The sequence below is a fragment of the Aulonocara stuartgranti genome (assembly GCF_965226115.1).
Source record: "Aulonocara stuartgranti genome assembly, chromosome: 3".
Classification (NCBI taxonomy): Eukaryota; Metazoa; Chordata; class Actinopteri; order Cichliformes; family Cichlidae; genus Aulonocara; species Aulonocara stuartgranti.
In genome coordinates, this window is record NC_138941.1 from 44,773,159 (window position 1) to 44,913,655 (window position 140,497).

The 140,497-nt window shown below is 40.5% G+C and overlaps 7 protein-coding genes and 2 long non-coding RNA genes across 15 annotated transcripts; 5 read left to right on the top strand and 4 right to left on the bottom strand.

The window, feature by feature from the left end:
• The first annotated feature begins 23,262 nt into the window (after positions 1 to 23,262).
• On the top strand, positions 23,263 to 77,624 carry ndrg2 (NDRG family member 2). Its single transcript, XM_082528047.1, has 16 exons — positions 23,263 to 23,558; positions 55,153 to 55,238; positions 59,310 to 59,351; positions 63,851 to 63,956; positions 64,055 to 64,175; positions 64,773 to 64,835; positions 65,131 to 65,191; positions 72,210 to 72,296; positions 72,552 to 72,608; positions 72,710 to 72,813; positions 72,907 to 72,945; positions 73,036 to 73,087; positions 73,210 to 73,257; positions 73,348 to 73,383; positions 73,894 to 73,945; positions 74,651 to 77,624. Exons 2-16 carry the CDS (start codon positions 55,164 to 55,166, stop codon positions 74,812 to 74,814), a joined length of 1,107 nt encoding a protein of 368 aa, XP_082384173.1. The 5' UTR covers positions 23,263 to 23,558; positions 55,153 to 55,163; the 3' UTR covers positions 74,815 to 77,624.
• On the bottom strand, positions 65,226 to 74,694 carry LOC309703287 (uncharacterized protein). Of its 4 annotated transcripts, XM_082528049.1 has the most exons (3): positions 74,628 to 74,694; positions 73,329 to 73,403; positions 65,226 to 70,673 (listed from the first exon to the last, which is right to left on the bottom strand). In XM_082528049.1, the coding sequence occupies exon 3, from the start codon at positions 67,523 to 67,525 to the stop codon at positions 66,455 to 66,457; it is 1,071 nt and encodes a 356-aa protein (XP_082384175.1). In that variant the 5' UTR covers positions 67,526 to 70,673; positions 73,329 to 73,403; positions 74,628 to 74,694; the 3' UTR covers positions 65,226 to 66,454. The 4 variants fall into 4 exon arrangements, 3 of the variants coding, with proteins under 3 accessions (XP_082384175.1, XP_082384174.1, XP_082384176.1); XR_014275844.1 differs by lacking the exons at positions 73,329 to 73,403; positions 74,628 to 74,694 and having other exon boundaries at positions 65,226 to 65,853; positions 65,935 to 72,199; XM_082528048.1 differs by lacking the exons at positions 73,329 to 73,403; positions 74,628 to 74,694 and adding an exon at positions 70,772 to 72,199.
• A 3,451-nt stretch (positions 77,625 to 81,075) lies between the features above and the next one.
• Positions 81,076 to 85,880, bottom strand: LOC309697349 (protein translocase subunit SecA-like). The gene has a single exon (XM_082519203.1). The coding sequence runs from the start codon at positions 85,566 to 85,568 to the stop codon at positions 82,056 to 82,058; it is 3,513 nt and encodes a 1,170-aa protein (XP_082375329.1). The 5' UTR covers positions 85,569 to 85,880; the 3' UTR covers positions 81,076 to 82,055.
• A 341-nt stretch (positions 85,881 to 86,221) lies between these two features.
• LOC309703932 lies at positions 86,222 to 88,481 on the bottom strand. Its single transcript, XR_014276088.1, has 3 exons — positions 88,156 to 88,481; positions 87,868 to 87,955; positions 86,222 to 87,169 (listed from the first exon to the last, which is right to left on the bottom strand). It is a non-coding gene; the product is annotated as an uncharacterized lncRNA (long non-coding RNA).
• Positions 88,482 to 94,093: 5,612 nt separating this feature from the next.
• LOC309703961 (uncharacterized protein) lies at positions 94,094 to 106,291 on the top strand. The gene is made up of 30 exons (XM_082528897.1): positions 94,094 to 94,201; positions 94,370 to 94,441; positions 95,082 to 95,147; positions 95,671 to 95,712; positions 96,159 to 96,215; positions 96,321 to 97,466; positions 97,615 to 97,734; positions 97,833 to 97,922; positions 98,061 to 98,123; positions 98,656 to 98,715; positions 98,831 to 98,866; positions 98,965 to 99,021; positions 99,116 to 99,166; positions 99,247 to 99,315; positions 99,663 to 99,728; positions 99,810 to 99,917; positions 100,049 to 100,108; positions 100,211 to 100,276; positions 100,390 to 100,443; positions 100,562 to 100,615; positions 101,796 to 101,858; positions 102,056 to 102,166; positions 102,257 to 102,355; positions 102,457 to 102,516; positions 102,601 to 102,669; positions 103,425 to 103,493; positions 103,612 to 103,651; positions 103,753 to 103,807; positions 104,470 to 104,815; positions 104,988 to 106,291. The coding sequence occupies exons 1-30, from the start codon at positions 94,184 to 94,186 to the stop codon at positions 105,390 to 105,392; spliced, it is 3,672 nt and encodes a 1,223-aa protein (XP_082385023.1). The 5' UTR covers positions 94,094 to 94,183; the 3' UTR covers positions 105,393 to 106,291.
• A 6,575-nt stretch (positions 106,292 to 112,866) lies between these two features.
• On the top strand, positions 112,867 to 120,054 carry LOC309703982 (uncharacterized protein). Of its 4 annotated transcripts, XM_082528931.1 has the most exons (14): positions 112,871 to 113,165; positions 113,670 to 113,715; positions 113,831 to 113,890; positions 115,369 to 115,425; positions 115,512 to 115,577; positions 117,229 to 117,288; positions 117,369 to 117,425; positions 117,738 to 117,797; positions 118,454 to 118,516; positions 118,626 to 118,676; positions 118,762 to 118,839; positions 119,155 to 119,214; positions 119,302 to 119,352; positions 119,506 to 120,054. In XM_082528931.1, the coding sequence occupies exons 1-14, from the start codon at positions 112,936 to 112,938 to the stop codon at positions 119,590 to 119,592; spliced, it is 1,026 nt and encodes a 341-aa protein (XP_082385057.1). In that variant the 5' UTR covers positions 112,871 to 112,935; the 3' UTR covers positions 119,593 to 120,054. The 4 variants fall into 4 exon arrangements, with proteins under 4 accessions (XP_082385059.1, XP_082385060.1, XP_082385057.1 ...); XM_082528933.1 differs by lacking the exon at positions 115,369 to 115,425 and having other exon boundaries at positions 112,867 to 113,165; XM_082528932.1 differs by lacking the exon at positions 118,626 to 118,676 and having other exon boundaries at positions 112,872 to 113,165.
• Positions 120,055 to 120,063: 9 nt separating this feature from the next.
• LOC309703981 (apolipoprotein L3-like) lies at positions 120,064 to 128,165 on the top strand. The gene is made up of 5 exons (XM_082528930.1): positions 120,064 to 121,439; positions 121,540 to 121,579; positions 121,654 to 121,699; positions 124,861 to 125,275; positions 127,389 to 128,165. The coding sequence occupies exons 1-5, from the start codon at positions 121,341 to 121,343 to the stop codon at positions 127,866 to 127,868; spliced, it is 1,080 nt and encodes a 359-aa protein (XP_082385056.1). The 5' UTR covers positions 120,064 to 121,340; the 3' UTR covers positions 127,869 to 128,165.
• Positions 128,166 to 130,489: 2,324 nt separating this feature from the next.
• Positions 130,490 to 132,787, top strand: LOC309698070. Its single transcript, XR_014274002.1, has 2 exons — positions 130,490 to 130,995; positions 131,845 to 132,787. It is a non-coding gene; the product is annotated as an uncharacterized lncRNA (long non-coding RNA).
• Positions 132,447 to 134,106, bottom strand: LOC309698062 (uncharacterized protein; the record flags this gene model as incomplete). Its single annotated transcript, XM_082520335.1, has 2 exons — positions 133,604 to 134,106; positions 132,447 to 132,717 (listed from the first exon to the last, which is right to left on the bottom strand). Exons 1-2 carry the CDS (start codon positions 133,861 to 133,863, stop codon positions 132,447 to 132,449), a joined length of 531 nt encoding a protein of 176 aa, XP_082376461.1. The 5' UTR covers positions 133,864 to 134,106.
• Positions 134,107 to 140,497: the final 6,391 nt, after the last annotated feature.

Sequence of the window (140,497 nt, forward strand, 5' to 3'; positions counted from 1 at the left end):
TCGCGGAGTAATCTGGGTCCAAAACGCCGTCCGCTTCAGGTCCCAAAATCAAACGATCACTGCGGCATCACTGAGTTAAAAACTGTCTAAATTCTTTCATCTTTAATAAAATGATCAGCGTTGCTGCTTTACCAGGTGTAACGATTAAGTTTAATATCCAGGCAGAATGTATTAAATTTAACTGAGTTAGAAGTCAGCAGGAAGTTAGCTCACTTGTTTCCACCTAAACATGCTATATCATGTTTAGGTGGAAAATAAATCAAGGCACTAAAAGGCATCATTCCCATCATTGAAAACTTAGAAATCGGTTTCTATGACAGGTAAGCAGTTTATAAGTACTGTAGTAAGGTTTAAAACTACTTAAAAAGACACACAGACTCAAAGTAACTGGCAAAAGTGTCTATTTCGAGTCACTTTTGCCAGGTGTTCTGGGAATCCATCCTACCCATTGTTTCTACACATGCGCACAACATGAAATTAAGTGCCAAACCGTCTTACCTTTGTAAATGTGACGTACAAGCATACTTTAACAGCTATAATTAAGTGGCAAATCATCCTACCTTTGTGAATATGAGCTAGAAACATACTCTGACGGGTAACATTACGTGCCAAACCATGCTACCTTTGAGAATGTGACCTACAAGCATACTTTAACGGGTAAAATGAAGTGGCAAACCGTCCTGGCTTTATGAATGTGGGCTACAAGCATACTCAGATGGGCAAAGTTAAGTGGCAAACCGTCATACCTACTTACATTTGTGCTGGAGTTACTCTGTGACAGCAGAAATGTGTCAGAACACCGGTCCCAAGTCCACAAAGGGGGAGGGTCAGAATTGTGACATTGAAAAAAACAATAATTGCTAAAAAAAAATATATATATATATATATATATATATGTAGTTCTAAACATATTTTAAATGCTTTTGGGTGTTTTTTACTCACTTCATGTCTCTTCCACAATGTTATTTCTCTCTCCTACGTCTGTTACAATTACCTGCGCATGACCAATTATGCAAATTAGGCGATTACATCATTTAGCGAGTTCCAGCGACTTTTAGGACAGCCAATAGCATTTTTCTTACTGAGGAGTTGGCAACATTACAGCTATCACTTCCAACATAAATGAAGACAGAACTAAACAGCAGTGACATTTGGTTACTTAAGTTGGACTAGCTGGTATATAATGATGTGCTACGTGACCGCTAGTGACACAGCTATGTTAGCATAACAAACAGGTGAAGCTGGAGGATGAATGCTAACTTTTTTTCCACTCAATAAAAATTAACGTGACGGTTCCCGATGGTTAGGGACAAATGCAATCGCAGGTCAGGATGCTGTAAAAAGACCAAACTTCAGTCAGAAGAACAACTGAAATAATCAACTCGAGGTCATTAATATACTGCAACAACATGGGAATAGAGCAGCTGCGAGAGAATTCAACATTAATGAATGAATGGTACAGAAGTGGAGGAAGCAAAAATATTTATTCACTGGATATGAAAGGTGATCTCTTCGAAAAGGAAAGTCACAACGAGCTCTCCTTAGAACACACAGATGTTCTCAAGGTAGGTACGACTTTTTTAACTTTCATCACTGAGCACCCCGACCTAATGAAGCACACAGGAAAAAGCAACAGAAACCGAATCTCATGTCAGACACCAAAATCTGCAGGAAGCTATGGAGCCTGTTTGCCCAGAGCTTAATGAATACGCGTCGATGCTGCTTCCTTGTTAATATATGTCACGCAGCTTGGAGAACTTAAAGCTCTGTGATAAATGGAGGAACGTGAAGCCGGCAGGGATAAAGAGGAGGAACAACTAATCAATAAGCGGCGGGCCTTGGGGTGAAGGGTGAATAATGGGGGGGGGGTATGGCAGACAAGCAGGGTGAGACTGATAATGATAGTATAGATGATGGATGGATGGATGCACAGGTCACAGAAGAGTGGAGACAGATGGAGGAGGCGCTAACAGATGGAGAGATGACAGGAAGAGCGGAAGGAGGGAAGGGGGCGGGAAAATGTGATAGTGGTCTAACAGTTAAACAGTTAAAGTGAGTGATTGCAGAGTGGTTTGAGCTCGGAAGGTCCTGAAACACTGTTGCACAGGATGGAAGATGGAAAACATTACTTTTTTATATCGGAGGCTTAAAGTTTTTCTGAAACTGTACTTCCGGGCCTCCGTTTAGATAATCGACTGAAGAGAATATCAAACAGTCCCATTACACAGCAGGTAACACTGTTGCCCTTGTGTTCCTTGCAACAAATGACAGCATTTTCAAGGAAGCTGCGTCACTCACCGTTGCAGCTGCGACAATGAGTTGATCATCAACACGTTTTTGAATGCCCACTCTCTGTTCGCATGCTTGCACCACACCGTGTCTTCAAATCAGTTAAAAATTGAGGTTAAAGCATGAACTCGCATGACTTGAGCACCGTTAACATGCTGTTATGTTATAGATGCCTTGAAAGCACTTCAAACTGGCGCAGTGAAGGTGAGTATGCCTAATAACACACGAGGTTCCCGACAATACCTGAAATTGTGTTAAATGAAGCAGTTCAGGTGACGATGTCCGTCTGCACGACCTCGCCCGCATACTGTCTGGGCACACGCCACACTGTATGACTGTAACTAAGTGAGCATGAATGAAATTAAAGTGGTGACATTGCAGTGGGTTGTTAACACTCTACAGAGGTGTGAGCTCTATTATCTGGGGAACATTTCCCAGCCCAGCAGACTTGGTGGGCCTGCAGCACAGAAGAGCTTCTTCACAAGCAGCCGCAGTTGTTCTCACTTTCTGGTTTTGTCATTTACGAACATACTCCGCAAAGACTTCACGTGTTTAGATCGTTGTCCTTCACACATTTGGGTGGCACTTTGTGAAAACACACTTACTTCACTTTGAGTTCCTAAAATCTTTCTGCAGTGCCGTTTATGACTGATTTTCTTACATCAGCTCATTTTTATGCGGTTCAAATACAGTGGAACCCCGACTTACGAATACCCCATTTAACGAAAAATTCAAGTTACGAAGGCACTTAACAGCAATATTTCTGCCCGTGTTACGGCAAAATGCCCGCGTAACGAAATCCGCTGGCTCTGATTGGCTGAGCCCACAATGCCCACAATGCCTTCCAAATCATGTGACAACCTCTTGGCATTTGTACTTCGCTGTTCCACTTGAACGACATATTGTTGTTGCAGTTAGCAATTAGCCTATAGCCTATCGTTCACTCAAAAGGCGCGATGGGTGCTTCAACTTACGAAAATTTTTGACTTATGAAAGACCCTTGGGAACAAATTAATTTCGTAAGTCGGGGTTCCACTGTATTTGAATGCGCACATGGTTAATGGTACAGTTGCAGGAAAAACTGGACACCATCACACAGCCATAATTACGGCGTCTGTGGGTGATGAACTTGAGATTCAAAGACAGATCTGCAACCGTTAACTTCAACTGCCGTCTTCAAAGCAACTCTGATGATGATAAAACAGCAGTAATATAAATTCAGCCTGCTATGGGTTTGCAGTGAATTGGATCAAGTTAGTTGCATGCAATCTGTTTGAGCAAATGCGTCAATTAGCCATGAAAAGTCAGCAAAATATTGCAGCTCAATCGCAGATTCAATTTTTTTCTTTTTCCAATATGTACTGCTTCTTGACCTTAGTAAACCATGTGCACTAGGTCGCAGGTTTGATTCCGGCCCATCCAGAAAGAAGTCTCAACACCAAAGCAACAGCTAAATGAGTAGCAGCCTTGTTCTCAATTTGACTCTACTGAAGCATTTAGTGCCTGATAGTTCATTAAAAATGTACCTCTGCTTTAAACCATTAAGTCACTCTATCCTGTGACTGTACTGAGAACAATACTGCAGACAAGTCACCAGAAAAACAGCCATAAATCATTGTTGTAGTGGTCACTGTGTCACGTACAACAGGAAAGGTGTAAACAGTGTTCATGAAAGGCTGTAGTGCTTTCAGGTGTGTCAGCTGAGCCCACCTAGAACAACCTGAACCAGCTTTCACAACTAAACTGTGGCCAAGCGATCCATCTTTCTTTTAGCATCGCTTATGCTTGTGTTTTGTGTTATGCAGTCATGCACGGTCATGCACATATGCAAATATCGTATGTAACCATTGGCTGAGCTAGTAGCATTGGAGTTTTTTGGGTGAGATTTACAGATTAAAGGGGCTCTGGAAGTCATCCTGAAACTCTGCGGCAGTTTGGGTTGGGTGTAAAAACCTAACAGAGATATTTTCCAATGGGAAAAGAGAATCTGCAACAATTCAAAAGGAAATAAAAGTGACACAGGCATGAAGAAGGAAAAGACTGACGGTGAGCGAGGGAAGGGAGATAAAACCAAAGAAATAATTTGAGCCACCGAGAGGTCGTGGGGAGAGATGGGAAGGATGAGAAGGTTGGGGAAAGAGAAGACAGAGGAGAGAGATGAACACGAGCGGCATTGCAGGACTGCACAGAGGTCGTGAGGCAAGGAGAGGTGGGGAGGGGAGGGGGAGGAAAGGAGGTACAGGGATGGAGCTGTAAGTCTCCAAGGAGATTTCTGTGTCACTGGGAGCTCTTTGTGTGAATGTGTGTGACTGTACGTGTGTGAGCATAAAAGTATCTGAGTCGGTGTGAGTCTCAGAAAATCACACCAGGCTGTTCATAATGTGTGAGCTTGTTTTTTTTTTTGAATGTGTGTGTGTGTGTGTGAGAGAGAGATAGATAGCGGGGAATAGATAATGTGTCAGGAAAACAGAATGAAATACAAGTTAAACATCAGGAGAGGAAAGTTCACTGCCTGTGGGTGTATTTCACTTTGGTTTCAAGCAAAACAGCTAGCTTTACGTGTGTGTGTGTGTCTGTGTGTGTAAAACAGGCACCGGTAGCACAGTGGAAACTGTTTTAATTGTCTGATTTACACGTATTTCCCCATCCATTAGATGCAGTAATAACTGATGCACTAATGGTCATCAAGGCTGAAAATATTCTCATTCTGCTTTCAGTTTGGGCTTTTTCAAACTAAGAAAATGTGTCCATATTTGACCTGCTTCCCCTGAAAAAACACCAAATGTACCCCCCACCCCCGCACCCCGTCCTTCAGAGATACTTAAAGTAAATTAATCTTTTTTTTCTTCTCGTTTTGTTTAAATTCAAGTCAAGGTGTCCCTATTTTAAATACGCTGCTTCTAAAGGGCAGATTTCTCCACCTCCAAGGCTCAGTCTTGTGAGCATAGTGACTGAGCACATCTGGCATAGAAGATGTAGCTATATAAGGCCAGATACGCTGCCACATGTGCCTTAAAATTTATAGATAGTAATAGGTTGCGAAAAGCTCATCATCATTGTGAACAACCAGGATAAAAAGTTCTCATAAATTTATCGTAATGTCCCAGGTCTTTGGCAACAGCCTAAAGACCTGTCTAAAGAAACAGTCCCACCCATAGTGTAGCAGACAAGCTCTGGCCTTCAGTGGGATTAAGGAGAGAAACAACAATTTAACCAGTCCACATTTTGGATGTTCAGATTTCCCGCTGACTCAGTCTGACTTGCTTTGGCCCACATCTATGTGGGGTTAATTGGAATTGGTATGGATGTGAGTGTGACTGGCTGTTTCTCTGTGTTAGCCTATGATGGATTGGTGACCTGTCCAGGGTGCAGCCTGCCTTTCCGCAAACATTGGCTGGGGAAACCCACAGCCAGCAATCCTGTTTGGTTAATTAATTCATTAAAAAAAAACCCTGATAGATGGATGCAATAAATTACATTGAGCTACCTTCCTTGTTTCTGCTTTTGCTCCGGATGGAGAAATAGTAATTCCTGCCTTAGTAAGATGGATTGAAAGTAAATGTATTGTGCTGCGCAAATGTTTAATCTCTTTATATCTTGGTAGGATAATTAGGAAATAGGTGCATTGGCTTATTGAAACATGCATACAAATATTTGGAAATGCAGTGTATAGCCTCCTGAGAACCAGCCTATTCATTTGTGTCCTCTGTGATGGACATTTGTTTTTCGTCTATACCTTTGACTTATTTGAGCTATTCTTATAAGTCATTATGTACTAAATAGAGAACATTATGGGCTTTCCATTGTTATCCCATGTTTGGGTGGCCTCTTTTAACTCCAAAAAAGTTCAGTGGAAAGATAGATTTTTCCTTGGTTCTCATAAGGTTAAGGCAAAAACTGTTTTTATCATTCTAATGAGCTTGAAAGTCGCTATTGGTATGTCCACCTTTATTCTTTAGCACAAGGTTTCTCTTTGACAAGGTTTCTTGTAATTTCTTTAAGTAGTCTTAAGGAATAGTACTCCAGGCTTCTTGAAAGACATGCAAAGCTTCTCTTTGGATGTTGGCTCCCTTTAGATGATCCCGCACTGCCTCAACAGTGTTGAGGTCTGGGCTCTGGGGAGGCCAATCCACGACTGATGGTGTTTCACTGTGTGTTTTTCTATCCAGGTATGATTTTGGGATCATTGTCATGCTGAAAAATGAAACTGCTGCCAATCAGATACTTTACCAATGATATTTTATGGTGGATCAAATCTGATGGTACTTTTCTGTGTTCAGAATACAATCAGTTTTGACAAGATACCAAGTTTTACCATTGGCTGCCGCTGATTTTCAGTTCAGGTCTTGTGATTTTCAGTTCAGGTCTTGTGTTTTTCCCTTTATTCTGGCTTCTTCACCGCCAACCGAGACCATTTCTGACGAGGCCTCGGTGAACAGTAGATGGATCAACTATTGGTCCACATACATTTCTTGGGTTCTGTCTCAGATCTTTGCTGGATTTCTTAAGAGATGGACAGTTTTGTTGTTGTTGTTGTTGTTGTTTTAGGCCTGTCACTACTACTTTTGTGTCATTTGTTGGCAGAGGCAACACATTCTGTCCATTTTTCCTTGAGAAAATGACAGTTTCTCACTACTACCTTCTGGGATAGTTTATATTAGGAAACAGAGCTTTGAGCAGGCAGGTGAGTGCCACATTCAGGCTGATTGAAACTGATTGCTGGCAGTGAAATGTGTTCAAGACTAAATGTGAGTCGGCTCTAGCCTCGTGGTTCTGGAGTCTGCTATGATTTAATCACACCAGAGAAGTGGCACCACCTGAGCCTGCACTATTTATGACTGAGAGGTTTTTTTCTCCAAAGCGACATTATGAAGCCGCACGACCTTGAAATGACATCTCCCGAAGACAGAGAGATTTATTAAAAAATAACTGAAACAAAGATATTGATTCTTACTATTACTGACATTTTGCAAACTTAAATAATTAATCTGTTGTTATTTTCTAATATTTTGAACCAAAAAAAGAAGAATACTACTTTGAGTTTGTTTTTGTTTTTTTCCTTCAGTCTGTTGTGGCTGCACTTGGTTGCCCTAAATTTAGCTTTACAAAGAAGATTCCAACTGTGTATTTGTGCGTATTCATGTGAGTTTGTGTGTGTTTGGAAAAGTAGTATTGTGTGGTGATTGCCCCCTGTGACTAGCCCCCTAGCTCCTGTGAATATAAATGAGAGAGAAAAGGGAGGTTCCCATTGGAGACAAATCGGAGGGAGAGAAGAGGAAGAGGAGGAACTGTTGCTTTGAGCTTATTGGACTCCATTTTAGCAGGAAAACTTGGATTGTTTTCCTCCTCCCATTTCTTTTCTTTCCCAGAGTGTCCCTCTTTGTGTTTTCCTGATGTGTGCAAGCTTCTCTAATTACTACTATCCCCCTGTCTTTATGCTCTTGCCCTACATCTCTCCCTAATCCTTACCCTTTTTATTTCCACCACACTTCATCGCTTTCCTTCCATCCTTCTGTCCAATCTGTAAATCATTAAAGACTCTCCCTCTCTTTTCCCTCTATCCTTCCTTCCCTCTCACCCTCTCACTGTTGACTGATCTGACTGTAGCCTCAGATTAGATACGACCCTGCAGGCATAATCAGCCGCCAGCTTTCCTGCTCCTCGCAGATAATCTGCTTGTGTTCAGGAACACAAAAATCTGCCGATAAATCTGTTTCCCACTGTAATACATTTATACATGTACACCACACTGATGCTTCTGCTAGCGGCAGAGAGCACCGAGTGGAAAATACACCATCCTACTTTGCTGAGGTAAAACTAGCAGCATCGCAGTATTGAAACACTGTAACACACATTCTCCATTTTCAACCTCAGTGAAGGGAATAATTCAGCTTGTTGCGAAACATGCTTCTTTGCTTTCTTGCGGAGTTAAATGAGATAACCGACACCACTGATGTCTGGAGCTATGGGATATTTCTTGACTGGGCAAGAAACTTCCTGCAGTAAAACATCAAACATTATTTTACAGCTTCCTATTATTACATTTGAACATAGACAACATACCTGTCCTCTTCTGGTTTTGGGATAGCAGAGTGCTGAAGTGCAAAACACGTAAACGTCTACAACACTCTGCTGACTAAAAACTTCAAAGCTCCAACCTCCTTTGACATTTACATCAGCAAAGAAAACAAAACAAAAAAACTGCACCCATGGGATCGGTTTCAGTGGCCAAGCAGCTCATGTAGGTGTAATGTGTAAGGACTTCAATATCTTTGTCTCTATACTGTATTCTCTTTACAGGCCTACACGCAGAAGCTGTAACTAATTTGTTTCACTGCTTTTAACATGATGAAGGATTCCTGGTTTAAATTAGGCTAAAGTTGACTGAAAAAGTATCCTTTTTACTTTTAAGAAGCTTTTAAGCAGATTCATTGTTATTTAACTTAGATATTCATATACACAGTAAACAACCTCTAACCTTAAAACCAATAGTATATCGAAGACAACTTTTGAATGCAAGTACCTGCAGCTACTTAGTAGCTTCTTATGTCTGTTTGTTCCAGCAAAAATTGTATGAATAACACACAGAGTTCTTGGAGTAAATTATGTTTACTGTCTGTCATTATATACACACACATATGTGTGTGTGTGTGAGTGTGTGTGTGTTTGATTCTAGAATACTTTGGTATAAAGAGGAGTTCATGGTCAATTCAGTGCCTGCAAGGTGCCCAGGTCCTTTGACTCCAAAGCAAGTCCAAATTATCACCCTTGCACCACTGTGTTTGACAGCTGGTATAAGGTGTTTGTATTTAGATACATTTTTACAAAATGAATAAGAGAAGAGTCTTTCTCCTGGCAACACTTCCAAGTAAGATATAATTGTTTAGTCTTTTTCTAATTATGCTGTCATGAACTTTAAGTTTTCTATGTCCTTAACAATCACGATGAGTCTCTCTCACGTTTTTTGCAGTTTCTGAGAATTGCATGGTCTGACTTTGCTAGGACATCCATCCCCGTGGGAGTCCTGTGAAAACGTTATGATCCTATTGTGTAAAATATAATGGGGTCATAAATGAGCCCATCCTGTCATTCAAACCTGGTCACTTATAGGGTGAGATTAATAGTCTCTCATACTGTGACAGTAATTAACTGTACAGTAGTGAAAACCTTTTGACCTAACCTGGGCTGCTTTTGCCACTTCCAGCCTCGCTTAAGGAACCGGCAACCATGTCATCCAGATGTCAACCAACTGCTAAGACACATCTGACATGCTAAATGTGGCCCATTGGAGAAATGCAGATGTGCAGATGCAACGTTTAGGGCAAACATGCAGTGCATTCTGGTCCCTGGAATATAACTATATATAAATAAATATAAATATTTTGTAAATCTATTGCTTTTACTGTGCTGGATTAGAATATTCAACCTCACTAAAATCGTTGCGCAAGCACAGCATCCCCCCCCCCCCTCCCACGGTTATATAAAACCATCACTCCAAAACAGGGTTTTGAGGTCCCACAGTGCCTTTCCGTCCATATGGTGGAATCTTGCCGCCTCGTTTTGTCACGTCATCGGGGCCAACGCTGCTTTCCAACACATTAAAATTCATCAGTATAGCTTTAATCTCCAGATATTGGGTTATTGGCAACACAGGACTACTCTCATCTCTCCTCTGTGTCTCATTTTGCTGATGAACTCTTCTCCCGTGTGTTTGCCTCTGCATAATTACAGAAAGGCTGGGAAAAAAGTAATAAATAAGGACCAGAAAGATGTGAATGAAGGAGCCAAGATGGTAAGAGGCGGAGAGAAAGGGGTTGTATAACAGACGGGGTATAGGGGACAATGGATAAAAAAAGAGACAGACTGAAAGAGACAGCTGTGACGTCATGGCCACTTTAAGTAGGTCAGGCACGGAGTTGTGATGTCACTCACGCTGGAATCAACCCACTGGGCCAATGGCGTGCGGGGACACACCCCCTTTTTCCACCACCGCTGCCACCAGGATAATAAAATGCACCCCCCTCCTCTTCGCCCCTTCTTTTCTGCAGCTGTCTCAAATCACACATATGCACACACCCAGTAACACACACGCATACATTCCTGCAGCTATAAACACCACTGCTGACTGTAACAGTACACTACTGTAATTCTCAAGATGCAGCAGCTTCTATTTGTCTCATCTTTTCTTAGTCTTTTTTCTTTCTTTTTGCATTTGCCCCCTTTCCAAAAATGAAAAGCCTTTTCACTCAGTCAGACGAGACTGAAGGAGGCATCTGTGCTGCATGTAACAGTGGAGCCGCTTCTGATGTTCTTTTGACTTTTAGCATCAAACAAATCCACTTCCCCTTCATCAAGACTTGATAGCAGATTCTCACATTCTGTTGTATAAGTGTGTGTGTGTGTGTGTGTGTGTGTGTGTGTGTGTGTGTGTGTGTGTGTGTGTTAGATTCATACCAACCCCGAGGCTGAGGCACATTATTTGTGACAGAAGATAAAAACTTGCCAGTGTAAAGGCCTAATTTGACAATAGCTTTATATTCCCCAAGAAATCCATACAACATTTGACAGAACGAAAAAGATTACAAAAAAATAAATAAAATAAATAAAAACAGATAATAACTTGGGAAGGATTCTGGTGTAAGCTCCATTAGCGGAGGTCAGACAGGCAGGAAAGCAGTGTGCGGTATTCTCAAACAACATAATGAGACAGTGACACTAACATGATCCTAATTATCACTAAAAATGCACGGCTGAGCTGATTTGTTTATAAATGTTCTCATTTTCACCTCCTGCGCTCAAGAAAATGAATCACAAAAAAGTTGCTTGATTGATTGCTTGTGTTTCTTGTTCTTTAAAATTAAAATGTTGTTCACAAGGCTTCCCGTCAGAAAGATTTTTCTTTTGTCATTCTAGTGAGGAAGCTACACTTGGCTGAACTGTAAATCAATCGGGAATAATGGAGAATAGAGTAAGCAGAAAGATTCAGATGTCGACGGTACTTAAATGTAGGGCTGGGCCATATCATACCGTTCACGGTAATACCGGTATAATGTTGGGCAATGATAAGAAAATGAAATATCGCAATAGAATATGGGTAAAACGCACAATCGCAGTGCCTTTGCATGACGGAGAATGAGAATGGTGAAAGTGGATCGTTGAATGAATCGGATGAACCAGAACTGGTTTGTAAAAATGCTGCAACTTCGCTGGTGTGGAACTGGTTTAGCTTTTGTCCGTCAGATACACAACAAAGCACTATTTTTGGTAGCGCATGCTAGCGGGCCGTCGTTATTACCGTGTTTTTTTTGGAAAATACGTCACACTTAAAATCAATCCTTGACCTCGAAATGATTTAATGTGGTACACGGCGGTTGAAAATCTGTCAAATGTTTTAGTACGGCTTTACTAAGCTACGAACCCAGACTGCTTGATGGATTGTCGGAGCATTACGGCTATTGTAGTCAGGAGCCTCGCGGAGTGATACGTACTGTGCTTCAACATAATATTATATTGTGTGTGTATAACCTCTTTGTAAGTTTTGTGGATATTATACATGGTTATGCTGAGGATATGTCGGCCAATTTCCTCTGGAAATGCCTTTTGGTTCAACTGTCAGCAAGGAATTTGCATTTGCACTGATACATTTTTATATAACTTTAATGCACATAAAAAAACAGCTGCTTGTTTAAGTGAAAATACATTGACGTTTGTTTTTGTTTTTTGCACAAATAAAGTTGTAGAGTTGTAAAGTATTTTGTCTAGTGTCATATCATCAGTTATATCGTTATTGCAAATTTTCAAATGTATATCGTGATAAATATTTTTGGTCATATTGCCCTGCTCTACTTAAATGTCTTCGTTAGTACTTCATACTTTATCATTACTGTTATTTTCTGATTCTGGTGTTGATTTAAAAAAAGAACAAAAAAGAAGAAATTTAACAAACTATGGAAGTTTGTTAGCGCCACTGAAAAGCCCATCCGTAATCATGATTTACTGAAAAGTTTGAGTTAGTATTTTGAAATCTTGAGGTAATAACTCAACATTTCAACTTAGCTCTGCTTGACATGTTTTTACCCAGTCACAGAAACAAGCTTCTATAATAACCTAAAAAAAGAAGCCAACTTTAAAGTGCCTTGATTAAAGATCGAAAACCCTGCTAAAGTAGAAACAATTATGTTGAAATGCTAACTGTTTTCTGTGCTTTAACATCCGCAATTTGAGTCGCAACTGGGCATCTCAACAGTGTTTGGGTGTTGTCCCATTTTTAAGCTTTTTAATGCAATTATCTGACAATTGACATTCTTTGCTGTGTGGTTAAGCATACTCACTTTTCTTTTTCTTTTTTTAATTTTAGCACGAAAGCACCTTGCTAACCTAAGCGAGATCAAATGTGTGCTACAACATGGCCCGAACCACTGGACTGGACATATGATATGAAATGTGCAGACACACAGCACTGCGTGGGCGCATATTTCTGTAAGTGAAAACAAGGTGAGCATTTCACAAACAGAAAAACTCAGTTATATTATTAAGGTCACATGAGTAATTCACACAGTTATATAAGGATGCAGTTTCTGCATCTGTGGACATTCGCCTTAACGGCAGGGATCTATTTTTTTTGTTTACAATCCTTATAAAACATTCCAGTTTGTTTTTGCCCTGATAGATTCAAATTTTCTCCCTTTGCACTGTTTTATATCCTTTATCCTGCACTATTTGGAGAAGAAAATCCTCCACCTGAGTTTCAAGCATTCATGCAGACCAGATGGTGTCCTTAACTTTGTAGGGTTATATCACATAGGGAGAAGTGTATAGCCCTGACCAGTGTACTCAGTGTCCCTGTCTTATTACAGACAGGTCACATGACTCAGTCAGGGAACAGGACAAGGTTTCCATCAGAGGAGTAGTATGTTCCAATTGACCTTGAGGAAGAAACTGAGTATCTGCATTGTCAGGTCTGGTGTCTGCAACTATTTGCATTTTATTTACAAGGCGAGCACAGTGTAATGCAAAAACAGTGTACTGTACGTTTTTGCAATCACTTTCACAGTGGCTAAGAACGTAATCTTACCAACATGACAAGAGTATGATGTGACAATGGGCGAGGCACACAGGAATGTGTGTTTGTAAAAGAGGGCAATATAAATCATTCTGGATACGTATGCAAGAAAATCAAATGTTATTTTGGAGAAAAGACTCTATTGTGGGTGTTGATGGGAAGAGATGGGATTTAAAATTGTAGTTTAATAAAATTGTTTAACATTTTATTCATTAATGCATCTTTTGTATCTGTCAAGAACCGCACTTGCGGGATCCAAAAGCAGCAATACACTTAATGCGAGCAAGTACAGATTTTATTGCTTTAACAAAAGGTGACCCGGAACAACCAAGGAAGCAAAATCACGGAACTGAAAGAACTGGGAAGACAAATTACACGGGGAAGCCGTAATCAGCATCGTGGGAGGCTGCAACAGAAAGGGGAGAAAATTACTAGTGAGCAGGAAAATTGAGGGACACAACTAAACAGGGCTATAGTAATTTGGCTTACAATCTGAGCCGGACCGTGGGGCTCGGAAGGGGGGAAGCGTGTCCGTGGGAAGCGAATCCGAGGAGGCAGGGATGAGGACAGATGGTGCAGTTAGAGATCCGAGCAGGCCATCAGGGTGTACAACCTCACCCCTGGCGTTGTTCCCCAGCTCTCAATTTTAAATAAATGTAGACATTGAGGGCTATCAGGAGGGGCTATGCGCTTACCTGCTGCTCTCTGGCAGGTAGCTCCATGTCCTCCTGGGTTTTAAAAGCATGAGGGTGGGAATGGATGTTTGTATCTGTGTGTGCCTGTATGTCTGTGTCTATATGTCAGGTTGGGTATCAGACGCCACCTCTCTGGGGACATCTCAGGCCCTCCAAGGTCTTCTGCTTGTTTTCTCTTTTTTCTTTCTCAACAGGTGATCCAGGTGATTGATATATGTATCTTTTGTCTGCTTATTTTGTTGTTTTTTGCCCTTTATCCCCGTCCCTCTTCCCTCTTTCTTTCTCCCCTTTCTTTTCCCCAGTCGAGTCTGTCCCGTATTTAGCAAGTGAAAATAAAATAAAATAAACAATAAAAGGTGAATAAATCAGAATCAGAATCAGAATACTTTATTGATCCCTGGGGGAAATTATTTTTTGTTACAGAAAATAAAATAGACCATTATGGCAAGGCTGGGAGTAAATCCGTTGGGCATCTTTCTTCACCTTTAGACAATAATTCTGATGGCAAAAGAGCCAAACGGGACAGGCAAAAAAAAAAAAAAAAAAAAGATCAGAGCAGGCAGGAGGACAGGCAGGTGGCAGACACAGAAACACTGGATAGTAATCTGGGCACACGGAGGCAGAATTAACACAGTTGATGTAACACTTATATATATACAAAGCTTTGCGGGAAGCCTAGTTACCACTGAGGGGTGATTAACGGACTGGTGCGGAGCGTTCGTCAGCGCCGGGTTAAACAGTCCTCCTGGCAATTGCCTGGAATGGGATGCAGGTGTGATGGTGATGGCCCAGCCCGGGGGTGTGGCCACCAGGGCATCCCACACACTCCTCAGATACAGAGCCATGGACCATGACAGTATGACTTTTTTGATTATGTACACAATAGATGGATGCGTCTTTGGGGTCGGAGAGTGAACCTACTGTGAAGGTGTGTTAAACCTGCATTCTTTCTAATGGCCAGCAGTGGGCGACTCCACTGGTTGTGAAACAAGTCAGTATGAATGGAAATCTATGAGAAAATGACCCTACTTCTCACTTGTAATATATATATACGTAAGTGAGGACTTTCCTTTACCAATTGTGGTCTCAGCTGCTAGCATAATGCAGCCCCATTTCCAGCATAATAGAAAATAGAGCAACTTCTGGTCATAACACAGCTTCAGATCCTAATGGGAAATGTTGCATTAGCTGTGTCCATCTTACATGTACAGTCTATAACTGGGCAACAAATAACAGGAACAAGTGTTAAGACTAAGTGCAAAAACATGAAAACTAAAAAGAATTTTTAAAAAACTGCTCTCTGTCTAATGCAAAAGTGTTTTTTTCTGTGAAAAACGTTGCATTGTTCAAGGCATATGCAAGGCATAATAAAAAAAAGCCTGGCTGTTCCAGGGTCATTAATAATGAAAATTTTTTGTCCATTGTTATTTTCTTCTCTTTCCATCAGCATTAACCAGGGAGACTACAGTCAGCAGGAGGCTGACCTTGGAGGGTAAAATAGGGGAGGATGTATTTATGAGGCTATATGGGAGAATGTGTGTGAGTGTGCAGAGGGAGAAGACAGGGTCACAAGGTCAATTGCAGTGATTAAAAGGAGCCGATGAGGACCACCAACTGAAGCTGCAGCACATTTTGTAGTTGTACTTGAAATCTCAGAGTGGAAGAGACAACTGATCAAAGTAACTTTATTCACAAAGAATCATTTTTTCCCCACAAAACAAGGGTAGAGGAAGAACAAAAGGAAAACGAAGCTGCTGTAGAGTAGCTGAAATGGAGGAGATGAAAGTTTAAATCTCCAATTCTGGGTTAGCATCCCCCACAGGAGAGCCAAAAGGCCCATAGCCAGTTAAAATGTGGGACTAACAAGGAACGATGCAGATGTTTGATCAGCTGTTTTTTTGTAAGTCAATTCAAAGGGATCAAAGGCCTCAATATTGCTGATACATTTTTAAAAAGTAAATGCAATGAGACCAATCTGTCAGTTAATCTTCTTTGAGTTTGTAATTGTTAACCTGGAAGGACACGGAGCAGTGGACGAGAGTATGCAGAAAAAGTGATGATGGTAATGAAGGCGAGCGTCAGGCTGATCGTGGCGCAGAACATGAGCTCATTCATTTTAAACTGGCAGCGATTATGTGAAGAAATGTTACATTTCAGGAATAATGACACATACCTTGATGTGAATACAGCAGTAATTTCAACATGAGCCACTACATTAACGAAGAGTATTCTTATTCAAATACACATCAAGTAGTACAGCGCCATATTTGAAAATGCTTCAGTGCCTGGTATATTTTCTCTTCGATGATCACTTGGAAGCACCTACAGCACATCCATCTATAATTTAACATCCATCTCAGGAGGAGAAGAGAAACATTGCAATCATAATTATCATCATTGCAACAGCTGTAGTTCAAAGAAGGCAGTATACCCACACATGCATATACCCACATATCTTTAATAGTCACTGTGAAAAAAAGGCTCTGAAAGCAGGGATGCCACAGTCAATAGATTAGATGTTAGAGGGGAAAAAAAGAATCCGATAAAATTCCATAATTCTGTTTTTGGAGGAGGCTAAACTCCAGCTAAAAGGACAATGGATGTTGGAATTGATTAGGTGAGAGGCCACATCAGCTTCCTGGAGGTTGCTGGCTCCGCTAACTACTAGCCCAACTGTAGTAAAACTTCAAAAAGTCTTGACAGTGCAGCAGCCAGCATTTTTCAAAAGGCACAGTTTTAGCTTTGAAGACAAAAATAGTCCATAATTTTAATTCAAACACTTATCCTAACAATTGCATGTAGGTTTTTGCCAACCAGTTGGAGTTATAAATGTTTTCCTTAGCAACAGGTGGTTGCCAGGGGTCTCTAAACCTGTGAGGCTGGGGCTATTGTAACGAATTTCCCAACAACCTCCAGCAACCATGGTCAGAGAATACTTTATTCTCCGCTCATCACCAGTGCTTAAAATATGGTTGCAGACTGGTCTCTAGGTCTGTGTCTCTAGGATCTTATTCACCTGATCTTATATTGTCACCATTATTGTCACGCATCCAAACAGTAGGCATGTTGATGTCATATAGTTATTGGTCACATCTGCAAAACCTAAACAGGGTTCTCCTTCTGCTTTAGCAGACAGCTTTAGCAGACATGTCTCTGCAAGCTGCTTTGCAACCCTACACCTCATTTCATGGTATTTCTGACTTCATCACATCTGTCTTCCCTGAAGTCTTTATTATTCTGTGCAGGAGTGCATGCAAGGACAGTGACGTCTGATTTCTAGACCTTTTGTATTCTTTGTATGTGCCCTTGATGGTTTGCTGTACCCAGAACTGCCAAATATAAATTACTGCAGATGGAAACATCAATCTTCTTTTGACTATAATGGTCCTGATTGAATTAAAGTTGCTGTGGCACTCTATTTACTATACACTACACCAGGCTGTTATGCAGTTCACATGCCTTTGTATGTACATCAGGAATTAAAATGCATTCTCAGTATCTTAAATTTCATCTGGCTTTAATTTGGAAAGTAGTTCGCCCCATGACTTTTAAAAAACAGGCCCAACTGCACTGACGCAGCTACACGGGCTGTGTTTTTTTCCACTGGTAAGCTAATAGTACTTGGCCTTGTGCTTCAGTTAACACCAATAGTCACTGACCTTTCTTGAATTCCAGGACTTTTTTTTTTCCTCTTCAGTGTTTGGTCACACTGGACAGATTACGTTTACACCTGGCTGTAAACTCCAAGTGTAGTCTGGCTGGTGTGACATGAACCAGAATACTTCTAAAAACAGAATTTGGGAACACGACTGAACCGACTGAGTGGCAAACGAGTTGCTAGAAGTGTACAGCTTGAAGTCTTGTACAGCTGCTGTTATTGTGTATATATTTATTTATATTTCTTCATACATTCTTATATAGTTCTATATTGTGTATTTTCTTGTACAGTTATTTTATTTTCAAACTTTAATTTATATATTTTATCTTATTCTTTCCCAGTTAAATTTACCCTTCATTCTAATTTGTGTTGTACAGTTATTTCATTTTTAACCTTAATTTATATTTTATTCCTTCCTAGTTAAATTTACCCTTTTTAATTTTTCATATTTATTTCCTATCTTATTCATAGCCTTTTCCTTTTTTTTGTTTTCTTTAGGTCACGAGCAGTTGTCCAAGCATTTCACTGCATATCGTACTGTGTATGACTGTGTACGTGACAAATAAAAAATTTGAATTTGAATTTGAAGTGTAAAAAATCTCGGACCCAACCAAAGCTAGATTTGTGTTGATGCTCAAACATGTGACAAATACTTTCCTCCCCATGACCGGCTACCCAGACCTACTGTGGCTGCAGTTCAATCATGATAAAGCTCAAATCTCATTATTTTAAAAGCACTAGAGTGAATAAGACCACACAGGCAAATATTTAATTGGAGCTGTGGGTGAACATGATTTTAATGGAAGCCTGTGCCTTCTGCTTCATCAACAGTCCAAATGAGAAATAACCTATTTTTCAAATTGCCTGAAATCCACTCACAATTCAGAATTAATTGTTAAATTAAATGATCCTTAATTTTAAATGTTTTTGAATGCAATACTGCATGCAGTGTCAGATTGTGCTCAACATGTAGCTGCTGGCGTGTCCTTGTAGCTCAGCAGTCAGTGTTTTATCAGAAAACAAACAAAACTAGTTCCAGGCTGATTGTTCTCTCTGTGTCGTGTAACACGCTGTGCGTCAAACTTTTTTTAATGTAGAGAGTTGCTGTACACTGGAATAATTCAGTCCTCTCACTAGCCTTTTTACTGGCAGTAGTACAAAAACAAAGTTCCCCGCAATGACATGTTTACACCAGAAGGTATCTGTTTGTTACAGTGTTGACTGGCTCCAAGGGTGCCAGAAATCCCCACAGACCACACACATACACACACACGTATTTTATCCTCAGGACCGGTAAATGTAATAGATGCCAAGAAGGAGAAAATTTTTCATGGGCCAATCAACCTGCCATGACCTCAGTGACTCACTATTGTTTGGTGGAGCGACGCTGCTCAATCACTGGCTCCTGCTGTGCTTTAGTGATTGCAGACACAGTAGATTTGGCCTGATTTAAAGTTCGAGTTCATTTCAGGTCACACAGAGGTCGGGACAAGATGGAGAGAACGTCTCACATGCTGTTTCAGCCCGTGGTGCAAATAAGCTGACCTGGGACAGCTTTGAAAAACACATCTGGAAATGACTGCTGACTCCTATACATTTAGTTGGAAGACAGAAAACATGCACCAGTTTAATACTGGCTGTCCAATTAACTCCAACACCAGCCGAGTAGTTGGCTGAGATAGGCAAACAAATTCAATATCCATCCAGCCAGCCAGCCAGCCAAGTTTTACATAGCTATGCACATGTATGATGTAATCTGAATCTGCATGCAGGTATAAATCATCCATCTGCCTCCCACTCAAACTAATCTGCTTCTCTAATCTATAGACCTGGAACTATTACTATTAGTTTTCAGTGGAATGTGCTGTATGTAAGCATAGTGACATGATAAGAGTACCATAAATACTGTAGTAAGTTTAGAATAAATCAAAAAATTTGTTCTTTTATCATTTGTTGCATGACGATCTGAACTTGTCGGACTCTTACAAATAAATCTTTTCTGTCAGCATAATAAGTTCAGGAATTCTGTTATATCTATACAAGGTTAATTAACACCTTGTGATAAGCTGTGAACTCCAACGCATGAGCTCATGAGTTTGAGCCACTGCAGCGTTTATTATTCTTCTACTGAGAAACTTTTTTAATTGGAAAAAAATTCTAGAAATGTAGAATAGAGTTGTTAAAGAAACACTTTTTTTTTGTTAAAAGTCTAACATGAACATCCATTAATTTAAATTCATTAATTTAAGTTCACTTTTAGTTGTTGTCATCTTTTGTACCAGATTGTAACAATAGTCGGCCTCCTCAATAGTTGCCTCAAGGCCTCAATAATCACTTTCAGCAGCAAAGACCTGCAAGCACTTGGCAACAAGAGAAAGAAAGAACTCTATTTAACATAAAGAGTACAGCAGCAGAATCAGGCAGAGCAAGGGGCAGCCCTCTACTCTGAAAGTTTGGAAGGGGCACAAAAAAGACACACACGCAGACAATAACGATTTACGCTGCATAGACTCTTAGTTTACTGTTTGTATGCAGAGAAAATCATTTTATCCAAAACTGAGGACATTGATTCGTGTTATGTTTGCAGCAACAAATATTATCAGACGTCATTGGGCCTCTAGTGAGTCCACCACAGGGTGTGTTATGTCACCTGAAAGCCCTTTAATCCAGCCTGTCTGCACAGCTGGTGGGTCAAGATAAGCAGTGGCCACGGATATATAAGTGAGGCAATTGTAGCAGTTGCGACAGTGCGTGTCTTGAGTTCTTTCCATCTGTGTCAGCTCACTAGAGTGAGCCTATCTGTCTTCTGTAACGGAGAGTTTGAACATATGATAGAATGAGTCAGATTTTCTTTACACAGTGAAGTATGAGGGCATTCGTATTGTATTTGCCGACTTGGACTGAATTCACAGCGACACTGTAACTTATTTAAATGGGCGTCAGTGTGTTCTGGTGGAACAAATATCTGGCAGTCATTCACTTTGACTGTCGCTGTGAGGAAACACATGAGGAAATAATGTAATTGAGTGGCAATATAAGTCTTTATATGTGTCCCACTTGGGGAAACTCTAACCTGACTTACACAACCACAGAGCCGATGAGCGACGCTCTGGTTCTCAGTAGTTGGGTGTAGCTTACAGTACAGTTTTAGCTGGAACTGCATGTGTCATATTTATTTTTCCTTCCGTGAGTGAAAGAGCCCACTATGAGTTCTAGCGCAGAACATAGAACTATGCAACTGGACTAAATTGTAGCTAAATGCCATTAAAAGATGTGTATATATACAGAAACATTTACATATCAACAAGACACCGCTATACAACTTTAGTTTGCCGAAAGGATATAAAGACTGCATCACATAGCTACATAACCAAATCAGTTAATCTGCCTTTAAGTTAACAAACAGGGTCTAAGTACAAAGTTAACGTTCAGTGCAGTCATGCAAAATTTATTTAAGCTTTTGCCAAAGTGGGACTGCTAACTGCTTTGATAACCTATGCTAACCTTTTCAACCTATCCACACCTCAGTTGCAATTTGTTGGACGTATATAGGCTAGATGTCGATTATCAAAGACATGAGATCCAACAGGATAGAAGGTAGGAGGAGAGGCCCGGACTACCTCAATGTCAGGAGGGCTCTTCCACATTAAACAAATATTAAAATGTTTTATGGTAAAGTGGGCCGACGGTATGAGTTCCACTAATATGTTTACGTCATAATTCTACCTTGTGAAACCAGAGCCTAACTTTTTATTTATAAAGCATACGTTATACAATTTCCTCAAGAACTGAATTCCAGCTATGCAAATATTTACTCTGTCATTTTACACTCCACAGATCATAATCGGCACCTTTTCTGAAAATCTTTGATGGTGCAGAAGCAAGTTGTACTTCCTGACCATGCTCTCTCTCATTTGTGGATGATGACCAAAACGCAATTGAAACTGATTCTGTTCATCTGGACGTCGCGTTTCCAGTGGGAGAAATGTTTCATCACTTGTCCAGTCTCGGCTAACTGATGGAGATGTTTCTCACACTGACAACGCAACATCCACAGGAACAGAATCAGCTTTCTAGGATTTATTTTTTTACCTGGAAAATCGAGCAAGCATCAATTAGTTTTTCACAAAGTGTTTTATAGATTAGTTCATGGGCACAGTGGCATGTGTTTAAAAGTCTCAAGTGCTTAAAAATGGATGAAGAGAAGAGAGTATTGTGAGTATATTGCCAGGAGTTTGGATTTGAGCAGTGCTGTCAATGACTTTGCTGAGTGCAAGATGAAGTTCTGATATGCCCGTAGTTTGTGTTTGTTGAAAATATGCATTCATACCGAACAGTGTGCGCGTGATATATGTACCTGGTCCACTGGAGATGATTGTTGAATGAGGATTTGTAGAAATAAGTGGTTTGTTTGTGAGGATCTGTGGTTAATAAGCTTGTCTCATTTGTTCTGTGCTTTTAGACATTACAGCTTTCTTCGTTACTTCAGCATGACAATTAAATCTGTTTTGGGTTTGTGGTAATATGTCTGAAGATGTTCACATGAATTCATACACCTATATAAATTTGTACATTCGCCAACCTCTCACTGTGGTTGTTGTTCATGGAGCTGATAAAAAGACGGAATTATGCTTGATATTACTGGATTATTTAGATATGCAGAATAAAAAAAGAAAAAGAAAATGTGCCCAGGGGCCTGTCACAGAGTTGTTTTTACTCTACGCTTCACTCTCTTACTATCACTACTGGGATGTTGTTGGCAAATAAATGGAGCAAGGTATCTAATTTTTCTACTTGAATTTTTTAAATTATTAATAAATTTTATTATTGTTATTATTATGAATCAGTACAGAATTCACAAAAATTACTGTCAATAATTTGTGCAAAGTGGGTGATTTAAAGATCTTACACTTTGGTAATTTCTCATCCATGCACTGGCACTTACATGTAAAATCTGCATTTTTAAAATTACTGTAAGTAATTTGTTATTACTGAGCTGTTTTTGGTGGTTAGTTTTGTTTTGACCAAAGGAAACTCGTGAAAAGTCAAAGCCCTGCTTCGTGGATGTTTTTAAATGGCCCAGTCTTTGAGGGTGGCATACTCCGGGGCACAAATACACAGAGTGACCAGAACCTCCTTCCCTGACCCCATCCCTAAATGCCACCAGACCGTCTTTGGTTGGGGAGTGGGGCTCATTATTGGTCTTCGTTAAGTTTATCTTTCTTTTCTCTGCGTGGGCAGGTGTGTTTATTTACCTGCTGGCTCGAGCCCAGGCGGGAATGCTCGGCTCCATTCCACAAGCCCGGTGAGGGTGGGCCGTACCACTGTGGCGTCAAAGCAGAGGGGTGAGCCAGAAAATAGAAGCCCGCTGTTTTTTCTCTCGGCGTCTCGTCAGGTTTTATCACATCCACACCGTAGCTGTCACCATCTTTCTATACATTACCCTTTGTCTGAATGAAAACAACCCACTTCACCGAGACCCGCTGTTGACTTACCGGCATATGACTTTAAAAACACCCCTAAAACCTCAATGGCTCCATCTTGCCTTTTGAGTGACCGCTGAGTATTTTTTCTCTCCCCGTGTGCTGAATGTTCCTCCTGCTGGAGAAAAGGAGAAAAAAAACCCAACGCCGGTGGACACACAGAGAAGGAAGGCGCAGCGGAAAAATAAAGGAGGTGGAGGAAAAGTGAAGTAACAGGAGATTAGCGGGAAGCTTGGAGGGACAGGCTGGGAAGAGAGCGAGGAGAAAATAACGGAGAACGAGACTTGTCGTACAGACACAAATATATTTTCTACAAGTCCCACAATTTTTCTCGAAGATTTTTTTTGTATTCCCCACTTGCTGAATAAACGGTGAGTTTATTTATATGCATTATTTTCTTCTATATTAATAAATGAGTTATTGCCGCAATTAATTATTTAAAAAAAATCTCTTTGTGTCGTCCTGGAGAAAGTCTGGGAGTAGCCTTTGTGGTTAGTCAGTGTTCATTAAACAGCAGTGCAACAACAACAACAAAAACAATCAAAAAAAAAAAAACGAAGAAAAAGAAGAAGAGAAAAAGGGTGGTGGGATTCAGAGGGTATTGTTTTGTGTTGGTGGACTCGGTGCCAAAAATGCACAGAGATGCAAGGATGTAGTCCGCACCGTTCAACAACAATACGGCAACCGAACAAAAACTCAACAAACGTTACGCCTCTGGGCCAGGTATGTGCTCACTTAATAAGACGAGTGCTAATAAACGCCAACAGTATGCCTTAAGTTGTAGTTTGGTGAGAGTGAGCCCGTGACAGAGGGAGTGCAGTGCGCGTTATTGACACGCACATGTGGCATAGCCAGCGGGTCTTTGTTGCCCCCTCCCTCTCCCAGCCTCCTCTGTCGGTCATGACTGAACCAGACATGACTGCTCAGTGGCACGGCTCAAATCTCCCGTACACAGAATTAAGGCCACTATTGACATGTTCATATACAAACCCCCACCCCGCCCCCCACCTTATTATTTTTGTCTACGCCTTTCAGTAGAGAGAAGCATCAACGCTCTTTCTTTGTGGTGTTTTCCAGTTAGGTGTCCTTACTGGGCAGCAGCAGTGGGAATTTCGGGGCTCATACTTTTTTTTCTTAGATGGAAAGCTTTGGGCTTGTCTGTGTGAACAGGGGGACTTGGGCTTTGGTGGAGTAGTAATCTGCTGATAAGAGGGGCGCGAGGAGGGTGTTGTGGTTCTTTGGAGAGGGTGTGTAATATGTGTCAATGTCAAATGGAGGTGTGTCTTTTGTGAGTGTGTGTGTTCACGGGCCGTGTTATTGCGCGAGTAAAACATCAGGAAAAAAGGAGTAAAATTGAGAAATTGAGTGAAAATGTGCGTTTCGCATTCCTTTTACGGAATATCTTCGAGCGCGAGTGGAAATGTTTTGCTTTAGTGTGTCGTGCCCAAACCAAGGACACACACACACACACACTGTTCTGTCTACACACTGCTCCAGAGACAGTTCTTTTCTGTCTTTACTCTGCCGCGAGCTACACGAACGCACGCACGCGCCCAAACAGGCTCGCGCGCAGATTCTGTGAGTCATACCGCATTTGGAGACTCGCGGCCTCGCTGCTCTTTGAGTGAAGTGGAGCCCCCTGCTGATAACGCGCGCGCGCACAGACAGCCTCATCTTCTGGGGGAAGAAAAAGTGAACGTTCGTTCCAGAACTGTTCAGGCTCTGAGACGTGGACATGCTGCGTTACGCAAGCGCACCCCGACTCTGCACGTACGGGGTGCGCGGAGATGCACATAGCCCAGAAACACGGCAGGAGTGTATTGTTTCTCTTTTGCTGGTGGGTGTGGTGTTACCAGGAGCCAAGTCCAAATTTGTGTCGGTGTATTCAAATAAAACTAAAAGAGAAATGATGGTAATGATGGCAATAACGATAATCAGCGTTGCAAAAAAGTTACTTCCTCCTTTTTTCTGTTTTAGAGTATTTTAAACGGTTAGTTCACCCAAATGTCAGAGTTTTGGTCTTATCTGCTGATGCTTTGTGTTTGTGTATATATATGTGTGTGTGTATATGCCTCTTGGGGGTTGGGTGGTATATGTGTGTTTGTCTTTTTAAAAACGAGCCCTTTAATGCATTTCATCTGTTATTTTTTGTGGGTCTTTTATTATTTTGTGGAAGAGTTTTATCATTATTAATGAAAAGCGTTATGACGCCACATGTCAGCACTCTGAGTGGCCTCATCCACAACAACAGCACTCCACACCAGCACAACTGTTGTGCTGGTGTGGAGGAGGGCAGACACAAAATGATATATCAGAAGTGTAGCAGATGAAAGCTGAACAGTGTGCGTGCCCAGATAACACTCTGCCTCAGCAGCTCCAAACTGTACTTTGATGGAATTTCATACTGTTTGCATTTCCCATATTGACCATTCACCTACAGTCAGAACTGACACATTTGTGAGAGCAGCAGAAAACAAAATTCTGACGCGTCCTTTCAGGGCTTTGAGCATGAAATAGTTGTATTTGAAGGAGGAGAGTTTAAAATACAGAACAATTGTGATATCTAAACATCTGTAACATGCTAAAAAAACAAGTCAGTGTTTGTATTTTGATAATATTCTAGAAGTTCAGTGTGCTAAGAATAAAACAAGCATTTCCTGCATTTTTACTGCACTAAAGATAGCAGCTGTGCACTTGTCATTCATGTTTAGGCTTAAAATTTAAATTGCAAATCATACACTGTAAGCTCATGAAACAGGCGCGGGTCCAAGCTGCATGTGAATATACATATATACACACACACACACACACACACACATATATATATATATATATATATATATATATACACACACACACACACACACACACACACACATATATATATATATATATATATACACACACACACACACACACACACACACACACACATATATATATATATATATATATATATATATATATATATATATATATATATATATATATTTAGAGAGAGAGAGATAGGGAGAGAGAGAGTGGTGAGCTGACTGGAGCATTAAACATTGACCTACCCGGTGATAAATCAACACTAAAACATCACTAATGAAGTGCTGTTTTGATTCTGCAGCTTACTTACTTCAAATGATTTCATTATGTTTCTTTATGTGTCTGACGTTGAATAGACTTATAGATCCGTGCTGGTGTGTCTGAGAGCAGAGTGCTGTGTTGGAAGACTTGCTTATTGACTTCAAAGTGTTTCTGGTGCTCTAATCTGTTCAGCGTCAGAACATTATAAAACACTGGTTATTTATAGAGGACATGAGAACAAATTGTTCCGCTGTACATCTTTTTATATTGATATAGGTTCCACAGCTGATGAGCTGCAGACACTGTGACTGTGAGACACCAGTAACATCTATTCTCATTATATATTCTATATATATTTGGTAACATTTCTCGCAGACTATGTTAAATGCCTCGTGATCAGCTCAGTTAAGCAGCAGGATGGTGTTACTATGAATGAGCGGGGCTGTTGACTTTTCACAGCGGACATTTAGTTTTTTTTTTTTTTTTTGAAGCTGTGTCAAACACATCTGTCAGGGCCAAAAATAAACCCTTCAGCTGGAACGGCTGCCCTTTGATCTGATGGTACAAGAGTATTTGTGTTCTGGACACACAAGTAATCCAAGGAGATAAACTTGTTGACATCATTAAACTGTGGTGAACAGTGACAGTCTGTGTTGCACACACTTTATTTTGCTCAGTGTTGCTCTTCTGTAGCTTGCAAGATGCTCGCCACTGTAAAAACTACACATGGTGACTATTGTTCCTGCACCAGCAAACCTGTTGGCTACTGAACAACTTGACGTCATTATAGATTAGTTATTCTGTGGGGTTTACATGGATTGTCAATAACAATTTGACTTTTTGCCCTTCTGGGAAGTCAGCTTAAACATGCTCAATGTTTTATTAGTTTACTGTTTTTAGTTTATTATTATTTAAGTTTATTGTAGATGGAAGGCATTAGACAGGGATCAGCAGTTGGACAAATAGAGTTTTTGAGGGTGAGTTTTTTCTGAATTTTGTGTATTTTGAAATTTTAGCAGTGTTGTGCAGTAGGGCTGGGCCATATCATACCGTTCAAGGTAATACCGGTATAATGTAGTTCAACAATAAGAAAATGAAATATCGCTATAGAACATGAGTAAAACGCGCATGCGCAGTGCCTTTGTTTTCATACGCACATGGCGGAAAAAGCATGGAGAATGAGAAGGGCAGAAGCAGATCGTTGAATGAAATTGATGAACCAGAATTGGTTTGTAAGAATGCTGCAACTTCAGTGGTGTGGAACTGGTTTGGTTTTCGTCCATCAGATACACAACAAAGCACAATTTTTGGTAGAACATTTAAACGGGCCGAATAACCTGCACGGCGTCAATGCGTTAGTGCCGTCCAGCCCCACATCTCTGTTAACTCGCTAACGGAGATTTGCCGCGTTACCGCCATGACCGCGTTAACGTCATTTTAACGAAGTTAACGCTGTCAGCACTAGTTTTAATAGGACTTTGGGAAGCTATGAACCCAGACTGCTTGATGGATTGTCGGAGCATTACGGCTATCGTAGGCAGGAGCCTCGCGGAGTGATACGTACTGTGCTTCAACATAATATTATATTGTGTGTGTATAACCTCTTTTTAACTTTTGTGGATATTGTACATGGTTATGCTGAGGACATGTCGGCCAATTTCCTCTAGAAATGCCTTTTTAGTTAAACTGTCAGCAAGGAATTTGCATTTGCACTGTTAAATATTTATATAGCTTTAATGCACAGAAAAACAGCTGCTTCTTCAAGTGAAAATACATTGATGTGTTTTTTGCACTAATAAAGTTGTGGAGTTGTAAAGTGTTTTGTCTTGTGTCAATTATATCATCAGTTAAATTGTTATTGCAAATTTTCAAACATATATTGTGATAAATATTTTTGGCCATATTGCCCTGCCCTGTTGCACAGTGACTTTTACAAAATGACAAACACAAACGGTGACCACCCCTTTTAGAAAAGGAAAATAAATCTGACACACGTCAACAATACAAACTGCCAGTTGACAGCATGCCATTTTATGATTTTGTTCTGCCTTTCATTATTTTATGATTGTTTTTCATGATTTCATCTTTGTGCCTCTTGCTGTACTGTTCGTGGGCATCTCTCTCTGCAGTACTTCCTAGCCGAAGAATTGTAAAATATTATTACATTTATCATTAGTATCAATACAGCATTATAAAATACATACTTACACATAAAACTTTGAATTATTCTCAAATTGTATATAAAGTATTAAAAATAAAAGTAATTACTCTGCTAAGAAAATGTTTCCCATCACTATTAAATGAATCAATAATACTGCTGCACATGTTGAGCTCAAATGATTGGCATTCTGCTTAATCTACAGTAATGCATCATACTGTATAAAGTCAAAAGGACAAGTACAAGAAATATTTTAAAAGAACAATGTATAACAATATAAGCCAAACTAACTAGTATGTGAGATATATTTGACAGTTTAACTGCCAAAATCTAGCAGTAAAAAAAAAGAAAAGACAAATTAAGGTGGTGTATTAGCAAAAAAAAAGTTTAGTTCATATTCTTAACTAGGGCTGCCACGATTTGTCGACTAGTCACGATTACGTCGACTATCAAAATCGTCGACGACTGATTTAATAGTCGACGCGTCGTTTGAAGCTTTGTAAGATCCCAAAAGACGCAGGAATAAGTAGTAGGATTTAAGAGTGTAATAACGGACTGAAACAGAAGATGGCAGCACTGCATGTACAAGGATGCCAGCTGCCGTTAAACCCCGAAGAAGAAGAAGAAGAAGCAGCTGTGTCCCAGAATTCATAGCGCGGCCCAGCTTAGTTTCCAACAATGGCGGCAGCTAGTTAGTTTTAATATTACTCTTATTATTCTTTCTGGGTCACAAAATAAACGTTTAACATATTTTCAGGCGAGAATGTAGCTGTGTAAACCTCAAATATCGGCTCAGTTTATCAGGACACCACATATTTTCAAAAGCGCTCCGACGTTTTCGGAGACGTCTGTTACCCACTAGCTCGATAGCTAGCCGGGGGCTAGGTCACTAGCGCGGTGAGAACACCGGACTCCCGGCAAATTGTTTTCAAACCCACCGCCGTCTTTCGCTACTCAGGTTAAATATATATGAGTCACTTAGATAAATTAAAAATGTTGTTGTTTGGCTTTTTTTTTTTTTTTAGTATTTTATTTGCTCCTGAGTAAATCAGTTTGTCTGAGATTAAAGTTATAGTTTTTACACAGCTGAATAAACGTCAAGCAGACAGCTGATTATCAGAAATGTGAGATGCTGGAGAATATACTCCGTTGTCCTGTTATATTTTAGATAGCAAGGAGTTTATTAAACTTTACCGAAACAATCTGCAAATTTCATTAAAATTGAATAAACTATCACCTTGTCTTTATTTTTAGTTAGCACCTTAAAAGCTTAAAGCTGTAAGCTAATGATAGTTATATAAGAGCAGATGCTGCTGGTGCAATAAGCTGTAGTTTTACATCCAGTGGATGATGATCTGATTAGTCGACTAATCGCATAAATAATCGGTGACTAGTCGACTATCAAAATAATCGTTTGTGGCAGCCCTATTCTTAACCAACTGATCTATTTTACATGCTAATGGGAAAATGCTGGTGCATCTTGCACCTGTTTACCTTTTCTGTTTTATTAAACCAGACACGGCAGGAGTCGTGTCTACCATCAAAGCTTCCTTACTAACGTGCCAAAGGAGTTTTTAAAAAGTTATTCACACTACAGTGAAAGCACACAGAGCATGTTTTTATTGGATACAGACACACCCTTGAAAATGACAGAAACTACAGATCCCAGTGGCTCCTAATCAAGCAGCGAAAATCCTGCTTTTAGAGACAATACCCAACTGATAGCAGTAATTTACTGGATAAAAGCAAAGGAGATGGAAGGAGAACCTTCGGTACATGTTAACAACAATGGAATTCTGTTTTTAGATTTCACAGGGCAAGCACTGCTTGATACCTGCCTGCCCTGAAGGAATAGCACTGCAATTTAGTAGTTTGCCTCCACTCAGGAGGTATCACCAGGTGCTGGAGTGATGGTAACCAGTTAGAACGTTTTACCCAACATTTTGAAATTCAACACTAGTGTTGTGCAAATTTTTATTATTAATAGCTACAAGAAGAAATGCGAAGTTGTAGATAATAGAACTAGAAATAGAACACTCGAAGTTTTGTAATACACAACATTGAATATTGCATAAATTAAATTTGCTTTATAACAAATAGTCTTCCTGAGCTATCGGTGAAAACTCGGTCAAGCATATTTAGACTGTCACCTTACCTGTTTACTCTACCAATATTAACATTTACTCTTGCGGTGTTTGAGAGTCTATCAGTGCTGACCGCTGGGAATGATGATATGCCTGAACTGTCAGAGTTGGAAGAGAGACCATTGTTTATTTCTTACCTTGAATACTGGAGAAAATTGATTCATATCTGGAAATTTCAGAGCTTATTTTCAAACTTGACACCACTTCATTAAAACAAATATAAAATGATTTGTTTTTCATCAATTTGATTTAAAAAGAAAGGTATTGAAGATACTCGAAGTCATGTTATGATTTAAACTGAGGGACACTGAAATCGTCACCAAATACCCTACATGTTTCATCATCTTAAATTGTCCCTGAGGACTCATGCGTGTTTCCAAATAACTAGCACTGATAATGCTGGAAGGGAGATGAATGTGTGTATGTGCAGCAATGTGGGGCAGTAAACAGCTGTAATTGGACTCTGAGTATTGCTTCAGAGGTGCATTCATGTCCCAGAATATCAGGAAAGTAAATGCTCTTGTCATCTCCACTGCTCAGAAATAGCCTTTATCCTTATGTTGAGTCGTTGACAACACTGAAATGATCTCCGCTAAAGTACATGCCAGCTGTTGGGTGAATACAGTCTTTCTGTAAGAGTGTAGCTGTGTTACTAATGCTTAAAATTTAGGTGTCATTGCAGCAATGGACTGTGTTCTTGTGTTTGATGATGTTTCAATGCTGATATGGAGCTGATGTTTACATCTGTGGGTGTAACTGCCTGTTAAGTCTAAGAGTTTTATTTTACTGTGGAGTTTGTGAATCACTCTTTGTTTATAGCAGAGTTGCCAAAAAGTGTTGGATGGCTTATAGCGAGTTTAATCTCTTTGCCACTCGAACAAAAACATAAACATTGTAGGTCATTTTTAAATAAGTGAGAAGGAAATCAATATCCATAACAGAAAAGCCACAAAGGCAGTTCTCACTTTACACTGCAAATGTCAAAAGTTCTACAATTGCTAAGAAGGAAAAAGCTGCTCAGCTTTTAAGAAAATGCTAACAATTGTATTGGCTAGTCGGTGAATATATTGTAGATATTTCATCCACGAGTGGAGATAAGGAGTAAATTATAAAAGCAGTCTAAATATAGGACTGGCACATGGGTTAGCAGATAGCTGGCAAATACCAGTATTTTGAGCAATGTGTGATGTGTTTCTCAAGCGTTTCGAATTGTTTTTAAAGGGAAAATTGGCAATCTGATGAACAACACAGTGCAGCATCTGCATGGGAAAAAATCTGGGGATAACATACTGAATTAAATTATACAGGTGCACTTTCAGTGTGTAGGGAGCTAGTGAACGGTTAGCAGAACTGGGATAGCTTGTTAGAGAATTAAATTTTACAACTGCCATCCATTCGCTACCGCTTATCCTTTTCAGGGTCGCGGGGGGCGCTGGAGTCTATCCCAGCTGTCATAGGGCGAGAGGCGGGGTACACCCTAAACAGGTCGCCAGTCTGTCGCAGGGCCAACACATAAGGACAGACAACCATTCACTCGCACATTCACACCTATGGGCAATTTGGATTATCCAATTAACCTATCCCCACAAGCTGCATGTCTTTGGACGGTGGGAGGAAGCCGGAGTACCTGGAGGGAACCCACGGGGAGAACATGCAAACTCCACACAGAAAGACCTGATGGTGGAATTGAACTCAAGACCTTCTTGCCGTGCGACAACAGTGCTAACCACCGTGCCACTGTGCTGCCCCAAATGGTATAATTAATGTAAAATCTTCAATCACAAAATAATTCTTAATGACCGCATTAACATGAAGCAATATTTTGAGTCAAATTCAACCGAAGTAGCTTCAAATAGATTCAAAGGATTATTCATGAAAATTATTAAGGAAAATACAAATGAACTAAATTTCATTTCATGAGATTCCATTAAAGGTAATGTTTTACATTGTACTTATATAAGAAATTTACATGAAAAATGTAATGTAAGTAATGTAATCAAATTACATAAAGTAATAAAGTAGAATTTAATGTCAAAAATTGTTGTGTTTTTAGCTTGGGATGCATCCATGTGATCAAAAATATCATGAAGAGAAGTCTTAGTGGAACTACTGTATGTTGATCACTTAGTAAAATACTTAATAGATACGACATCACACCTTTAGAGACCAGTTGTATAATTACAGAAAAGATTGGATTGTTATTTAACAACAATGATTACTTTCAGATTGAGATTTGAGATTATGCTGAACATAGTGAAGAAAATACAGTTTGTAATAACAAGACAGAGCTACTTTTTTAAAAGAGAGAAATTAATGTGTTACAAGAAGAAAACCCTTCCTAGCCTTTATATACAGAGTATGGCCCAGCTGAGTGCAGCTTCTGCCTTTTGGCACCAGCAGAAACATTGATTCTTCTGTGTTGACAGATTCATCTGTGTGTTAAAACCCAGCTAGCCTTACATGAAAGACAAAAATACAAAATAAATATTGAAGTTTTTGCTCACAGGCTGCTAAAAAAGTTTTTTTATTTTTTTAATTAATCAATTTATTTATTTTGGATGGTAACCAAAGTGCGCTGAGCGCAGCTGAAATGATTTCCTTACTCAGACCTGTATTTTTGGCTGCGTACTGGGATTATTTTTATTTTTATGATAATTATCTGTTTATAGCTCTTAAAGAAGAAGGAAGACCAACAGCAGAGCATTTCATAGTTTCCTGAACAGCATAATGACAGCCAAAAGCACATAAAAAAGAACAGAGATTTTTTTTATTGAATCTTTTTAAATGTGTTTTTACAGAAAGCCGAAATCTTCATCTACCACCATTTCAGATTAATTTCTACAAACTGTGAGATTCATTGTCTGCTTAAATTTTAAAATCACACGGGGCTATCAAAGCAGTTCTGTTTTTAACATCGCCTGTGCAACTGCAGATGGGCCAGTTACTGCGATATGACACCTGCTATAGCTGTTTGGCAGTAGTGCACACTAGTACAGGCATTAGTAATATGAGCTTAGTTGTATTTTTACCGAAAACGACACAGAGCGACGCTTAACTTCTGGGAATTTAACATCAGGCAAGTGAGATTAAATTGGGACAATGCGAGTGGCACTGTGTTTATAATATCAATTGTTATTGGCCGATGTTGGCGTCTAGGGCAGATGAGTATGTGTAGAAATATGGATTTGTATTTTTTATATCCTGTGTAGGTGTAAACGAACGTAACAGTCTCGGCATCTGGGTCAGCGTGTATGGATTTTATATGTGTAGGTGGGTGAGATTACAGCAGCCTGCATATAGAAGCATCTAGGCCAGAGAATGTGTGTTTGTTTGTATCAGGGCAGCTCAGTCCTTAGCCTGATGGTTAGAGTCCTGATACAGATAGGCCAGGCAGCACAATGCCCTGTCTGTTCCCACAAGTCCAAACAGGCCTTCACAACACCCTATTTATAGACAAGCGCCCTGCCTGAGCTCATTCATATTTCTTCAGTTGGACGTTGGGAGTAGAGCGTGCTCAGATGTATGTTTTTTTTCCCCCTCAGCTGAACTCTGTGGTGAAAATTTTAAGCCTCAACCTAAATATGTCAAAAAGTGCGCCCAGTCTGGTGCTGTCAGAGGCGTGTTACATAATCTGGGATGTTTGTCAATAGCTCCTCAGGCAGAGGAAGAGCTGAGCTGGGCAGAAAATGAACGGCACAAACAGGCATCAGGGGTAACGCTCTACCCTCTTGGTATGCACAGTTTCCATGTGAGGGAACGAGCACTACAACATAAATCGTATTTAGAAGGGAATCATTTAGCATGGTAGCAGCATTTACTGATTTGTACTTATTCCAGTGTAACCGTTTACAGGAGATGCTAATCAATGAAAATTTGACACCTGCTGTAATAATAGCTCCAAATCAGTCATTCCTCATCATGTCAATTTTCTCCAATATGCTCTGTGATAAACAGACACGGTAACGGGGATGAGAAGCTTTTTGGCATACATTTGGCTTCTCAGGCGCACATCCAATCTATTATTAACTTAGTCATATTTCATTTAACTTCATAGTCAACCACAAACATGGTAATGCCCTCATTAAATGTTCATATCTGAGATGATAATGCTGACTGGCTGATGTCATTTCATAATCTTTCTGTGCAGCCATTACGGTTCAATAATCTCGATTATTTGACGCTATTTATTTAACAATAACAATGTATTGAATAATGACTTTAAAGATTGTCAAAAATAATATAAAATAGTGTGCAAATACTGATAACAGTGCAAATGTTTGCAATATAAAAAATAAATGAGAAATGTAAACATCTAAGTTTAGTGAACTTTGCAGTGTTGCTCTGTGGTGCAGCTACGACACCGTAGCAAAGTTTACACACTGTGTCTACTTGATCCACGTCTGACTCCGCGAACCCATAATGTTTCCACACCACTGAAGTTTTTTTTACCTCTTTTCAACCAACGGCAGTCACTCTCCTCTCCAAATAACTTCTGCTTAGCTTTCCGAGCTTCCCTCGGGTCCTCTTAATTGTTGTGACGCGTGTTCGAAACGCAGAGAGGTGCACTCGATTTGTTACACGGAGCAGCGTGAGAGTAAAGCACGAGGGAGGTGCTAATAATCGGCTCAGTCATTTTTAATGATTGTTGAAAGCCCAGATCGTAATTTAGATCAAAATTCGATTAATTGAGCAGCCCTAGTTCTACTCTTGGTTAAAGGTTGTGTAGTCCATATCTGAGATGATAAGGATGATAAGACGACAGGATTTTAATGAATAAATCCAAAAACGTTCAGAGTCTTTGAGCGAAATTATGTTGAATGTACTGGAGTAGTGTTTTAATGACATTTTTGGCTGTTCATTGTTTTGAACAAAGCCGACTGATGTAAGTCACGTTTGATGTCCACATTCCTTTTTTAAAAATTATATATTAGAGACTGGTGATCTGACATGCTTCCATAGTAGGCAGATTGTCAGATTTTCAAATGAATAATACAGATTACCTTTTACTTTGAAGGCTCAGCTGCTGCTAATCAACAAACTCTGTCCCATCATGTTTTCTTACCTGCAGGCTAGCTGTGCCACTGTTGTTGTGCTCTATGATGTCATTCAGATCTAGTCATTGTCACATCCTGTAGATGGGTTTCATTGTCTTGGACGGCAGTTGGCGATGGTAGTCCCTGTTCTGCTATCCAAGCTCTGTGGGCGTAGCAACACATGAAGAAGTCCTCCACTTGGTGGTGGTTGTAGCTGGAGTGGCCCACCATTTTGCCAGATATCTCTCAGAGAGGATTAACCCAGGGGATAAGTGATTTACTGGAGAGGTAGCTGAATGATTCCAAGGACATAATACAAGATGGCTACGAGTTTGCTTTTCAGCAGCTTTTAAATGAATACAACATCTCATAAACAAGTATCGAGGCTGTTCAAACCTTGGCTGCAAAATGATTTGTAAACAGAAGAAAGAAATTAAAGATTCGTATCAGTTTAAAGCATGATTAGAGATGTGTGCTCGACATTTATTCTTGAGATAAGGTGATGCATTCTTTTTTAAATTGAGGCAAATGTGGTTTAAATTTTGCAGGGAGAACTGTAGTTAGATGATTATTCTACCAAAAGAAAAACAATTGTGATGTGATCGTTTGGTAAGATTATCTTCCCCTGTTTAAAAAAAGAAGCATGAATCCAGAGTTTAAAAAGTGTGTAGAGTAAATATCCTTCAGTCAGCGTTTGAGCAAGGCACTGAATGGCTCCTTGAACAGACGTCGGAGGCCACTTTAGGGGTCTGAGCTTACGAAACGCTCCTCTGTGTGTATCTGCTACAGAAATCAGCTAACCATCACCAGGCTATGTATCTCCATCAGCTCTCAGCCAATTGGTCCAACATATCAATTTACCCTAGCTTGAAGGTCAATTATTTTGAGTGTGTGCCTGATTGCATGGTTCTCTGTGTGTCACGGGCTTGTCTGCTTCCTGGATCAAAACAATTGATTCTGCCCAGTCTTTTTTTTTTTTTAATGCTGCTGAAATACACTCACAGACCGGACCTTCAGAAGATGAAATGCTGTCTGTTCTATAGTCACATCATTATTCAAGCTAATTACTGGTTTGCTTCATTTTTCACTTTCATACTTTCTCACAACTGTTGAGTGAGCAAACTAAAAGCCTTTCAGTGGACTTCGAGTGCTCTCTGAGGGGTGAACAAAAAGATAAGCAATTCTGAATTTCACAGAAGAGAAAGAAAAGATGAAATGCGTAGTCTCCACTCACATCAATAAAGCCATTATTGCTTATGTTCAGTGCATTAGACGCCTTTGAAGTTGTTCTTCATTTTGGCCATAAATTAGCCAAAAACATTTTTGCAGTTGCTGATAAATGGTATTGACAATATTACTGATATTTGAAAGGTGACATTTTCAAATTTTAGCCACTGTACATAAATGAACACCTTTTTTATTTTCAGCCCAAATAGCAGTGCTGATGTGATGGACCATTTAGAGTTGCGTGACTGGGTTTGCAGGAGTCAGTTTTTGAGGGCCTCTAGAGTAATAGTGATTTGTCTTGGTTGATAACTACATGCACCGTTTGACCAGCCAGGGACCAGAATCAGATGACTTACAGTGTTCTTGGCCTTGACCGGTGACCCACCAGTCAGCCTCCCATATGACCAGTTATTAGCTGGTCCAAACAGTGGAGCAGGCACACACAGTTAACATGGAAGTCAGTGAAACACAAGGTTTGCTAGAGTAAACTGCAGAGGAACCGAAACGTTTGTAGCAATAAAACTAGTCAGATGTTTAAACGTGAACATTTTAAAGAAACTAACAAAGGAAAAGTGGCTAAAGCTAAAGCTGTCCACAGCTACAAGCCAGTGGGAGCCTCGGTATGAGCAAAGGAACAAAACAGTTCTGAATTATCTAATCAAAAGACAAAGCTTTTATAAAGTTATAAACATATTGGAAAATGCTATAATCACCTGACATTTATTATGTTGCACCTGCTTTTGTTTGTTAAGGTGAAATATTTTAGGTAAAGGTGGGAATAAAATTGGCAGAGCACTTTGTTTACAGACATTTAACTTACTGCAGTTTATGGGAAAAGTTCTTTATTATAAAAATAATATTTTTCTTTCAAGTAAAGTTTATTTTTCTTTGTATATGCTGTTAGTTATAGTTGCAGTTTGTAGAAAGACATCAGAATCCACATAAACAGTGTGAGCAGATCACACTTAAGAGAAAAATGAAAAACTGGAATGAGGCAAGCTCTCTATTAGAGCTGAACAACAGTTTAGAAGGAATGTCAGAGGTCAGGGAAAAGTATTAAACAGTTATAAATGTTAGCTGTTTAATTGTTAGCAATTACCTGAAAGCTAGATTAGCTACCTGTTATCATTAACCTAGCAAATACAGGATTGCCGTTGGATAAAAGATTATTGCAGGCTGCATGCGTACATAAGGAGGCTTAGGTAACTGCTGCAGTGGCTGTCTGGCCTAGATTTTGTCCCAAAACATTTTCTTCCTATGAATTTGATAACAATACAACAAATCAGTGATTATTTGTTATGTTTTCTATTCATCCAGTTATTAATAATAATGACCGAAATTCAAAGAAACATATACGACTTTAACAATGATCTCTCTGAGGATGTGATCTGTGGTGAATATCCTTTTGTCAGAGCGTTTAATTACCTCCCAGGACAGATATACAGAGACTGGATGTCTGCGTGGAGGTGAGATCATGATGGAGTGAATAATAGGTGTCCTGAAAATGAAAAGAAGAAACTGAGCTGAGCCGCTGAGTGATGGACGAACGAGAATTTGAAGAGACAAGGGCCCAAAGTGGTCTGCTGAGAGACAGCGAGAGAAAACAGGCTTTTCACATGGGATGAGAACGAGCAAAGGCTTGGCTCAGCAAGGAGACGAGGGGAGCTTTGGCTCCTCTCCGAGTCTCCATGGTGGCTGCTGTTGGGCTTCCTTTCTCAGCAGACAGTCGTCGCTCATTTTTTCCTCTTTTTTTCTGCTGTTGAACTGCTTCTGGTCCAGCAGACTTAGCAACAGACCCCCTACAAAACATCTAAATAGTTTAACTGACTGCATGAAAGTGGCCCTGCTTTAAATGAGCAGAAGTCACAGAATGTCTACAATCTAATTCTCCCTCATTGATAAAGTGAACTTTGATTCTTGTGGTTTCAAAGCACAAATTGAATTATTTCCCAATCAGTTACTCAGACCTCTCTTAGAAGCCCCTCAGGTTCACATATAACATCATGCTGAAATGTCTGCAGTGTGTAGTAAAAGGATGATCTAATGGATCCTCATGCATTTTTTCCATGTAGGTATTAGGTTAATGCAGCTTTAAAACTAACTGAATAAGAAATTGTTCTTTTTTTGTACTTGCATGTAGAGCAAGGCGATACGGCCAAAAATATTTATCACGATATATATTTGAAAATTTGCGATAACGATATAACTGACGATATAATGGATGCGAGACAAAATACAACTCCACAACATTACTAGCGCAAAAAGACAACCTTCCATTTATTTTCACTTAAACAAGAAGCTGGTTTTTATGTACATTAAAGCTTTATAAAAATGCAACAGTGCAAATGCAAATTCCTTGCTGAAAGTTTAACCAAAAGGCATTTCCAGTACAAATGGGCTGACATATCCTGAGCATAACCATGTATAATATCCACTGAAGTTAAAAAGAGGTGCTTTGCAACATTAAACTGCAGTGTGCAGTACGTATGTTTCGGACCATAAGGTGCACAGGATTATAAGGCACATTAAGCGAAACAAAGCAGTCAGATAAATCAAACTTTATTAAACTCATTCTTCTTGCTTCCTCCACTTCTGTACCATTGATTCATTAATGTTGAATTCTCTGGCAGCTGCTCTATTCCCATGTTGTTGCAGTATATTAATGACTAACCTGGTATTGTGGATGGATTATCTCAGTTGTTCTCCTGACTGAAGTTTGGTCCGTTTACAGCATCCTGCCATGCGATTGCATTTGTCTCTAACCATGAGGAACCTTCCCCTTAACTTTTATAAGTGGAAAAAAGTTAGCGTTCATCCTCCAGCTTCACTGTTTATGTTATGCTAACATAGCTGTGTCGCTAGCGATCACCTAGCACATCATTATATACCAGCTAGCCCAACTTCAGTAACCCTACAAACGTCACTGCTGTTTAGTTTCCTGTCTTCATTTATGTTGGAAGTGATAGCAGAGCTGTACGTTTGATTTTTTTTTCAGAAATCTCTCAGTCAGAACATGCTATATCATGCTTAGGTAACTAGCGAGACTAGCGAGCTAACTTCCGCTAGCTTCCTGCTAACTTCTAACTCCGTTAAATGTAATAACTTTTGTTTTCATGGATGCCTGGAAGTTAAACTTTATAGTTACACCTGGTAAAGCAGCAATGCTGATCGTTTTATTAAAGATGAAAGAATTTAGACAGGTTTTAACTCTCAGTGATGCTGCAGTGTTGTTTGACCTGAAGCATACAGAGTTTAGGACCCAGATTACTCCCAGATTTAAGAGCATCTTAGTCCGACAAATACGACAATAACAACGGCCGCTTGCATGTTCTGCAAAAAAAATGTGCTTTGTTGTGTATCTGACGGACAAACACCAAACCAGTTCCACATCACTGAAGTTGCACCATTTTTACAAACCAATTCTGGTTCATCTGTTTCACTCAACAATCGGCCATGTGCGTATGAAAACAAAGGCACTGCACATGCGCGTTTTACTCCCATTCTATCGCGATATTTCATTTTCCTATCATTGCCTAACATTATACCGGTATTACCGTGAACGGTATAATATGGCCCAGCCCTACTTGCATGCATGTTTGAGGATAGAAAGAAAGTTTCAGAGTGAAAAAAAAGTCCCTAAAATAGCCCTCGCCTCCCATCATTTCCACACGTCAGGTTTTCTAGGCTATCACTAAGAAAACAAAACTCGATCTCCGGATCTAAGTGTCATTATAAATCAGGAACTTCACCTCCCTGGAGCACGTTTCTGTTTTTCATTTCTGCGTCATTTCAAAATTCTTAAATCGACTGATTAAAAACGACAGTTTAAGATTACTTCAACTCATTTGTTATTTTGTGTTGCATAATAAAGACAATAAAGCCAAGAAAAGTAAAAACTTTCCAAAGCAAACCTTCCCAGTTATGTCAGCATTAGCTAAAATTCTTTGCTGTAAGGCTGTCAGATTTGGGGCATTGACATGTGTATTCATGTTATAAGCAAAAATTTACATAAAAATATTTCATAGTGGCTCCCAAAACTTGATCTTTATATTTTAAATGGAGGGTAAAAAAACTGCTAAAGCGGGTCCCTCCATGTGTTTACCTTTGATAGACGAGTGTGCAGAATTATATAAGAAAAAAGGGATCCAGGCACACCCGAGGTAGAGCAGTGTGTCACTCTGCATACATAAAACTGGAAAAGTGGTACCCAGGTGTGACAGCAGTGAAGTACTGCACACTAACGTGATTTGTTTCAGGACAGAGGACAGATTTGGTCCTGAGAGTGTTTATGTCCTCGGCACCTGGGTCTCTTCGCTGTGCAGATTTGTGTTAGCAGGGTGATAAATGTGTGGGATTGCATTTTTTGTGCATGTCACATGAAAACTGCAAATCTCCAGTGACTTTAGTTTGGAATTGCAAAAAAAATGGGGCAAAATGTGCTTTACTGCATTCAACTTTTTATCTCTTGTGAGATAGTTTACTTTTACTCCCTTTGACTTTTTTCTGTGTAAGGAAGAGTCTGCCATTGTACATGTTTTATATCGAAAATGCATCACAGACTGTATATAAAAGATTGATGTAGCTTTTTGACCTGAAAAATTAAACCAAGGATGAGTTCCCTTCTTCCCAGGAGACCTACTGCTTACTGCCTGAGTCGGTTACTTCAGGGAACCGACTGAGTTGACTGTGGAAGGTTTTTGAGTACAGTGAACTCATTGCTATGTTCAAGAAACCATTTTGAGACAATCTGAGCTTTGTGACATGGCTTGTATCCTGTAGCCATCAGATGATGGGTACACTGTGGTCTTAAAGAGAGATACATGGATGGGTGATATAGCTTTATTTAGCCTTGCAACTTGCAGGCAGCATCACTTATTAGTGCAAGTAAATGAAGGGCATTTTCATCCTTCTTTTCCAATGAGCTGTTCTTATTAGTGACACACTTGTTAATTTGAAGAGAGACTATTGAAAAGAGGCTTCAGCAGCAGCAGTATTACAGCACGACAGCCGTGACTAAGGCTGCCACAAACTAGTCACCAATTATTTATGCGATTAGTCGACTAATCGAATCATGCATCTATTTGAGGTAAAACGTACAGCTTATTGCACCAGCATGCATCTGCTCTTATATAACTATCATTACCTTACAGCAGGGGTCCCAATCCCAGTCCACGAGGGCCGGTGTCCCTGAAGGTTTTAGATCTCACCCTGGGTCAACACACCTGAATCACATGATTAGTTCATTACTAGGCCTCTGGTGAACTTCAAGACACATTGAGAAGGTAATTTATCAATTTAAATCAGCTGTGATGGATCAAGGACACATCTAAAACCTGCAGGGACACCGGCCCTTGTGGACTGGGATTGGGGACCCCTGCCTTACAGCTTTAAGTGTTTCAAGTATGTGCTAACTAAAAATAAAGACAAGATGATAGTTTTTTAAACTTTTAATGAAATTTGCAGATTGTCTCAGTAAAGTCTAATAAACTCGTCCATCTGTTCCTTGCTATCTAGAATATAACAGGATATTGGCGTAAATTCTCGACCATCTCACACTTCTGTTTAATCAGTTTTCTGTGTGGCGTTTATTAGCTGTTTGAAAACTATAACTCAGCCAAATTGATTTACTCAGGAACAAATAAAACTAATTTAAAAAAAAATAAGAGTAATATTAAAACTAAGTAGCTGTCACCATTGTTGGAATCTGGAATTGACTTGGCCGCGCTATGAATTCTGGGATAGGTTGGGCCACGAAGGATACACCCGACCCGTCCTTCAAATCAGGGGAAATGAAGAACGCATTTGTCGGCTGCAGTCTTCAAATTTGGACAACCTTCGTCGCATCGCTATAACGTAATCGGCCTACAAACGCGGCCTCCGGAGGATGAGGCCCCTGAATTTGAACACAGCTACGATACCAGAGACTGCTTCTTCTTCTTCTGTGGTGTTTAATGGCAGCTGGCATCCTTGTACATGCAGTGCTGCCACCTTCTGTTTCAGCCCGTTATTACACCCTTAAATCCTACTACTTATTCCTGTGTCTTTTGGGATCTCACAAAGCTTCAAACGTGCATCGACTATTAAATTAGTCGTTGCACTTCCTGTTGTATGAAGTACAACCAGTGACTGACAGAGTGGTTTGGTTATATTTGTGTTGCAAACCGCCAGCTTCCTTTTTACTATAGGTGCTAAAACGTCACCCGTAGCTCAGCGGTCTCCAACTTTTTTTGCGCCACGGACCGGTTTATGCCCGACAATATTTTCATGGACCAGCCTTTAAGGTGTCGCGAAAAAATACAACAAAATAAAACTAGTACCGCTACTGAAAAATAGAAGATTTATTCATAACACACGTGAAAAGACCCAGGAAAACCGAGTTAACAATAAAAACGATAACAAAATAACGCTGAAAACCGATAAAAACCCTGAAAACCACACATTTCACACCTGAGCCTCAACCCTCGCGGCCCGGTACCAAACGACTCACGGACCGGTACTGGTCCGAGGCCCGGGGGTTGGGGACCGCTGCCGTAGCTGACATACAGCTCTCGCTATATGCCCAGGCTTATCTTGTTGTTGTATGCATCAGGGAACATTAATGCATGGTGTTGCTATACCAACAATAGAAAGAGATGATAATTTTGTGTCATATAAAAATTGATTATTGTGGAAGATGTGATATGGCATAGCAGTGTCTGGGTTTTTACTCAAGGAAAGCAATGTATTACACCTTATGTGTGTGGTTTTTTTTTTTAAAATAAAGCAGTATGTTACTTGATTACTCACCGGAGAAAGTAATCTGTTACAAAACTTGTTACATTACTTACTCGTTTCTCTGTGAAATGACCTGAAATGCATGGTCACGTGATTACCATTGAACAATATAAACCTGAGGCTACATCCCCACACACCAACACAACCCCTTGCTTCTGTCACTATCACTGCTCCTCAAGATCCATATCGCTCTACCAATTTCCTTCTGCTGCACACAAACTGAAATCAGCTGGTTGTAGTTGAAGTGCGTAGGAAGATATTGAATTTTTTTCTTTCTATCTGCATTTGGTAACACAAGTAACAACATTTTGTATCTTTTATGTAATTACTGAGTTTAGTCTCCAAAAGTTGATTCTGTTCATCTGGATGTAGCGTTTTTTGGGAGAAACGTTTTGTCACTCATCCAAGTGACTTCTTCAGTCTCAGCTGACTGCAGGTTTCCCCAACCTTATAAACAGTACATTTGCATAATGACTGAAACCAGCCCACTGAAGGAACAATGGGCTGGGAGGTCAGTTCCTTAATCTTAATTATGTAAATTCTCATGACCAATGATCAACAACCACTGACCAAAACCCACTGATCAAAGACCACTGATCAATGGCCATAAGTACCATTCACAGAGAGTTGGGGAATGGCCAAACGCTACGTTCAGATGAACAGAATCAACTTTTGGAATTTCAATCATCCATATTTACCTGGATGATTGGGCATCAAGATACTGAGTTAAGTACAGTAAAAAACTTACTGAACAGGTCTAATGTGATTACAGTAACGAGTTACTTTGTAACTTTGCAACACATTACACCCAATACTGCTGGTCAGAAACAACACTCAAGTCAGCTGTGACATTTAATCACTGCTCATTTGGTACTAAGGGGCCAAGGAAATAATCCCCATGTACCATTACACCACCACAAACCTACACTGTTATAGCAAAGCAGGGTGGATCTATGCTTTCATGTCATTCCACATACTGACCCTACAGTAAAACAGGGTAAAACAAACTCCCAGTGACTGAATTATAATTTTATTTGAGTTATTCATTTGACTGGTAGATTATTTTTGCCAGTTAAAAAAAATGGTTTTAAAATCCTACATGAGTTTGAGCACATGAAGAATGCTGTTCCTGAGTCATATTTCCCCAAACAGCTGTCTTTTTAAAAAATGTCACGAACTGTGAAGAGACAAATATTAATCCCTCAACCTCCTGCCACTCATCACCCTCTCATGTTTTCATCTCCTCGATAGCGACGCCTTCACACGTTGAAGCGGCCGCGCCAGATGCCACTGGTTTAACCTTTCAGAATTTCAACCTTCAGCCTACATTCCTGATATAGGCCACTTTAATGCTCAGTGCCCTACTTTCAGTGTTTATGTGTCTGGGTGCGTGTGCGAATTTGAGTGTCTGGTCGCCCCTTTTTGTTCAGAACTGCAAACACTGGTGGAGAGTGAGAGCAAATGAAAGAAAAGAGTGTGCCAGTGGAAACGTTTGCCTTTTTTTAAAACTTTCCCACTTGCTGTTGGGCGGTGAAAGAGACAGAAAGAGGATGGGAGAAATGAGACAAAGACCTGCAGTGACACAGAACGGGGAGCGATGATTGGCAGGAATCGAGAGGAAGGTGAATGTCAGCAACGTGGACAAAGATGGATGGAGAGTGATGGAGAAGAGTATAGAGCTGTGAGAAAGAGAGAAAGAGAGTTTAAATTAAGAGAAGAAAGAAAGAGGGCAGCTGGAGCGAGGGAAACTTTCCCTGTTGGTCAGCAACTTGGTTTGCCAGCTCAGCAAACAAAATTTGACGGCTGATGATTGATCAAAGCAAAAAAAATCTGGTTTTTTATTTGTCTTTTTTCATGTGGATGCTTTTACTCTATAGGATTCTCTTTTGTGTTTATGATATAAGAAAAATCCACCAAATTGCTTGTTCTGATGGCATGAGTACAAGCTTCTGTGTCTCTAACTTTGCTGGCAGCTGAGTCTGTTGGCAAAAGCTTTTTACTCTTGCAGTGCCGCAAACTCCATTTATAAATATGCATCGCTGTTGGCTGACCTTTTTCACATGATATTTTAATGTTTTCTTTAAGTCAAAACATTGAGAAGACGTGATTTACTTCTAACTAGCTGTGTGTAAAGGTGTCAGTATAACCCAGACTACACCTTGTAGTCTTCTAAAGGAAATAAGAAAAGCAGTAGGGATTGAAAATGATGCTGACAGAAAACAGTTCAGTGGATATATAGACAGTGTACTGTAAACTTAGCAGTATTTCTTGAACATCATTGTCAGAAGGGGTGTTTTTATTTGCCTCGCTATCAGCAGGCTTGGGAGGTTTTATGTATTGTGGAGGTGTTTCACAAGTTTTTTGCAGGCCAGCCTTTGTAGACACTAAAGTGTGCATACAAGCTAGTAGCACATGCAGCTGCACTGGAGTAGGAATATGATGAAGTTTCATAGTGCCTAACAATGTCAGCATCAGGTGCATACAGCTAGAGGACGCTTGAAGTACTCTGGTTTGTACTTTGCATGATTATGTTGTTTTTTGTTCAAGTGCTGGCAGTTTGTTTGGTACTAATGCAAAAGTTGAGTAGGTGGAAAAAGATGAGGACGGGCTGTAGATATTAGAGTTGGTGCATGCCAAACTTAAAAAATGTAAGTTTGCCAGCATTTTCTCTGATAATGTTTGTTCCAGAAAACTTTTACCATGCCAGGATATTTATCACCATTATCTCCGGGGAAGAAGGTTATTGTTATTCCTTTAGCCCACATTCAAGTCCATTTAAAGCTCTTATTTGGCTGCTGGCTCCCTTTAGATGATCCCACTTTGCTTTAGTGATGTTGAGGTCCGAGCTCTGGGAAGGCCAATCCATGACTGATTGTGTTCCATTGGATGTGTTTCTAACCAGGTATGCTTTCTAGTACTGTGGCAAGGTGTTTGGGATCATTGTCATGTTGAAGCCAATCAGATGCTTTGCAAATGGTATTCCATTAAAATCTGATGGTACTTTTCTGTGTTCATAATTCCATCCAGTTTGACGAGATCTCAACACCATTGACTGAAATGCAGCCCGGAGCAATGACAAAGCCTCCACCGTGTTTTACAGAAGGCTGTAGACATTTGCTGTTGTACCTCTCTCCAATTTAGAAACCAGTACTGATCCATTACAAACCCACTGATCTCTGATCTCTGCTTGCAAAATTCAGAAACTCAAATTTTTTACTTCAGGTCTCTTTTTTTGGTCGTTTATGTAACCTTCTTCCAAAGTGGTCACAAAGGCTTTTCAGTAAAACCTCACCGGTATTATGTAGCTGCAATAAACCTTTGCTGGCAGCCTCAATCTGAAGTCACCGCGTGGTGACATTGCATTGTGCTGAAGGACGAAGAGATGGAGTCGGTGTGACAGAGCAGGATGAGGAAAAGAAGGGGGGAAGGGAGCAGGAATGACAGCAAGGATTGACAGAAACCCAACGTGACACACTGGACTGAGTGGGCCCGCTAACGGTAAACAAGTGAGCTGCCATCGCGCTGCATGATTAGGAATGTGTATAAAACAAGGTTGGATTCATTTAGTTGAAGCAATTATGTGACACAACCTGATTAGACAATGAACCTGTTCGGAGCAACAACCAAACAGCTGTTCTCTGATAGCTGCTGGGTGGAAGCAGAGTAGAGGCAAATGAAAGGCAAGCTTACCACCTTCCCTCACTTCTTACTCTTCATGCAAATCTGTCTGTTTCTCTCCATCTTTCTCTTTCTATGGTGACAGATGCTGCCTCCTGTGCAGTTTAGCAGTTATCACACGCTCTAAAACACAATGAACACACTGACTCGGAGAGGCACAGATAAAGAAAGATGGATGATAGTAGAGCGTCGGGAAGCTGTATATAAAAAGTGTGTGCGTGTAAGTGAGATCAGATTAAATGTAAAAGTGAGTTACATGAGACGTAATGTCCATTTTTACTGATGCACAAGGTCGTCATGTGACTGCTGTTTTTGGCAGCTTGTATTCCTGAAGATCATTTAGATTCGTTTACTACTGGCTGCTGAGCACTATGTGATGTTTCAGCAGTATTCAGCCACAGCGGTCTTTATGCCTACAGTGATAAATATATTATCTTTAATTGCTCCCACAGTGCGTAATTAAAGGCTCCAAATACCAGGTTTTTGATCATTTTGGACAAATATAGTAGCAGACAACTACTTGCTGATATAGAGCAGAGCAGCGGCGTGCTTAATGGAGAATGAAGGGCTCTCTAAGTGTGTTGTAATCAGAGTGTCTCTGTTATATGCTGTGGTAGCTGTTGTTGCTGCGTGAACAGTCAGGCCTTTGCATATTTATAAAATGACAGCTTGCACTCCAAAGTGTTAAGATGAGATTTTGCTCCAGTGAAGAAGAAAAAAACTCAGTCTTTGATTACAAAGACCTCCAACTAAGTGAACAGCCATTGGTTTGGGAATCTTCCCCAAAAATAAAAAAAAATAAAAAACCCAAAGCAAAACAAAAAACAGTACTTACCAGCTTTTGAATTTACTCTTTTGTCATAGCAAGCATGGAAGACCTGTCACCACACTGATGTCCTAAATGTGTTCTGTGCTTATTTGATTCATTATTCAACTGATTAACGTTTGACATTGAGCTTGATGACTCTTTTACAGCTGTACTAATCTACATATTTGCATCAACAATGGAAAAACGACTGCATGAAATATAAAAGACATTTCCAGAAATGACAAGCCAACAGAGAATTAATTATCAGCCCAATGCAGTGAGCAGTGGAGAGCAAAAGAAAAAAGAGCCAAAGGCTTCCACATATAAAGAAATCTGAGACACATTTTTTAGCTAATCAACATTTCAGACTTGTATTAATAGACAGCAATATTCTTTGCCATGTCTTTGCATGACGCTGCTGTAAATCACAGAATTACATGGGGTCATTTTCTGTGTGTGTGCAGATCATTAATCGAGTGTTTTAGTGCTGGGAACTCTGTGTTAGAGCTCGTCTGATTTATCATGCCAGTATCAGTTGATATTAGCCATTTTCTGATCGATCAATATCAAGATTTATAACAAAGGCAAATATAAAAGGTAAAAAAGAAATTTCGGAAACACCCTTCAGCCAAGTCTGGAAAAAAATATATCAGTATCTATATCGGAATATGGAATTTAAAAGTACCAAGTGTTGTATCGGTCTAATCCGATAATGCCCTATAGTATAATATAGGGCTCTAATCAATCAGTCAGCAGAACTATCAGTGGGAAAAATGACTTGGTCTTATACAGTTTTTGAGAACTGGGCCAGGTTCATTTCAGGCAAAATAAAAAGCTATGATTATAATCAGAATTTTATTTTTTTTGATGCACTGAGAAATGTATTTGCTGTCATGCAGACACACTTTTTCCAACAATTGTGCATTTCATGAAAAGCTTTTTGGGCCAGTGAAAATCATATGAACGTGGTGGTTAACAAACCCGACTCTACTGTCGATATTATAAGTTTTACATTCTTGACGTACATCAAGGCTTTAACGTCATTCCTATTTTTCAGTTATGGATTATTGGTTTAACAAAACAGCTAAAGCAGCTTGATTCACTAAATGATTATTGATCCAGGAGGGCAATAAAAGTAAAGCAATCGTTGCATACAGAAGTCATCTTTGTGCTAAATATGGTATCTGTCTTTGTGTCATGGAAAATAACTACTCTGCATAGCTGCTAGTCATCTCTTTTATGGAGAAACTCAATACTTTCCCTTAAAAATACAAGAGACCTATTAACACAATTAAAGACTCACAAAAACAAATATACTTTGCAGGCATATCCGGACATGTCAGACCAATGATAATAACATGGGACAAGCTGTGGCACAGTAATCTACATATCAAGCAGGACAGGATTAAGGCTAAGGTCATAATGTACAAAATTACAAAACAGAGACTTTGGGCTTGTGTGTATGTGTTTATATTGTCATTTTAAATTCCTAACTCTGCCCTTTTTTAGGTAACACACTTCACTAACTTGAGTCCTATCCTGTAGTTGCATTTGGGATCAGGTTGTTTCTACATAGAATATTCCAGTTCTGTTTATAAGCCTCTCAAAATAGCCTCATGGTGCCTCTTTTATAAATACCATAGTACGCTTAAGACTCACAAACACCATTTCCTCTGTCATTTCAGTCAGTGTGGATTTGATAGCAGTGAAGTGAAAATACCCCAGATGAAGTAGCATCTAGTCCAAGTGCTCACATCCTGTATTTGCATCAGTGCATGTGTTATTGTGCCAGATGCTAAAGGCATTAAATCCCCAGTGAAGCAGTCAAAGTCTTTGGCAAAGCCACAGTCCAGAAACAGGCTTGATATACCCGCTGGACATCTAAGAGATGGGGGTGGGTTGGGGAGCTTAGTCTTTACTACTTCTCTATTATTTTTTGCTTTTGTAAGATAGCAGCAAAATTAGCATTCTTCTGATGTTCATAAAAATTCCTGGACCTGCATTAAAGTTGACTAAAGTGTGTTCACATCGATCTATGAAGACCTAATCATTTTCACGATTCACGCAAAAATACATTCTTTTTAAAAATGTGAACATCACCTGTGTGTTGGTTGTCTTTTTCTCCCTTATTGTCTGTATTTTTTACAATACTTTTGGAACTATCTGCAGCATCCTGAACTTCTGGTCGAGCAGAGCCAGCAGTGTCTCACTGTTTTCTTGTTTTTAAATACGTTGCTAGAAACTTAATGTTATTTTCTTTCTAAAATTACTCCTCACATGCTGAATGTGTATATTAAAGATATTTTCCTATATATTGATAACAAGAATAATCGACCTTACTGATTAATGCCAGTGTTATTATTTCCCGATCAATTGGAATCTGTATTTTTAACAGCTGATAAATTCAAAATAAAGACCTTTCAGATTTTCAAATGAACAATTATCGGCACCGATATTGGTCTTAAAATTCTGTATTGATCAAACTCCAGTACTTACCGGGAAATTATCCCAGTATCAGTTGAGCTCTAATTAAAACTAACCCACTTTCTTTGTCTCAAAGTGTAATTCACTGAACATATGTGGCTGATTAAGCCACTCACTGCAGTCTGTTGGTGTTCTTGTCTTTAAATGTTTTAATTGCTCTGTCTTAATAATCTGCCTGCTGAATTGTATGTTTGCTTCAGTACTGCCTTAATTGTAAATTGATCGATTCTTCTGTGATAAATTATGTTCTTATTGATTAATCAGCCATTTGTGTTCTTCATTAACTGACACTTATCTTGTCAGACAAAATTTAATAAAAGGAAAGCAGCAGATAATTAGGAAGCTGGAGCCATAAAATTCTGGGCATCTGTCTTAGTTGTTAATAATTTTTCAGTCAATAAATGATGATTTAATGAATTAGTTGAGAAAAAACAAATTTATTTATTTAGGTAATTGTGGGCTAGTTTGGTGCCAAAATGAACAAATATTAAAAGACTCCAGCTTTTATGAGCAGTTTATGCAGTTGTCTGCTAAGCATAGGAAGTATGTAAGACATTGTGCATTGCATGATTTTACAGAATTGCATTTCAGGAGCAGCGAAGAATGGCTTGGTTTTTTTATCTACAGACTGATTGAGTGCCAAATACAAGCTGCCTGTATAGTGTCACATATAGCACGAGGACACACATGGCAGGACGGTATATGGAGCAACGAGGCGAAGCAGACATGTGTGCCTGCCCAAACCACAGACAGCCTCCGTTCAGTGAATAATTGATAATGACAACAACACTGTAGGTAGTTACGGCACCAAAATGGATTTGTATACAATTTTGTAGACTGACATCTGTTGGCTCACAGATCAGTTGACTCTAATCTGTCTACAGGATTTTCTCGCCATTAGATGATTAACATTTTTTGTTCATTTTTTTTTCCTTTTCCTCTTCAGCCAAAACTACACTGAACAAAAATATAAACGCAACACTTTTGTTTTTGCTCCCATTCCCCATGGGATGGACGTAGAGACCTAAAATTCATTCCAGATGCACAATATAACCATCCCTCCCAAACAGTGGTCACAAATCAGTCCAAATGTGTGGTAGTGGGCACATCTGCTATATTGAGATAATCCATCCCACCTCACAGGTGTGCCACATCAGGATGCTGATCTGACATCATGAGTAGTGCACAGGTGTACCTCAGACTGCCCACAACAAAAGGCCACCCTGGAATGTGCAGTTTTGTCTCACAGCAAAATGCCACAGATGCCACAAGCAATGAGGGAGCGTGCAATTGGCATGCTGACAGCAGGAATGTCAACCAGATCTGTCGCCCGTGCATTGAATGTTCATTTCTCAACCATAAGCCGTCTCCACAGGCGTTTCAGAGAATATGGCAGCACATCCAACCGGCCTCACAACCGCAGACCTCGTGTAACCACACCAGCCCAGGACCTCCACATCCAGCAGGTTCACCTCCAAGATCGTCTGAGACCAGCCACCCAGACAGCTGCTGGAACAATTGGTTTGCACAACCAAACAATTTCTGCACAAACTGTCAGAAACCGTCTGAGGGACGCTCAACTGCATGCCCGTCGTCCTCATCGGGGTCTTGACCTGACTCCAGCTCGTCGCCGTAACAGACTTGTGTGGGCAAATGCTCACATTCGATGGCGTCTGGCACGTTGGAGAGGTGTGCGCTTCACGGATGAATCATGGTTCACATTGTTCAGGGCAGATGGCAGCTGAGAATGTCCCAGTTCTTGCATGGCCAGCATACTCACCGGACATGTCACCCATTGAGCATGTTCGGGATGTGCTTGACCGGCGTATACGACAGCGTGTACCAGTTCCCACGAATATCCAACAACCTCACACAGCCATTGAAGTGGAGTGGACCAACATTCCACAGGCCACAATTGACAATCTGATAGACTCCATGCGACGATGTGTTGCACTGCATGAGGCAAATGGTGGTCACACCAGATACTGACCGGTTCTGGGTCCCCAGACCCCCAATAGCGCAAAAAACTGCACATTCCAGGGTGGCCTTTTGTTGTGGGCAGTCTGAGGTACACCTGTGCACTACTCATGATGTCAGATCAGCATCCTGATGTGGCACACCTGTGAGGTGGGATGGATTATCTCAGTATAGCAGATGTGCCCACTACCACACATTTGGACTGATTTGTGACCACTGTTTGGGAGGGATGGTTATATTGTGTATCTGGAATGAATTTTAGGTCTCTACGTCCATCCCATGGGGAATGGGAGCAAAAACAAAAGTGTTGCGTTTATATTTTTGTTCAGTGTATTATATCCCAGTCCAGCATCCAGGAGGCTGGTAAACAGATGCTGCTTTCTCCGAAACACAAATGCTGAGGAGGACAAATCTGAGTGCTTCCAGAGGCTGAAGTGATGCAATAAAATCATAAAATAAATGAGTGGATGCCTCCACTGAGTGGCTGTCATTGCGAAACTGATACTGAGTGAAGGAAAGGCAGAGAGAGACACAGGCACAGTGGCAGGGGTGATAAAAAATAAGATGCTGATAAATGCAATAAACTGATACACAGATGAATGTAAAGGGAGTGGAGGAGAGATGGATGGTCAACAATGGAGGAACTGAAGGTTTGTGTGTGTGTGTGTGTGTGTGTTGGGGCTCTTTGGTGACTAATCATTTCCGTGCGCGACACAGAGAGAGACACACAGCTCCCTCGGGGCCAGCAGTTCATTTTCTGATGAGTGCACACATGCGAGCGAACACGCACACAAGGACACACACATGAACTTGCAATCTCCCCCACCCCCACCCACCCGCTTCCTTTAATAATCTGCAGACAGAATACAGTCATCGGTTTATGGGAGCATGAATTGCGCACGGGCACGCTCGCTCGCACAAAAAGTGATGTCACAAGGTCCCCTATTCCACGTTTAAATGTCAGATTGAGCACAATGCTTTCAGATAGGCACAATAACAACCTGAGCACGCTCACTTCCTTTCAGCCTCGGTAAATGCTGCAAGCCAAACCACAAAAAAATCGCTGCTCTGTGGCACTTGAGATTCTCAGTGTGGGTAATTTTCCAAAATAACAGAAAATAGTGTAAGATGACAGCATGGATGGTAGTAATACAAAGCAGTTCTTGCTGACAGACCTGCTGTCCACTCTGAAAAATGTCCCGCTGTGTGTATGTGCAGCTGTCATCTCCACATGATCCAACATCAAATGTCTTAACTTGGTTTCTGAGCGACAGTTTGTCAGTTTACTTTGTCCCAGTGAGGAAGAAAACCCCAAACAGTTCAAGGCTGCAGACCTTCAGTGTGTATTCCAGCTGCTGCTGGTTTTGTGCCATAAATCAGGGCAAGCTGTGATTAAAAAGTCAGATTCTCACAATAATGTAAGGAAGTAAAATAGAACATGGCTGCAAGCGGCAAGTCAATGTGTGGAATTTCTCCCACTGCACCGATCTGAGCGTCGTTTGATGTTATTTGCATGTCAAAGGTCCCTATGTATGTGCTGCTGCAAAATGCAGTCTATTAACAGGTCTTGCAGATAACTAAAGTGTATGAGAATAAATGCAAAAGCCCTTCAGTTGCTCCAGATCAATCTCAGGTGACATACTAACATCTGAATGAATGAATCGTGCAGGTGAACCGTTATTTTGCCATTTCTTTAACCATGAAAGTAGCACCTTAAAAATCCTGTGGCAGTGGGATGTCTGGAGTCGTGACTGGGAGGGCCTCTGATTGAATTCCCAGACCAGTGCAAAGATCAATGCGGGGAAATTAAATAAGCTTAGCTTCTCCTTCCACCTTTGCGATGCCCGCGGGAGCAGCTTTTAGCTCCTAGTTGCTGCGGTGGAGCGACAGTAACGTGCAGTAACAAACACTGTCGCTGTAAAGGTGTGAAGGTGCCTGAAATTAAGCGACACGCTTGACCAAGTTTCATTTTCCCCTTTGAAAACATTGTTATCAGCCGCTGGTTTGTTGGCTGTCGTTTCTCACAATCGCACAATGGTGCATTAACTTATGTAAAGTGCTTAGGAAGAAATGTTGATGCACTTTCTCATTTTATTGTTACTTTATACAAATATCAACACAACAAAGTGTTTTAATATAATAATATAATTTTGATATAATGGATATAATATATATCATCAGTGGTACGCATTAACACTGGTAAAAAAACCAAAACTTGGCTGATATATCTTATTGTTTTTGTTGTTTTCTGTACTAATAAACAAATGAATAAAGAATATTTACAAAATATCCTGAACACTTGTGTTTTTTTTAAGTGTACCTCGACTTATCCATCTGTCCTTTTGTCTTTTAGCTCCTTCTCCCTCTGTCCCACAATCCATTTCTGCTCTACTGGGACTAATTACTAATTAACTTTCAGTCCCACAGCGCAAACAGAGTCGCAGAGGGCAACAGCGACATACAGTATTTAATCACTTGTTGTGCGTGTGCATAAATGCCTGCATCGGCCCTTTTATGTGTGCTCCATGCCCCTATAACAGTATCCAGTATTTCTGGAGGATTGACTTTAAAAATAAGAAGTACTCATTGTGCCTTTTTTTCTCCGTGCAGGAGGCAACACCATGACAACAGAAATGCAGGAGATCGCCATCACGGAGGATAAGCCTTTACTCACGGGTCAGGCTGACACCACCAAGGTCTGAGATGGAGCTCTTACAGATACATGCATGTTATACAAGACTAAATCTCCAATATACTATGATTTAATGTAATCTGATCAATAAAGAACATCCGCACACACACACACACACACACACACACACACACACACACACACACACAGTGAGCATGACATGAAAGCACAAGCAAACCAAGAGAAAGAAAAAGAGGGCTGGTGTATGTGCAAGTGTGTCACTATGTGTCCTTGCTGTGCATGTGTGCATGAATGAAAGTGTTTTTGAGTCTGAACAAAGCCTACATGTGACAACATGTGTTCCAAGCACATTTGTGCATGACTTTGTGCGTCAGTGTGTACTTATATAGATGTGTGTGTGCGCACAGCTGCAGCACTGGCTCATATCTGCCAGGTTGACGTCAAAGCCCCGAAGGATCGGGAGCAGATCCTCTGCTCTGCTGGGCTGATGTTGCCGTGCAGATGCAGCGCTGCAGAGCAGAGCCCCCTTGTGGACAAAGAGCAAAACACAGTAGTGAAACAAAAACAACAGAGATTTTTCTGCAGTGGTTCTCCTGGTGTGAACCCCAGCTTTGGCCTTTCTCAGTCGAGTTTACACGTTCTCTAGTTGACAATGTGGGCACTCCACAGTGTGGCTTCCTCCCATGGTCCAAAGACGTGCATGTTAAGATAACTGGTAATTAACTCTAAACTAGCCATTAATGTGAGGGACTCTGCAGTTTCTAACTCGATCCAGTGATTTTTTTAATCTATTTTCCAAGCTGTGACTAGCATTGATCTCTTTTAGTAACTAATTTCCTGATTTTTAATTGTTTTTAATAATTAATTAATACTTCTTCTATCTTGATATATGCTTCAGGTAAAATGGTAAACAGCAGTTTTATCGGAACATGACCAAAAACACAAGAAATTCACAGAGAATTAGAAGTGAACAGACAAACCAGTAATGGACAAGCAAGATCCGGGACTTTATATACACCACACATGGTGACCTATGACCAGCCGTCATAGGGAGAGGTTGCCAGGCTGTCACAGGGCTAAAAGATGACAAATCAGTCTCACCGATTAATCGTGGGAGTGTGGAAGGAAGCTGGATTAACCCGGGAGAGAACCCAGGCAAGCACAAAGAGGACATGACTTCACACAGTATTCAGACCCAGGACCTTCCTGCTGTGAGGCAACAGTGCTAAACTCTTTATATACACACAAGGAGCTCGTGGGGAACAGTTAGAAACAATCAAGAAGTCAGGGTTTACAGGAGGATAGTACAAAAAGCTCCTGTGTCTTCTACATACAAGTTTTTGACCTCAGTGGGAAAATAAATGAGGTCAAAGAATTAAATCAAAATTTGTAAAAGAGGACAAAATCAGCCCAGAGAGTGTGACCGCACTTATGAAACAGTAGCTGTTGTTGACGTGGTTCTGCTGTGGACTACCGGACACACTTGGCCCTGTCGGTTCTTCATGCACCCACAGCGTCCTACCAGTCACAAAGTTAAATGAAGTGCTCGCCCTCAACTTATGTTTTCTCTTCCCGCTGAGATGATTTAACTCTTAGGCAAGACCCACAGCATCCGCGACTGAAGCCAGATTAATTAATGATAATCATAAAGTCTGGCAGTACAGCCTTCATACTTACTAAAGCTGGGCTGCCAGACAGACGGAATGGGTCTTTAACCAATGCAAAGAGAACTACACCATCATGACTTTGATCATTTTAATATAGCAGTCTGTTTGTGCATAGAGTATTTGACTTTCACAGGGCAACAACTTCAAAACATCTTGATAACAAGTAGCTTTTACTGCCGTAGTCTGCCTGTGGGCTTATTGCTTATTCTTTATAACTCTAAATATATGACATATGAGAACTGGAGTGCTTCTCAGCTTGATGATCTGCATCATGGTGTTCATTTGTGCTTGTGATTGGTCTAATTTGAGTTTCCTCTTTCCTTTTGGATTTCAGCAGCAAAAAAATGTATTGTCCATGTAACTCAGAGACCTCTGAGCAAAAATGACAGAATAAAGAGGGGTGATGCAGACAGAAGCTCTAAAGATATGGAACATATAAACTAAACTGGAAATAAAAAGCAGCAACCTGTAACAGCCTGTAATAATGTGTTTTTCACCCTACAACAACAACAACAACAACAACAATCTTTATTTATAGAGCACATTTAAAAGCCTTGGGCATACCAAAGTGCTTTACATAAAACAATAAAAAATAAAACAGTGGATCAACTTTTTTGTGGAAAAGGTCACATAATGGTTCAATTTGTTGACCATTATGTATCACTCACTGGTATCTACTCCACCCAGGTCACAACCTCCACAGTAATTGATCGACAGTCAAGGTTTTCAATAATCAGGCCCCATCTCATCCTAACGACCTCATAGTACCGTATCACCCCATTAGAGCACTTTGCTCTCAGACTGCAGGCCTACTTGTTGTTCCTAGAGAATTTAAAAGGAGAATGGGAGGGAGAGCCTTCAGATCTCAGGTCTCTCTTCTGTGGAACCAGATCACAATTTAGATTCAGGAGACAGACACTGTTTCTACTTTTAAGATTAGGCTTAAAACTCTCCTTTTTGCTAAAGCATATAGCTGTGGCTGGATCAGGTGACCCTGAATCCTCCCTTACTTATGCTGCTGGGGACTTCCCATGATGCAATTCTTCACTCTCTGTGTGTTTATACACCTCTCTGCATGTAATCATTAGATTAAAATTTTCTCCGGCTCTCTTCCACATCATGTCTTTGTCCTGTTTTCCTCCCCTCACCCCCAAACAGTTGCGGCAGATGGATATAATTATTATAGTTTCGTATTTTCCAATTCATTTGTATTTTTATATCATTTTAACTTTGTTTTTAATTCAGTTTACTTTCAGTTAGTTTCTAGAGTGGATTTTCTAATTTCAGTTTAGTTTTAAATGTATGAAAATGTTTAGTTTTAAGATTTAAGAAAAATCAGTTTTGAAAGTAAGATCACTCACAATATCCTTTTAGACACCAGTCACAATAAACATGTCTCTCGTTTTTACTAAACTAACAGGTACTAAAACTAATGACATTTCTACCTATTTGACTTATTTTATTATCAAAGTTCAGTTATTTCGGTTTGTTTTATTTATTTCAAGTCATTTATTTCAGTTAACTATAAAGTGTTTTTTTCAAATCTAGTATTAGTATTTAGTTTCATTTTGTAAAGTATAATAACCCCGCTCCCTGAGCCTGGTGCTGCCAGACCTTTATTCCTGTTAAAAGGGAGCTTTTCCTTCCCACCGACACCAAGTGTTACAGAGAGGATTGTCCTGATCATTGGGTTTTTCTCTTTATTATTTTAGGTCTTTACCTTACAATATAGAGTGCCTTGAGTTGACTGTTGTTGTTATTTGATGCTATCTAAATAAAACTGAATTGAATTAATCGAGCCAGCAGCCTCTCTTCAGTCACCAACCCTCTAGGACTTCCTCTTTTCTCCTCAGCGATGACTTCCATCTGTGCCCACGCCCATCTCCACTTCAACTTCCCACACTGTTAATTTTCTAAGAGCTTGTGATGCTAGTAATTCATTAGTGGGGGTAAACGGATCCAAAGCTGCAAGTGAGCCACCCGTTTGAAACCCGCTGTCAGCACTTCCTCTGTTTAATGCCAGGCATGTCACAACCACCTGCTCCTCTGAAGGGGCTCTCTGCTGGGGTATCAGCCGCGTAATGCTATCCATCCTGCCTTTGTGGGTGTCAATTAGGAAGCAAAGCCTCTCTAGACATGAAAGAACAAAGAAATGAAAGAACAGCAGGCTGAGATGTCACTCCTTTGGACTCAATTTTCAGTAATGCACACTAAAAAGATAAATTTAAGGAGTCCTAATTAAGATTTTTTTAAGAAGCAAAGTGAGAATTTATTCTGATTTGTTCAGCTGGTGGGTAATGAGTCCTTCTTAGTTTTTAGCTTGATTTACTTTTAAATAAATCTTGTCCCCGTAGTACCCAAACAGGCAGGACATCACTTACTTCCAAATGTAAAAAGAAATCTTTGTGCACATTTTGCTAATGAGACTGTCGCTCTTTTTCTAACAGGATGCTGAACTGGCTGCTAGGATACTCCTGGACCAAGGACAGGTGAGACTGTCTGTGAAATGCATGCTAATGTGTTTGAATAAGCATTGCATTATTACTATTATTGAGTTATAAATGAAATACACAGTTATTTTATTCAACTTTATTCAAGTATATTTAGTAACTCTGCAGAGGCTTCTTTTCCAGTCAGTAGTCGATAGGAAAAATATAGAAGCGGAATGAAAATCGCTGCACAGAAGAGTTGTTAGTAGGGTTTGGAAACTATTAATAATGGATTTAGCTGTATTTTACAGATTTTTGCAACAAGACAGGTTTCTGTGAGTGTTTTATTTCTTCATTGTGCCCCTTTCCCATGAATATGGTGCCCATCCTGTTGTGTCCCACTGACGTTTGAAAATCAGCCCATTTTTTTGAGCAGTTGAGAACTAACTTTGCAGTCATGTAACAAGAACATTTTCACTGCACTCTCTGCAATTATGTAAAAAAATTAAGTGCACTCTTACTGCTTCCATAGGAATTACGAGGTGCACTTGATTAACTCATCATCAGCAAGCGTGAGCAGAAGGTTTGGGGATTTGCTGCTCTGGAGCATTCATACGTGTGTTAACACACAATGCCACTGTCTTTCTAGGAGTGGACATTGGAGCAAATTCCCCCCAGTTTCTGTATGTGCAACACTCAGAGCTACCCTAAAAAATACAAGAGCTACATCTCAGACTCTAAATGTTAGGATATTAAATGTTAAAGTTCATGACAGCACAATTAGAAAAAGACTGAACAAGCTTGGCTAGCTTGGACGGACTGCCAGGAGAAAGCCCCTTGTCTCTACAAAGAACATGCCAGCATGGTTTAAGTTTGCAAAGTTGCATCTGAACAAACCGCAAGACTTAGACAGATGACACCAAAGTGGAGAGACCACGGCTGGAGAAAACCGAACAAAGCATAACAGCACGAACAGCTCATACCAACTGACAGGTGGTGGAGGGGTGACGGTTTGGGCTTGTTTTGCAGCCACAGCAGTTGGGCACCTTGCAGTCACGGAGTTGACCGTGAACCCCTCTGTAGACCAAAGTATTCTAGAGTCACATGTGAGGCTGTCTGTCTGACACCTAAAGCTTGGCCTTAACAGGGACGCCAAACACACCAGCAAGTCTACAATCAAGTGGCCCAGTTAGAGTCCAGACTGATTGAAATGCTGTGACCTTCAGAGAGCTGTGCATAAATGAATGCCTGCAGACCTCAATAAAGTGAAGCAATGCTGTGAAGAAAATTGAGCTAAAATGTGTCCACAATGATGCGACAGACTGATAAAGTCGCACACAAAAAAAGTGATTGAGTTATTGCTGCTAAAGATGGTTCTACAAGCTGCTGAATCAGGTAGTATGCTTAGGTTGTCAGAGGATGGTAGTTGAAATGAAATTGCGTTGAATTCCCATGGACAGAAAGTCATGAATAAATCTATGAGCTGCATCTTGTGAATCATCACAGATCACAGTGTCCCAAAACTCAGGGCTATTTGTTCCCTTTTCTTTTTTTATGGATTTATTTCTGCTACATTAAACCTTAGTACAGTGATGGTTGAAAATGTGAAAACACATCTGTATCCACTTTGTATATAATTTGCTAATTAAAGACCAAAGGCTGTCAAGGACTCAAGCTCCAGTCTTTATGATGCTCTTTAAAACTTAAAGGCAGGGTTGAAGAAAAACAGTCGTTTTAACATTAGCATGTTAGGGTCAAACCAACTTTCTGGACAGAAATAGAAAAAAGACAACACAAGCTCAGGTTGGCAATGATTTTAGAAGAATACTCCAGTAATCGAGATGGGTCGATAGAAATGAAGCACAAGGCTGTGGAGTCTGCTGGTAAACCAGAGTGAGGCTGCAGAAAGACTGAAAGCTGGCATCCATGTGAATGGACTGAAAACAAGCTGTTGAGTGAAAGCACAGGAGAAATCAGATCCAAACACAGGAGAGGGGAATGAGTGGTGAGCTGCAGTAAACAGACCCTGCAGGGGGAGGAGCTGAGGAGCCACAGGTGTGGCTGATCTCACAAACTTATGAATACAAAAAGAAACACAAGAGATATTGGCTGTATCCCAATTCAGGGTCTGCAGCCTTAAAGTACGCAGCCTCAACAGTGCTCAAGGGCCGCGTACTCAAAGACCGCTAAGGCCGGAAGTGCGAGGCTTGTGAAATGGGACGGTCTAGCCTCCGTCGCGCTGCCCAGGTTGTCTAGCAACCATGATACTAACAGCTGGAAACGTTTCATGCAGCTTTGTTTGACAGAAATGAAGTAGAATATATTTTGTTCATTTGTTTCTACGTGAGCTTTGTGTGATTTAAAAAGTATCTGAGGCTGAGACCACAGGACTGTAAAACATGATAGTTGGGCTTCATTTCTGTACTGAACAGTCATTTCAAGATTAGCTAGTAAATAACAATTAGCTAATGTTGTTCATGTGGTAATGTAAATATAATATGGCCAATATTATATTAATCATTATTAGTTATTACAGCAGTGAACATGAACTCTGTGTCAAATACTGAGCCTCAGTAAAGATTCAAGTTGCATTTATTTATATGTCCTATCACCTTAAATCTTCACTCAAAGACAAGTATCTGTGACAGTGCATATATAGATGTATTATAAATAAGAGACAAATATTGTTCATTTAATATGTTGGCATTACTAAATTTGGCTCATTGCTTACATATATTTATAAAAAGAAAATGTACGAGCTGTGATAACTGTTTCTGATAAAATGAAGAGTAGACTGATATATGAAATATTCCTTTATTGGGTGAGAAAATCAGACCATGTCATAACTGCTTTAAGTCATACAGAATAGATATCAGAGCTTTAAACAGGCTGGCTTCTGCTAAATGGGTCAAACTGGGCAGAAAGTATACAAACACATAACATCCTTATAGAATATGATGTAACACTATAGATCAACTTAGCTCAGAATATATAAAGCATATAAACAATTACAGCAATATGATGCAACAAACACAGCAGTGCTACTGATCCAAAATACTCAAAGCTTCATAGAACTGGAACAAACATTTATTTTTAGCTCCATTCTGCTGCTGATACATACTTCAGGTTTCTGAACATTAAACTTGTTGCTGCCTTTCATAGTGTGTAACTTGAAGGCCCTGAGTACTTTCTCCCACACTGAAAACACTGGGATGATACAATTATTTGAACATTACCTAATAAGACTGACTCAGGACAGATAATTAGTTATTTTAAACTTTTCTAGCAGTCCTTCACAAACAGGGAACAGTCTGTCTATTCTCTCCATCTGTCAGCTGCTGCTGGCTCTTCCTCCTCCTCTTCCTCACACACTGCTGAGTTTGTCCTGGTGGATCATCAGGGGTGCAAAGCCTCACAGATGATGTGCAGCAGTGGGTCCCTCAGTCTGTCCTCACTCTGGACACTTGCAGTTGTCACACATGGAAATCAAATGTGTGATAAGCTGCAGGATTCAAACACAAGTGTCACTTATTAATACATGTTCATACTTTTATTCCACAATCAGAGAGAAAGAAACAGAGAGAGAGTGCAGGACAGACAGACAGGTGACAGTCTCAGGTGTATACACTGCTACAAACAGGAGGATTTAGTGTTTGTGTTATTACGAGTGCTAAACAAGAAGAGTTCCCAGATGGTACAGTGGACACATGTGTGACTCCTGCGATTAAAGCATCTTTCTTTCAGCTTAACGAGTGAACCGTCAGCTCGTTCAAACACACGTTAAAGTCCGTTTGGCTCGACACCACCGAACAGAGGCAGCAATATAACATAGCTAACATTAACAGTGCAGTGGATCCTGCTTGTGCCGTGATATTCAGGACTGCAAACCGAGCAACATCACTGACTTTCAGCTTGTTGTGTTTGTGGATATATGACTGACTTTAATTATCCACAAAATCATCACATTCTGCCGTCTCAGTGTGGACGGGAGGCCAAAACGGAGAGAAAACGATGTTTTTGTACGAAAACGCATTAGTGTGGACGTAGCCATAGATAGAATAGGGGGATAGAAACATCCCCCTGTGACACTCTTATCTGTCAGCCTGTCTCAAGTATCGCAGTCTAGAAAAATTGGATGACCTGAAGTGGAGGAATGGATATAGAACTTGCAATTTATTAACTTGAGTGTATACAAGGTCCACATTCATACAGAATTTGCAAAGAGCTAGAGAGGAATACTCAGTTTTTGGAGACAAAATAAGAGGCAAGACATGGTTTGGACATGTGCAGTGTAGCAGTGGTGGATGTCTTTGACAAAGGTTGTTGAATATGAAGAGAAAGAGAAAGAACTTGTTGAAGATGAGTTGGTGCAGGGTTGGTGAGACAGGGGAGGATGCTAGGGACAGGGCGAGAGGGAGGCAGACGATTGGCTGTGGCAAGCAGCCAAAAATAAAAGAAAGTTCATGCACCGAAAAGGTTATTATTTTTGTTTTCCATGCCAGATGTTACCATCAGGTTGACGTTGTTAAGTCTGTGTTTGTTCGTGTTGCTTTCTCTAGGAGCACAGTGTTGAGACTCCGCATGGCGTCCTGCACGTGACCCTCCACGGCACGCGAACCACCCGTAGGCCCGCCATCCTCACCTTCCACGATGTGGGTCTGGACAGTGAGTAGCTCTCTCTCCAAGTCAAACAGTCTCTTGCTTGTTACCGATTGCGTTTTTTCCTCATTATCTTTGTTTACTCTGTTTTTGTTACCTGGCAGGTAAGAGCTGCTTCTCGCCTCTGTTCAAATTCGAAGAGATGCAGGAGATTGTCAAGAATTTCACCCTGATTCACATCGACGCCCCAGGACAAGAGGAGGGGGCCGCCGCCTACCCTGCAGGGTGAGACAGTCATCGTGTTTGATAAGGTGTCCTGCAGTAACCTTGCAATTTTTTTTTTAAAGTAAACTTCTGAGAAATGGAAACAATCTTCCGTACAGGCCTGAACCTAATCTCTTCTAAAAATCCTTACCATTCTCCTCTCTCACATCTCCCCCTGCACCATCTCTGTTCTCTAATGCGCTCTTGTCAGAGGTTTAAACAAAATCCCTTCTTTTCTCTCCCCGTACTTCTTATTCCTTCCCCCACGAGTACTTCTCTATCACTCCCTTTCCTTGTGAGATTATTTTAGTGGCTCAGCAGGATTTTGTTTCATGTATTGTGACAGATTCTCAGCTCTGACCCTTCGCTTCTGCCGCTGCTTCTCGAAATTGAAGCTCATTCTCTTTGTGGTCTTAAATCCTTGTGGATAGAGGTGTTAGCCGTCGTATTTACTTATGAAATTTATCTAATGGATCAGCGCTGCCCAGCTACCATGAATAGGTTGAGGAGATCTTAGATAAGAATGAGTATTTCCTGGGTAACATAACATTCTTCACATATTTGTTTTCATATTAAGCCGCTTAATTGCATTAAGCTCATTTGTGTGTGCTGTTGTAGTTACCAGTATCCCTCCATGGAGACCATATCAGAGATGATCCCAGCTGTCCTGCAGTTTTTCAAGTGAGTTAACCGTATTTATTGTGATGTGACCGCAAGCAATTTTTTTGGATTTGTGTAACAGAGCTAAGTGGCCTTGAGACACACAGCGCTACCTGCTGTGGTGACCTTGTTGAAACTGTTTTGCCTCATATCTTTGCAACTATTTCCATTTTCTTGTCAAAATATAAAGAAAAGGGTGGTTCAAGAATTTTGCACAATGCTGTAGATATATAAATAACCAGAGTGTTCAGCAACAATTAACACTGTGTGCACATGTGTATGCTGTAGGTGTTAATAACCTTTATCGTTCTGTCAGCTTCCGTACTGTAATCGGAGTGGGTGTGGGAGCAGGAGCATACATCCTGGCCAGGTTCGCGGTAAGCATCTTTTTCTTTTGTAGAGCTGTCCTGATGAGTCATTTCAGATCCTGCTTTAGCACTCGACAGAGGTCTTATTTTGCATTAACACAGGATGGTGTCAGTTCTTGTTTACAGTTTTGCGTGGGGCTGACTGTAAGAGAGAAGAGTTCAGCAGGAACACTTTGTAAAATAAATGTTAAACTGTGATGCTTGTGGATATTTATGTGCAAACCTCTTAAAATAAGAAAAAGCTGAATGCTCATTAGCTTTGGTTTAAATGTGAAAATCAACATCATCTCCAGACAAAATGCGTCCACAAAATTAGTTTTCTTCTGGGTCACTTCCTGATGTCGAATAAAGAGTTCCCAAATAATTGAAATGGTTTTTAATTGATGTTAAAACTTCAACTTCAAAGGGCTTTTTATTAACGAACATTAAGTGCAGAGAAGATGTCACGGTCTGGCTGGCAGACCGTGGGGAGATGGGGAAATAGGACCCAAACGCCGGACTCTTCAGTGCAACAGTGTTTATTTACAAGGTGGTGAAGTAAACAACAATAAATCCCCAGTTTCCCAAACTCCCGTGGAGTGTCTTCTTCCCAAAAGTCCCCGTGTAGTGCTCTCTGCCCCAGTGTCCCTGCACTCCCCGTGCTTACTGCTCCTTCTCGTCCCACACTCCTCCTGAGGGGAAAACAATAGAGGCAGCCGTTAACACTTATCCCAGCAGGCATACACTCACACTTGACTTGTTTGAAGACTGACGTGTAGTCAAACGCAATAATCCAGCGTCGGTGGAAGCTCCATCGCTCATCTAAATAGCTCCCCCGACGAGCCCAGATGAGGAGCAGGTGTGCGGCCAGGACTTCGGGTGTGGCCAGCCCTCAAGTTAGACCACGCCCCCAGGGCTGAAGGTGCCTGTAACTTGGCCACAGCAGAAAGGCAAAACACACACATACCTGCCTACATACAGATGTGCATAGGGGCAGTGCAGACAACACACCAAATAATAATAATAATAACAATAACAGTCACAGTCCCCACTGCCCACGGACCCCGAGTCCCCAGAGCCGGGTCCGTGACAGTATCCCCCCTCTAAGGGTCGGCTCCCGACGACCCAAAACACAACAAAAACCACAACCCAAACATCTCAGGGCGGGCGACGGGGGGAAACAGGACGGAGGGCCGGAAAACCCCAGTTCAAAAGTCCAACCACTGCCATGGTGGCAGCAACAGTTCTTGCGGCCGACGCAGTGGACCGCAAGCAGGCAAAACCCGCTATGGGTCAGGCAGTGGTGGGAAAACCGTTCGGCCGGCCTAGCTCGTTGAGCTCCTCCAGCAGCGGCGCTGGCCCCCCAGCTGGCTCGCTGAGCTCCTCCGGCTCGCTGAGCTCCTCCGGCTGCAGCGCGGGATCCCCCCGCATGCTGAGCCGGTCACCCGGCGGTGACGACGGCGACATGGCAGCAGCAGGCGGTGGATGCGGTGGCAGAGCAGTGGATGTGGAAGGTGGAACAGATGATGACTGACCGACTAGCTGGGCAGCTAACTGAAGTGAGGGTGATATGTCCAACATGAAGGGTGGAGAGGAAAACAATGTTACCGCTGGCTCAGCAATTTCCAGGGGGCCAGAGGCAACTGAGGCCTCCGGTTCAGCCTCTGGGGAAGCCCTGGGGAGAATCTCAGCCTCCCGATTGTCTGTAGTGGCAGGCTCATGTTCTAGCACTGGGTCCGCGGCTCCTCGTGCGGTCAGTCCAGAGTCAGCTGGTTCTTCCCAAACCACAGGAGTGAGGTGAGCTACGGTTTGACGAGGATGACGCCGGCGCCGTCTCTTTCGTGTTGGCGGGGCAAAGGAACCTGTCCCCTGTTCATCTGTGACTGGATTCGTTAAAATGACAGGGTCCGGTCTACTCACTGTGGTGACCAGCACTGCCGGTCTTTGGTCTGCTGGCACAGAGGCCATTGAAGAAGTGAGAGGAGATGGAGTAGGGCGCCGTCCTCCTTGCAGTGGAGGGTCCAATAGGTGAGCAGCAAGCGGCGGTGGGAAAACCTTCCGCCTATTAAGAAAAAACCAGGCAGCGAGGGCTGCCAGGGAGGCAGCCGCATCCTCCTTGCCCGGACAGCCTAAACCAAACAGTTCAAAGCTAGAGCTAGCCCTCAACACAGTTACAATTTGAATTAGTTTTGCAATGTCCAGAAAGCTCATGGAACAGGTGGTTGAAGACAGGAAGGCATCAAAAAATACGACCTGCATGTGTCTCTGATGTGGATCCGCCGCCTGGATAATGCTCCGACAGTATTTCCAGAGCTGGGCGAGCAATTCCTCCTGTGAGACGGTCCTTGAGTCCGCTGGGCCCATAATGGCGGGATTATTCTGTCACGGTCTGGCTGGCAGACCGTGGGGAGATGGGGAAATAGGACCCAAACGCCGGACTCTTCAGTGCAACAGTGTTTATTTACAAGGTGGTGAAGTAAACAACAATAAATCCCCAGTTTCCCAAACTCCCGTGGAGTGTCTTCTTCCCAAAAGTCCCCGTGTAGTGCTCTCTGCCCCAGTGTCCCTGCACTCCCCGTGCTTACTGCTCCTTCTCGTCCCACACTCCTCCTGAGGGGAAAACAATAGAGGCAGCCGTTAACACTTATCCCAGCAGGCATACACTCACACTTGACTTGTTTGAAGACTGACGTGTAGTCAAACGCAATAATCCCGCGTCAGTGGAAGCTCCATCGCTCATCTAAATAGCTCCCCCGACGAGCCCAGATGAGGAGCAGGTGTGCGGCCAGGACTTCGGGTGTGGCCAGCCCTCAAGTTAGACCACGCCCCCAGGGCTGAAGGTGCCTGTAACTTGGCCACAGCAGAAAGGCAAAACACACACATACCTGCCTACATACAGATGTGCATAGGGGCAGTGCAGACAACACACCAAATAATAATAATAATAATAACAATAACAATAACAGTCACAGTCCCCACTGCCCACGGACCCCGAGTCCCCAGAGCCGGGTCCGTGACAGAAGAGGTCACTCGACTTTCTTATAGAGAGTTCTACGGTGGCCCTGAGAGGCCAACCAGACTGCAACTTAAGAAAACACCAGCAATAAGAAAAATGCTGCAAAAGCACACAAAACACAATGGAAATAGGAAAAACAGATTTCCAAAAGCACAATGGAAGTGTTTCTGGGGAGACAATAACCCGACGGACCAGTTGCAGGAACCCAAAACATGGTAGATGTGTTTTATCATGATTCATATAATACTGATGACGGATTTTTAGGCTAATAGTTAGGCTAACACACTTACCTCTAGAGCTGGGCGATAGAACGATAACGATATGTATCGCGATATAACTTTTACTCGATAGAGAAATTAAGCTATCGCGATAGACCTCGCCGCTCTTGTCCTCTTAAAAAAAAAAAAAAAAAAAGGTCAGCCAATCCAAATTAAGCAGCGCAGAGCCGAACCAATCACAGCCGCAGCGTCACGTCGCGTGACTTGTTACGTACAGCACAAGTGCCAAGCCGCACGTGTGTTTGTTTGGGAAGCAGCCAGCGGGTAATGGAGCCAGCGCGTAATGGAGGAAATGAGTGTGCCGACTAGAAAAATCAACCGAGCGTGACCGAAGAGAAAACAGATGATGGTTCCAACGCCGGAGAGATTGTCGAACGGAAGAGCCATAGAAGTTCCGTAGTGTGAAGGTATTTCGGCTATTTCAAGTCTGACAAAAACAGAGTAGCGTGCACTGTAAATGTGCCGAAAGCAAGTCTGGAAATACAATAAACTGGTGCATGCGTCACACTGTGCGCCACGTTATTGTTTCGGTGAAATGAATTTCTACAATACTGTTAATTCTACTCTCTGCAGTGTTTAAATGCTTACATATACACACAGTTACTGTCCGTCCACACATACGACTCTGTTCTGCTTCTATGCCCCAGCTTTGTTTACTTTTTCCCACCGAGGCTTCTAGACTTCTGATTGGCCAACATTTCTGCACGGTTAGGAATCTAGCGCCACCTGCTGCTTTGGCATGTTCATAGCAGCGTTTTCCTTCATTTCTGCCTTTATGTGTGGATGGGATTATTTTTTAAAACGAAAACGGAAAATCTCCGTTTTCAAAAATACCCGTGTACGTGTGGACGTAGCCTCAGTCTCTGACTGGAAGCGCTAATTCGTCATTCGGCTTTTGTCAGACTAAAGTAACTGTTAAAAGTGTTTGAAAAGCTAAGCTATACAACAAGGAGAGATTGAGAATTTCCTTTTAGTTCTCAGTTTATTTGATATTGACAAAAGTTAGTCAGTTTTGTCTGTTCTTCTGTAAAACAAACTAAGATTTATTTTTAGAATTAATATTTTGTTTCTAAGTGGAATTGACAATTTAGTCTGTTTCGTTTGTTCTATTTTGAAACTTAAACGCTTTAGCGGCTGCCTTTTGTGTAGTTTGCAATATTTGCCTTTATTTATCTGAAAAAGTCTCATGTTCCTTAAGTACATCTACCCTGTTGAACTTATTATGGGAAATAAATATTTAAATAAAAACAAGCTGCTGATTATTTCACATTTTACTTGTGAGCAACGGCACATTTAAATCTTACAAATATAGTTATTTGGCTTATATCGTGATAGATATCGTTATCGCCTGAAATGAAAAAAACATATCGTGATATGAAAAAATCTCATATCGCCCAGCTCTACTTACCTCTCATCTTTTCTTTCCTCACAAAACCGATAGATACTCCACTTCTTTTAAGTGTCTCCAGCACAATTCTTAGCATATTTTGGTTCCTGCAACTGGTCCGTCAGGTTATTGTCTGCCCAGAAACACTTCCCTTGTGCTTTTGGAAATCTGTTTTATTTCTGTTTTAGTTTTTCCTATTTCCGTTGTGTTTTTGCAGCATTCTTCTTATTGCTGGTGTTTTCTTAAGTTGCAGTCCGTTTGGCTTCTCAGGGCCACTGTAGAGTTCTGTGCCGTTCTCCAGAAAACAGCAGATCTGGCAGAGCTGCCACCGGTGAGGAGCTTCTTACTGAGCATGTGTGACAGATATAAAAGAGTCTGGACATCATGCTGCCTGAAACTGCCTGGTTTATTATACCCTGTTGTTCTTGCCCTAGCTAATGTAGTGATCGAAAACTGCTTCCAGTTTCGACGTTTCCTCCTGTACCAACCCTGATGTGGAGGTTTTGTGTGAATTGTAACACCTATCGCTCAGGAGAACACTATTTGTGTCTTCAGCGGTGGTATAACCAGTACAGAGCTGTGGCCACGTCACTGTTTGCTTGCAGCTCGACCGATGTGACTAGTTAAACTGGCTCATGACAGGTCTGGCAGTGGGTCAGTGATGATCTGAGGAAGCAAATCCTTTGAGGGTCACACAGGCCTCCACCTGTTAACTAACAGCACTCCTGTTGGGTACCAGGGTGAAATCTTTAGACCTTAACCTTATCTTTATGCAGTGGATCCTGGTGTAAGACATTGTCTGGCCTCGTAGTCACTGTACGTAGGCAGTTCCTAGAAAACAACAACAATCATGTCACTGACTAGCCCGTGATCTGAATCCGACTGAGAACTTCTGGGAGTATCAGATTCAGTCAAATAAAGCCACTTACGGTCCAGGAGATCACTGAATCCCTGAACTTGGACGAGATCCCAGAGGACACCATCCTGCTTCTCATCAGGATCATGCACACACATTAGAGAGTGCATACATCCACATGGGAAGCACACATTCATATTACCGAACCACATTATGCCTCTGATTTTAATTTTTAACTGACTTTTGGTGGGATTTTTGAATCCAGCCTTCAAAGAGTTGATGGCTTTGGTTTCTGCAAATTAAATAATGTCAGCAAAGATCTTCATCCTTAATATTTCACTCATTAAGATCCGATATGCGGTAGAGCTGGGCGATATATCGAGTTTTTAAAAAATATCGATATATTTTTATACGAGATATAAGATGTGACAATATCCTTTATATCGATATAGTCTATGTTACGTTATAATTATACCTGTGGAGCCGCAAGTTTGCCTCTCTTTCGTCCACTTTTGTCTCTACGCAACGTTACTCCGCCTCGCCTCTCCTTCACTGAACACAACTCCCCCTCCTCCCCCATCGCTTCACCTGCAGGAAGCAACAAGATGGACACGGCAAATCTCCGTTAACAAGTTACTGCGCATCGCCCCATGTGCGTCAACGTGTTAGCTAGCTAACCACGCTAACGAGCTAACCACGCTAACGCCATGCAGCCCAGAGGTGCTGCACGGACTAAAATCCTTTCATTTTCTCAAAAGTTGACAGCGCGCCTTATGTATGAATTCTGGTTGTGCTTGATGACTGCGAACCGATTTTATGTGGAACACGGCGCTCAGCAATCTGTCAAAAAATGTTTTAGTACGACTTTGGTAAGCTACGGTGCTGCACCGCTTGATGGATTGTCGGAGCATTACGGCTGAGCCTCGCGGAGTGATACGTACAGTGCTTCAACGTAATATTACCCTACTGTGTATAAGGTCCATAAATGGCAGCTGTTAAGAGACGTGGTTGCGAAGCGGATTTCAAACTCCAGGCTGTCAGTCACGCAGTACAAGTTGGGAACAGAGCAGCTGTGAAATCTGTCTTTGTTATTGTGCTCAGCGTCTTTTAGTTTACATTTTGACTGCACAATTGTGAGCTTTTTGTTATGCACAAAAACAACATTGTTTTCTTTTATTTATGGAGCATTATTATTTAATAAATGCTCATAATTTATTTTTGAGTAAATTTCATGTACATCTGCTCTATGTTAATAAAAGTGCCTGTGTGACATCTGGGACACAGCTTTGACTAAGAACTCTCTTTTTGTTCTTACTTTATGGCTTTAAAAAAATATCAAGATATATATCTCATATCGCCATCCAGCTAAAAAATATCGAGATATGAATTTTGTGTCATATCACCCAGCCCTAATGTGCGGTTTGTTTTCCCTTCACCACGTGAGCCGTAAATATAGATGTATGTGAGATAGTGTCACACTGTCAGTGAACACTTCTGCTTTCTCTCCTCAGCTCACAAACCCAGATGCAGTGGAAGGTCTGGTTCTGATCAACATCGACACTAACGCCCGAGGATGGATAGACTGGGCTGCTCAAAAGGTTTCTTTCTCTCTCTCTTCCTTCCTTCCACGTCAGGGCTGCAGTGGCCGTGTACACAGAAACATCATTTAATCTTTTTAGTCCTAATGGGAGTTACTCATCAATGTAAAAATAGCTCTGGATATGAAATTACGTGACTTCACGCACGGTCTGTGTGTTTTGTGCTATTGATCATGTAATTGTTTATCGTATATTTCATCGCGCTTGATTAAAATAAATAAACTGCCTGAATGATCCCCCCTCTTTCCTCTCCAGCTCAGCTCCGTGACGTCCTCCCTCACAGAGCAGATTCTGTGCCACCTTTTCAGTCAGGTACATTATTAGATCCATAAGTGTTTAAATGACAGATTTTTTTTTTGTGAGTTAAATAAAAAATTGAGAAAAAAGGATCAAATGTTAAACCGTTTTTCTAGGAGGAGCTGTCGTCAAGCACAGATCTAGTGCAGTCTTACAGAGAGCGCATCTCCAAAGCTCCCAACCTGTCCAACATGGAGCTCCTGTGGAAATCTTACAACAGGTAAACATAACATGCTGTCGTGCATCATGACTTAAATACAAATAATCGACCTTACATCAAACTACCACTGACACCATTTCTTTCTCCTTGCAGTCGTAGAGACCTGATCTTTGACCGCAACAGCGCTTTCAAGTAAATACCCACTCTCTGATTTTTTTACTAAACGTTAATCTCTCAAATCTTCAAACTTCTAATCAGCACCTGTTTCTGTTTGACCCTCAGATGTCCTGTGATGCTGGTGGTGGGCGATCATGCTCCCTATGAGGATGCTGCTGTAAGTTTCTTTTATTATTTGACACTTACCTGAACGGCTGTTTGCACCGATTGTACGTTTCTGTGCAAAAAAAGGATCTGATGGGTTGTAACAAAGACTGTGTTTCCTTCTGTAACCACCAGGTGGAGTGCAACAGCAAAATGGACCCGACAACAACCTCGTTCTTAAAGGTGGTTTTCATACGTGTGTCCTCAGTGTCTGCATCGTCTGTCTGTCTTTGTTTTTTTTCACCTTTACTTACATCTTCTGTTCTTCTGCAGATGGCTGATGCTGGTGGTCTGCCTCAGCTGACTCAGGTAAAAACACCTTAAGATCTCTATAATAACACACATGTGACATAGGTGTGGATGTTAAATCCACCCTGGGCAATACTTCAGTGTGAAAAGAACATCTTGATACTTTTCCATTGTGTCACACTCACAGGTGCCTAATTAAAAAACTTAGAACAAGCCAAATTTTGGCTTCTGTTCCCACTTAGCTGTCATGAAAGGAAGATTTAACTACAGAGATCAAGATCCATTTAAAACAAAGCAGTAAATATATTGATGTCTTGTTGGTTTGTGGGGATTGACTCGTGTTAGGAGTCTGCTACAGGTAGCCACAAGGCGAATTGTAGTTTTTCACACATACGCGGTAGCTTCATTGTCTTTTAGCCCCAGAGGTTGGCAAATGTTTTTAGGTGTCAAAACTAAAACGGATACCCTGGGCTTCCACACGGGGTCCTCAGTGAGCACCATTATTCAGTGCAGCAAACGAGTTAAACATGTTTTTGGCCTGATATGTAATGTCCTGTGTTTTTTTTGCAGCCTGCTAAACTTACTGAGGCTTTCAAGTATTTCATCCAGGGCATGGGCTACAGTAAGTCTACTTTATCAAGCAGTTATCTTCCTTATTTCTACAGAGACATGGCTTTAGTATTGTTTCCTATTTGCTTCATACTTTTATTTCGATACTCTGTTTAGTTACATACCCTCATCGTGAGCATGAATGTTGTGGTCATTTGGGCTTTTAATGATTTCTTTGAACTGTTCTTTTTTCCACGGTGTAATGATTGTACAGCATACATCTGACTTTAAAAGCTTTGACTTCTGGAGTGGACTTTGGGAAGGCCATTCCAGAAGCTTAATGTTAGCCAGTTTTATACATTCCAAAACCAGGTTTGATGTGTGTTCGGGATCCTGTTGGAACACCCAGCCGTGTTTCAACTGTCCAGCTATTGATCTAAGAGGAAGTTGAAGAATTTGGAGGTAGTCTAGTGAGATGTTAATAGGTCTTGGCCTCATCTGACCCTGTGCAGATTAGAGAAAATTCAAAATGAATTGAAAATTGCCCCCCTAATCCTTGTTTTTTTAACGCTATTAAAGATGTATGCTGTATAGTCTTTCCATGCTGGAAAAATAACAATTCAAGTAAATGATTAAAGGCCACAAATTGTCAATCATGTCCATTATGAGTGTGGATGACCACAACTATGTGTTGTCAGCAACATTTCCTTACCTTTTGATACCTGACTGTTTCCATGACTTGTACTCTTACTGACCGTTTCTCTGTGTTTCTCCACAGTGGCTTCATCTTGCATGACTCGCCTGTCCCGCTCTCGTACCACCTCCCTCTCCTCCTCCTACTCCATGGATGGCTCCCGCTCTCGCTCCCGCACCCTGTCCCAGGGCTCGCAGGGCGGCCAGATGCCGCCCAGCCCCTCCCAAACGATGGAGGTGTCTTGCTGAAGAAAAACAAAACGATAGAAAGAAAGAGCGAGAGTGGGATGAGAGGAGGGTGGAAGCAAAAGGAAGGGAAAGATGAAGCATGACAATAATGCAGAGACAAGATGAATGGGTTACTTATTTGCCACTAAACAACTCCTTTCATTCCCCACAAAGAGCATAGGAATATGGATGGTTAGAGAGAGGGAGGGAAGGAGGAAGAGGAATAGAGTGACTTGAGTGGAAAATAGAAACCCTTCTCTTTACAACCTCAGCCCAAAGCAAAGTACAACCGGCTGTTCTGCCATAAACATGAGTCTTTAAAAGGCATGAAGAGATTATTAAAGCAAAGGAGGGGGTGACGAACAGCAACTAGTCCTCTCTCCCTCTATTGTCAGCCAATAGAGCCCTTTAATTTAGATTTACAGTGCAGCGTACAAAACCAATAGTAATAATCCTGAAAACGGTATTGTGGATGTTGATGCTGATGATTCTGATGTTCTTGATGATGATGATGATATTGAAGCTAATGATGATAGAAAAAAAACAGTAACTTTTCTCTTTATTACATAATGACTTAAAAACGACATAGACAAAAAAAAACGTACTATAGCAGAGATACTTATAACAATGTGTGTCTACTACTTTTAAAGCTAGTTTTTATTGTGTTCTTTTTTTTTTAAATCATTTCTTTTATGGGATTTTTTTTCTTCTTATATGTAACCTGTCTCAGCAAGGGGCTGAAGATACTGATTGGCTGACCCCATCATATGGAGACAGCCAATGAGATCCATTGTAGTGACTACTTCCTCCTTGATGTTGCCAGATTTTTTATGTCTTCCATTTGGCCCTCGTCTATAAGTGACTGTAATCTTTCCCCCCCTCCATTGGATTTTGATGTGATGGACAAGAAGCTTTTATTTTATTTTATTTTTTCTTCTGGACTGTTTGGAAGTTGCATGCCTGCTATCAACTCATGTTAATATTGAATGGATAATTTTGTTTTGTTTTTTTTCTTTTATATTCTGCTAAGTTGTGTGAATCTGTGTTCGTGTGTGTGCTGTTTCGAGTTATGGCCTGGAGGTAAACATAGGTGAGACTGAGGGTGTTTTGCGCGCTTTAATTATCACCCTATTGATAGTAGTCGCCGCACATTCAGAAGTGCTTCCAATACTGCTGGCAGTCTTGCACTGCGTGTCTTAATATCCACACTTGTGTTCTACCACTCACCAGGGAGCATCCCATCATCGGTAGCATGCTCGTATGGATATTGCATTTCAGTGCTCGGTGTGGCCAGAAAGGGATCACTGTGTTCATCATCTATCTGGGTTGTAATCTCTTAGCCTTGCCCATGCACGGATACCTCCAAACAAACCCAGCTAGCATACTTGACTTCATGTGTGCTGCGGTGGTGGGGGGGTGCGGGTAAAACCAATGCGTACTCCTCTCCACCCACTTTATTCACCAACGGGGACAACAGAGTCATGTTTGCATATGTTTATACTGATATGTGTGAGTGTGAGAGGGAGTGTGTGGGGAGAGAGAGAGAGCAAATGTCAGTGCTCGTGTCTTGTAAGCACAGTTAACCAATGAAGATGGAGAAAGGCCCAGGTTACCTACAAAAGTTTTAAGACCAATAAAACCCCTTGTGACTTATCAGTGACAATGAACCAGCCCCTTCACTGCCACCATGCTCAGATAATATATAAGAATAGAAAACAAGAGTTTCTTCAGCCACTCTCTGAACTCTGAGCCAACCGGTTGGAGCCAATAAGCTTAAGCGTCCTGCCAAAACTAAAAGCCCCTCAAGAATCGAGGTGTTTATTGACCAAATTCTGCCATCAGAAGTGCTCTGAGCTAAACGTGCACCTTTAAGCATCAGTTATCATAAATAAATTCATCCAGATTCTCACTGAATTGCTAATACTTAATAATTGCAAATAAAGTCAAAGCTTACCACTGCCCTGTGCCAAGTAGCCATTACACGGACTGTGCTTTTAAAGGACCATGTTTGAGCCCAGTCCATTGCATGCGTTTATATTCTAATGCATGAAAGCACGACCACTGAGTTGGAAGATGCCTGTTTCATTTAAATGCTATTTAATTCTCCTTTTTCCAAACCTGACTCATGAAGCGGACATGGTTGTGATGCGATGGAAGGCCTTAGATGTGAGCTTGGAATTATAATTGATGGTCGGAATGATGACGGCAACCTGTTTTTGAGTCACTCCCCTCCGATCCATAATAGGCTGCTTATGCAGTGCATAAACGGCCTATTGTACCATCAACATCTTTTGCAGAAGATGTGGAAAACACAAATACTGATGATATCATGCCGCATGCTTGTGCATGATAGATTGTGGCATTAAAGCATGTGGGTTGCAGACCATTGTGCTGGAGTGTACAATGTAATTGCTGGGCTCATTTCAGGATTAAAGCCTAGAAATTTTAAAAAGGCCAAATAAGGAAATCAGAGTGGTTGAACAGGGCTGTGTGATTGTAAATGCTTGTCCATTTTGTCTTTTTTTTGTCTCTTAGTTTTTACAATTCAATTACATTTTTCTTTCCCCTTTGATTTGTTTTAATGATCTTTCTTTGTTTTATGTATGTGAAGTGTTAGTTTACTGTCCCGATGTGCTCACAAGTTAGTTAACCGTGTGATAGTTCTGGAGTAACTTTTTTAGCATTAGCGCTTATAAGGGAGAATAATATAATTAACAATTAAAAAAAAAAATTAAAGAGAATCAAACTTGTGTGGCTAATTGCTCTGTGTAACACAATGAACATCCTAAAAAAAAAGCAAAGAAAATAAAATTAATAGAAGCTTAAGAGAACTGTCTTGTCTCCTGACTTCTTTTTTCTGTGTTGTGTTCAGCATTGTACAATGTATAGGCTAGCTTGTACCCATTAGTGACACCGATGAGCTCAGTGCTGCTGAGCAGCAGTCCAGTGAGGGCACAAGAAATTAAAAAAAAACCAACTTTTTTTAAAGATGTTTCGTATTTGTTCTGTGCTAACCAAAGATTTTTTTATGTTTTTATTTTTGTATTATTCTGGAATGTTAGGGATGCAATGATACCAATTTTTTCAAACCGATACGATACCGATACTTGGATCTGAGTACTTGCCGATACAGAGTACGAAAACCGATACTTCTACCACACACACACACACACACACACAAATGCAATGAATTGGAAGACAGGTTTTATTTTATTCTCTGCCGATAATAAATAATATCTTAATAAAAATTACCACAAAAAAATTTCAAGTGAAAAATAAGCACTTCTGTTAAATTATTGCAGAGTCTCCACATTGTAATTTAACAAAATATCACTGAACTATTGGCACTGTCTCGAGCTTTTGGAATAATAAATAAACACTTCTGTTTGGAATAAAATAAATACAAATTAGGTTTGAGAATAAAATAAACGTTTAAATTGTTGCAGAGTGTCCATATTGTAAACAAACAAACAAAATAACTAAAGTATTTGGCATTGACGAACGAACTCCCCATCTGCCCGTGGATCATCAGTCCACTGTGCCGTTAAACCAAGGACTGACATCGCGCACACACTGCTTGTCTTTACCTCTTTAGAAAGTTTTGGCACCATTATCTCCCTGATGTGTGAGCGGCTGGGAATTTCATATCGCAGCTCGAGTATGCTGAGAAGAATCCTGTTTTCCACGACTGGCATTGGCTGGTCATCCAGAGCGATAAAATGAGTCAGAGCCTCTGTTATTTTAACATCCCGTGGATTTTCTCTTGACATTTTTCATCCCTTTTTCAAAACCTGAGTTAAAGTTGGCTGTTCCGGTCCACACTGCTGACATTTTGTTTAGCCTAGCTACAGCAGCCTCCAGTTTCTCTTTTTTTATCTGGAGCTGCCAGTCTCACTCGTCTAACCCTGTGCCTGTTTAGCACGGGATGTCCCCCTAGTGGCCAATCTAAAAAACTACAACAAAAATGACAAGCCACCCTCTGATTAATTAAATAAGTTGGTATCGGTTCATGGTATCGGTTAACTTTTACGAGTATGAGTACACACACATTTTACAGTATCGGCCCCGATACCAGTATCGGTATCGGTGCATCCCTATGTAACGTCAATAGTTGTTCACCTGGAACTGGTGGGTTCACATGGTAAGCAGAGTAGTGCCATCAAAGGACCAACTTGCTAGCATATAGTAGTAGTCTATAGTACATTTTAAGCTAGCTGTCTTTTCACTTTTGTTATTGTTACTGCCTACTAACAATTGGAAAGATAATTGAATATTAGGTTTTGTTCCACACAATTTCTCTACAAACACATTGCAATTTTCACATAAATGGATAAATAGGCTGGTACATGCTAAAATTTATTTTGAGCTCAAAGCTTTAGCATAATAGAATATTAGCATTTAAACATGTACATTTTAATAGATCTCATTTCTGAGGTTTATTTTCCCTTTATGAAAAGTTTTGAAGTAGATTGTACATTCTTTTACTTTTGAGTCCAAAAACTACACATTAGAATTTTTAACCAGTATCAGCTCTTTTACTTACCTGCAAATAAAAATCTATGATACTGCTTTACTGACTCAGTAAAGCAGTATCAGTGCAGGTAAGCTTCACTACTACATTTCACCAGACAGTGGCAGCAATGAAGTGTCTCGTGCTTCTGGATGTAGCGCTGCAATTAAAATGTGATTAATAGATAAAACTACTAAGCTCTAAACAGCCACAGATAAAAGAAGAAATATAAAATCTTTGCTGTTGAAAAATTTCATGGTGTTGTTTATAAACGGATGTGAATACAGTGGAATTTTAAGTATATCAGATAAGTAGTCATTGACTATCATGTGGGCTGATATTTGTTTTGTTACACTAAATCAAAGTATCTCTAAGTAAGAGTGCATGTCTTTACAGTGCCTCAAAAATGTGTCCAAAAATTACTTCTGCAATCCTGCAATTTACATTTCCATTGTTTCCTACATTTAGAAGCGTTTTACACCTGTTCTTACAAAAAAGCATAAAGATGTTGAAAGTACCCAAACACCTGCATAGATGAGAGGTGAAGGTAAAGAATTTCACATTTTGTAGCTGATAATTCTAACTAATACTAGCTTTTTTCTCATCTGTCAATAACACTAATTTCTAAACTAATACACTCTGAAATCTTTAAATGATAAATGGCCTGTATTTGTATAGCGCTTTACTTAGTCCCTAAGGGCCCCAAAGCGCTTTACACGTTCAGTCATTCACCCATTCACACACCGGTGATGGCAAGCTACATTGTAGCCACACCCATATGGAAAAGAAATAGTAAAATCATATATAAATCATATAAGGCTTACATGATTTACTCATAAAAGTGGCCACTTTCTCATTACTTTCATATATTTTTTTAGTAAGTATATAAAACATACAAGTTTCATTATATAATTTTTCAAGGGATCTTATATGTGCTTTCACTCCTGTATGCTTTTCATACAAGTTTCATACAAGACAGATAAAAACTTTATATATATCTTTTCCATATGGGCAGCCACCCTGGGGCGCACTGACAGAGGCGAGGCTGCCGGACACTGGCGCCACCGGGCCCTCTGACCACCACCAGTAGGCAAACATGGGGTTAGTATCTTGCCCAAGGATATTTGGCATGTAGACTGGCGGAGCCTGGGATCGAACCACCAACCTTCCGGTGAGTAGGTGACCCGCTCTACCACCTGAGCCATAGCCACCCCCAAATAGATATAAAATATATATATTTTTTAAAATGATCATAACATTGCTTGATTATAATGTCCAGTGTCTGCAAGCTTCAGTATGACGTTACACCAGAAAGTAGCAGCAATGAAATGATTATCAATGTTATGATTATCCCTGTTCATCCTTTATGCTTTTGCCTCTAATGCTGAAATGATCTCCTGAACAGGGAGATCATTACTCTGGCTCTAAACAGGAGGACACAAAAGAAAAAGTGTAAGTATACACTACCAGGACATGAGAATTGTGATGCAAAATTTTATAGTAATATTTCTAGAAAGTTGTGAATACAGTGTACTGTTAGATAATTTGAAGTATAGTAAATAGTCACTGAGCACCACACTCTGCGTGGTTATATAAGTGTTTTGTTGAACAAATTCAGATTGACTAAGTAATAGAGAAAAAGTGCATTATTTTATAGTGCTTCAAAGTTGTGCATAAATTACTACTTGTAAGATAAAAACACATTTAAAAGTGTTATACATTCAAAAAACAAAAGACACATACATTTGAATGCCTTGGTGCCTTGGATGAAGCTAAATGCATGAAAATAAGAAATGCAACTCCACAAACTGTCTCACTTACTGCTGAACTTTATTTACATATTTCTATGGTGATAATTGAATTCATCAGGTAGGATCTCAACACTTAAAGGAACTAAATGTGTTAATGTCACTATGATCTCTTTAAACTTGGTCAAAACATATGTCTCAGCAGTCATCAAATGCTGGTAACTGGATGCCAAATAACTCAATTTAACAACAGCATAAAGTATTAAGTAACATAACCTTATGGTCCATAAAGCAAAAAACCCCAAATCTTAGAACGTTATAAACCATATGACATCTTTTCTTTAGTAATAAAAAAAAGGTTAAATTAAGATAAACATTTCATCCATCCATCCAGTTTCTTTCTATTTCCTTGAGATCAAGTCATGGGAGTAAGCCGCCTAAGCAAAGAAGCAAAGACCTCCCTGTTTCCAGCCACCTTTTTCAGCTTCCTTGAGATATAAGGGGAGTGTTTGGGTAGCAGTCAAGGACAAAGGTCCTAGAGGACTAATAACTAGCTATCAAAGATAAATGTTTCAATTATACAAATTTACAGTCATTATATTTTAAACATATCCATCCTCCATACTGATTCAGATACCAATACATCAGTAATTTTATACAACACGTTACAGGCTCAGTCTCAAATAGTGCAAACAAAGCAATGCATGCCATATATTACATATGATATTCATAGTCATAAAAAGTGCTAAATAGAATTCATGACATTAGTGTTTTAATCAGTACTTTAAAAATATAAATAAATGCAAGTAAAAGAAAATCGTAGGTAACTTTTTGCTCGTGTAAACTGAAAACAAATAATGGAAGGGACACCTGCTTTTACTAGTTAAGAGCTTTAAATTTGTATTTTTCTTAGTCTTGAAAGGATGTGGCTTTCAGTTTCTTTAAAATAGCTCTTGTTTGCTCATATTCATATTGTTTTGCTCATGCGTTGGAATACCTGTCTTCTAATCAGAACTTTTCTTTGTTTTTAGTGTCCTTCCTATTTTTGAGAAAAAGCCTCCCAGCGAGAAAATTGTGTCTAAAGTATAGATACAATTCAGGCCCAAAGATTCAAGACACCTAAGTTCATTTAGAATATCAAAGGAGGGGTCACTGATGAGTTGTTGCCGCGCCAGAGGGTTTCTAGAGTGGGTTACACGGAGTGTTTCCAGTGAAAGGTTAAATGAGGGCAGGAGATACCCCAGTGGAACCATAAAGTAGATTAGACTCTCTTCCACTTTTACATTCCCACCCATGTCTCTGCTCCTCTCCACCTTCTTTATGGCGTCTGTAATGTTTTCTTTAAAAAAACTTAACACACTGTATCTGGCTACGAAGTGTTTGCGAATTCTGCTGGGTGAATCACTGCTGTGGTTCTCAGTGTGCTGTTTGGAGACTCTATAAGTGACCTGAATTTGGTCACAGTAAAGCTGAACAGACTTGAGTGCATTTTTCAAATCATCCAAAGCTTGACTGATGCAGTCTCGACTCTGAGCCCTGTTTTGCTGCTTCAGAGTTGTAAAAGCTCGGTTGTAATATGCAATAGCCCCCCAGCAGGGGTCTTGCTCTGTGGCTTTAGTGTACATGTCGATGCTCTCTGCAAAGTTCCCCTTTTCGCGTAAGTCATTACCAAAGCCAATGTAGTGGTAAAGATTAGAAGAGGGTGATTCTCTTTGCCTGAGTTTTAGCCTGGCTGCGTCCAGGTCTCGCTTTAGTCTGCCTTTCAGTTCCTCAGTAGAGTCTTTGGCATTGAAGCTTGTGAGTAGCCACATACCCCAAAACTCATTCAGAGCAGACAAATCTGAAGCTGCTGGCTTGTTGTTGCTGCTTTTGTACAAATCATCAAGTTCATCCAGATACTGATTGAAGAGCTCCTCCTTCTTCTTTATGTTTGGGATGTCAGACTCCAAGTAGCTTGATAGTTTGTGAGCTACTGAGCTCTCTCGGCCATCTTTAGCCAAGTTTATTTCTGGCTCTGACTTTAGAGTCAAAATTTGTTCCAGTATTGAAGACATGTCTTCAAATCGTTTATTATTGGGGCTTTTTTGATACATCTTAATCTGTTTCACAAAAAGATGTTGGTTAAGTTTAGTTAAATTCAGTGAATCATCCATTAAAGAGAAAAGGTTCCTTGTTAAAAGCAGCATTTGAACTGGATCTGACAGATGACTAGAAGAGATGATGAGCTGAGCAGATCCTGGAGCTCCTTGTCTGGCACTGCGACCAAAAGCCTGCGCCTCCACACGAGCGTTCTCAGGGAGGAAGGTCTGCACAACAAACAAACCTCCAGCTCTCTTTACTTCTTCAGTAATCTGAAGGTCAGTCCCACGACCTGCGAGGTTTGTTGCAATTATAACTTCTCCTGCTTTAAGCTCCTTGGAAAAGATTGAACTATTGTCCATGTTGTTGTTTATATAAAGACTTTTCTCTTTGACTTTATCACCTAGAGCTTGGTGGATAATGTTTGCGCGATTGATGGTCTCACAGATGACCAGCGCAGCTCTTGGATCCCTGTATGATGTGCGCGTTGTTTGTGCAATGACAGCATGACAGATTTTTTCAACCCATTCTTCTTCACTGCTCACGACCACGCCTTCAACCTCAAACAGCTTCCTGCGTTTGAATGAAGGGATCTGACAGGTTTTGATACCATCATAGATTTTCTGCAGAGTCTTAGTTTCCACTTGTTTGCCAAGAGTTCCAGACATCCCATAGATCTGATTGCCATACTTCTGAAGCAAGCCAACATTGGACATGTAGTTTGTTATGGCTGTCATGTCACTCAGCTTTGACTCGTGCTTCATTTCAAGAAACTGTTGTAGTCCATCACTCCATTTCATGCAGTTTTCAACAACACCTGTGCAGCTGTAGTCTACAGGCACTATCCCATGTTTCTCTATGACATATTCATGATCCTTTGTCATGGTTTGTGCATAGAATGCATTTTTAATCCAAACATTTAATTTCGATTTGACCAGATCTGAAAAGAATCCTGGGACATAGCAGATGATTTCAGCTAGGCTCAGTTCACATGGAGTAAAGCGCAGTGCACTTCTTACTTCTTCTTCTGCAGCTCTCAGTGCAGTGCTTTCATCAGAGTACATGTACTGACAGAGGCCGCCACTGGATAAAAGCAGTGACACTCTTTGTGCTTCCCCATCTTCACCTTCTGCCTCTTTGTTAAGTTCCTCTATTGTGCCACTGCTGTTTATGCAGTACAGAGCAAAGTGGCAGGATGGGAATCTCTGTTCTACTCTGTTAAAGAACTCAGCCAGCTCCTTAACAGTAACACTACTGTTGACACTTAGTAGAGTTAAGGAGCCTTGACTCTTTCTTAAGTTCTCGACTGAGCCGTTCGTCAGTATGCCTGTGTCTTCAGCTATCTGAAAAGTAATAAAACCATCATCTTCACCCTTTATGCTTTCAAGCGCAACCTGACAACACAGGTGTTTTGGCCCTACAACTGTTTTTGTATCAATCTTACCGTACTGGTTAACAGTGTTCCATATGAAAGCCAGGAGTGGGTTGAGATGCTGCAAAGCAGGCATGTCGCTGCTTAAATAGACCATATGATGCCCCTTGTCCAGCATCAGTGAATCCACTTCATCCACTATTGCACACTGAAATGTTCTCTGCCCAAGTATGTCCTCCCTGTGAAAGTGGTGTCTAAGCCAGTCACCAGCAAACTGTTCAGCAGTGCCATAAACAACTTTACACTCATAGCACTTTTTTAAGTCTTCATTTAATTTGTTTGTGTTGCAGTCTACGCTGATCTTCAGAAGTTCATAAAATCTTTGCCATTCCCCAAAATCTCTTTCTGCAAGAACTGATGAACTTGACATGATGTCTACTTTTTCACCTCTCCGTGCTCTGAAAGCAGCAAACATGGCCACTATACAGGACTTGCCCTCCCCAGTCCCAACCTGAATTAACCGCCCTGTTTTTGAAAGAGCCATGAGGCACCAGCTCACCATCTGTGTCAGTCGTGGCTTATATTTAAACGTTTTTTCCACTGCGCAACAGAGCTCCTGCAAGGTGTTTTTCAATTCCCCCCTCTCAGAATCATCATTGCGATCCTTATTATCAAATGTTGATACAATGTCTCTCACGTCTTCTAGAAGTCCATCAACCTGGTTCCAATGTTCTTGGCGGATTTCATCAAGTATTTCATCCAGGGTCTTCTCTCTGTCTTCAGCCAAAAACTTCTTTAAGGTTTCATCTGTTATACTTTCATCTTGGACAAGATCCAGAAGTGTCTTTCCACTATTACATTTCCAAAATGGAGAAATATAATGAATCTCTATGCAATGCAACATTTTTATCATCCATGACACTAGATTTTTTAATTTGTCATTTGTTGATTTTTCATATCGTTTCAGAAGAGCTTTGAACAAGTCACTGACTTCCTTTGGGCCCCACTTAATGTTTGTAACCAGACTGTCCAGCTTCTTGAGGAGAAGCTCCTCATCATTATCCATTTTCGGAAAAGAAGTAGAAAAATCTGGTCAGAAAAGAACTTAAAAGGTTGAGGTTATCTCTCTGAAATGAAAAGAGCTGCAGTCATTCTCAACATTGCATATTGTGAAGTGACAATCAAAAACTAAAACCTGCAACAAATTTAGCAGTTTTTTGTATTTTACGTAATATAGTTTGTCTGATACTCGCCTGTTAACGAGATGTGAACACAGTCGACTTGTGTGTGTCAACTCCTCAGATCAACTGATCAACTCTTTATTTAGTTTGTTTTACTTTCTCTTTCACCTGCCTACAAGGGAATTTCCTGCAATTCCCACCTTTATGATGCATTTAGTGTAATTTATTTACCTTCAAACTGTGTCCTTCAAATACAAAGAAGCAGATCTTGAGGAACCAAAAAATGTATTTTATTTGCTACTTAAAAACTCATCTACAAAAAAGTCTATATGTAAAGTCTATATTTTTGCCACAGCAAAACTTTTATCTGCATTTGAAAACAATACTTTCAAATCACATCTCTCTCTCTCTCTCTCTCTCTCTCTCTCTCTCTCTCTCTCTCTCTCATATGGTGGTTTTAAAAAGGGAATAAAGCTTTCATAATCATTTTATTTATTCGCTTTATTTATCTGCTTCATCCTTTCTAGACTTGGTACCCTTCAGGTCAGGGCATTGTAACTTTAACTAGACACCGCAGGCGTTGCCTGTTTGGAAAGAGTCATGCCACATCTTTGGCAAACTTGTTTGTCTGCAGCAGAGGCGGAGCCAGACATTTGAAACACCCGGGGCTTAGCCTTAAAGGGTAGTATGCATGTGGGATTTTTTTTTTTTTTTTTTTTTTTTGGGGGGGGTTAGAAATGACTGAAAGATTAATAGGCTCTGTTTTGAGTTTTGTTCAAAAAAGAATGACTTCATATAGGGAAAAATATATATCAAATATGCAGGACACCTTGAACTAGTTTTTTAATTAAGCAGCAAGGCAGAACAAAATCGGGGCTGTATCAAGACACAAGGACTAAACCCCAATTCAACCAGACCCAGAACTGATCCAGAATTAAAACAGGACTACAACAGTTCAAAATCAGGACTACTGAGGACTTAACCAAGACAGAACCAGAATCAGAACTAGATGATAGTAGCACTAAAAATCATCATAGACCTGCACTACACTGATTTTTTTAATTCTACCAAAGTCCACTATTTAGATTGAGAAAAGTTTATATAATTATTCAGCCTTGTTGTGCAAACAAGCCTGCATAACTTAGTAAATATAGAATTTGAAAAATAACAAACCTAAAAAGAAACACTAGGTACGAGATACATGAGGACCTATGATACAGTGATACTTTTGGTAAACGACCATTTGACTAACATGTGTGTCTCACCTGCTCTTGTTCATCTCTGTTCTGTCCTCATTCTCCATCTCCCTCTCTCTCCCTCTCTGCTCCTCTCTCTCCCTCTCTGTTCCTCTCTCTCCCTCTCTGTTCCTCTCTCTCCCTCTCTGCTCCTCTCTCTCCCTCTCTGTTCCTCTCTCTCCCTCTCTGTTCCTCTCTCTCCCTCTCTGCTCCTCTCTCTCCCTCTCTGTTCCTCTCTCTCCCTCTTTGTGCTGACAATCATCAAATATACAGTTGAAACCAGATATTTACTCTTCAGATAAAAACACTTTTTTAATTGTAACATCAAATCAGACTAAATGTTTTTTTTTTTTAGATTGATAAATATAAAAACATATTTGTTAACTTTAAGAGTAAAGAGAGAAACTATCTGTATTTCTTAATTGCAAATGGCACCAAATTGTATTCAAATTGAGCCACATTTATGGAGCTCCACAGTTCTTTTCCTGGTGTTTTGGTTGACATCTCTTGATTTTCCCATGTCACAGAAACAGGCTCTGTGTTTTGCCTTATATGCATCCACAGGTGTGCCACCAATTTACTCACATGGACTCTACGAACCAATCAGAAGCTTCTTCAGCTCAGAATGGAATCGTCTGGTTTTCTTATTAATTAACAAACTTAGTGTATATGTACTCCTAAATTTGATCAAAGTGATAAAAAATAGACAGCTCTGTCTCTCTTTATTCTGACATTTAACTAATTCAAAAGATGTTTCAATATTTATCTAAAACAAAAGTTTACTCTAAATTGATGTTGTACAGTAAAAATGTTTTATGTTTTCTCCCTAAAGTGTATGTAAATATCTGGTTACAAATGTGAATATCCTGCTGTGTACTGAAATCCCTCTTGTTTTGCATAGAAATATACTGAACAACATACAAAGCATAATATATAAAATAACATTTACCTGAGTTTTTTCTTTGAAAGAAGCTCCTTATGTCCATTCTTATGTTTCAGTACATAACTGAAACCGATTTAGTCGGGGAGGGTAAGAACTGAAAATATGAAATAAACACACGTAAGCTAAGACTCTCTAAAAAAATAGCATTTGTTCGGCTTTTCATTTCGCCGTTTGTTGATTCACTCGAAGAGCAAGTAACGTAATATTGGTCAAGTGATCAGTTTGATATCAATCTTTGGTGATGCACCGTCATATTTACATTATTTGGACAGTACGAATGATTTTCTTTGGTACCTGGTCAAACTTAAGCTCTCCTTAGTATGGCTGGCTCCGTTTCTCCAACAGCGCACTCACAGGCAGCAGCTGCCCCGCCCCCTCGCTCAGTCGCTTAGTGCCTGAGCTCGGATCATACCAATATCAGGGGGGGATTCACGCACAGTCGTAAATTCCCACAGTGTGCACTATGTGCTTCGAATATTGTGTGTACTTTTTGTTTTATACAGTTGTCAGCCAGGCATCTAACTATGAAAAAATTACACTCCAAAAGACCCCGGGCTTCTGACAAAACAACCCGGGCTTAAGCCCAGTAAGCCACCCCCACGCTCCGCCCCTGGTCTGCAGTAAGTAAAGTTGGGCGATTGGAGGAATATATAAACTATCGATTTATTTATTAAGAGCGATTTATTTTCCCATGAGTAAGCTAATAATGTTGGTTGAAGCTAAGAGAAGCAGTCAACATAAAAAGTAATAGCGCTGTTTTGACAGCACCCTCTTCCTCGTCAGAGTGCGCAAAATGTAGCGATTGATATAAAATTGATTACGATTACAATTGAGTTATAATCCAAAAAGTAGCTTTAATAATACTGAAAGAAACAAGAGAAGAAGGTAAAATATTCCCTCCAAACCAAACTTATAAATTCTAAACGAGCAAATCAGTCGTGCATGATTACATTGCTCCGCCCATCAAAAGTCACCTGAGTGAATATATCACCTATCGTAATTTAATGGGCTGACGATTGTCGGTTGGAAAACTGTTACATATCACCCAACCTTCGTCTGCAGAATGAATTTCATCATATGTGTTACACATGTGTGTAAAATACATGTTATTTTAACATGTGTAGGTTTTTTCCATCCCTTTGACAATCATGGATTTTCTTGATAGCAAACTATCAAGTCTAAAACACTTTATGCTCTGATTAACTGATGCAAGCATTTTTAATTTAATATGATTAAACATTGAATCAGATCTAAATCCCTATAACTATTACAATCAATCAATTATAACTATAAACATGCTCCTATAGCATAACAGAAACATGGGTTCCCTTAGGGGTCAAACACTCATGGGCAATGATTTTTTTCTGCACATACTATTTTGGGCTTTTCCCTGTACGTGTATCTGACATGCCTCTCGCTTGTGAAATATTTAATCTTCAGAACCTCTTTAACTGTCCCGAAAGTGGACTGTGAAGAATGTTCACAGCAAAAATGCATAATTAACATCGTCAGAGTTGAACCCTTCAGATGCATTTTTAATATGTCCATGATATTTTAGATATGGTTGGACATATAAGAGTTCTATAATAATAAATAAGAGTTAGATATTCAGCCTCAGACTTTTCTACTTAACACTTCTAGAACTTATTGCTCTGTAGGGCAGGACATGGTGACTATAAACAGCCTGCCTGTTTGGCTAAAGTCATGTCACTTCTTGGAAGGCTTGATTGTTTGTAGAATGAATGGCACGATACGAATCATTGGTTTTATGGTTTTTCTTTCATTTCTTTGACACTGTAACAGTTTCTCTGTAGCAAGTATTAAGCCTAAATCAATTTGTCTGTCGTAGACTGGCAGAGCACAGTAGAAATTATTATTAGCAGACTAAACAGAGGGGAAAAGGCAGTAACCACAGAGTGAGCATTTGACATTTGAGCAATTTCAATAGTGGCAGTCAGGCATTGCATACTTCACAGGGCGCGCACAAACGCATGAATAGAGTTCGTACCTGGCTAACACAACATTCTGGCTATGAATGAATGTTTGTTCCAGCCTTACGTAGTCAGCTTGATCACCAATGAGCTGGAGGGGAGTCAGCATAGCTGAGCATAGAGACACGACAGGACTCAGGGAGGTGACCACAAATGCCACACACACACTGACCAAGAGAGAGAGAACAAGAGCAACCATGACAGTGTCCACTGATTAGCTGGTGTTACGACCCGGATCAAAAGCTGCAACATAAAAACAGGAGACGAATACCAGAGTGTTAGTAAGAAGAGGTTTTATCTTAAAATGGCATAGCAGGCTGGCTGAACTGGCTAGTGCCACCAAGGCAAAGACTAGTGAGCTCCCTGAAAAGCCTGCCTCAGGTATGCTTTTATCTCCTCAATGTGTTGAGCTGGTGCTAATTGGCCACACCTAGTCAGGTGTGGATGAAAGCATACCTGAGGCAGGTAATTCCAGCTTGGATAAAGTCATGCCATGTTTTGCCAAGTTTCTTTGTTTGTCTGTGGAAAGAATTGCATGATGTGTTTCAATGGTTTTCCTTTCATTTCTTTACAAGTATTTAATTTATTGGTATTGGGCCAAAAATAGTTGATCCTATGGTTAACTGATACAAGCATTTCTTTGTAGCTTTTGATTAAACATTATAAGCCACGTGTTAATTATTATGAATAATTGTGTTGTTTAGCTAGATTTTTGAAGGAAATCCATTTATAAAGTCTCTGTATTATTTTAGGAAGTTTACTCATGTATAGAGAAACTTCTGGTGGCATTTTACTGTTTGTTTACAATGAACTGAATAAATGATACAGGCATACAAACAAAAAAGGACAGTAGCACGAGCCAACCAGAACCATCACTGCTCATGTTATGTCTTTTAATGAATGTGCTGGACAACACTACACAGCATTGTCTTTGGGATGGAGGAAGAGTAACATTTGTGTGAGAAAGAGCACACAAAACTTAACCCTCCTCTCGTGTTAGGGTCGGCACCGACCCATTTTAAATTTCAAATGCATAAAAAAATCACATACATTTGTTTATTGTTTCAAGGCTTTTTGACTTTGTCAGGAACCTCTATTTCTACAAAATAAAACAAAAAAAATTATTTTCACTAAATTATAAAATGCCTAGTTGAAATTATGACCTTTGTGTTGTTAGGGTCAGTTTTGACCCAGGTATAATATTATGAGTATAAAGCAATAATTAAAGCTAAAACTGAAATCATAAGTGCACTGTCAGCTAAAACACTTACAGCAAGCGCCTCTCCTAATCATATGAGCTTTAGGGGATTCTTATTTTGCATGTTTTTTGCAGTATACCTGCACAAAAACAAAACAAAATAAACACGGGCATGTGAGGTGAATTCACTATTTGAGTGGCCATTTGACTTCCAGAGTGCACATTTACAATTTGCAGCATACAAAAAATGAGAAGAAGATTCACAGTGAGCTAAGTTCTGGATCATATTTTTGGTGAAAATGAAGGAGAGGACACAGAGCAGCATAGCGATTCAGATGGGCAGGTTTCTAAGGAGGAAGACAATGTGGACTATCATCCAGAAGACACAGACACATCTGATCAGAGGTGGAGGTCGCTGGTGCTGAAGCTACTCCTGCTGAAAGATTCAAGTCCAAAAATGGTAAGATCTTTTGGAGCTCAGTACCTCATGATGTACATGGCAGGGCAGCTGCTGCAAATGTCATCAAAATGACCCCTGGAATCACAAGGTTTGCTCTGACCAAAGTCAGTGACATCAAGAGATGTTTTGAGATATTTATGCCATTGTCACTAGAAAGAATCATCATTACTATGATAAACCTTGAAGGAAAAAAAAGTCCATGGCGAAATGATGAGGAATACCTGGATGCTTTCATTGGTGTTCTTCTTGCTGGAGTGTACAGACGCTGCAATGAGGCCACTGATCGTCTATGGGATGCATCAACAGGCAGAAACATTTTCTGGGCAACAATGTCACTTCACACATTTGATATCATTTTGATTCAAGAGTCCTCAGATTTGACAACAGAGAGACCAGACCGAGGTCTGACAAGCTTGCTCCCATCAGGGATGTCTGGGAGAGATGGGTGCAGCTTCTTCCACTGATGTTCATCCCAGGGCCAGTGACAGTGGATGAATGTCTTGTCCACTTTTTGAGGAAAATGCACCTTCCGGCAATATATACCCAGTAAGCAAGGGAAAAACGGCAGAAAAATCTGGGAAGCCTGTGATGCAAAAACCAACTATGCCTGGAATGTACAGATTTTCACAGTCAAAGCTGCGAGTGGCATCCCTGAGAAGAAACAATGAAAATGTGTGGTCCTCCATATGACCACTGGACTGCAAGATCAGCTGTGATATTTTATTTTATTTTATTTTTTACCAGATATGACCTCGGACAAGAACTTCACAAAGGAAACTGAGGTGAAGCTGTATCATTGGGAAGTGATAAAAAGCCCACAATTACCCACGGCTATAACCAAAACAAAGGAGGAGTGGACTTTTTCTTTTTTTCAGTTTATATTAAAGGTCTACTGCTGAAAAAAACAAACTTTTTTTGTCTTTTCTTGATGTAAATGTCTATGGGTCGAAATTGACCCGTAACACCATCGATGTCATTTTAGTTATTAATCTTAAAATGAAAAAAATCAATAAAACAGATTTATTTAAGAGATGTATCCTATACCCCTCAGTAATACTCAGGTAACACAGAAACCTTTTATTTATTAATATGATTCTCTTGAGGTTAATTTTACAAATTTTTTTTAAATTGAAATCGAGGGGTATAGTGACAAAAAAAGACCCAGAGGCCCACACCAAAAGTATTAAAACCAACATTTTCATGGATAAGGAAGCCTAACAAGGTAACCAAGAGATGAGAAACAAATTGGATGATAACTTATTGTTTTTAGTATATTTTATAGCTGATTTAATTCACGGGTCAAAACCGACCCGCTAACATAAGAGATGAAAACAGAAAGCTAACACGAGAGGAAGGTTAAAAGATCCTATAAAGACTATGTATTAGAAAATAAAGAGTTACATTTGAATATGCTGTGTGTTGACATGCATGTGTGTTGGTAAAGCTGTTAGTTTCCAGTCCGTATTTAGAGTGGGCGTGGGAGAAGATTGAAAAGCTGATGAGCTTTTGAGCTGTCTGCGAGCTTGGTCTAATGAGTCATTTCAGTTGAACTTCCTGTTTCAAGGTTTTGCAGAGGCAAGCAGGTGTCAGCACATTTTACAGTCGCACATACACTTTGTTATGCTGTATTTTACAGTTTTCCCATAGAAATAAGACCATTTCTCACAATCAGATTATACAGATCTTCTATAGAGCTTCTGCCATTTGACACTTCTGACGTTGTTAAACTAAGAATCCAGTGTCTTCAGTCAGCAAAGGAGGCAAATCTTAATAATTTCCCTGAGTGTCCACATACTGCTATTCTTTGACATGACCAAAGCCCTGGAGTAACAAGGGGCTCTGGACATGAGGATGGCTTTTGTTCATATGGGTTCACTACTTATATAACAGTTCAACTGAAGACGAAGATATGATGTATTTTCTGTTATGCATTTCCAAATCTGAACAATAATTGTTATTCAGTCAGTCTGCGTCTGCTTTCATGCCATTTGTTACACATTAGAGAGTTTTGTTGTTTTCAAAGTAGGTGTCATAAATAACAATACACCGTCACGTCCGCCTGGTTAAGCTGGGAGAGGATAACCGGTCGGTTCGCACTACAGCTAAAAAAAACATCAAGAAGAAAAGCAGCTACGACAAGCCGGCCGAACAGGTAAGAGACCGGAAATTTACCTTCAAAATAATTGTGAAAAAACGGCTCTTAATTTAAACAAATTCAGAAGCATAATTTTTTAGCTGTGGTTGCTCAACCTTGACATGAAAGAGCGATCAAAGGACAATAACAACGTTTTAAGGCCGGGAAATTAAACAGGTGCTATCAAATTGTTATTATCGTTATTATTATTATTATTATTATTATTATTATTACATTCTTGACTTTTTAAACGGCCGTGACAAAATTAAAGCATTAAAATATAATGTGTAGAGGTCTAAGGCACTCTTAAGCCGTGAATGTTGGTGTTATTTGGGTTTCAAGCGGACGGAACAAGAATCGCATGTGCAGAAAATCCTCTTATTTTGAAAATCCTCGGACCGGCCGACCTGTCACAGGTGAGTGAGACTCAGAGCTAATTATAAACGCCACTCCAGTAGGTCCAGAGGAGCTGCTGCGTTTAAAGGATAACTCACACCGGTTCACCTTCAACATCAAAAAATTAACCAGTTTTGCTCATCATGAGGGAAGATGCGGCTGTGAGTATTAAAGAATTTCAAACAAATAGCGAATAATCAGTGTGAGACTGTTGCAAGCTAATTAGAATGTGCAGGCTGACGCTTTGAGGAGATTTAAAACTTTCCATTGTCAGAAACTGCAGCTTCATTGTTGGTAATCAGTTACTTTGATTTGTTTGAATATTGTAGGAAAATATCGAGGGAGGGGACGAACACGGAGAGGCGACAACATCAGAAGCTGCATCTGGAGAGAGACGACGTGTGAGTACTTAAAAGTGCACTACTCAATGAACCACTTAAAATATACTACAGTTTTCGCATTATGTCCTCAGACTGGTAAACACTCTCTCTTCATGGTTTCATGTGTCATCGCCAGTTTCCCTGTACTGCTGCTGGCATGTTGTGCTGTTTTTGTTCAGGCAAACGAACTAGATTGACATACCCAGAATATCAAGATGCCTCCTGTCATGCGTGCCTTTTGCACAGCAAAGCTAATTTTGTGCGATCACTGCTGTTGGACTCTTCTCAATCACAAACATACATTGATTCATTTAATTTCTAAACACGAGATTCTACAGGAGGAGTAGGCTTACCGGATTTCATTTTAAAGTAGATGTTGCGTAACTTCTTTATGTCATGCAACAGTCTAGTCTAAAAGTAAAGCTGCTTTTAAGCCTCTACATACTGTATGTACTGTGAATTAAAAGTAAAAGAAGAACCTTCTGCAGGAATACATCCTTAAGTCTCAGAAAGTTACATGTAGCTATTTTGTTTAGATAATCGTCATCATTTTAACTGCAATCTGAAAATATTCCATTGATACCAAACTATCACTGGTATTGTACTCGCTGGCTCACAACAAAGAAAAGTGGACCATAATCCATGCATGTTATCTTTACAGAGTATTGCGGAACTGCAGAATATGCTGAAAAGAGTTCCCCAGAGTCCTTTCCATAATCGGTACAAGGTGAGCAGACACACAAATGCACGCTCTTGCTTTCTATCTACAATCCATACTTTCTTTGGAGGAAGAAGCGAGGGGGGTGTCAGAATTTCAGGTTGTCTAAAAATTTTGACGTAACAACTAAAGTTTGGTGTGTGGGTTTTTTGTTTTTTTTTGTTATTTTCTCCAAAGTCACAATTTGTGACAACCTGAAATTCTGACTAATGAATGGCAAAAAACCACAGAGGGTAGAAAGCAGTTTTTCACTTACACAGAACTGCAGGTTGTGTAAAATTTTTGAGAAGCATTGGTTCCCCTGCATGAGCACAGATGTGCCTCTGTCATACTTGTGAGTTATGGTTTAAACGGCACCAAAATATGAGTTGGTGTTTAATGGACAGGTGTGGAAGTGCATGTCACATGCCTGGAAAAGTGTATTTACTGATTAGCATTTCAGGCAACAAACATGATACGTCCTGATAATGTCATTATGTAAACACTTCACTCCAGAAATCTCTTTTTAGTGTCAGTGACTTTTTGCCCACAGGGTGGTGAGTGGTCAGATGTGACTGACAACGTTGAACCACAGGTGAGTTTGTGAGATTGTGTTAATTCAAACTCATCTTTGTGTTTTTATAAGTCCTCCTCTTCTGTCTGTGTCACAGGTTAAAGCTGCACCCTTTGTCTAATCACGCTGTTGTCAAGAGATCTTGTCTGACTGGACTTTTCTATTAATAAAGTGCCTTGTCAGCATGTTGTAGCGATTAATATTAGACTGTCATTAAAAGAAGCATTTCTTAGCGATGCTTTCCAAATGACTTTGCGAGAGGCACTATTCTGGTGTGTGGCCATTGAAATATTAGGAAAAGATCAATTGTGGGCGATACTGAAGAAACTAAAGTTAAACTTGGCATAAATACTACCCTGCCACCATGAAACAATCTGTGTAATTGTTTGAGGAACATTTCCTGTTAAGCCCTGAGATGTTTTTGCATGACATGACTAAAATCACTTCCTTTTCTCTCCTTTTAAAAGAGGAATGGAGTCAATGGGAGTTCTTCCAGGACGAACCCTTTCTATGCATATTACTTGGTATGTATATTACACTGATTTCATGCTTCTAAACCCAGATGACAACATCACGTTTTTGTTTTAGTTTTTTGTTTTTTAAAGAATAATGTTGTGCTCCACTATCAGGAAAACAAAGGTGACATAACAGAGGACAAAAGAAAGAAAACTTCGGAGAGCGTTGACTGTGATTCCCTTTTTGTGTCTCCACCTGACTTTCAGAGCGATCTTCCCTCTGAAAATAGGACTGAGGAAAATGGAGGCATGTTTCCTGAACCCAAGAACAACCTGTTCAAAAGCCAAAATGACAACAATGACCAAGACCTCTTCCACAGATCAGCACCAAGTCATAATGCAACTGTTAATGGTTTTCACGATGTGACCCTGAACTCTCCAAACTTATTTAAAGCAACTCCGGCTCAGGGGCAGAACCTCTCTAAGAGTTTTCCAACCAGAAGCTCTGACCTCTTTAAAGGCGAAGAGGACTATCTTTTCCAGGCTGATAAAAAGGAAGATTTGTTCGAAACTCCATGGGCTAAGAAGGCGAACCCTTTTGATAAACCTGCCAGTACATTTGTAGACCCATTCACATCTCCTTTAAATAAGGAGGATGATTTGTTCCTGACTCCAAAATCTACTGTGGCAAATCAATTTTATACTGCCACTGAGAAGGCGGATGATCTGTTTCAGTCACCACAGCCATTTTACACAGCCCCAACCAAAGAAACTGATTTATTTCAGGCAGATTCAACAAAGAAAGACAAACAAGATACTAAAGAGAAGGAACTTGTTGGCTTGTCTTTTAAAGAAAATTTGAGTGCATTTTCCACTGCATCGACGAATTCAGTTGATCCATTCGCAAGCCCGATCGCAAAGGATTTATTCCAAGATGTCTCCAGTTTGGGTGACCCATTTGGTTCCACTCCCTTTACAAAATATGACCCTTTCCAGGATGTTTCTAGTGGGACCCCAGACATTTTTCAGCGACTTCCATCACAGAGAAGGGCCTCCAAAAATATTGCCTCAGATTCCTCATACTCTTCTCTTAACAGTCCTTCAGAATTGAAATTGGATGTGCCAGACGCATCATCTTCACATGTATTTAAAAAATCAAAAGCTCCGCCACCAGTTCCACCAAAGCCTTTCCAAAAGCCACAAGAGATTACCTTGACAACTCCTCGGGGAACCAAGCATGACATTCTTCAGCCGACCCCCATCATTCAGGCCGGGGATCTGTCTGACTCGCCCAGCCAATCTCCAAGTAGAATGAGCAACGTATGTAACAACCATCATTCATTATCTGTACATTCAAGTGTGCTGTGATGAAGTTCCCTTTGTGCAGTAGGTTGTATATCAGCAGCAAAGTTTAACTCTGATTTGTACGACATGCGCCTGATAGCTTCTTTTATAATCAATTTCGCAGATGCAGTCTTTTAAACGTCCGCCGAAGCCGCTTCCTCGAACTCGACATCGAAGGCCAGAACGGCCACCACAGCCAGAAAAGCCACTAAAACCAGAAATGGCACCACAGTTGGAATCCCCTGTAGGCTAAAAACTAAGTTTCCTCTTGTTGAGCTGACAAATATGCTGGATTTGCTTTGCTTTTAACTGCCTTCTTTGTCTCCTCGCTGCTGTGTTTAGAGTGAACCTGAACCAAGCGTACCGAAGGTCTCTCCCAAACCATCCTTCAAAAATCTAAAACCGATTACTCGCCGTAAACAAAAAACTCCGGTACGCCATGGGGTTCAAATTTCAAATTTATGTGGCTAATTGGTTTGCACAGAAGAGATTAAAACAGTAGTTTGTTTTTATGATGCTCTGAATAGGATATATTATTTTTATAAATATTTATTTATTATAATTGTGCAGGAAATGAAACCAGTGGAGCCTGAGAACTATGTTGTCTTTGAAGACATCCTGTTTATTGGGCAGGTAAGTTTCATTAATCAAATATGAGACTTTGATCACAAATTTTCCAGAGATAGCGATAAAGATGAGGACTTTCTACAGAAAGACCGAGGCGACACCGTTTATGAGATCCTATGGAAATGTTGGATGGAATGAACATTAAGACACTTTTACTACTGGATAATGTCAGTTGGCTTAATATGCATTCCATATAAAGCTACAAGACCAGTGAAGCCAAATTTTACCTTTATGACTACCAATCAATCCCATTCAAGGCAGTTTGTCTATTGGAAAATGTTATTATCGAATGATGAACTGATGCTGTATATTGACCTGATGGTAAAGAGAGACCATCTGAAATGGAAGCCAAACCTCACTGGGTGCAGGAATGTACTCTGTTTAGGGTGGATATGCATACTAAAACTAAATGGCACCACCACTGCGTCACATAAGCTCTTATGCTGTTGTTGCACAAACACATATTGTAACATGAATTATTACAAGAGGGTGGGCAGCTGGCAATATAAAGATCTGTTTTATTAACATCTTAAAACAGGAAAGGTGTGTGGAAGACTGGCCTGATGACAGTCCTCAGCTAGACCCAAACTTCAAACCTGTAAGAACACATTTCTTAAAATTGACCTTGGAGAACATCATGAACTCATGTCTAATCAAAATTATGCTAAAAACATTCAAGCTACTAAACCTGTGATATTTTTTTTTTCCCCTAGTCAGGAACACTGAGACTGCGAAGGGAGTCGCTGAAGGTCAGCCACCGTTCGTTATTTGACTAGCTTTTATTTATTTATTTTTTTAATCGTTATTTTAAACCAAAAAGTAGCTAAAAGTCAAATATTTTCTTTAGGCAATGGCCGATTCTGATGGAGGAAGTAGTGAAGATGGGAGTCACAGCAAGAGCAAGGTATCATCGATCTCATTTTATTCATTGTTACACATTCCCGGCTGTTTTACATCCTATGTCTTGCATGTAGCTTCACCTCCAGTATTTCTTATAGAAAAAGAACAAGGCATTCAGAATGTCCCACTTGTCCAGGAGAGGGTCAAAGGTACGCTACGAAAAACCGTTTCCCTGCTTCTTTCTGTGTGACTGTTTGTCATTTTAATGCCAAGGATTCTCACTTTTTAGAGCAAATCTCCCGATGTCATAAATAATGGGAAGAGCAACACGCTGCCCCTCACGAGTAAAGCGTCCAAGGTAACACTAGATTGTCCAAATTCTCTGTGGTTGTGCAATATTAAAGGATAAAACTGGGGAAAAAATGGGAAAACATTATTCTTGGAAGAACAAATAAAATGATCAATGCTTTGAGAAATGGTTCAAGTGGGAAACATTCCTGTGTCTCGGGTGATCTGTGCCTTTCAAATGCTAGGCGAATCTGTAAACCACTACACTCCCAATAGTTTAACTATAAAACTTTAAGGAAATTCTAAAGTAATAAATATTAATAAAACCTGGGCATGACATTTCGCTTCACCATAAAGTTGGTCATAATTAGATTCCTAGCGAGCACACTAATATAAGTGTCGTTCTTTTTTTTTTAGGAACAGTTTTCAGAGCTGCAAATGTCTGCAGGAGAGTTTGAAGATAACAAGGAGATGGACTACAAAGTATAGATTATGCTCCTCCCTCTTCTAACATTTCAGTAGAATTCATAACTTTGTTCATTAACAATATGTTTTTATTACCAGAAGAAAAGTGTGAAGCCAAAGGTTGGTCACCTGTTTAGGAGACCATCTGCCAATTCCCCTGTGCTGGAGGAAAAGGACTTGAATGGACATTCACCTTATGCATCAAAGGTAGGTTGTGTGAATGAGTAGTTGGTATGGATACATTAATTTCCCCCAATCTTTGTGTAAATGCTTTGAGTTGCTGCCAGGTGATTGGGGCCTGATATTTGCATTAACAATGGATAATGTGCATTTTACAGGGGGCAGCTTTGGAGCAAAGTAGTGGTGAAGAGGAGGAAGAAGGGGAAACTCATGGAGAGGTTGATGCTCTGAAATTTGTTTGCTTTTGTTATGCTTATGATAAATAACAGAGTCTGCAGACTGCCGTGCATTTTAAGAAATATGGTCTTTTCTCTCTCCAGAAAACCAAAAAGTTATTGAAAGTAAAGTTTGTGCCACGCAGAGGATTCGTCATTGCTCCAGTTAAGGTATTACACACACAGAGCACTATTTAAATTTCAGCTTTTACTGCTTTGTAAGTAAAAATCATGTAATTTGCAAAAAAACAGTTTAAAAATGTTTTAAACCATTTTCTCTTCAGACAAATGATGATTCAAAGGGAGCTCATGGTTATACACCTCATAAAGGCTCAAAGGTAGGAGTGTGTAAACTAGGACTCCTGTAGTTTGGACGTTGCATGTGAAGTTGCTCAAATGTGGTATTTGTGGTATGAAGGCATATCACATTCTTGAAACTGTTGTTTTTCCATGTAGGAGAAATCACATGACGGAGCTTTTGGTGCACATGGCTACACACCTGATAAGAAGGTAACAGTCAGATTTGGCTTGCATAAACCTGTCTTCTATAACTCGGTGTCCTGTTTATAACCAGTTTGCTCACCCTTTAAAAAGGGCGAAGCAACAGAGTTAGCATGGTTTTGTTTTTAAGCACTTTTTATAGTCGAATGAAAATAAGTAAATGGGTACATCAAAAAGATGTATTCTTGACTAACCTAATTGTCATTATTTATAATATGTTTAGTTTTTGTAATGAATTACTATTATTGATTACATTCCATATTAATTGCTATTTAGAAACCTTGTAGTTTGAAATGGCATTTGATGTAATGAAGCCTTGTAATCACTCTGCCCACCAATATTGTCATATTGTGACATTAACATCAGAACTGATAAATGAAATTATCACATGGATGGGAAATTCAAACTGCAAGCTTACCAGGAGTTGTACCAATGAAAGGGAAATATTTTCTTATATCTTACGATAATACATAGATTCTGTTTGCCTGCAATTAAGAGTTGCGCAATAAAATTTGACACATATTTTGGCTCCTTGAAAATTATCTATAATGTGACAATTATCTTATCACATTATGTCTTCATGTTGCCAAGCAACCACCTACCTACCAACGGGCTTAACCCGTATTCTTTATAGCATTGTATGATATTATTTCACAATGCTAAGATGTTGTTTATAGCCACAAAATTAGGACGATGCCTCCTATGACACGTGTTGTTGCCTAGCAACCACCTGACAATGGACTAAAATCACAGACCAAATAATACTGCGCCATGAGCATGTACTAGTGTTATTGAATGCATGAGTTAAATGTGACTCAATGAACCCACCTTAAATCTTAATAGGACAAGTTTGCTTTGTTTTGATTGGCCGTCGTTCATTTCATACTTTACAGATGAGTGTGTCCTCGAAAGTTTAAAAAGATTATTGGATTATGCAAACTCAAGTTATTGGTTTCCTCTGAAGGGGAAAAATACGGCTTCTGTATCGCCTTTAGTAGCTTTTTGTATGCTTTGTGAATGATTTGTCCTCAGCAGGATTTAGTTACAGCTTTAAGGGTGAATTCATAACAGATTGAATATTCAGGAATTTTATTATAATATTTTTGCTCTATCTGGATTCAGGATGGGGAGTAATGAGTTTTTGATTTCTGATTTTCATAAAGTTTCTTCTTTTCTTAATCTGATAAAGACCAGCTGGTGTGCAGAGGAGCTAGAAAATGAAGAGCTAAATGAAATGGAGGACTGCAAACCGGTATTTTAGATTTTTTTATTTTTTTTAAATTTAAAATTTCTCAAATTTGTGTTTTGTAACATTACCATTAAAATCTTTGAAACAAGGTATTTATTTTTTTTGCCGAGTGACTTGTAAATTGATTCTGATCTATTCGTGCTGTTAAATACATCTTTGTGCCGTCACCATGACAAATAAAATTGTTTTTTCCCTGCTAGAAAAAAGCAAAACCTAAACCTCCCCTTCCTGTGCCACGAAAAGCTAAGACAGCCAATGGACAGAGTGAACTAATCGGATTCAGCTACCACACACCCCGGCATGCATCAAGTGTATGTTTATCTTACAATCATTAGCATAACACACTATTGCTAATACTTATTGAGCTTTGGGTTTCATTTATTTACTTCCTGCTTCTGCAGAATGTGTTTGCTGAGGACTACACGACAGACAGAGATTTCACGAGTCCCGGAGAGATGTATGATGAAGATAAACAGGATGAAGTGGACTTCTACAAACCGGTACTCATTTCACTTTGATTTACTTCTACTGCTTTCTTTTGCCATCATGTAATATATGACTGAAAAATACTTGTTGTTTTTTTTTTCTCCCCTGCCAACAGAAAAAGGCCTCAAAACTTCAAAAGTCGCCCAAAAAAGTCCCCAAAAAACTGAAACATAAGGTTTGCTAAACTTTGCAGGAGTTTTTCTTATTGCTGTCTGGTCTTCAGGTACAAGACCGCATCATTACTCTGTCTGTTTCATAGAACAAAGCCACACATGCAGAGAGTGAAGATCCACCAGGAGCTGGTGACTACCTATCAGAGGCTGCTAGGGTGAGTTCACAACTTTTAACATGAAAAAAACCTAAATGTTACAAAAGTACTTTGACTTATACAGCAATGAATAGTCTGTCCATAATCCTTATCTAATCACACCAGTATTGATGTCCTAATAAGAAGCATTTACTTCCTCTCAGGTTATTCTGGAATGTGATACACATTCTTGACTTGGCTTTGAGTTTGATAACAACTTCAGGCTCAGTTAAAACATTTTCCATCGAATCATCTTCATGGAGAATTTTACCTTTAAATAATCTTTAAATTAACAATGCTGTCATGATAAACTTGGAACACATATCAGTGCTGGGTACAGCATTGTTACCAGTTTTACTATTTTACACTAATAACTCTGTTCTAAACCTGATTTAGTAAATGAAGAGTGTGTTGCTGTGACAGAACCAAAGCCTAAAACAGGATCAAACAAACTGTTCTGAGTGATTTCCTTTCCTTAAGAACATTTTGTCGTTATTTATACATGGCAAACTTTCGTTTCTCAGTCGTCGGCTGCTTTTTGACAATGAAATGTTTTGTTCCCCACTGCTGCCTTCGTTCTGTTTCTCTCTGAACCACATTCCTTTGACATGCGGCCAGACTGGTTTAGTTGCATAGTCTGACACACCAACTACAACTTGATATGTGCAAGGGCTCAGCTTGTTTTGATAAGTCATGTATGAATGTGTGCTGCAGAGACTTGTTGACTCAATCACTGGTTTGTTTTTGGTCACGTCCACCCCTCCTTTCCAATTTAGGCAGAGTGGCGGGCTGCTCAGATGGATGAGCAGGCTTTGGCAGCTAATGAGAATGAAGATGAGGATGGGGTCAGTCTTTGGGGTTTTTTTCTGTTCTTTTTTTTTTTTTTAAACACTGCAGATACTCTATTTTAAACAGGCTTGTTTACTGATCTTTCAAGTAAACTGTCACACTTCATTTTCACAGGACACTGATAGTTTGATGGAGTGGTGGAACACAGTGGAGCGTGAGTCACAATCAGACTTGTTCACATTGAAATAAAGGAAGCTAACACTTTGACATATCTTCAAAGCTTAAATAACACCTCTTGCTTGTTTTGCATTACAGAATGGGACGAGGTGGCATCAGACGATGAGGAAATAGTCATGAAAGATGAATCAAAGTACGTGCAGTAATTTGCAGCTTGATACCAGAAGTTAATGTTGTGGTAATCTGTCATTCAGTAAATAAGTACGAATCCCTCCTTTTAAAAAAAAAAAAAAAAAATTTTCTAGGCAAATGGGAAATGGGTGCAGTGCTTATTTTGGGTTTTTTTTTTTTTTTTTCTTTGTGGTTTTTTTTTATTTTATTTTTTTTATTTTAATGTTCAAAAACGTGTGGAAATACAGTAGATAAGGTGAACTAGTTTGTAATGTGATTGAAAGTTAATTATCAGGTATTGGCCACCTTTATTCTTTATAATAGACTGAACTCTCTTAATGAAGCTTTCTTATAAAAGTGCTTCTTTGCCCCGTTGGCTGCCTTCTGCTCTGTTCCCTGACATTTTGATCCCATTGATGTCATTTTGATTTTAAGGTCACATTACATGCCATGTGTTGTGAATCATTTTGGTGGTGCAAAATTATGCCTGGAAAAAATAGCATTGCCTGTCAAATCTATGATATTGGTTCACTTACATTCTGGCTAAACTGGAAGCCAGGAAAATTGGCCTCTTCAGGCCAGGTCAGCAGACAAGCTGATGGGATCCCAGATGTTATTTTATCAAGAACCCGATTTTAACTCGCTGCTTCCAATTCTCTGCTTTGGCTCTCGATTACTTCCCAGGTCGTTCACCATATTGGCAGACAAGGTTCATCGAGGCCTGCGTGTATTCAACAAGGTCTTCACAGAGCGAGCCGAGGTCCTTTGGCAGGACATCATCAAGCTCCACGCCATTGCTGACGACATCAACGAGTTCCACCAGAAAGCCAAGATTGCTGGGATCACTGGTGGCACCACCACAGCTGTGGGCGGTGTGACAGCTATTGCTGGTTTAGCTCTGGCACCCTTCACTTTTGGCGCCTCTCTGGTAATTACAGCTATAGGTGTGGGTGTGGCGACAGCTGGAGGAATAACTTCGGCCTCTGCAGCCATCTCGGACAATGTTAACAACATGCAGGACCAGAAGAAGGTAAGCTGTAGTTTTATAAAGCGCAGTGCTGTAGATTACTTGGAAACTTCTCAGAGCAGTGTTTTTACTTTTCATTTGAGGATTTAATGCAACTTTTTTGTAAAAGTTAAAACTGAATATCACGTCTCATCTCATGCTTGAACCTGCCTTTTTCTTTTCTGACTCTCTTTAGGTTGAGATAGTGCTGCAAGAGTATGAGACTCACCTGCTGGACATCAACAAAATCCTCCACTTTGTCAATGAGGGCTTGTACAAACTGCGAGGCCATCCGTTTCTCAGGTCTGGAACCCAGCATTACTCAGACGACTGGGAGATCCGCAGGGCCGTCCAAATAATAAGCTTGGTCGACTCCCCCGTGATGCGAGCGACGGAAATGACTGACGGAGCGGTGGCCGCAGTGCAAGGACTCTTTGAAGGCATGGATAAGTTCTTCACCAAGGACTCCAGGGAGCTGAAGAAAAGCTGCAAGAAGGAGATGGTAGCTAGACTAAAAGAAGTTGCAGCCGTGCTCAATGACACAATAGTGGAACTTAACACCTTCAGAGAGGAGCTTCAGGAGGCCACTGGAAGTATTTGAGCAACTCCAGCACATTGCTACTCATTTATAAAAGATTACCAACACCCTCTCCTGGCTCACTGATCGAACTGTTGATTCATTTTGCACCTGCCTTTAAATATGAAGTTTCAGATTGGTTTATTCTATTCGAGGTACTTTGAGTAAATTACAACTGTGCTGCAAGGAGTGCAACACATGTGACGCTTGTAATGGTCACTTTGGCTGCAGACAGTACAATGCAGTTTCATGATTGACATTCCTGTCACACGTATTAAAATGTTTGCAGTGGAAGTATTAGTAGTATTGTGTTTGGTAAATTTTACTCTCGCAACTATTTTTTTTTTTTTTTTTTAATTATCTGTAAGAAAAACTTTAGAAGAGCTGAACTCATTTTAGATGTTTAAAGAGAAAATGTGACAGTGCTTCATATTCACAATCAAATGTTTGGGTAATTGTAATTTATTGAATGTTAATTTATTTTTAATATATCATTGTACTGTTCTCCTACAAACAAGCCTAAAGTTTATGAAGAGAAATAACCCATTTGCATGCGCATTATGTTTTTTGTTTTTGTTTTTTTTTTTTTTTTTAAATACTGGTGATGTCACTATAATGCAGCTTTTTACTGGTGTTTTTTTTTTTTTTTTAATTATATTACATGGCATGGATTTGAGATGTTCTGTGCTGCTAGATATATTACAGATTACTATAGATTTTACTTTGTTACTTTAACATTTTCCTTTTCTGATGAGAACCCTTCTTTTATTTTTGGTAATCTGAATGAGTCTCTATATTAACTGCTATATTGAACCTAACTATGAATCAAGGAAGGCTTTAGTTTGTGAATCTTCCTGCATTAGTTTTAACCTGAGTAAGATGTGTTTGTCAAGACAGTGAAATAAAGAAATATGCTCCTGTAACACTGAAGCTTTGTCCTGTTTGGCAGATTCCTGCACTTCTGGTTGCATAAACTGAAAAGGGGTGATTGTATTGTACTGTAGACTACGCACAAATAAACTGTTATTTGTGTACTAGTTCAACAGCTAAATAATCATAAAATGTAATTATATGTAATGTAACTAGGTCTTTAAAGTAAATATTTACTTCTATAATTTGACTTGGCAAACCTAACATAAATAGACATGAAATTAGCATTAGAGCTCAGTAAGTGTATATATTATGGTAGAATTAAAGACTGGGCCCACAGTTTGACGCTAGTTTCTTCATTTTGTGTTTTGGCTGTCAAAAGCAAGTTGTTGTAAATCTATGGAAAATGTGCTTTAATTGCGTTAAAAATGAAGTCGTGAATAGAAAAAAATACCAAAACAAATTAAAAATCAAAGAAATGAACAGGCTGTTATGTTAGTAAATAGGTTTGTAGGGTAGAGATGTGTATTAGTGAGAAGCTAGAATAAAAGGTTTGTTTGTAACATTGTAACTGTGAGTATTTACTGTCATAATTAAAATGCTAGAATCAATAGTTTGGGTTACAGAACTGTGATTCAAAAAAAAAAAAAAAAAAAGACAGTGGAGGCACTCATTTTTCACCTCATATAATCTATCCAATATCCTAAGACTCTCCTTCACAGGACAGCTAGTTTATTCCATCTTGTCTAGGTGACTGCTAATGCACACACTGAGTCATGTCTTTGTCCAAAAAATGAAAAATCAAAAAAGCATTAAAAGATTCTGCTGTTAAGAAATATCATTTAAAAGAAAGGTGAGAAGAGCACACCTTACAGGTTAAGAATGTTTTAGCCATTAGCAGCTAACAATAAGGCAACTTTAAGCTGTGAAAATCATGATTCTTAATATTTCTTAATTTCTTTAAAAAAACAACAACCACAGAGAGTAAAATATCAGAAAGTCCCTATCCAACTGATGTGAAACAAAGGTGAGTTCATATCCTGGAAACTAAAAGCAATCATTTGTATTGACAATTTCAGCTGAAAGCTTCGCAACACTGACATCAAGTGGCATTAGACACACTAAACCAGTGTGCCATTGGGTAGGTAAGGTATTTTAGAATAGAATATAATAGAATTCAACTTTATTGTCATTGCACATGTCACAAGTACAAGGCAACAAGGAATCCAAACAGTCAGAGGCTGATGAAAGAGCATTTTAAAGTACCACAGTGACACTGCTTAATAATTGAAAAATAAAAATAAATCTCTAATGCACTTTGGGTCAAATTTCTTGTTTAAATGTTCTATAAAAAAGGAGACGTCCACACAAAAAGGTTCAAACAGTTTTCATAGTGCATGTTTGAGCTGTGTTTGATAGAAACAAATTACTTTCAATTCAATTCCATGCTATTCTATTCAATTCATATAGCTCCAAATCACAACACTGTCGCCTAAACCTTCTTTATATTGTAAGAAAACACAGAAAAAATCAGGACAGACCCCCTGTGAGCAAGCACGTTTGGTGACAGTGGGAAGGAGAAAAAAAATTTTTAACAGGAAGAAACCTGCAGCAAAACAAGGCTCAAGTAGGAGCAGCCATCTGCCGCGACCAGTTATTAGACAATCGCACTACCATTGATTCTGTACCAACATCAGTGTTGGCAGTGATACTGTAGATATCGGATACTTCCCCCACATCTATTTGAAGATGGTGGGAAGGATAGTAGAAAGGAGAATTAGAGGCACATAAAGAAAAACAAATTATTGAGCATTTTGAGAAAAAAAAGTCAAAATGTGGACATTACAGTTGTATCTACTGCCACAGTTGCTATGACCTCTGAGTTAGTAAAATTGTACTTCAGAATCAGTTTAAGTGACAACAAAAGACATTATTTTCCTTTTGTCCCATAAACATAAACTTGGAAAAATGCATTTGTACAAAATGAAACGTTATCAATGATTAGACATTAGAAGAGGATGTACCATTGTCACAAAATATGCGTCGCTGGCCTAGCAGTTTATCTTGAAACAAGAAATGTAATCTACTCAGTTTGATTTTTTTCTCTCAAAGTAAAATTCTGAAGATAAAATTCAAAACAGGATTTTTTCTACAATTAAAATTAGGACTTTAATCTCAAAATTTTGAATTTATTCTCAAAACTATCAATATTCTTCTTAATGTGGTGCTAATACTTGTTTAACAGAGAATGTTAAAAAAAGTCTTAGAAAACTAAGACTACCTTTGTAAAAAACAAACAAACAAACAAACAAAAACTTTAATCTAATCCTTTTTAATCCTGTGGCAATTGAAATGAAGAAAACTGCACAGTCTTAAGTTTGATGCTCCAGGCAAAACGTTAAAAAAGTTAACCATGAGTAGGCTACAGTATGTTGAGAAATAAGGGCTGAAGATTGTTGTGTAATCCTGTGGGATTAATTATGTGTTAATTAAAAAATAGGTATGACAAATGAAGAAAGGCCCACAAAGGGTGTTTATATCCAGGCCAAACAGTTTAGTGTTGCCTCTGTGGATGTTTAATGCTCAGTCAGCTCCACATTTCTGGGCACACATTCAAAACAAGCCCCAGGGAATGGGTAAACGCAAAGCCACGCCCCTTATAGGTAACACGGTGCCGCAGGTAAAAACTGGTAGAATTAATGAAAGCATGGCGTGTCACGTTCTGCCTTCTCACAGCTGTCAGGGTGTCGAGCAGTGACGCCAAGTAGCTGTTGTTGGCCAATGTGCAGCAACACTGTGCTGAAATCAGAGCACGGTGTGACTGCCATGTCGCCCCTCCCTTAATTCTGAAGAGGAAGCCCACTACTCTGCGGTGTACACGTCTGAAAACTCGTTTGTGTTGTTAGGTTAAACACAGGCCCATTTACTGGGGTCAAGCTAGCGTCCAGTTTGACAAGTACAGACGAGCGAGTCCCCACTTTGTTGTGTGTTTTGTGTGTATACTGAGTATTATGGTAAGTGACGTCGAGACCTGATTTCAAAATAAAAGCCACATTCGATTGATTAACCTTCAACATTAACAAATACATCTGCCCATAATAACAATAATCAATCCACTCTCTAACGTTAGATCCACAGGACACACCCTGGTACTCTAGTAGTACCTCGTCAATATCAAAGCTGTCTTCTTTGGGATTTCAAAGTCCTCTGAATTGAACTTTTTGAGGTATTCTTTTAATAACTTTAGTTAAAAAGAAAACTCCAGTTTCTGCATACTAATTGCAGTCTATATTAACAGTACCCTTACACTGGTACCATGTTAATATCAAATCAATCTGATTTTACATTTCAAGTAAAAGCCATTTGAATTTGCCTGTATATGAGCTACTCTTTGAGTAACTTCAGGATGCTGTTAAAAGTAAAATTCCTGTTTCCACAGACTAATTGCAGTCCATATCATCAGTAGATGATTCTCATGCTGGTATAACGTCGATCTCAAGTCAGCCTGATTTTAAAAGTAAAAGCTCTTTGAAATAACCTGTATCTGAGATACGTTTTATAATTAATAGAGGACGCTATCAAAAGGAAAATTCCTGTTTCCATTGACTAATTGCAGTCCATATCATCAATACATGCCCTTACAGTGTATCATGTCAACATCAAGTTCATCTGATTTTGGATTTCAGAGTAAAAGCCCTCAGAATTGACCTATTCTTTTAGTAACTTCAGAATGCTGTTAAAAGGAAAATTTCTGTTTCCATGGACAACAGTTCATGTCAACATATATCACATATAATCCAACAGTGGAGTCTGTAAAGGTTTTTATAACCAAAGATGGTCCACTGTGGAGCAGTTTGCCAGACAACTGCTTAGGAACAATAATAAGAATAAGAAAAAATGTATTGATCCTAGAGGGTAATTCATATTTAATCTGATATTTGTATGAGAATTGAAAAGCCTGATGCTGTGAGTGCAAATAAGGTCTTTAGTGTCCATCTTTCCACTACCATTTCCATCGTGGTTCCAGTTACAGAGCCAGTTTTTCCCACTAGCTTTCGACGTCTCTTACCATAATACTCAGTATACACACAAAACACACAAACAAGTATGCTTCCCCAGCAGAGTGCAGCAAAGAACAGCAGACTTTCCACCACAGACTGGTAGAATACTTTCCGTGTGTTACTGCAGAGAGAGCTTAGCATTCTGAAATAAAGAGGCAGTGTTGCACCTTTTTGTAAAGTTTGTCTGTATTCAGGGACCAGTCTAGTTTGTTATCTAAGTGTAAAATTATATATTTATATATTGTCACCACCTCTATGACCACCCCAACAAACTTTGACAGGCTGGAGGGGGGCATGAATCGTCAGAAATCTATTTATTTCCTTTGTCTTAGAGGTGTTCACTATGAGGTAATTTTTGTGACTCCAATTTGTGAAGGCTTTTACAAGACCCCTGTATTCAGATTCAGACACCCACTGCAATAGCAGTGTCATCTGAGTATTTCTGGATTTGGCTAGAAAAAGAATGTGAAAAAGAATGAGGCCAGGACGGTCCCCTGTTGAGTCCCCGTGCTGCTCAATAATGTCCCAGTAACGAATTTCCTGGATCTGACAAAGAGTGGCCTTTCTGTCAAGTCGTCTATCATCCAGGAAACAAAAGAGGAATCTACTCCAATCTCTGTGAGCTTGGTTGGATGGTACTGAAAGCAAATCAACACAAATCAATTAGCCAAACTACAAGCGTAATGCCAGGTTGACCTGTAACAGTTGTTTTCTAAATTCAAAAATAATACAATTACCAAAGACCTTAGAAACAATGTGTCTAACCAGATACTTTCTGAAGATGACCTTACCTAGGCCACGGTATTACTGTCAGGAACGTGGTTATTTTTGGTCAGTATATGTATATGGACTCCCCATGATGTACTGATAACTTGTTCTCCTCTACTCTCTCTTTCATTTACATGTACAGGTCACTATTAACTTTCATTACAGTATAAATGAGTATATAGTATAAATCTGAGGAAGTGTACGAAGTGTATCAATGTTTTCACATTTCGGCACGGACAACACAATAATTCTAAAACAACATATTATAGCGCTGAAGATCAACATCCTGTTTTTATATATTTTTACTATGTTGGTCTTCCAGTTCATCCAGTTGTAATCGAGGACACCCGGGCAGTACTACTGTTTCAAAATGTCAACATCCTGTCCCAGGATAGAAATTTGTCTTGTAGCGATAACTCTCTTTAAGAAATCAAAGAAGAAATCCAAGAGGCTAATTGGAGCTCTTTACTGTGACTGTTTCAACAAAATCCATTCTGAAAACCATTGTGTTTGCATCAGTAAAATCAGAATCTGATAAAGAGACAAGAAGAGAGAGCAAGAGACACCGGAACAGGATCGATGACATGGACAACAGAAAATATCTGAGCCCTACTCGCCCTCTCCCCTCACATGCCACGTGAGGAGTAACCAGATCAGTAAGGTGAAACCACACCCATTGTGACAATTTCCTGAAGGTGTACTGAAGGTCTGAGACGTAGAAGGTGAAAGGGGTGGAGAGATCACTGTCTCCAGTGGAGCTCCTGTACTACACACCATCAAATCAAACTGAGCTCTGCCCAGTCTCACATACTGTGGCCTGTCTGACAGCTGGCCAGCAGTCCATGAGATGGTGGATGTGCTTGGTGGCATTTCGTGTACTGTCTCCCTCAGTAGAAGTAGAATGATTGTGTTACATTCACTTTAGAAATCAAACAAGGTGATGTTGACTTCCGAAGTTCTCACTGTGTGGCCACTGTTATCAGGCTAGGAGGACACTCTTAAACTGTGACGGTGTTGATTCATCAGGAACTGGGCAAAATATGTACAACATAAAATGTGTGTAACATCAGTATCTTCTCCTGCTTCAGAAACATTTTGTAAATGTTGCTCAAGATCATAGACAGCTGGGAGAGTGCTCAGAACCCTGGGGCTAATACCAACCATAACCTGTCCTTCCTTACCCTAGTGTAGTTTCTCCAACAGTCTGCAACATAACCAGGACCGAAGTCATAGTCAAGCAAAGGATGTTTGTCAGGTTTATAGCAACAAAGTTTACTCGGGGATAAGAACAGGAGGAGCAGTAAAGAATCATAGGCATTAGAGATGTTTGGAGGCCAGAGTGTGCAGTGCAAGAGGCAGTAGAGACCTGTAAACAGAACCCCATGAAAAAATTGTTCACCTCATTTGCTCTCTACAGTCTGCTGACTGGTTGCCTGTCATCAAAACAAGAATATTCCTTTTAACAGTGTCCTTAACGTTCAAAAACTAGTTCATACATAGGTAAATTCAAATGGCTCCTACTAGCATCATGAAGTTCTTGAAAGTGTACCTCATATACAAGGAATTTCAAAGGACCTTTACTTTGAAATGCAAAATCAGATTGATTTGATATTGACATGGTACCTGTGTGAGGGTGTGTACTGTTGATATAGGCTGCATTTAGTATGTGGAAACTGGAATTTTCCTTTTAACGGGATTCTAAAGTCATTGAAAGATAGCTCAAAAAGGTAAAAATCTGGGCTTTTACTTTGAAATCCAGAAGAAGAGTGCCTTGATACTGACAGGGTACGACTAGAGTACTAATCTATCGTTAGAGTGTGGAAAGGAGACTAATTAACTATTGTTATAATGGACAGATAAGTTAGTTAATGTTGAACCTAAATTCACTTGAAGGGGCTTTTATTTTGAAATCAGGTCTCGACGTCTCTTACCATAATACTCAGTATACACACAAAACACACAAAAAAGTGGGGACTCGCTCGTCTGTACTTCTCGAACTGGACGCTGGCTTGACAACAGTACCTCACTTTTCCCACTTAGTGTCGTGTGTTTGTGTGTGTGAGTGTTGGCTGCCTTGTTTTCCAGACTCGACACCGAGGTAGGATCCGTGCTCTTTTCGCCGTGCTGTTTGTGGCTCTGCTGCTGTCAAACATTCCTCCGGACAAAACGGCCACAGTGCACAGAGCTTTGAACGTGGCTTTGCTTTGTGCATCTCACGCGGGGCTGTGTTTAAACCCTGACACTTTCGGGCTGTGCCGCCTTTCTTGTTTATGTCGTCTAAAGTGACTCAATAAGCAGAAAGTTTTTTCCGCCAAGTTGCGCAGAGTTGCGCAAGTTGACGCAATAATAACAGTCGAGAGCACGACTGCAACTGTTATTATTAATGTCGCTTTAACTAACATTTTTAGTATTGGTGTTTGGCTTATAACGCAGGCATAGCGCTATAATTTGTTAAGTATGTTGTTGTTTAGCTTTGCCGTGAAAACAGTGAAAGTGCTTTAACGCACTAAAACAGCTCCTTAACAGAATACAATAGAGCAGAATTGCCCTTTATTGTCATTGTATATGTACAACGAAATTATGAAAACTTAATGTGTTTCAGAATGAATATATTCAAACGAGACAAAGGCTCAGCGGCTGCTACTCAGGTAGTCCCACCTATATCCAGGAGAGAAGTACAGGAAGTGTGATAACGTCCTGATTTTTTTTTTTTTAATACTACATATCTCCCTGCCATTCAAACAAGCTTTCCTTTATCATCAGGAGCTCGGCAGTGCCGTCAGACACAGCCAGAACAAGCAGGATGATGGGGATGGCTCACAGGTGAATGTTCACACTGGGACATTAAAACACAGTTTTTCATATAGGAAGACACCACTGAGGACGCTATTGAACTTAAACCAAAGACAAAGCTGAGAGTTTGTCTTTAGTTGGCACGATTCAATTTGAATTTTGCATTTATTTCCCTTTTTGTAATAAACGTGTTGCTTTGCATAGACACGAGAGGGTGGGGGTGATGGGGGCATGCAGAAAGTTAATCACTTCACATTGACCTATCAGGTAAAAATGCACCATGAAGATGCTGGTGCCTTTCCTGACATAGTTGTGCAAGCAAATCTTCTTTTGAGACAGAAAAAAAAGGTATACCTGAATGTGATCACAGGGAAAATTATTATGTTTGATAATAGTGAAAAACTCTTCTGTGGAAAAGCTGAGTACACACTAGGCAACTATTATGCAAATTGTACAGTATGCAAAGTGACTTCTGCATCAGTTGCTACAAACATCTGTCACTCTTCCAAAATAATTTCAATTTAAACCAGTGTTTTTATTTAAATATTTATTTTTCAATTTGAGTTAATTGTCTTATGAATTTAGTTTCAGCTACTTCCTACAGTGTGTTTGTTCATTTCAGTCTGATCCCGATGGTTTGCCTGTTTGTTTGTAGCAGTCCAGCGTTGAGCTCATTTAATTTAGGTGAAAATCAGGTCAAGGTCACAACAAATTTGTAAATCAGTTGAAACTTAAGACTTAACTGACTCCGTTAGTACACAATGTGAGCTGGAAAAAAATTCAAGAAACCATATTGAGTAATATATCATATGAAAGGGCATAGAGAGAGCTGTACAAACACTTTTTAATTTTTTTATACAACACCACAAGACATCACAATGATCCCATAACAGGCTGAAGTCACAATATTGTAATAAAAACACCATAAAACAAACTTTTACTACAGCCCTGGCCCTTTCCACTCTGAGTGTATCATAGTTTTTTTTGAAAATGTTACAACTATGACTTTTAATTGTTCCTCTTAAGATTCTGTGTTAGTTTCATGTTTTAAAATTTCAGTGTTCTTTGTCAGGGACTGATTTAAGAAACTCAGAATGGCTATTGCAGAACAAACACTTGATTCACAAGCTTTTACAGTTGTGTGCGGAAGCTTACATACACTCCTCGTGGGCATGAATGTCACGGGAAGTTTGGGCTTATAATGAGTTCTTTGAACTGTTCTTTTTCCAGGGCGGAATGATTGCACATGACTTAAAAAACAAAAGCAAAACAAACAATAATTGAGTGGAACAGGTTTGAATTTATTTTGGAGTTTAATTAATCCACACAGGGTCAAATGCAAACGTATATTTCAATCTTTTATTAAGTGATGATGACCCCTCTAGGATGTTTTTTTTAATTTGACAAGGCCAAGGCCCATCCATTTCTTGTTGGTGAATAAGATCGACTTTAACTGGATGCAGAAAGAATTTTTTTTATAATAAATGTGTTGTTATCATAAACATCAGAGGACGGGGGTGATGGGTGTCATGCAGATGGTCAATCCCTTCAAATCCACTGCTCAGGTAAAAATGCATGGACAGTCTGACACACAAGAGCTTCTTTGTTCGGTACCTCATTGAAAATGACAGGACGTTAACTCTCTATGCAGGCCTCCTTCACGGTTAATACAACTCCCTCCTCAGATTCACTGGAACAACCCGCAGACACAGCTCAGGTGAGGTGCAAAGTACTGCTAATATGTGATATTCTTCTGTGTAAAAAGTACGCCATGGACGATAATTTTGCCAGTTGTACAGTTATGCAAAGTCACTTTTGAACAACAACTACCACTCCTCCAAAGTTATCCATCCATCCATCCTCTTTTGCTTATCAAGGTTGCAGTGGGGCTGGAGCATGTCCCCACTACTATAGGGCACGAGTACTCCCTGGGCAGGTCTCCAGTCTGTCACAGGGCTGACACAGAGAGTCAGACAACCACTCACAATTAACCTATCCCCACTAACTGCATGTCTTTAAACTGTGTGGAGCAGCCAGAGTACCTGGAGAGAACCCACGCAAACTCCACACAGAAAGGCCCGGTTTAGATGATGGCGTCAAAATTTAGCACCTTGTTGCTGTGAGGCACCAGTGCTAATCACTGCACCACCCTGCTGCCTATCTTCCCAAAATATTTCACTTGAAACCTGCTTTCTATGCTAAGAATTTATTTTCTTATCAGTGTAGTTCCAAATACATAGATAGCGACAGTAAACAAGACATTGTGATACCACAACAGTGTAAAATTAGCGAGTGCTGTATGGTTTTATCTTAAAACTGGATGCAGAAAGACGCAGCTTATTTGAGCAATTCAAAACTCTTGAATAAAGCCTTGTATTGGATGAAATCTACTGCGTTTTACTGCGCTGTATTCATCTGTTGATTTAAAAATTATAGACATTTTATATCAAAGAGTCTATGGTACAACTTGTAGATGGAGAGATGGAAGGGATGCATGGCTGCTCTAAAAGTATGAACAACCCCCCCCAAGAATGACCAGTTTCAATGAAAAGAGGAAAGCTCTAGTTCCAGCACCCTAAAAGGTTGATTCTGTTCATCTGGACGTAGCGTTTTCAGTGGGAGAAATGTTTCATCACTCATCCAAGTGACTTCTTCAGTCTCAGCTGACTGCAGGCTTCTGCAACCTTATAAACAGTACATTGCACAAAAACTAGTTCCAGTAATTTATTTATAAAGTTATTCCCATGTTTAAACAAATAAAGAAGACTTATAAAACAAAAAAGACATGACCTCTAAATCGTACAGCTGGTGCTTGTAAATGGTGGATGCAGATGGAGTAAAGCCAGATTTACCAAACACAGAGTTAAAAAAAACAAAAACAGTTAGTCATCACTGCTCCCCCATGTGATCCTCAGCTGCCAACATAGAGGGAAACAAAGAACCCAAAATGGAGCAAACAGCACCACCATCAGTCAAGGAAGGAAGGAAGGAAGGGAAAACTAATTAACTAACTCAAGGTCACAAAAAATAGCTTCTTTTTATTCCTAGAAACTCACAGCTGCTTTAAGAAGCTAAGAGAAAGCTAAGAAAAAAACTAAACACAAAAAACTACAAAATTTAAAAGTTCTGTCCTGATTATGAGAATATTCTTAATGTCGTGTCGCTAATTTCATTTAAGTAACGGGGTCTCAGCAGGGATTTCCTACAAGAAATGTGTGTTTTGAAGACTTAACCTCAGTACTGCTGTTTCTTGTTTTCTCTCAGCGAGGTCGAGTCAAGGTGATTAGTTGCCTTCAGTTAGCATATTAAATGTGCATTCCTCTAGTCATGGTTTGGTGCACAGTGACTCAGTGTTTGCTCACTTTCAGAACCCTGGTATGCTGAAAGGGGTCATGCAGAAGGTCAACCCATTCAAGCCTACCTCACAGGTAATAGGATTGTTTCAATGTTACCAAGAAAATAGTGGCAGTAATAATAGGTCGTCCACTCAGCTGGGTTTCTCACACAGGTCTCCAAAGCACCATATTCAGAGTTGCCGGAGCGGGGAAAGGAAAACTCTACTCAGGTAGGAAAAAGTTGAGAATCTGCATGAATTTGATGTCAGAAATCTGATGGTAGAAAAAAAATCACTTGATCATAGGTTCCTTCAAGTCACTAGTGACGACCTGTACATCCGCACGCATTTCTTGAAACTGGATTTCCTAACATTTGAGATGACATTGCAGAAAAGCCCCTACAGATTTTCACAAGACAAAAAAGGTCAAAATGGGGACAAAATACCATATGACCTTTAACATCTGATCATCATGTTACACAAAAATTCACACAGATGTGGAAGGAAAAACCCCAAAGTCTGATAGTTATGCTGTTGTTTCAGAACTCTGGAATGTTGAAAGGAATGATGCAGAAAGTCAACCCCTTCAAGTCTTCTGCACAGGTACGCAACTCTACCTTTGATGTCTGTTCTCAGCATGCGGCCTCGGAGGTCAAATCATCTTTATATGAACTATGTTTAAAGACACCGCAGTTTCAAAATTGTAAAGCTTTGTATCTTTGTCAGACGCCAATATCTAGTCTATGGATGACTGAATGAAATTTTCTAATTCTGCCTGTTGAATTCTTATTTTAATACAAAGTTTGGGAGTTGTGCCAATTGGCGTGTTCAGACTGATTACAAAGTTAGATACAAAGTCAATGCAAAGACACAGCAGGTGACGCAAGTAGAAGCAAATACTATGATGGGTCCTAAAGCCACTGGCAATGGGAAAACAAGGTCAAGCCTGTTGTCACTATTTGCATTCATCTGGAGCTCCTGTGGCGACACGCAAAGCAAAAAACATTAACCTGAAAATGTTTTCATAATAACTTTGTAAGGAAGTGGTTGTCTTGTTCATTGGCTCAGACATTTGTGGGCTGGCAACATTTCACTTCCTGTTTGGTCCGACTCCAATCTATCAGTTAAAGTACAAACTGAATCTGTAACATCTACATTTTAGTTGCTCACTTTGAGACCTTTTTCTGCAAAAAACAAAAACAAATAAAGAAAAAACAGATTTTGAACCTGAAACTTCCTCTCATCTCCTTTGACTTTAGAGTGATCCTCCAGATGATTCTGCAAATCATCAAGAGACTGGGAAAGAACTTCAAGACAAACAAGTACTGCTCCAAGTTCTGCATAATCTACTACCCTCTGTGTTAATTTGTGGCTTGTTCTTGCAGTGCTGGGCCTCCTTATTTATTGACTTATTTTTAAATAATAATTTAGAATCCAGGAATGATTCAGAAAGTCAACCCATTCAGATCCTCACAGCCAAAGGTTTCATTTTTAATAATAATTACTGATAATTTAATTGTTGAACGCGAACAGAAAACTGTCCTCTTCTTGCATTTTATATTTTCAGGATGTCGAGCCTCAACACAATGACCTCACATGCAGCGCTGGAAGCCTGACAGGCAAAATCAACTTGCCAGAGAAGCAGGTCGATCTCTGTCTGTTTCATACCATTACATACACGTTTATTTTTCCTACCCACATTTAGTTTAAGAAAGTCAGCTGTGTAATTTGGAGTAGAGTACGCTCTCAGTGTTGTTCTTTCCACGACCACAAGATGTTGCCAAAGCAAAAACAATAGAATCTCCACAGACCAAATACTTCCTGACCATTTTGTTTCCTTTCAATTTTAATTTTGAATCCACTTCATGAATAGTGCTTACATTGATTGTTTACAGCTTTTAATAGACACATAGATTTAAAGGAGTAATGTCTGTTGCTCTTTTCTACTTTGTGTTTTTAGAACCCTGGAAGGTTCAAAGAGACGATGCAGAAAGTAAATCCCTTTAAGTCGTACACACAGGTATGATGTCGACGATCAATTCAGTTTTAGAGTTTCCCACTGACCTAGCTGGAGTTTCTACTTAATGTGAGTATGTTTGCAATTTAGATTCAGGATCAATGTCAGAGAGATTTGACGGTTACCTCTGTCAAGACACTGGTAAGGCCTAAGATGGAAATAAAAAGATGCACATGTCTGGTATTTCTTATGGTTAAGGACTTTTAACATAACACATTTGACAGATTTTATTATAACAGAAGTGTACTTGGCTCTGTCTGTGATTTCCTGCGTTTTCCTCTCAACAATTATCAGGAAAACCAAGCAGATATTCACAGTGACAACTCCACCAGCTCTGAAAGCCTGGATGACAGCACAATAGAGAGACATGTAAGGCAATAACCACATCTCCTTGTCTTTAAAATGAACCCAGCCCTCCAAGCTCAAAGTTATTTCTTATTCACCTGCTACACACAGAAATGTATGACTTCATTTAGTACATCACCTTTTGTTAACCTAATTGCATTTCTTGTAATGGTTGTTTTATCTTACCATCTTCTCGCACTTGGTGATTTCCAGAACCTATTGTTCAGTGAAAAATACTAGCATGTTGTCAGTCTGCAAAAATGCAAAGCATGTGACCAGGTTGAAGCAGTGCTTACTTAACGATCAGCATTTTCATCATGATGTTTGTCGATGTCTTAACTGCAGCCATAACAAGGAAAATGGCACTCATATTTCCCGGACTGGTGAAGTTTGATAAGAACAGTGTACGGGAATGTGTCTAGAGCAGGGATGGGCAATCTCAGTCCACGAGGGCCCTGCAGGTTTTAGATCTCACCTTGGGTCAACACACCTGAATCACATGATGTTTGCACAGTGCTATTATGTCATTGTGTAAATAAAACTACACACAGACATTTCAGAATTCGGTCTTTATTTACTCATGTAATCTCTAATGCAGTACTTAGGTAGAATATACTGTGATCAAACTGTCAGAATTCCTCTTAAGAATAATTGTTTCATAAACTGGCTAATATAAATGCGACTAATACTGAAATCAGTGAGTTAAACGTGCTTACATCTATTGGAACAGTGCCTCATATGACAGCCACGTATACATAAGAAGATACAGCCTGCTCTACATTTGACCCATTGAGTAACGACAAACAAAGGAAAGAGAAAAAGGGTGGTTTAAACTGCTATGTTTAAATACTAAACATATAAAGATGTTGAGGTAGGAATATTATACTAGGGTGACGTGGCATTTCACAACTTACCAGAAACAGTTGGTGATTTAAAAGAGAGATGTTAATTGCTTTTCCATGTTTGGTTAGCTTGTGACTTTGAAGTTGTCATTCCAGTTTTTGGTCCCCATGCTTGACATATTTTACTTTAAACACCTGGTAAACAACGCTGCAGTAACCTTTCAATTTGGGACTATTTCTTTTCACCAAAACTAGATCATCTATCATCTCATGAAGTTAAATGAACTAAAAATGCATTATTAGTCTAATGCATGGGTTCTTTGGCTCACTTGATCTTGTCCTCTCTTTATCGAGTCCTCTTGAGTACAACATGATTTCATTTTTTGCAGTTCACGGGTTTCTGCCTTTCATATAACAAAACATTAAGAATTAATCTATTGCTGTCAACGTCATTAAATTTATATAAACACAAACAACATCAAAAACTCTTTTTTTCTTGTTCGCTAACAGAAATTTCTAAGAAGTAATTATAGTGTTTATATAGTTTATAGATTTACATTTTTGCTGTTCCTGATATGATTACGTGACAGTTTAAATGAAAAAATAGAAAGGTGAAACTAGGTGGTTAGTCAGGTCTGTCGAGGTTGGCATAAAATTTTGAAGCATGTAAATACAGTTATAGTAAAGCTAAGGCGGCAGTGTACAGATGTTTTAAAGAGAAAAAAAAACTTACACAGTAACATTTTTTTGTTTGTTAATGCCTAGTTGTAGGCAGTTTTGTGAAGCTGTTATTTACAGCTTACATTAATATTTCACAACAGGAAGCGTCACTGTGTTAAACCTCAGATGATTTATAAGCTTTGCTGAAATCGCAACACAAACGCAGGTTTAATCTTTTTAGATGAGATTTTAGGCTCATTTAGAAATTCTGTCTAGTGTTCCATGTGTCACCTCTTGTTCCAGGAGGTAGTTAAAGTTCAGACATTGCAGTGTGCTGAAGTACCAGTGCGCAGGGAAGGAACGGACCTGGATCCTCTAGACGTATGTTTATCTTATTTTTTCTGGTGTATGTTCTGTGTATTTTAAATTTCTTTCTCCATACAGTCACAAAGCAGTAAGTTAAAAGACTGTTTATTTCCAGGATGACGAAGGCCTTTTGTCCTGGTGGAGAACAGTCGAAGGTATCACTGATTTACTGTTAACCTTATTTATTGTTGTTGAAAGTTGCACCTCATAACGTCTTTCTGTGCCTTAGGTTGGGATGAGTGGAATGAGGCAAACCAGAATGATGAAACTGAAGAGTAAGTAGAACAATCAGTTTATTACACTCACTGACCACTTCACCTCTTAAACTGCACATTAGTGCAAATAGTTGGCCAATCATATGGCGGCAACTGAGGCATTTAGACATGTTCAAGCCAAGCAAATGCGATTTCACTGAAATTGATACTGATTTTAAACATAACCTGGTTGTTGGTCCAAGTGTTTCAGAAACTGCTGATCTGCTGGGATCTTCCCACACAACCATCTACAGTTTACAGAGAATGATCCAAGAAAGAGAAAATCTCCAGTCAGCAGCATTTTTTTGGGCAAGAATCCCTTTTTGATGACCGGGTAGAATGGTCAGACTACAGTAACTCAATTAATTCTTTGAACCTTGAAACAGATCGGATACGGTTCATATGGATGCTCCAAAATTGGACAGTAGAAGACTGGAAAATTGTTACTTGGTATGGATGAGTTTTGGCTGCAAAATGAAAGTATGGATCCATCCATTCTTGTGTCAGTGGTTCAGGCTGGTTGTGGTGGTGTGGGGGATATTTTCTTGGCACACTTTGGCTCCTTAATGCCAACGTAACATCATGAAATGCCACAGCCTACCAGAGTCATCCCTTTTTGAACACAGTGGTGCTATTTTCTGACGGTTGCTTCCAGCAGGATAACGCACCATGTCACAAAGCTAAATCATCTCAAACTGGTTTATTGATCATGACAATGAGTTCACTCTACTTAGATGCCCTCAGCAGTCAGCAGATCTCAGTCCAATAGAGCACCATTTTGGATGTCGTAAAACAGGAGATTCTTATCAAGCAGCCAACAAATCTGCAGCAACTGTGTGATGCTGTCATGTCAATATGGACCATAATCCCTGAGGGATGTTTCTAGCACCTTGTTGCATCCATGTTATGGAGAATTAAAATAGTAGCTGGTGAGTGTATAGCACAATTAACACAACTAACTTTAACCAAAGTGTTTCCCACCAATAACTGACTCACACATAGCCACAGAAACAACTTCTCTATTAAAGACTATTGCGTTATTTAGGATTTAGCAGATTCACAAACACAGGACTACAAAACCTTCAGGGAAGTCTAAAGCAGAAACAAACAACAGGCAGAACTATTCACCAACACAAACTCTGAAGAACCTGCCTGGAAGTTTCAAACTGTAAAAAAACAAGGGTTTACTTCCCTAGACTAACAAAACAGGCAAAATAGTTACCGTATTTCCCGGACTACAAAGCGCACCTGAATATTAGCCGCACAAGCTAAAATCAGGGGAAAATCCTGTTTTGTACATACATTAGCCGCACCTGACTAAAAGCCGCAGGTGTTTCAATGTTGACTTATCATATGTAAGAGAATATGCACAAAGCGAATTGTCAGGAAAGAGATGGCTGTTTGGAGACACATCCCTTTTATTAATATTTTGAAAAACAAGTTATAGGTACATATTTGCACATGTAGTACATAACAGTAACCTACAGCACACCAGAAAAATAGATTCAGACTACCTTTTAGGCTCAGGTGCAGTGACACGGCTTTAACAAGAAGAAAAGTCAGTCATTCACCATCTTTCTCTTCTTCCTGCGCACTAAAACCACCAAAGTCCTCTTCTCCAGTGTCGGATACGAACAGGCTCAGGATGGCTTCGTCATCCACTCTCCGCTTCTCTCCTTCGTTGTCACTTTCAAAACCAAAGAAATCCTCGTTGTCAGTGTCAGAGTCGAACACCCTCAGAAGGGCCGTGGCGGTGTCCTCCTCTCCATCATGCAGCAGTCCAGCCCTTCAAAATCCGTTGGTGATCGTGGATGTTTGCACACTTTTCCACGCTGTCAGAATCCACCGGTGGAGTTGAGCATAACTTGCTTTTCGCAAGTTTATCGCCGCTCATCATCCACGCCTCCCGCTGAATGCGTAGCGCTACTTTGAAGTTTGTTTTTCGAGCTACTTCGTACGGCACTACGTTGCCTGGCGGACGGACATGTGACTAACATACCACTCTTGAACCCCGATCCTTCCGCCAGGCAACGTAGTGCCGTACAACAGCGGAACAAACAAAACAAATCGTCTTACGATATGACAAAAATCATGGACAATCCATAGAAAAGCCACACCTGACTAAAAGCCGCAGGGTTCAAAGCTTGTGCAAAAAGTAGCGGCTTATAGCCCGACAATTACGGTATAAAATGAACAAACGCCAGCTCACACCTGAAAAAGCTGCAACTTACAAAAAATTACTGCTGTAGCTGGTTGGATGAAAGGGAAATCAAATTATTCTCTGCAGATTGTTGACATCTTCACTCCTTACAGAGGGTGTGGTCCTCAGCCTGCAGCCAGTCACCTGTAAGCTGCAGCATTGCTAAACCAACTGCAGGTTCCTGACTCAGGATGTGTAATCCTGGTTTCTGGAATACTGGAACAACAACATTGATGTCTCCCTATCTCCATTCTCAGCATTCACCTACCCACACATCTTGTCTTTTCTTGGTAGCCAGAACAAGACGGTCTCTTGTTTTGCATGTCTATCAGGTTTTTGTGAGACACCCTTAGCTTTAAGCCCATAATGGAGAGACCTGAGGCACTGATGGGTGGATCAGATTACTGTACTAACACACGGGATATATTGCTGTCCACCACCCTTCTTGTAAACACACGAATAACTGGTCGTTGTGCTTTCCTTTCTTTCTCTTAAAGACAGTTTCCATTCCTTTATCCCATCATATAGTCCACCAGCCATAAAGAGTTGTCCAGGAAGTAGTTAGGAAGTGCTGAAACACACCCTCTCCATGTTAACCAGCTGCTTTGCTGCTGGAATCTCACAGCCACCTTCTTACACAAACTGAGAGATCTCAAATATCACATTTCTTTGATGCACTTTGAGCCACATCTGAGATGCTGATCCCATTTAAAATCACACATTTGTGTTGAGAAAATAAGTCTTAAGCTCTGTTACAGTACACTGCCTAAAACCTCAGACTATTTTGCCATGACAGTAAAGTATTTACCATTCCGTCATTTCTTGCTGCAAGGTAGACGTGTTCTTTATTGTTCACAGAATATGTTTTCCCATAGGAAGCTTTGCAATGTTGAGCTACAGTTTTAATATAAAAACATGTTTCTTGGTTGAAGTTCACTCATTGCTTTCCCTGTGAAACCCTTCTCCTGTGCCTTTTTCTCAGAGTGGTGGAACAAGCAGCTGATCGCGTCTTCATGGCCGCTCGACTTTTTGTTCGTTTTTTTAACCAACGTGGCGCCTCACTGCAGCAGCGCATCCTTGAGCTCCTTGCTTTGGCTGATGCAGCAGACAATTTTCACAAAAAAACCGTCACGGCCAGTGTCGGCGGTGGATTGGCCAGTGTCGCCGGGTCTATCACCACCATCACCGGCCTCATTCTGGCTCCCTTCACAGCTGGAACATCGCTGATTGTCACAGCTGTAGGCATTGGCATAGCTACAGCTGGTGGCGTGACATCTGCTTCGGCCAATATCACTGACACTGTCCATTCAAAGACGGACCGCAAGAAGGTGGAGAAGATGATTCAAGATTACCAGGGGGAGATCAAGGACATCAAAGAGTGCCTGGAGTTTTTACAGGTAAGAACGTACCAAGAAGGGAACACACACGATGGCTGGCTTACAAGTAGGGCTGGGTATCGTCACGTATTTCTACAACTGATTCAATCCCTCTAAACCTTTTAAATTGAAAATATTTAATTCTAAATTATTTGCCTATTTCTTTGCTATTAAAAACTCAGTGTAAACTATCTCAGTATAAAAACAAAGCCGACACTTGTGAGACTTCATCAGAGGTGCAAACATCACAGCAGACGCCTTTGTGTCAAAGTGACTGAAATAAAAATATTCAGCGGTAGATGAAAAACTAAAGAAAACCGTGAATCAACCTATGCACATTACATGATACTGCTGATACCGTATAAACAAGACGAAACAGCAGGCAGCCAAACGATTTTTGATGGGAAACTGGTTTTACAGCATACTGAAAAAGAGAGCTGTGCAGGAAGTGCAATTTTATCATGGTGGAAGCAAGAACACGAAAGTAAGAGGAAATTCATGACAATGTTTTTCAAAGGCGAAACGTAAGTTTGCTCTTTTGTTGTTGGATCAGTGATTTTAGGTTGGAGAGTAATAAAACCTGCAGTTTTAGAATCTCTGAGATGTCGACTTTCAGCACCCGACAGCGTATGAATTGGGAAATCTATTCTTTAAACCCACCCTACTTGCAAACTCTGCTCACATTGCTGAAAAGCGTTGGGTGATATGTTTACAATTAAACAGCTGTCGGTTCCTGATGAATTCACTGACTGGGTGTCAGGGTTTCTGGGTCGTTGACCCAGTATTTTCAGTTCATGTTCACTGTTTATCCCCTGTACGTTCCACTTCCTGTTTTGTGTTCTAGTTCTTATTCCATGCATCGTTAGTTCAATTGTGTTCAGCTGCTCACTCACCTGTCACCTATCAGTCATTGTTCAGCCAGTGTATTTAAGTCCTCAGTTCCCTCCTGGTCGGCGTCGCGTCATTAATGTTGTCACTGCTGTCTATGCCCCATGTTTGCCTTCCAAGTTCAGATCAGTCAGCCGTTCATTCAGTTATTCAGTCAGTCAGCCATCTCCTGTTTTCGTCATTCGTCCCTCACAATAAACACCCTGCATCTTCACCGTGAGTCCTGCGTTTGAGTCCTTTTCTCCACATCCACTCAGCAACCCCTGACACTGGGTTTGTTAGTCCTTTATGTAAAACCTGTAAGATGTTGGTGAAGAGCTGGCAACATAATTTATTTCTTAGCTCAAGAATTTGTCATGGGGCATAGGAGTGCATTGAATACTTTCAGTATGCCACGTTTGAAAGGCTTCCATTTACTCAACATATAAAGAAAAATCTGTTAATCTGAATGTTTGGCTCAAGGTCAGTGAAGCATCATTTAGCACTGTGGTTAAACCACATCAACTACAGTGTTTACAGAAGCATTGACAGATCAGCTGCCTTGTTCCTGTTGATGCATAGTTTGAATTGAACTTTCATGATAACCATTTACTGGAGTGAATTCTCGAGAAAGAAACAAGAAACACATAAACAATCATTCTGTCAATGAGATGCTGTCATGCAGCATTATTTTCATTTTTCCATCGTACCTGACTGTCAGGTACGACTGTTGTTTTTTAACCAACTGACTGCAATAATAATGCAAGGAAATATAGTAAGTATACATAAAGAGCCAAGTAAGCTTTAACTTTAGATGAGTCTAAGTTTTATGGTGGCCCTTAAAGGTAAAATACACTCCAACTTGAGAAAACAGCAAATGGAAAAATGCAGCAAAAGCATACAAAACAATACTGATGTTGAAAAAAAAAAAACCACAGTAGAAGTTAAATAAAACACAATGAAACTGAAAAAAAAATGCTGACAAAACAATGAGGAAGTGTTTTTAGGGAGACAAGAATGTGAAAGAAGAGTTGTGGAAGGCCTTTAGAAAAAACATACCTACAGTACTATATTAATCATGTGACGTAACCTTGCATCTTTTTCTCTCTCAGAAATCAGAAAATCGTTTTTTTAAAAGTGTATCTCAGTACAATCAGTTTCAAGGACAAAAAAAGTCACTCAGCTAATCTACATTTAGAAATAAATTCTAGTGTTGGTATGGCCACAGCTGCTAATGTAAAATTTTCATCTCACATATACCTGACAGGAAGGGATGGAGACACTCCAGCAGTGGGACTTTGAGAAGTATGCAGAGAGCATCGCAAAAAACCACTTAAACCAGGACGTCAAGCATGTAATCAAAGAGGGTGGTCGAGCTGGCAAAGCTCTGGTGGTCAACACAGACAGTCTGATCAATACTGTTCAAGTCCTGAATGTTGCTGGTGGTGCTGCCAAAGCTGCCCAGGTGATGAGTGTCACTACCGGAGTAATGTCAGGCCTCTTCCTGGCTCTTGATGTGTTTTTCCTGGCAAAGGACTCCATGGAACTGAAAAAGGGGGCAAAAACAGAGTTCGCTGTCAAGATCCGAGAAGTTTGCAAGGACCTACAGAATGGCCTGCTGGAGCTGAACAGAATCAAGGAACAGCTTCAGAAAACTATGGATGGGATAGAAGTGGAGGTAGAGGAGGTGGAGGATGAAGAGCAGTTGAAATCTGATCTGAAGAAACTCACTGACCTTGAAGACTGAAGGGCAGTGTTTAGAAAACAAAACAAGGTCCTCATTGTCTTGTGTTGATACCAAAAATAAAGTTTAAGCAGAAATTGCTGATAAATAGTTCTCAGTAGTTTCTTATATTAATATATTGTCATTGTTTGTTTTAAAGTCAATTTTAATTAAATGTATTACATTTATTGCTGGTTTGCTGCATTGGTGAGTTGATCTGACTTACGCTCCGCAATACTTTTATCAGTGGACAAGGTGAGGTGACCTTTTACTCAAACGGGTGGGGTCAAAGGCCAGAAATAAAAGAATGTTAAAGGTCGAGTCTGCCTATCTCATTCCTAAAGTTATAATCATGAATTCCTAGTCTATCTCAGTTTTTCATCTGTCCAGGAGTTAGGGTGCTCCTAGCCATCAATCTTATGCTGACATGTGGCACATGCATGCTGAAGGAACACAGTTTAAATGACAGCCTTTGAGTCCGTACAGTGAGGGTTTCATATTACTTGGTTTTACTTTGGGGATCTTTGCAGGGTACTGTTCCACCTTCAGATGGGTTTTGAGTGATCAGCTTTTATCTTACATGATGAAATGATGATAATAACTTTATTTGTGTAGCACTTTTTAAAGTGCTTCACAGTTTAAATAAAATCCACACATAAGTCGATAAGTACACATGTGAAAACAGAAACACATAGACACATAAGGAACCACATGGTCAGACATTCATTCTAACACACACATATACACCCAAGTATTTTCACTATGGCCAAAAATGATGGATATATGAAAGATTAAGGGAAACGTAACCTATGAAAATGAGTTTTCAGTAGTTGTCTAAAGCAAATAACAGAATCAGCTGACCTGGAAATACATGATCATTTCTGGCTTTAAACATCAGAGTAAGGGACAGTCAGGGGAACCTGGCTGGATGACTGGAGAGGTCAGCTGTAGTAATAAGGTTTTAGAAGCTCAGCTACATAAGCAAAGGTGCAGGAATAGGTGTCATATGTGACCACCGGCTAGTTGTTTTTTTTTTAGCAGCCTTGCTACTGCAATCTGCACAAATCTGGAGTGAGCTATAGAGGTCTCTGAGATTTCTGAGGTGAAATTAAAAAAAAAGTTGTTAGCCCGCCAGTTAGTGGAGGTGGACAGTTTGAGTTTCATATTACTCGCATAATCCACCCCCGTGCCCCTTTCCTTACCTAAAAATATAGCACCAACATAACCCTTTGATTAGTCTTCCAGCCACTGACATTTTGTGACATCTATACCAAATACAGCCTGTTTGGTTATTTTAATTAGCCTTATTTGATTGCAGACAGGCAACAAAATGGAAAATCCAAGACTGGTAAAGTAGCAAAGCAGAAATATTGACCATGCAATGACCAACAGGCAGTAATTGTAACAGCTTCCATTGTACCGTACTGTGCAAAATTCTTGAGCATGTGTGTGTCGAAGTAGAGGCTAATGGTATTTAATTTGAGCTGATGTAATGAGGTGTAGAAGCGTAAGCCGCATCCCACAGAAAAGTAAAAATAACCTTGCTGTCAGAGTGTGTGCTCTTTTCGGAAAGTCCGACTAATCCTGGGGATAAAGCTGCTGACGTAGACTGGTCAATCTTACGCACACAGAGCATGACAGAAGAGCATAAAGAAGCCTGATAATTATAACGTTATCGGTAAAACTTACAGACAACATCACGGATAACTTAAGAATTAGAAAAGAGTTGCAGCTGCTTCTCAAACAGAGATTTTCATGTAATTTTCAGTTGCCATGACTAATGTTGTACGGTGTGTATTTTAAGGGCGTATGCTGCTTTCCGAGTATTATGTGCACTGTGTAAATTTGCACTCTCGTACTTTGTATGGCTGCCTCTGCCTCAATTTTATCCCACAACTTAGACATTCACATTACTCACACTCTCATTACACATACATATAGGATCTTGGGGGTGGGCACGATACACGGAATCCAAATTACCATCAGGGTGTACACCTCACCCCTGGCGTCGTTGCCCACCTCTCAATTTTAAATACACGTAGACATTGAGGGCTAGCAGGAGGGACTCTGCGCTTACCTGCTGCTCTCTGGCAGGTAGCTCCAAGCCCTCCTGGGTTTTAAATGCACCTTAGAACACACATGCATCAACACTACAATGAGCGGGTAGAGGGAGGTTTGGATTCTTCTCTCACCCCCATTCTCTGCGGCCTGCTGGAGCGGGGGGCTAGGAGGAGGAGTTGGCCGTCCGACTGCGGTCTGGAGTGTGGGGCCTCCCTGCTGCTGCGGAGTCGGGGCGGTCTGCCTCTCCCCACCGGAGGGAAAAGGGTAACACCACCTGGGTCTGGGTGCAGTTCCCCCCTCCAGGGGCAAGGGTACCTAGACCCGGTTTGTAGAGTACGCTTGGGGAGTGTGATTGTGTGTACAGCGTCTCTTTATGTCTGTCTCCACGTTGGTTGAGTGTGGAGTAAGTGCATATGAGAGCATGAGGGTGGGAATGGATGTTTGTATCTGTGTGTGCCTGTATGTCTGTGTCTATATGTCAGGTTGGGTATCAGACGCCACCTCTCTGGGGACATCTCAGGCCCTCCAAGGTTTGGAGGCCTATCTCCCCCCACCACCACTTCCCCTGCCAGTGGCGGACTCCCTTACGGTGTGTTCACACCGAACGCGATGGACGCGAATAGAGCGTCAGGTTTACATGTAAAGTCAATGGAAAGGCGCGATGACGCGCGATTGCGGGTCCCGCGAAAATTCGGAAGCAGATTTGCGTCGCGAAAACGCCAAAACGCGTGAAACGCGCGTCAGTGTAGCGCGTCTGGCGCGTTTGACTCGCGAATAAAACCACGCGCGTGAGTTTTTGTGTTGCATTTTGTGCATACGCGCGTTTCGCGTCTACCGCTCGAGTTGGAAAAATCTGAACTCCAGCGTCAAATCGCGCCGCGACAACCAATCAGGAGCCTGGTGACGTGGCTGTTACCTAGGTCAAAGGGGCAGATCCAGCCAAAGCCTTTCATACTTCAATGGAGGGGAAGGCTAATCAATGCGGTAGCAAACAACTCGGAGCTGTACAACACCAGCTGCTTTCAGTACCGAGACAGGAATAAAAAGGACCGAGCTTGGAGGAAGATATGTGAAGAGATCGGGCAACCTGGTAAGTTCATTCATTTCTCTTTTGAAAGTTTTCACTGACCCGGGGAAGCCGCACAAAAGCTAGCAAGCCACCGCTATTTTCCCACTGACATACAAATACCGTTCTGCTTTTATGCATGTTATCATTTAGGAATATATTTTATTGTTTATTAATAAACAGCACACAGTGGTCCCGCTGTTCATCCGTCACTGCTTTGCTTTTTCGCTGATTTTTTATTGCACAGTACAGCATTGCATTCTGCAGCCTGATTGACAAATCTGCTCCGTGTCGTCTCCTGCGCTTGCCAAATTTATCACGTTTGGTTTTGATAACCATCGCGTCCAATAGAAAAAACAGCACAAAAACACCCATAACTATGAGCCTCATTCGGAAATAGACACCTGCACCGTGAGGGAAAAAGGCGCACGAAAGTGGCGGGCAGATGAAGACAAACCGCGGCATAATAATACTTTTACGTTTTGCAATCTACAAAGGTTTGCACTTTGAGAATCAATTGTGAGAACTGTGACCAGGGGCTAGTTATTCTGAGAACCCCTGCAATAAATGAGGGACCACTGTCTACTCTACGATTATTATATCCAACCTGTTAACATTTAATACTGTATTGATAGAACCAACTGATTCTGCAGCAGAGCATCCCCAGTCCCTGAGCTCCTGCTGCTGCACCCACAGATATGTACAGCAAGCACTGATACCTTTTTAGTCGGTGGGATTCCCTTGTGATCACCTTTACTAAATATCTACAACCAATCTGATTATATCCTGTTATTGTTTTGTTTTTTTTTCAATGTTGAAATTAAAATCTAGTAGCAGCCTTCTCATTTCTTTGTGTTTTGTGCTGTTTTACAGGCCCACAGAGGAGGACGGCTCCGAGGCAGATGAGGGACGGGTCCCAGGACGGTCCATCGGCGGTGGAGCTGGCCACCCTGGAGTCCCTGAAGAGGCCACACCAGTCTCCAATGGAGCATTTCCTCCTCAGCCTTGTTCCTGCTCTGGAGAGCAGCTGGTCCTTTTTATTCCTGTCTCTCTGTAAATTCTTATATTTTATATATTTATGTTTAATGTTTTTCTGTTTGAGACTTTTAATATTATTTCAAATAAATGTTTATAATGACTAATGTCTCAGTTCTACTACACAGCAAATGTTGGCACACAACTTGACACATGTAGAATTTATTTCATATTATACTAATGACAAAATATACTGATACAGTGGGATGCAGAAGTTTGGGCAACCTTGTTAATAGACATTATTTTCCTGTATAAATTGTTGGTTGTTACAATAAAAAATGTCAGTTAAATATCATACAGGAGACACACAGTGATATTTGAGAAGTGAAAAGAAGTTTACTGGATTTACAGAAAGTGTGCAATAATTGTTTAAACAAAATCAAGCAGGTGCATCAATTTGGGCACCACAAAAAAGAAATGAAATGAATATTTAGTGTATATCAATGTGTGTGTCTCCTATATGATATATGGGGTGCCTTTGTCTGGACGTGCTTCCCATCCAGAGCTGCACAGCACAGAGGAAAGTTCCAGCGCTCCTGGAATCCCTCTGTGATGGAGCGCCAGTCTCCAGGTGAAGGCACAGCCATGAAGTCGTCCACTAGACAGTCCCAGATGGACGTCGCTGCCTGGGGGGTGATCTGGCTCACCGTGGACACACCGACTCTGAAACTGAACGCGATGGTCCTGAAGGAGTCCCCGGTGACAAGGAACCTGGACAAAATTGTTCAAAATCAGTATTATGTGTACTGCAGTTACAAAATACATTATTCAAATTCCAAAATACTTTTGTGATGTCAGATTTAAATCACAAAACATGAATCTTACATAAAACATTTTGTAATTATAAGGATAATTACAAAATGTATATTAGATAATATCTAAAACAGTTGTGTTTTGTTTTAACTTTAACATATCATAATTTGATTGGTAGCAACTTTCACAACTACAGTGAGCCAATCACTCATAATTCCTAAACATGTCAATCAGGTAGGAATGAAGTAAGACATTAATAGAAATAAAGAGTTGTATGTTGACATGTAGCCCTTTCCTTGCTTAAATCATTAATATTTTTGAAAAATTAATCTGTGATAAGACAGCTTATCAAGATAGAACCATGTAACTAAAGATGAACCAAACTGTTCAGTTTTATCTAACTCTGTTTTAATAAAGGCTGTGACCCCTGCTATAGAGTCTGACAGCTGCAGGGATTATATACAAATATTCAACTATCCCAGAATTAAACCAGGTCTAAATAAAAAGGAGTGAGTATCACTACAAAGATTAACTCAGTGGTCCTAATGCTACAGTTTGATATCAGCAAACACCGAGCGCATACATTGATGTGACACCACAGCCATGCTATCATGCAAACACTGATAACAGCATAAATCGAATTAAATCGGGACTTGATGAGACCTTCTGAGTATCACTAGAAATATTATAAAGAGTCGTCTCTGTACCACAGTTTGCTTTCAGTAAACACCGACAGCATTCACTGTTAGCATAGCACATCCATGTTAGCCGTGTATAACTGGATGGATTAGCATATTAGCACAGGTATCAATAAAGGACTACCGTATTAAATAGTTTTACTAACCTCAGGCAGACGGACAGGCGCTCTGCAGGTGGGATTGAGCGTCTGTAGTTGGTGTCTAGGCAGGCAATGCTGGGACCGACGAGGGAAAGCAGGTCCTCAAACTGGCCGACGGTGATAGCGCTGGAATCGGCCGTCATCCAGGCGCAGCTCCTGGAGCAAGTGGTGAAACTCACCAAACTGCTCACGCCTCTGGAGGACCTGATGGACCCAGGTACGGCGAGGACGTCTTTTACGCTGCTGCTCTGCTCTCCACAGTACATAGAGAAGGGAGACTCTCTCTTCAAGCGCTAGCTCGATAGCTGCCATCTTGCAAAGATACCGGTCTGGCACAACTCCCTCCCACATTCCTCCCACATTTCCGGTTCACGCGCGTCAAAATATCATATTTTGACGCGCGATGGATTTTTCTTGGACACGCGTTGAGACGCGAATGTACACGCGTCAAATTAGGGGCGTTTGGGGCGTTTTATTCGCGTCCATCGCGTTCGGTGTGAACACACCGTTAGACATCGGTGCGTTGGTGGTTCTTTGTGTCTGGGGATGGGCGTCCAGGTACACACCGGCTCACTCCTTGGCGGCCGCTTATCGGGGCCTGGAGCCTGGGGCTCGCTCGGGCCACTTCGGAGGTGGGGTGCCCCCGGCCTCTCGGCCTGGGGCTCAGTCACTCAGGCACAGCTGGCTGCCGGCGGAGCTCACGGGCGCGTCACTGCAACTCCCCCTGGCTTCTGCTTCGCGGCTGCTGAGTGAGCCCTCATCTGGGACTCTCCTCAGCTCTTTCTGGGACAGTGGCGCAGCTGCCCCTCTGTTGGTCTTCCTTGGTCTGTTGTGTTCTGGGGGCCTCTGGATGTCTGGAGTTTTGATCTCCTCCATACCTACTTCATGCCCTGGAGGACGGGGCTGTGGCCCCCCCACACCCTCTAGCAGATCATTACATCCTACCTCAAAACACACTGTGTTCTGTCTATCTTGCGTGCTGCACAATAATGTTTAATATTTAGTATTTACTGTCATATTCCCATTTATCATTGTGATGTTGTTTATTCTATTACTCTTGTTCTCTTCTGCTTGTTTTCTTTTTTCTTTCTCGACAGGTGATCCAGGTGATCGATATATGCATTTTTTTCTCTGCATATTCTGTTGGTTTTTGTTTTTTGCCCTTCTCCCCCGTCCCTCTTCTCAGCTGCTTCTCTTTCCCTCTTTCTTTCTCCCCTTCTTTCCCCCAGTCAAGTCTGTCCCGTATTCAGCAAGTGAAAATAAAATAAACAATAAAAGGTGAATCAAATGGACCATTACGGCAAGGCTGGGATGGTCAATTTGGTAAAGTAAATCCGTTGGGCATCTTTCTTTGCCTTTAGACAACAATTCTGATGGCAAAAGAGCCAAACGGGACAGGCAAAAAAACAAACAAAAAAACAAAACAAACATTTTTTACATTACATCTTTTGTTACATTGTAAAGTTCTGCAACGACCAGTAGTTAGCATCTAGAGTAGGAAGGTTTGCTCTTGCACCTGCCTCAAAGCAGACACTTAGGAATGGTCCTTTTCCTACTCTTTAAGTCACACACTCACATTAATGCTTTAAAACCGGGCTTCTTGTCCAAATTGATGTTTAAAATTGAAGGAGAATTTCTTGTTAACTCCTTCTTTTGCACGAAAAATAATTACAAATTATAGCAAACCACATGACAACAATTCCTGCAATACACAGTGGTGTGAAAAAGTGTGTCCCTCTCTTCCCAATTTCCTGTTTTTTCTCTGTTTGTCACACTTATGTACATGGCCCTGTGTGAAACAGTGATTTTCTCTTAAAGCCATCTTTGCAGAGTTGCTGTAATTCAGCCTTGTGGGAGAGTTTTCGAGCACGCACCGCCTTTTTAAGATCATGCCACAGCATGTCAATCGGATTCAGTGGCCCAATCACATTAGTTTTAGATTTGTTTTTTGAACACTGTCACGGGTTTCCAGGGCAAGCCGTGTGTGAATGATTTAGGAACCAGGAAGCACAGAGGTAAAAAAACAAACAAACAAAACAAAACAGGAGTATCTGAAGGTCCCAAAACAAAACACAAGTCTAAAATAAAAAAAACAAAACACTGGAGCCCAAGAAAAACCAGTTCAAAGAGCCGACCAGGAGATCAGCACAGATGTCCAAAACAGACAGCTCAGGGAGCCGGCCCGGAGGCCGACAGCACAGGAGTCTGAACAGTTCAGGAGGGCAGCGACGCAGGCAAAGGAGACAACGGAGCTGGTCCGGAGGCCAATCGTGCAGAAGGCAACGGCGGCGACTCAGGCGAAGGGGGTCTGGAGGCCGGCCGCGCGGAAGGCAATGGCAACGACTCAGGCAAAGGGGGTCTGGAGGCCGGCCGCGCGGAAGGCAGCGGCGGCGATGACAGCACTGGTCTGGGGGGCGACCGCGCGGAAGGCAAAGGTGGCGACTCAGGTGAAGGGGGTCTGGAGGCCGCCCACGACGATGATGACGCCCGACCAGTAGCCTGGAAAGTGTGGACGAGGAAGTGGCAAGTTAACCGCAGAACCAGACGAGGCTGGACCAGGCGACGCTGGAGCTGAACCAGGCGACGCTGAAGGCGAAGACACGGAGGTTGGACCAGGTGAGGCAGAAGCTGATGATGTGGCTGAACCAGGCGAGGCAGAAGCTGATGATGAGGCTGGATCAGACGAGGCTGAAGACTCTGAGGCTGGATCAGACGAGAATGGCGCTGCAGGCGATGGCGTGGAAGCCGGAGATGGTGGTGCTGCAGGCGACTGTGTGGAAGCCGGAGGTGGTGGCGCTACAGGGAATGGCGTGGGAGCCGCAGGTGGTGGCGCTGCAGGCTGGACGGATCCCTTGGACCCTCCAGCGGAGACATGAGACGAAGGCCGGACGGGCCCCTTGGACCCTCCAGCAGGCACGGAGTCCTCTGGCAGACACGAAGGCAATGGGTGCTGTGCTGAGCACTGGCTCTGCCCAGACAGCGCTGACACGGTATAGTTCTCTAGGGGCTGCTTAACCTTTGGGGATACAAAATTAGCTGGGGACTGAAACCTAGCTTGTGGGGAGACCCTGGAGTGCATAACTGTGCCCAAAGCAGCTAAAACGCGAGAAACATCCTGGGTGGAAATTAGATTTTCTCCCTGCATAGAAGAAACGAGTGAGACTGGGGACAGAACAAGTGACGGCGCTAGCGGGGACACTGGAGCCTGAGCTACGGGTAGCGGGGCTAGGGGGACTGGAAGCTGAACTATGGGAGACACTGGAGATACTGGAGACCGTGCTAGTGGAGACGGAGCTACAGGTAGCGAGGCTGGAGACTGAACTACAGGAGACACTAGAGGCACAGGGGACTGAACTGAAGGTGGCTGCTGGGCAGCTAACTGAGCTGAAGGTGGCTGCGCAGGTGAATAGCTGTTCACATTAGTATCTCCCACACCAAACACAGCCCCGGAATAAACAGTGCCATAGTCCAAAACAGAAAAAGAGTCCTCACTCACCACAGCCGGCGATTCAGAAGTCCCAATGTCTGGCTGTGGGGTGATGTGCCGGCGGCACGATCGTTGTTTCTTCCCCGTGGACGGCTCCGACGGGCCGGGCAAAACCACATCCAGTGGGTCGAGCAGCGAGGCAGTAGTGGCTGGGAGAAGGTGTGGTGTGTGCTGGAGAAAGGCCTGCATGGTCGGGGGAAGCGATTTCCATTACCATGGAAGGCTGGAAAAGAGCCGTTGTAGCTGGCTTTCAACGGCGCGGCGAAGCTCTTCCGGAGGGCCTTCCAACCACAGCCCGAGGAGAATCTCCACATTATAGGTAATGTCGTCCCGGAGCTCCTCAGACGGGTTTAATGCCGCTGGGTCCATGCTGACTCGTTCGTACTGTCACGGGTTGCGGGGCAAGCCGTGTGTGAATGATTTAGGACCCAGGAAGCGGCAGCTCTGCAAGTGAGTTTAATAAACAAAAGTACATACAAACAGAAATGGCGAGGGTGAACATGAAACTAAGAAAACCTAAACTGGGCAAAACTAACAAAACTAACCAGAAACCAAGATGCAGGGAGGCACGGGGAAATACACGGGATGACGACAGAGAGAAGCAGACGAACCAGCAACGAGGACGAGGGAACACACACCATAAATACACACACCAGTAATCAGGGGATGGGAAACAGGAGGGGAACACACCTGGGTGACATAATAGCTGACGAGGCAGGGGAACCTTAAATAGAACACACTGACATCAGACAGAGACCTTCAAAATAAAACAGGAAACCCACCGACTGAACACAACACACACCAACTAAACACAGACTGGGGGACACAAACATAGGAACATGAAACGTGAAGCAGGAGAGTACAAAAACCCAAGATAACCAAACCACAGAATAATAATAAACTTAACATAAACACGGAGTCACAGACTTCAGACCATGACAAACACCTTCATTTAGAAACTGCATTTTGTTTGATTTCTATCTTCTTTGTCTGATATTTACATTTGTTTGATGCTCTGAAACGTGTGACAAACATATAAACAATAAAATTAGGAAATCAGGAAGGGGGCAAACATTTTTTCGCAGCACTGTATGTCATAAATACAGGAAACAGTACAGCTATGGTAAACACAAACGTGACCTTTAAAAGTATTCTTGTTTAAAGTACAATGCAGACCATTCTGGCCTTTTAGTTGACAAAAAAAGCTTTGTTGCTTCTATCTTTTTTATTAGTTATAGCGTATTCATAACATACCTTCATACCGTGTACATAATAGACCCATATTCTGTACCCTCATACCTATAACAGACACATTTCTGTTATATATCTATATAGCTATATTATTGCTAATATATATTTTGTAATATATCTATATTACGGCTAAAGCACTTCTGGATGGATGCAAACTGCATTTCGTTGCCTTGTACTTGTGACATGTGCAATGACAATAAAGTTGAATTCTATTCTATTTTATTTTTTCATCAGTTAAGCACACGCTTCAAGGTAGTCAATAGCACCACACACTCCTAACAATAACCCTGAGCAAATGCAGTCTACAAGCATGAATTCTCAGAAATTCTTCTGGCGCCTCAATGCAGCTACTGGTCAAACTTGTTTGACGCTATAGCTGCCACCTGTTATTCAATCCATAGTTTCACTTGTATATTTACTTTTAGTTTCATGGACACATGAAATGAGATGATGAGATGAGATAGCCTTTATTTGTCAGTTGCAGGTCTTGCAGATATCAACACACCATAGCACAATAAACACAGACAGTAACATGGGAAAGAGTTCCAGTGTGTACATCTGATCTGGGACCGCTGCAATCTTTCGACTGCGCCTCCAACTGACCCGATGTCCACATCATGGGGGAGGTAAGCGTTGGAGGTGGCGTTGGATCTGGGGTAGGGAGGGTGATGCGTCAGTGAGTGCTTATCAGTATCAGTATATGTATGTGTGTGCGTTTCCATAGTTCAGCTGAGACAGTGTCCTTTGCCCTGCCAGGCTAAGTAAACAGTCTTCCAGCCAACCCAGGTGGCCTTGAATGGAATGGGAAAGAACAGACTCAACACAGTCGTTATCAGGGAGTTTTTGTTCGGCTCCAGCCTTGAGCCCACAGCTGGCGCCGAAGGGGTAGCCGCATTATGATGGTAATTTTTCTTTTGCGACAACTCATGAGAATTTCAAATCTGTTTTTAACACTCTGACACTGGTCTCTCAATCTCCCGTTGGAGAACCGCGAGCTTCCCGATGATGGTATCAAACTTGCTGGTGTTTTCATTCTTTTGCCCAAACAGCCGATTTTGAGAACTCACAACTGCAGTGAGCTGTTCTGCGATGCAATCCAACTTTCGCTCAAGGGGGTTATTTTGAGCAGGCCTCTCCTTGATGTATCCCAATATACGTTCAGAGGTGTTATTCTGAGTATTTACGGCAGCTGTAAGCGTCTCCAAGGTCTTAACCATTCTGCTTTCGAGCCCGTTCTGAGAAGTCGTGCCTCGTCCCATCGTTTCAATCCCAGCGGGCAGCCTTGGGGGGGGGGGGGGGGGGGGGGGGGGTTTGAACAGCCGGTTCCACTCTCTTAATTCTCCGATAAGCCAGGGCCAAGCAAGCTCCGATCAGCAAGAACCCTGTTATCATGGTTCCGAATAGGTAGATATCTTCAGCGTCCTCGATGGAAAGGCACACGACCCTCCATTTCTGCCACCTGTCCATCGTGTATCCGGCAGGGAAAGTCCCTCCAGGGCTCCATAATTCTCTTTAGGTTTTAGAAACAGACTGTGAGAGAGTGTTCCAGGGAAAGTAATACAAAAAAAACGCGAGACTAGACAAGGACATAAGCAGGAAAGATAAGGGAGAAGAGAAAAAGTGTGTCTGCCTCCTCCGAGAGCCAAAGAGAAATGTAATAAGTCAAACTACTTTATGTTTTTGTACTAATTACTTATTACACAACATGAAGCATAACTTTAAACATGGCTGAAGATGCAGTCACTGGTGTTAAAGCCTAAATTCACAGACTTTAGAATACAAAACAGTTTTTCTTAAATATTCTCTGCCTTGACTTTGTGTCAGTTTTGACAGGGCCAATACTTCTGACCTACAAATCGAAGTACAAAAACTGGCACGTACACACACACACTTACACACACACAATGATTTCATTTTTATTTTATATTAACACATCTTAGGAATAACTAACTAACATTAACCCTGCATTTTATCAATCCTTCACTATAGCTTTGGGGAAATTATCAATAAATAACTTCTGTTATCTTTAATGATGTACTGCGTAAAAAGTCATGGGCTATCTCTCACATCTTTACATTTAGCTTCCAAAGCACCAGACTTGACCCTTAGAAGTAATTCTCCAGACTTTCTGAAGGTCTGAAAAACGTTTTCTTTGGACATTG

Bases quoted from the DNA above. Each gene is read 5' to 3' on its own strand.
- ndrg2 (XM_082528047.1), top strand. From the start codon at position 55,164: ATGACAACAGAAATGCAGGAGATCGCCATCACGGAGGATAAGCCTTTA. The intron at 55,239-59,309 runs GTCTGAGATGGA...TTTTTCTAACAG, and splicing joins GTCAGGCTGACACCACCAAG to GATGCTGAACTGGCTGCTAG. The intron at 72,609-72,709 runs GTACATTATTAG...CCGTTTTTCTAG, and splicing joins TGTGCCACCTTTTCAGTCAG to GAGGAGCTGTCGTCAAGCAC.
- LOC309703287 (XM_082528049.1), bottom strand. From the start codon at position 67,525: ATGGGCCCAGCGGACTCAAGGACCGTCTCACAGGAGGAATTGCTCGCC.
- LOC309697349 (XM_082519203.1), bottom strand. From the start codon at position 85,568: ATGGATAATGATGAGGAGCTTCTCCTCAAGAAGCTGGACAGTCTGGTT.
- LOC309703961 (XM_082528897.1), top strand. The intron at 94,442-95,081 runs GTGAGTACTTAA...TTATCTTTACAG, and splicing joins CATCTGGAGAGAGACGACGT to AGTATTGCGGAACTGCAGAA. The intron at 103,652-103,752 runs GTGAGTCACAAT...TTTGCATTACAG, and splicing joins GTGGTGGAACACAGTGGAGC to AATGGGACGAGGTGGCATCA.
- LOC309703982 (XM_082528931.1), top strand. From the start codon at position 112,936: ATGTTGAACCTAAATTCACTTGAAGGGGCTTTTATTTTGAAATCAGGT. The intron at 117,426-117,737 runs GTAGGAAAAAGT...CTGTTGTTTCAG, and splicing joins GAAAGGAAAACTCTACTCAG to AACTCTGGAATGTTGAAAGG. The intron at 118,677-118,761 runs GTTTCATTTTTA...TTATATTTTCAG, and splicing joins TCAGATCCTCACAGCCAAAG to GATGTCGAGCCTCAACACAA.
- LOC309703981 (XM_082528930.1), top strand. From the start codon at position 121,341: ATGTGTCACCTCTTGTTCCAGGAGGTAGTTAAAGTTCAGACATTGCAG. The intron at 121,440-121,539 runs GTATGTTTATCT...GTTTATTTCCAG, and splicing joins CGGACCTGGATCCTCTAGAC to GATGACGAAGGCCTTTTGTC. The intron at 121,700-124,860 runs GTAAGTAGAACA...CCTTTTTCTCAG, and splicing joins CAGAATGATGAAACTGAAGA to AGTGGTGGAACAAGCAGCTG.